Source organism: Aquarana catesbeiana, linkage group LG04, assembly GCF_042186555.1.
Source record: "Aquarana catesbeiana isolate 2022-GZ linkage group LG04, ASM4218655v1, whole genome shotgun sequence".
Lineage (NCBI taxonomy): Eukaryota > Metazoa > Chordata > Amphibia > Anura > Ranidae > Aquarana > Aquarana catesbeiana.
The window spans coordinates 505,559,003-505,703,181 of NC_133327.1; the positions used below are offsets into that span (position 1 = coordinate 505,559,003).

The 144,179-nt window shown below is 44.0% G+C and overlaps 1 protein-coding gene across 1 annotated transcript; it reads right to left on the minus strand.

Moving 5' to 3' along the window:
• Positions 1–137,499: 137,499 nt before the first annotated feature.
• Positions 137,500–141,940, minus strand: LOC141140484 (uncharacterized). The gene is made up of 2 exons (XM_073627721.1): positions 141,791–141,940; positions 137,500–141,566 (listed from the first exon to the last, which is right to left on the minus strand). Exon 2 carries the CDS (start codon positions 141,328–141,330, stop codon positions 137,500–137,502), a length of 3,831 nt encoding a protein of 1,276 aa, XP_073483822.1. The 5' UTR covers positions 141,331–141,566; positions 141,791–141,940.
• Positions 141,941–144,179: the final 2,239 nt, after the last annotated feature.

Sequence of the window (144,179 nt, forward strand, 5' to 3'; positions counted from 1 at the left end):
GGCTCTCTTTGCGGACACCCGGACCCCTCCATCTTCCTTGCAGCCCAGCACCCATAGCAGAGACCTCACAGACCACCTGCATACTACAGCGCTGACAGCTTCTTCACCGGAACCTGCACTATGCACCTTTATAACATCTGAGGAGGACGTCCCTGGACCTATTATATGTCCTTGCCTGTATTTATCCTGTCCTTGTGAGTAGCCATTTGGCTGTTGTTTTTATATATTTTAATTAAAGTCTTTATGATTCTGCACTTAGATTGGCGCTTCTTGCTTTCTTTCGCGGTACAGGTGGTGATGGTGGTACAGGTGGCGGTACGGATGGTGGTGGTACCGATGGCAGTACCGATGGCGGTACAGGTGGTGGTGGTACCGATGGCAGCACTAGTAGCGATACTGGTAGCTGCCTGTGTGGCAGTATAGATGGTGGGCCTGATGGCGGTACTAGTGTCGGTACTGGTGGTGGTACCGATGGCGGTACTGGTAGCCTGTGTGGCGGTACCGATGGCGGTGGGCCTGTGACAGATGGGCTGATTGATAGATGGGCTGATTGACAGATGGGCTGATTGGCTGCACTGTGTGACAGGTCCTCTTTATTGGGGGGGCCATGTTGTGCACAGTAAAACAGTTAAAACAGTAAAAGACTCTCTCTCTCCTCACGCGAACGGTGTGTGAGGAGAAAGCAGGGATCAGATAGTAACTGCTGCTTTGTTGACATTTGTGACCGGCTGTGATTGGATACAGCCAATCACATGGTAAACAGCCAATTTCATTGGCTGTTTACCGTGATTGGGGAAGCGCTGTGTCCGAGGGACACACACCGTCCCTGATCCCCGCTCTGCACGCCTCTGGAGGCGCGCACAGAGCTCACCCCCGTGAATCGTATGACAGATGATCGGCTGTCATTTTGACACGGCCAATCAAGTGGTAAACAGCCAATTAAATTGGCTATTTACCATGATCGGGGAAGCCCTGTGTCCGAGGGACACGCGCCATCCCCAATCGCCGCGCTGGGTGGGACCTGGGTGCCCATACCCATTTTAAGGCGATTAACTAGAAGATGAGCCAGCCAAGTGGGGACTAGTAAAATTACCAAGACAGTTCTCTTAGACTGCAATGGTATTAGTTATATAACTTTTGCACATGTTAGGCTCTTTAGTTGCCTCCCTGGAATGGGGGGGGTGTTTTGTCCCATCTGTAATTTTGGTGCATGCTGGATGATGTGCTCAATTTTGGACAGGGGATGGCTTATTTTGTGCTAGCTGCATTTTGGTTGTTCTGGGCATGCTCAGGGACTTTGTTTTTTTTCCTGTGCCTTTTGGTGTGTGAAATGCATTTGGGTTGGTCTGGGCATGCTCAGGGACTTTGCTTATTTTTTTGGTGCTTTTTGTGTGTGAACAGCACTTGGATGTTTCTGGGCATGCTCAGTGTGTGTTTTTTGGGTTAGTAATTTAAGGACATCCTTATCAGGTGTATTCACTTTGAAGTTCTCTCTACATTGGGTGAACTTGCATTTTGTGTGTTTCATGGACTGTGCATGTGTTTGCAATTGCCTCATTAGCACACAAACCTATGTTATATACAGCTTGCAGATAGCATTCTTTACTTTGCCCTGAAAAGAGCCAAGATTGTGTGTGTCAGCAAGAGAGTACATTTGGGTGTCCTTATCGAGTTTCTAACATGTGTTTTCTTTTTGTATTTTGTTTTTTATGTTTATGCAAAACAGATGTGTTTTTATGCAATTTGATTGTTACTTTGGTTTGTTGTATTTTTTTGGGTGGTGGTTATTTTACCATGAAATCTTTTTTATGTTGGCAATATTTGTTGTTTTTACGTTGTTCACTTTGATTTAACTGTCTGTGCTGCATTATTTTTAAAATTCTTTCTCAAGATGTTTTGCCTAATGTTGTTGTTTTAATCCTTAATAGATGTCCATTTGTGGGTGCACTCCTTTTTAACTCCTGTTAATTTACATTGCAAAAGGGTGAAACCTCAAACATTCTGTTAGTGTCTCAAATTAACATACATGTGTGTATTTTGCTTTCCTTGCTTCTTTTTCCAAGTTCTGTTTTTTTTGGACCAATAAAATTGTTTCAAATTTTTTATGTTTTATGTGTGTTCTTTTCATGCAACGGATTTCCCAGCTGCAGCTAAACTAGGCTGATTGGCATGTCTTAGACATATCCCTTTTTAATTTCTTTTTTAATTTTAAGTTACTTTCCTGCTGCCTTCATGCTAGCACATGCATGGATTGTGCATATGCTGCCATGGATAGTGACCTGGAAAGTAACATTTTAGAGTGGTAAGTAGGGATGAGCCGAACACCCCCTGTTCGGTTCGCACCAGAACTTGCGAACAGTAGAGATGAGCTTCGAGTTCCAGTCGAACTCATGTTCGACTCGAACATCGGCTGTTCGTAAGTTCGCCGAACAGCGAACAATTTGGAGTGTTCGCGGCAAATTTAGAATGCCGCGGAACACCGCTTAAAAGTCTATGGGAGATATCAAAAGTGCTAATTTTAAAGGCTTATATGCAAGTTATTGTCATAAAAAGTGTTTGGGGACCTGGGTCCTGCCCTTGGGGACATGGATCAATGCAAAAAAAGTTTTAAAAACGGCCGTTTTAAAAGTTTTAAAAATGGCAGTGATTTTAATAATGCTTAAAGTGAAACAATAAAAGTGCAATATCCCTTTAAATTTCGTAGCTGGGGGGTGTCTATAGTATGCTTGTAAAGGGGCGCATGTTTCCCGTGTTTAGAACAGTCTGACAGCAAAATGACATTTCAAAGGAAAAAAAGTCATTTAAAACTACTCGCGGCTATTAATGAATTGCCGGTCCGACAATACACATAGAAGTTCATTGATAAAAACGGCATGGGAATTCCCCACAGGGGAACCCCGAACCAAAATTTAAAAAAAAAATGACGTGGGGGTCCCCCTAAATTCCCTACCAGGCCCTTCAGGTCTGGTATGGATATTAAGGGGAACCCCGCGCCAAAATAAAAAAAAAAAAAACTGCATGGGGTCCCCCAAACATCCATACCAGACCCTTATCCGAACACGCAACCTGGCAGGCCGCAGGAAAAGAGGGGGGACGAGAGAGCACCCCCCCTCCTGAACCGTACCAGGCCACATGCCCTCAACATTGGGAGGGTGCTTTGGGGTAGTCCCCCAAAACACCTTGTCCCCATGTTGATGAGGACAAGGGCCTCATCCCCACAACCCTTGGCCAGTGGTTGTGGGGGTCTGCGGGCGGGGGGCTTATCGGAATCTGGAAGCCCCCTTTAACAAGGGGACCCCCAGATCCCAGCCCTCCCCCCTGTGTGAAATGGTAAGGGGTACTTTACCCCTACCATTTCACTAAAAAACTGTCAAAAATGTTAAAAATGACAAGAGACAGTTTTTGACAATTCCTTTATTTAAATGCTTCTTCTTTCTTCTATCTTCCTTCAGTTTCTTCCTCCATCTCCTTCTTCTTCTGGTTCTTCTGGCTCTTCTGGTTCTTCCCCCGGTGTTCTCGTCCAGCATCTCCTCTGCAGCGTCTTCTTCCCTTCTTCTCCTCTGGCCGCTCCACTGTGTGACGCTTCTCCTCTTTTGACGGTTCTTAAATAACGGGGGGGCCACCCGGTGACCCCGCCCCCCCTCTGATGCACAGGGACATGACTTCCCTGTGGCATTCCCCGTGACGCCACAGGGAAGTCCCATCAAGTCACTGTGCGTCAGAGGGGGGAGTAGTCACCGGGTGGCCCGCCCCCATTATTTAAGAACCGTCAGAAGAGTAGAAGCGTCACACAGCAGGAGCCTCCCTCCATGCCACCATGGATGCGGAGTGGCCCGGAGAAGAAGATAAAGAAGATGAAGAAGAGAAGAAGATGAAGAAGAGAAGAAGATGAAGAGAAGAGCGGGAGCCTCCCTCCATGCCATGGATGAGGAGCGGCCCGAGGAGAAGAAGGGAAGAAGACGCCGCAGAGGAGATGCTGGACGAGAACACCGGAGGAAGAAGCAGAAGAGCCAGAAGAACCAGAAGAAGAAGAAGATGGAGGAAGAAACCAAAGGAAGATAGAAGATAGAAGAAAGAAGAAGCATTTAAATAAATGAATTGTCAAAAACTGTCTCTTGTCATTTTTAACATTTTTGACAGTTTTTTAGTGAAATGGTAGGGGTACCCCCTTACCATTGCACACAGGGGGGAGGGCCGGGATCTGGGGGTCCCCTTGTTAAAGGGGGCTTCCAGATTCTGATAAGCCCCCTGCCCGCAGACCCCCACAACCACCGGCCAGGTTTGTGGGGATGAGGCCCTTGTCCTCATCAACATGGGGACAAGGTGTTTTGTGGGGCTGCCACAAAGCACCCTCCCAATGTTGAGGGCATGTGGCCTGGTACGGTTCAGGAGGGGGGGGCGCTCTCTTGACCCCCCTCTTTTCCTGCGGCCTGCCAGGTTACGTGCTCAGATAAGGGTCTGGTATGGATTTTTGGGGGGGACTCCACTCCGTTTTTTTTTTTTAATTTTGGCGCGGGGTTCCCCTTAAAATCCATACCAGACCTGAAGGGTCTGGTATGGAATTTAGGGGGTCCCCCCACGTCATTTTTTTTTTTTAATTTTGGCCGGGGTTCCCCTTAATATCACTACCAGACCTGAAGGGCCTGGTATGGAATTTAGAGGGACCCCCACATCATTTTTTTTTTTAATTTTGATTCGAGGTTCCCCTGTGGGGAATTCCCATGCCATTTTTTATCAATGAACTTCTATGTGTATTGTCGGACCGGCAATGCATTAATAGCCGCAAGTATTTTTAAATGACTTTTTTTCCTTTGAAATGTCATTTTGCTGTCAGACTGTTCTAAACACAGGAAACATGCGCCCCTTTACAGGCATACTATAGACACCCCCCAGGTATGAAATTTAAAAGGAATATTAGACTTTTATTGTTTCACTTTAAGCATTATTAAAATCACTGCTCCCGAAAAAACGGGCGTTTTTAAAACTTTTTTTTGCATTGATCCATGTCCCCTGGGGCAGGACCCAGGTCCCCAAACACTTTTTATGACAATAACTTGCATATAAGTCTTTAAAATTAGCACTTTTGATTATTCATGTTCATGTCCCATAGACTTTAACGGTGTTCGCGTGTTCGAACAAATTTTTTTCCTGTTCGCATGTTCTGGTGCAAACCGAACAGGGGGGGTTCAGCTCATCCCTAGCGAACAGGCAAAAAATTTGTTCGAACATGCGAACACCATTAAAGTCTATGGGACACGAACATGAATAATCAAAAGTGCTAATTTTAAAGGCTTATATGCAAGTTATTGTCATAAAAAGTGTTTGGGGACCTGGGTCCTGCCCCAGGGGACATGGATCAATGCAAAAAAAAGTTTTAAAAACGCCCGTTTTTTCGGGAACAGTGATTGTAATAATGCTTAAAGTGAAACAATAAAAGTGTAATATCCCTTTAAATTTCGTACCTGGGGGTGTCTATAGTATGCCTGTAAAGGGGCACATGTTTCCCATGTTTAGAACAGTCTGACAGCAAAATGACATTTCAAAGGAAAAAAAGTCATTTAAAACTACTTGCGGCTATTAATGAATTGCCGGTCCGACAATACACATAAAAGTTCATTGATAAAAACGGCATGGGAATTCCCCATAGGGGAACCCCGAACCAAAATTTTAAAAAAATGACGTGGGGGTCCCCCTAAATTCCATACCAGGCCCTTCAGGTATGGTATGGATATTAAGGGGAACCCCGGCCAAAATTTAAAAAAAAAATGGTGTGGGGTCCCCCTCAAAATCTATACTAGACCCTTCAGGTCTGGTATGGATTTTAAGGGGAACCCCGCGCCAAAATTTGGTGCCCCCAAAAATCCATACCAGACCCTTATCCGAGCACGCAACCTGGCAGGCCGCAGGAAACGAGGGGGGATAAGAGAGCGCCCCCCCTGAACCGTACCAGGCCACATGCCCTCAACATTGGGAGGGTGCTTTTGGGTAGCCCCCCAAAACACCTTGTCCCTATGTTGATAGGGACAAGGGCCTCATCCCCACAACCCTTGCCCGGTGGTTGTGGGGGTCTGCGAGCGGGGGGCTTATCGGAATCTGGAAGCCCCCTTTAACAAGGGGACTCCCAGATCCCGGCCCTCCCCCCTGTGTAAAATGGTAATGGGGTACCCCTACCATTTCACAAAAAAACTGTCAAAAATGTTAAAAATGACACAAGACAGTTTTTGACAATTCCTTTATTTAAATGCTTCTTCTTTCTTCTTTCTTCTATTCTCTTTCTTCTATCTTCTATCTTCCTTCGGTTTCTTCCTCCATCTTCTTCTTCTTCTGGTTCTTCTGGTTCTTCCTCCGGTGTTCTTGTCCGGCATCTTCCTCCGCGGCGTTTTCTTATCTTCTTCTCCTCGGGCCGCTCCGCATCCATGATGGCATGGACGGAGGCTCCCGCTGTGTGACGCTTCTCTCTTCATCTTTTTCTCTTCATCTTCTTGTCTCCATCTTCTTTTCGGGTCGCTCCGCATCCATGATGGCATGGAGGGAGGTTCCCGCTGTGTGACGCTTCTCCTCTTCTGACAGTTCTTAAATAACGGGGGGAGGGCCACCCAGTGACCCAGCCACCTCTGATGCACGGGGACTTGACGGGGACTTCCCTGTGGCATTCCCCGTGACGTCAGAAGGGGGCGGGGTTACGTAACGGTTACCCTGCCCCCCTCTGATGTCACGGGGAATGCCACAGGAAAGTCCCCATCAAGTCCCCGTGCATCAGAGGGGGGCGGGGTCACCGGGTGGCCCCGCCCTCCGTTATTTAAGAACCGTCAGAAGAGGAGAAGCGTCACACAGCGGGAGCCTCCCTCCATGCTATCATGGATGTGGAGCGGCCCGAGGAGAAGAAGATAAGAAGACGCCAGGGAGGAAGATGCCGGACGAGAACACCGGAGGAAGAACCAGAAGAAGAAGAAGATGGAGGAAGAAACCGAAGGAAGATAGAAAGAAGAAGCATTTAAATAAAGGAATTGTCAAAAACTGTCTCTTGTCATTTTTGACAGTTTTTTTGTGAAATGCTAGGCCCTTACCATTTCACACGGGGGGAGAGCATGGATCTGGGGGTCCCCTTGTTAAAGGGGGCTTCCAGATTCCGATAAACCTCCTGCCCACAGACCCCCACAACCACCGGGCAAGGGTTGTGGGGATGAGGCCCTTGTCCTCATCAACATGGGGACAAGGTGTTTTGGGGGGCTACCCCAAAGCACCCTCCCAATTTTGAGGGCATGTGGCCTGGTATGGTTCAGGAGGGGAGGCGCTCTCTTGTCCCCCCCTCTTTTCCTGCAGCCTGCCAGGTTGCGTGCTCGGATAAGGGTCTGGTATGGATTTTTGGGGGACCCCACGCCGTTTTTTTTTTACATTTTGGTGCGGGGTTCCCCTTAAAATATGGAATTTAGGGGGACCCCCACGTCATTTTTTTTTTTTAATTTTGGCCGGGGTTCCCCTTAATATCCATACCAGACCTGAAGAGCCTGGTATGGAATTCAGGGGACCCCCCCACATCATTTTTTTTTTTTGTTCATTTTTTTTTGGTTCAGGGTTCCCCTGTGGGGAATTCCCATGCTGTTTTTATCAATGAACTTTTATGTGTATTGTCAGACCGGCAATTCATTAATAGCCGCGAGTAGTTTTCAATAACATTTTCCTTTGAAATGTCATTTTGCTGTCAGACTGTTCTAAACACGGGAAACATGCACCCCTTTACAGGCATACTATAGACACCCCCAGGTACGAAATTTAAAGGGATATTACACTTTTATTGTTTCACTTTAAGCATTATTAAAATCACTGCTCTCGAAAAAATGGCCGTTTTTAAAACTTTTTTTTTACATTGATCCATGTCCCCTGGGGCAGGACCCAGATCCCCAAACACTTTTTATGACAATACCATGCATATAAGCCTTTAAAATTAGCACTTTTGATTTCTCCCATAGACTTTTAAAGGGTGTTCCACGGCATTCGAATTTGCCACGAACACCCCAAATTGTTCGCTGTTCGGCGAATTGGCGAACAGCCGATGTTCGAGTCGAACGTGAGTTCGACTCGAACTCGAAGCTCATCCCTAGTGGTAAGTTATCAATTTTATTTTTGAGCAGTGGTTTTTAGCCTCAATTTTCAAGTACCCCCCACAGGACATGTTTAGGAAATTTATCTTATCTAAAATAGCTGTCCAAAATACAAAGCCATTGACTTTGATTTAAAGCACCTGTGCAAGATGAAGGAAAACCTCCAAACATGGCCTGTTGCGGGGTACTTGAGGACAGGGTTGAGAAGTACTGATTTAGAGCACTGAACTAAAATCAATCTCAAGACAATCCTATTCTAATTGTGGACATTTGAGAGAAATCAAGAATTTTTTTTTTTTTTCTTTAGGTTGGGCTTTGTGTCCCTTTTCTTAAAATTGGCTTCGCTTCCTGTCACATAGCCAAACAGGAAGTGAGAGTAAAACCCTAACAATATTTTTCCTTGGGGACACACAGGTCAATCTAACTAGTGTCCCCATTATGCAAATTGCACTCTAGCACTTTGTTGTGTACACCCCAAATTATTAGGTATTTTGGGGTTTATGAAAGTCAAATCCTTTCTGCAATACAAGTGTAGTTGATGCAAATCAGAGGGGAAGTACTGGTGATTTTATCATCCAATCATGTAGAGGCAAAGATGCTGTTTTTTTCTTTTCCTTGTCCCCCTCGGATCTCCAGCAACTGCACTTCTAAGCGCACTTGTAGTGCAAAGTGGATTTACCTTTTCAGTAAATAAACCCCAAGATACATAATAATTTGGGATGTACATGGCAAAATGCTAGAGTGCAATTTCCCAAATGGGGAAACTATTTAGATTGACCTGCGTGTCCCCAAGGACATATATTGGTGGGGTTTTACCCTCACTTCCTGTTTGTCTATGTGACAGGAAGTGAATAATTTTGAATGAGAAATTGGCAAAATTTGGGAGTTGTCTTCACCCTATCAGGGGTGTAGACATCTGACAAAACGTCTAATTCCTCTGCAGTCTATCCCCAAGCAAAAATAAGAAAGGATTTAATTTAACTTTGCAAAGACACATTCCTAAGGTCAATTGTGATGCATGTTAATGCCCCATTTAGATCTTTAATAGAAAGTCATCAGTTGCCTTTGACTCTAAACATTATTATTTTTGGCCAGTCCTAGATATCTGCATCTGTTTTTCTATTAATCACTTGGTGTCTGTGCTATATCCAAACGACGGCCACAGCGTGGACCTGAATTTCTGGCAGGCTGTCATAGGACGGGCTCCCCGTGTGCTCCCTCAGGGCACTGAGTCACTGAGACTCAGGTGATCACAGATCGTAGTAAGGGCCGATCCCTTAGCCAATGACAGCTGATCACATGATGTAAACTAAAGCTTAGTAATTGTTTATTTTTTCTCCTCACGCTGACAGCATGAGGATAAAAATAAAAGCTGATTACCGGCTTAGGTGCAAGGGACATTGGTCCCAAAGAGGCAATTCTGCCTCATCTGTGCCCACCAGTACCACCTATCAATGCCCACCAGTGGTCCCAAGCAGTGCTATCAGTGTAACCAATCAGTGCCCATCAGTGTCGCCTCATCAGTGTACATCAATGAAGGAGAAAAATGACCTGTTTGCAAAATTTAATATCAAAATATACAAAAATATACAAAATTTTATTTTTTTTGAACAAAAGAAAAAAACACAGAGGTGATGAAATACCACCAAAAAAATGCTGTATTATGGGAAAATTTTATAAAAAAAAAAAAACATTTGGCTAAGTATGACCGCGAAATTGTCATTCAAAGTACATCAGCGCTGAAAATTGGTCTGGACAGCAGGGAGGTTTAAGTGCCCAGCAAGCAAGTGGTTAATTTCCATGCAAAATATGGATTTCTGTAATAAAGATGTGTGCCCGCTGTGTATACGGCATGTGCGCATGGGCGTAAGCATGTCGCACACATATGAACGGTACTCATTGTAAATCATGGGGTACAACTTGTGATGTAACTTTTCAGTTCCAGGTGGCCTTAGTCTCTCTTTCCACTACTGCGAGTTGTTGTGCGACTTGACACATGTGAAGTCGCAGGACAAGTCAATACACACGTATTTCAATGTTCCCCGTTCTAATTGGTGCAACTCCAAAAAAAGTTCTTGCACTACTTTGTTTGCGATTTTTTTTCTCAGATGTTTTGAACTAGTCGCATGACATGGCATTAAGGCTCGGTTTCCACTATTGCAAGCCCAAAGTCGCATGTTTTTTGCCGCGAGTTTCCCGCAACTTTTTGCCAAAACTTGAAGCAATGTCTGTGTATTTTTGAGGTCTATGGACCTCAAGTTGCATCAAAGTGGGACCAAAGTAGTGCAGGGACTACTTTGAAGTTGCTGCGACTTGAAGTCACACACATATGAACGGTACTCATTGTAAATCATGGGGTAGAACTTGTGATGCAACTTTTCAGTCCCAGGTGGCATGACAAGTCGCAATAGTGGAAAACAAGCCGAAAAAGCACATTGTAAATCACACAACTTTGGGGTTGAAATAGTGGAAACAGAGCATTAGGCTAAAGCGGTAATAGGAAGATGCTCTGTAAGAATTACTAATTACTTCTAATTGTAGAAAATCAAACAGGCTCTTGCACCGAATCTAATTTATGGAAGATCTAACTGATTGCCCAGTGTATGGTGACCTTTAAAGATATGAAAACTTGAATTTCTGGTGTTTAAGCCTCATACACACGATGGAACTTGGTACAAACTTTCCCATGGATTTTTGTACAAAGGGCGTTGGCCTTAGGGCTCTTTCCGTCGATCCACGCTGAGCAGGCAGATGACAGGTCTGTCTCTGCACACTGTGCAGGGACGGACCTGTCAGAGTGCCGCTCTTCTCTATGGGGGATCGGATGATGACAGACCGTAGAGTCTGTTGTCACCCGATCCGATCTGCAGACAGATGGAAAAATAGGTTTTTCCTCCGTTTACACTTTTTCGGATTGGAGTGGGTCGAATGTCAGCGGACATGTCACCACTGACATCCGACCCTCCATAGAGGTCTATGGAGTGTCCATTCATGTCTGCCTGTTGGACCTGAATGGTCCATCTGTGTGAAAGGGGCCTTAGGCACACATCTTTATTACAGAAATCCATATTTTGCATGGAAATTAACCACTTGATTGCTGGGCACTTAAACCTCCCTGCTGTCCAGACCAATTTTCAACGCTGATGTACTTTGAGTGACAATTGCGTGGTCATACTTAGCCAAATGTTTTATTGGCAGCCTTAGGCCCCTTTAACACTGGGGCGGTGCGGGCGGCCGCGGTAAAACGACGCTATTTTTAGCGCTGCTTTACTGTCGTTTTAGCGCCGGTATTTGTCCGCTAGTGGGTTTAACCCCCGCTAGCAGCCGAAAAGGGGTTAAATCCGCCCATATATCCGCCCGTATAGCCACGCTGTCCCATTGATTTCAATGGGCAGGAGCGGTTTATACATCGCTCCAAAGATGCTGCTAGCAGGACTTTTTTTAGGCCCCTTTCACACTGGGGCATTTTTCAGGTGCTACAGCGCTAAAAATAGCACTTGAAAATGCCCTAAAGAAGAGGCTCCATTCACTCCAGTGAGGGCTTTCACACTGGAGCGGTGCACTGGCAGGGCGTCACAAAAACTTCTGCCAGCAGCTTTTTTTGGAGCGGTGAACTCACCGCTCCTCCACCGCTGCTCCCCATTGAAATCAATGGGGCAGCTCTGTGATACCACCGGCAAAATGCCGCTCCGGCGGCATTTTGCGGGCGGATTTAACCCCTTTTCATCCGCTAGTGGTGGGCTAAAACCACCCCGCGACAGAAGAACCGGACAGTGGGAGAAGAGAACAGCGAAGACCGGGCCACCGCTAGCAAAGGAGCGGCAAAAGAGCAGACGATAGCGCAGGAGCCCGGCATAAGAACCGGAGAGTGGGAGAAGAACCGGAGGCCTGGAGAAGAGACCGGAAAGCGTGGAGAAGAACCGGACACCAGGAGAAGAGGTCAGAGAGCACGGAGAAGAACCGGAGAAGAACCGGAGAAGAACCGGAGAACGCAGAGAAGAGGCCGAAAAGCGCGGAAGAGACCCCCAAAGTCGGAAGAAGACCCCCGGAGCTGCCTTATAAATTACTTTAAAAACCTGTCTAGTGTGTTTTTTTCTTGACACTTTTTTCCCCCAGGTGAATGGGTAGGGGTACCATGTACCCCATACTAATTCACATAGGGTGGGGGGCCGGGATCTGGGGGCCCCCTTATTAAAGGGGGCTCCCAGATTCTGATAAGCTCCCCCGCCCGCAAACCCTGACAACCAACGGCCAGGGTTGTCAGGAAAAGACCCTTGTCCTCATCAACATGGGGACAAGGTGCTTTGGGGTGGGGGGGCTGCAGCACGCCCCCCTTCCCTAAAGCACCCATCCCCCATGTTGAGGGCATTCGGCCTGGTACGGTTCAAGAGGGGGGGGCGCTCGCTCGTTCCCACCCCCTTTCCTGACCGGCCGGGCTGCGTGCTTGGATAAGGGTCTGGTATGGATTTTGGGGGGACCCCATGCCGTTTTTTCAGCATAGGGGTTCCCATTAAAATCTATACCAGACCAAAGGGCCTGGTATGCCCCTGGAGGGGGAACCCATGCCATTTTTTCTTGCGCTGCTTTAATAGTAAGATGTGTTTTTCCTATTGTACCTCGCCGAGAACCAGCGCGATGGGATTGCGCTGGAAACATTCTCGTTTGCAGGTACTGCTGTGCGTGCGCCGGTTCACACGCTCAATTAAGAATTTATCCGGCCACCAATTAAGGTCTGCTGTGCGTGCGCCGGTTTACACGCTCAATTAAGGATTTATCCGGCCAACAATTAAGGTCTGAATCAGCGCAGTGCATTCATCTTAGTAAATGACCCCCACTGTGTCAACATGTGCTATCTGCCATCAAGGGATATCAATGTATGCGTTTTGTGGGTGCAACCCCTTCCTCCAAACTAAAGTTTGTGAGAGGAAGGGGTTGCACCCCCAAAACATGTCCATTGATCGCCCATGATAGGAGCTAGCACATGTTTACACACTGGGCCTTATTTCAGGAAGAACAATCCACTTTGCCCTACAAGTGCACTTTCAAGTGCACTTGCATTGCACTTGTAGTGCAAAGTGGTTTTGCTTTTTTAAATAAGCCACAGTGTGTTAACATGTGCTAGATCCCATCATGGGGGATCAATGGACGTGTTTTGGGGGTGCAACCCCTTCCTCTCACCTACTTTAGCTTGGAGGAAGGGGTTGCAATCACAAAACGCATTGATAGCCCATGATGGTAGATAGCACATGTTGACAAATTGGCCTTGCAATTCATTTAAAACTGTAAAAACACGTGCAACAATTGTTTTTGGTTTAGATTTTGCCTAAAATATCAATGATGTTACTCAGTCTTTTTTGAACATCATGGATATTTTGCTTCATCTTTTTCAAATCACGATTGGACACCATGATCTCACTGATGAGTACTTGTGCACTTGCACTACTGAATTGAGTTTCTTCTTCTACAACATCCACATCACCTAAGAATAAAAAAAAAAACACACCATGTATTATTTTTTTTTTATTATCAAATTTTTTATTTATTTTCCATTATATACATTACTTCTTACTTTGAATCTACAATATTCAAGTTTATCCAAATAGACACATTTATTTTAAAAATTAACAATTCTTAACAATTCTTCCCCCTTTCAAGCACAAAAAAAAAGAAAAAAACCCAATAAAATTTAAACACCTTCCCCCTTCCTTATTTCTCCCACCCCTACACCAGTAGTGCTCCCTCCCCCACTCGTCTCATCTCTTCCCCTAAATATAGTGTTTCCATTGTGCTCCACACTTCCACCCTTCCAAATCCACAAAATTGAAAAGTCATTCCGTCCTTGTGATAGAGAAAAAAAAAAAAAAAAAACCCTCTACCTGTACAAAAAAAAAAAATTCTGTTTAGGAGGCTACTAAGCCAATTCAAATCACTCTTAAGCGTCAACCTTAATATCCCAAAATGATAAAAAAAAAAATAGAGAGAACTACATGAGGCTTCTATGAGCCATACATCCTTCATAATCAGTGAGTAAATATGCCCTCTTCCCTTTACTATATCTGTTCAAACTATCCCTTCTCTTCTGTGCCCCCCTTCCTCCCTAAGTGTTCTATCACTTCCCATTTCCCCACCTCTTATCCCTTGGCCGTATTCAACCCAAGGTGAAAGGTGAAAAAAACTAATAAGGGAGAAGAGGAGAAAAAAAAAATATTATATCCCCCCCGGGATACCCAAAATCGAACCCAGAGACCACACTGCTCTTTACAACGTTGTTCTATCTAATCTCTTTCAAGCAGCGCACCTATCCTGCTCATGTTTCAATGTTTTTATCTTTCTTGTCTTTTGCTGCTTGCACCCATCTTTCGGCCTCCATTATTAAGTTAACCTCTTTCTTCCAGTCTGCCAAGGTTGGACTTCTAGTTTGTTTCCATAGCCTAGGTATTAATGATTTGGCAGCATTTAGTAAGTGTGGAATAACACTATTCTTATAAGCTCTAACAGACATTGAAGTTCCATGAAACAAAAAGTTCCAGGGCGTCAACTCTATTGGTCCGGGGGATAACCTTTCAACCCAAGAAGTGATTGCTTCCCAGAACACCTTAATCTTAGGGCAAGACCATAGGTGGAGAAAGGTGCCTTCCTGTCCGCACCCTCTCCAACATCTGGCGTCTAGCGTCGGTTACCTCTTTGCTATCTTAACTGGGGTCCAATACCACCTAGTCAAAAATGTATATGACATTTCTTGAATCTGAGAGCTTATAGACATAGAGTGCATCAAATTAAATAGTTTCTTAATTTGTGCTGTGGTAAGATTATGACCTAGTTCTCCTTCCCATTCTCTAATAAAGTATGGAACTGTTCGATTTTGTGTCGCGAGAATCAGTCTATACATCTGTGACATCAAGTGTCTTTCAGTGGGTATATTTACACACATGGATTCAAAAACAGTAAGAGAACTCACTGGTCTCATCCCGGGTCTCAGACCCTTGAAAATGCACCCCAATTGATGGTATCTCCACTCCTCCATAGGTATCCTCCCCATTTTCAATGTCAAATCTCGCAGGGGGGTTAATGTTCCATGAGGGGCAAATTTGCCACATGTCATATCCCCATCCCTCCCCCAGGCTCCAAAAAATCCCACCTCCTCCCCTGGAGGAAACCATGGGTTCCCCCCCAATGGGGTCAGAGGGGATATCCGAGGAGCATAGTCTCCTGATTGATTTAATTTATCCCAAATTAAGAGTGTGCTCTTTGTTAATGGTGACGTCCATTTTGAGAGACCCCTGTCTGTACTCGGAATCCACGGGATTCCGGCCAGCTTCCTGCCTGCCATTATCTGCTCTATGGAGACCCATATTTTCTTTGCGGAGTCATGGCACCAGTTCAGGATCCGCACTAAAGACATTGCTCTATAATATAAAGCTACATCTGGTAGTCCCATTCCTCCTTCCAATTTGCCTCTACGCAAAACATCATACGCCAATCTGAGATGTTTATCACTCCATACAAATGCTATGAAGGCCTTACGTAAGGTTTTAAAAAAACTTTGTGGGAGTGTAATTGGCACTGTATGGAAAAGATAAATTATTTTGGGTAATACACTCATCTTTATGGCGCTGACCCTTCCAAACCACGTTAATAACCGGCCCTTCCATTTCTGCAGGTTCCCCATTACCCCCTTCATTAAGGAACCATAGTTTATATCATAGAGTAGTTTAGGATCTGCTGTGATATGTATTCCCAAATATGCCAAAGAGTTTTTGTTCCAAATAAAGGGATAAGAATTTTGCAAAATCGTTTTTATCCCTAAGGGGACATGACTAGGTAACAGTACAGACTTTTCAAAATGTATTTTGAAGGTAGATAAGTCTCCGAACTTAGAGACCTCTGCCATCAGAGCCGGTAGTGATGTCTGTGGTGATGAAAGATAGAATAATAAGCCGTCGGCATATGCTGAGACTTTATATTCAACTGATCCGACCCGTACCCCCTGAATTTCAATGTTTCCCCTCACTTTGCAAAGAAATGGTTCTAATATCATAGTGAACAACAGCGGGTATAATGGCCACCCTTGCCTTGTGCCATTACGTATTTGGAAATAATCCGACAGTGTGCCATTTACTTTGACTCTCGCTCTCGGTGTCACATATAATGCTGCAACCCAGCCCATCATGCGTTCCCCCAGACCCATCCCCCTTAGCACCTCCGTCATGAATCCCCAGTTCACCCTGTGAAATGCCTTTTCGGCATCCATTGACAATATCACTCTTGGGGCCTTGTCAGGGCCGTGTTGCATCCAATGAAGGGTGTGTAATGCCCAAATGGTATTCTCTGGCCTCACGGCCCTTCATAATTCCCTGCTACACCGCAGGATATCAAGTCCCTTATATCGAACCTGGCCTACTGGGCGACCCATACCCATACTCCCACGTATTAGTATATATTCCTCCCACCCGGGCATCATAATATATTCCCCTTTATTTATAACTGTATCCGGCTATTTGTCCCCTCTATAGAGACCTTCCCTATCATCCCTCTTACTCGTATACACTATGCGGGGTAACCCCCCCTTTTTCCCCGCATTTATAGGGGAAGGAGCAAGGAAGAAAGGAGGAGAGGAAGAAACAAAAAAAAAAAAAAAAACACCTACCTATTCATATGTTATTCACCTTAACAAACACCTCCATTCTGAAAATAATATCATATTCCCACCCTGTCCCTACCCTCCATTACTTATCCTCTTAAACACCAGACATCATGTCTTTTTAAACACTGTTGGGACACAGGATGTTTTTATCCTCCAACTGTACAATTCTCTCTTTATGTTGGATTAAATTACTAAAAAATATATATGTATACTCTCATATGGAATCCACCAGATCTTCAGTTTTTGTATATGCAATAGATATATCAAGAAGTCACATATGTTCGAAAGGATGTATACATGAGCCCACGTACACACACTTATAAACACAGTCCCCGTTTGCACAACTGACTGTGAGAAATATACATGTATATACATATATACATAAATGTGCCAAAACATACTTGATCACAGAAGTATGTGTAAATAAATAAATGAATCCGTGCTGTCTAACACCAACTGTGTGTAAAGAGCGTGTGCTCATATACACATCCCGTGTGTATATTCTTATATGAGATCCACCAGATCTCTGTTGTTGTATATGCAATAGGTATATCATGAAGTCACATATGTTCCAAAGGATGCATACATGATCCCATGTACACACATATACACGTACAAACATATTCCTTGTTTGCGCAAATAACTGTGGATGTAGACACTCCAAATACAAGTAAACACAAAACCCCCCCCCCACATATTCATATATTATTCACCTTGACAAACACCTGCATTCTGAAGATGATATATTCCCACCCCATCCCCTCCCTCCATTGCTTATCCTCTTAAACACCAAATTTCATGTTTTTTTAAACACTGGGGGGGCGCAGGGTATTTTATCCTCCATCTTTACAACTCTCTCCTAGTGTTAGATTAGGTTATTAAAAAAAAAAATATATATATATATGTATACTTCTATATGGGGTCCACCAGATCTCTGTTGTTGGATAGGCAATAGGTATATCATGAGGTCACACATGTACCAAAGGATGTATCCATGAGTCCATGTACCCACCCATATAAACACACTACCTGTTTGCACAACTGACTGTGAAAAATATACATGTATATATATATATATATATATATATATATATATATATATATATATATATATATATATATATACTGTATATATATATATATACACACACACATAAGTGTGCCACAACGCACCCAATCACAGAGGTACATATAAATAAATGAATAAGTGCTGTCTATCACCAACCGTGTGTAAGGAACGTATGCTCACATACATATACATATCTCGTGTGCATATTTTTATATGAGATCCACCAGATCTCTGTTGTTGTATATGCAATAGGTATATCATGAAATCACATACACACCAAAGGGTGTATACGTGAGCCCATGTACACACACACAAACACAATTCCTGTTTGCACACTTAACTGTGAACGTAGACCCCAAATACAGTTAAATATATAAAAAAAAAATCCAAAATTAAAGAAATTAATCCTCAAACCATCCCCTTTCCTATTCCCCTCCCCCCTCTATCTCAATTTCCCCACAAGGTGAACCCCATCACGTCTATCATATTTCCTTATGTCCCTTTGATTGATTTCTACATTGGGATCTATTGGGCATTTGTTGCCATTGGGCAGGGCATGTAGGGGGTTTATAAAATTATTCCTCCTCCAGTCCACAAAGTCAATTGGGGGTAAATCTAAAGTCTCTACAAACACTTGCAAATCATCCTTAGTGCACAGAGTTGCTGTCTTGCCATTTCGAGAGGCTGTGAGGCTAAACGGAAACGGAAAACGTAGAAACTAGAGGTTTAGCAGTCCGTCGTTGCATTAAGGTCCTACGTGATAAGTCAGGGTACAGTCAGGGTACAGAGATACATGTACTCCGTCCAAAATAATTTCAGATTTGCTTCAGGTTATTTTCATAATTGATTCCTTAACAGTATATTTATGTAATTTGCATATGGTATCTCTTGGCTTCTCAGAATTTGGGGTTACATTAGAGGGGACACGGTGAACCCTATCCACCTCAATGTTCTCTGGTGATGAGTCCCCCCATTATCTGGCAGAATAGTCTTTGAACAGTTGGGAACAATTCAGGTGACCGAATCGTTTCAGGTAATCCTTTTATTCGAATATTTTGTCTACGATCTCTATTTTCATAAACGTCCAACTGGTCCCTGTAGAAATTCAGGGCTTCCTCATGTTGTTTTACAGTGTCTTGAATGTCTGCTACCTGCTTGTACCACTGCTTCATGACTATTTTCTAGTGACTCTACCCTGTGACCAATTGCACGTGTATCCGCTCTGAGGTTTTCAACTGCTTGTTGACACGACTGTTCCACCGCTGATATCAGTTCCTGGATATATGATTTAGTGGGAAGGGCTCTTAAAAGCTCTCTAATGTCCAGCTCCAGACCCTGTAGATGCCCACCTGTCCCTACAGATAGTTTATCTCCATATTGTATTGGGACAAAGCTAGGTGTTTTGGTCTGTGCTACTGATCCCTCTCCAGGGGAGCCTGGTCCATCCACATTCTTTCCCATACCAGCCCCCACATTTTCTTCCTCCGACCCTGGGGGAGTCCTATCCTTTGTGGATACTTCCTCACTGAGGTTCAATATTGTCCTGTCTCCCCCGTTCCTACTAACCACTTGGGTCTTTAATGCAATTTGCTCTTGTACCTTGGAGTCCTGCTGCGCTTTAGATGGGCCATCTCTCCTCTCTGTTCCAGAGTCCACTTTCATGTGTGTTTCTCCATATCCCAGACCTCTCTGGCTGGGGGATTGTAGAGCTGTCTCTATCCCTGGGGGGTCCGAGCTTTTTACTGTGCTGCCATCTCTGTAAGCCGTCCTTCCCCTTCCCAGCCCTGGAGATCTTTGCTCTGTGGTTTGCATACTGCGACCTGGTGTCATCATTCTCTGATCCGTTTTCCTCGGATCTCACCTGCTCACTGAGCGGCTCCCGCCGAGGTCCGCCGTATGTGGAGAGAGGTATGATCTTATTCCTCCATCTTGTTGTGCTGCCTGCTTGCGTGTTGGCATGTCTCTACTAAGCTCAGTAGGCTGAAGGGCTGGAGCACTGGGAGGTTCCCAATCAGCCTCACTCACAGCCGTTGCAGATTAGCTCATAGCCCGGGGAGGTGTGGAGTGGAGGGCGTTACTCAGCACATCCACTCACACAGGTGCTGCCTCCTCCGCATCCCCTGTAGGTGATACACCATGTATTATAAATATGCAGGCATCCATCTATTACCTGAGGCTGTGGTCTCAGACACTGACCTGTTGTCGACACCATTTCGACCACTGCACCCAGCACTTCCTGAAACTCTGCATGTTGTTGAGTTCCCTTTGTTCATTAGGTGTGGGGTTACTGGTGTCCTCAGATGTCCCGATTCTTTTCTCCTCTATGTGAATACAAGAAAGGTATACTTAGCAGACAGATATTTTAGACTAGAAATAGTAATATCAAACATTGCTTGGAAGTGTCGTCCAATTGTCTGTTTTGGCAGAGTTCCAAGCTGAAGACATGATTTTTTTCCCTTTCAAAAGCTGGAATACTTACTTGTTTTGTTTGTCTCCAAGTTTCACACATGGAGAGACCTCTAGTATCCACTGGAACACCTGCATGGCACACCATACCATGTTATGCTGTCCCCCACTAGTGCTCCTGCCACACTAGTGCTCCTGCGTCCAGATGTGTAAACAGCTGCTGAGTGTCATCTCCTTACACTGAATCAAGTTGTCATTTCATTATAGTTTCAAGCACATTTAGACAACAATGTAATAATCTTATTTTAATCAAAATAGGCATGAACAAATGTAGTTAACCTGCATCTGCCAAAAACGTCGTAGTGGTCAAACGAACGTTGTTTAATACGATTCCTGTGCCCACGAACCTCAGACTTGACATTTTAAACTGTACAACAGTAATAAAAGCACATGTACCAGCACGAAAGTAATAATAATAATAGGAACACACAACAAATACAGTCAGGTCCATTAATATTGGGAAATCGACACAATTCTAATCTTTGTGGATCTATACACCAACACAATGGATTTGAAATTAAATGAACAAGATGTGCTTTAACTGCAGACTTTCAGCTTGAATTTGAGGGTATTTACATCCAAATCAGGTGAACGGTGTAGGAATTACAACAGTTTGTATATGTGCCTCCCACTTTTTAAGGGACCGAAAGTAATGGGACAGATTAACAATCATCCATCAAACTTTCACTTTTTAATACTTGGTTGCAAATCCTTTGCAGTCAATTACAGCCTGAAGTCTGGAACACATAGACATCACAAGACATTGGGTTTCATCCCTGGTGATGCTCTGTCAGGCCTCTACAGCAACTGTCTTCAGTTCCTGCTTGTTCTTGGGGCATGTTCCCTTCAGCTTTGTCTTCAGCAAGTGAAATGCATGCTCAATCGGATTCAGGTCAGGTGATTGACTTGGCCATTGCATAACATTCCACTTCTTTCCCTTAAAAAACTCTTTGGTTGCTTTCACAGTATGCTTCGGGTCATTGTCCATCTGCACTGTGAAGCGCCGTCCAATGAGTTCTGAAGCATTTTGCTGAATATGAGCAGATAATATTGCCCGAAACACTTCAGAATTCATCCTGCTGCTTTTGTCAGCAGTCACATCATCAATAAATACAAGAGAACCAGTTCCATTGGCAGCCATACATGCCCACGCCATGACACTACCACCACCATGCTTCACTGATGAGGTGGTATGCTTTGGATCATGAGCAGTTCCTTTCCTTCTCCATACTCTTCTCTTCCCATCACTCTGGTACAAGTTGATCTTGGTCTCATCTATTCATATGGTGTTGTTCCAGAACTGTGAAGGCTTTTTTAGATGTTGTTTGGCAAACTCTAATCTGGCCTTCCTGTTTTTGAGGCTCACCAATGGTTTACATCTTGTGGTGAACCCTCTGTATTCACTCTGGTGAAGTCTTCTCTTGATTGTTGACTTTGACACACATACACCTACCTCCTGGAGAGTGTTCTTGATCTGGCCAACTGTTGTGAAGGGTGTTTTCTTCACCAGGGAAAGAATTCTTCGGTCATCCACCACAGTTGTTTTGTGTGATCTTCTGGGTCTTTTGGTGTTGCTGAGCTCACCGGTGCGTTCTTTCTTTTTAAGGATGTTCCAAGCAGTTGATTTGGCCACACCTAATGTTTTTGCTATCTCTCTGATGGGTTTGTTTTGTTTTTTTCAGCCTAATGATGGCTTGCTTCACTGATAGTGGCAGCTCTTTGGATCTCATATTGAGAGTTCATAGCAACAGATTTCAAATGCAAATAGCACACTTGAAATGAACTCTAGACCTTTTATCTGCTCCTTGTAAATGGGATAATGAGGGAATAACACATGGAACAGCTGAGCAGCCAATTGTGCCATTACTTTTGGTCCCTTAAAAAGTGGGAGGCACATATACAAACTGTTATAATTCCTACACCGTTCACCTGATTTGGATGTAAATACCCTCAAATTAAAGCTGAAAGTCTGCAGTTAAAGCACATCTTGTTGGTTTCATTGCAAATCCATTGTGGTGGTGTATAGAGCCAAAAAGATTAGAATTGTGTAGTAGTCCCAATATTTATGGACCTGACTGTACTTACTTTTTTGCAGCACTTTCCTGATCTTTCTATACTGTTCTTGCTCCCTCGATTTCAGCTCTGACCAACGTTTCCTCAATTGCTCCTTGGATCGTAGTACCCCAAAAGTCCTGTGCAGACTTCTCACAACTTTAGCCATGATCTTGGCCTTTCTCACATTAGGGTTTCTGTACGGTCCATGCTTCCCTTCATAGCCTGTCCTCTTCAAGATGTCCACCATCTCCACCATCTCTTCAAAGGACATATTTGAGGCCTTATATCTCCTCCTGGATCTGGAACTGCCTTGCTCTGGGCTTTCGTCGTTGTTGCTGCTCTTAGCGCACACCTGCTGTGTCTCCCCCATGTGCTCTCCCACTGCTCCCGAAAGAGAAGAGGCGGGGAATACACTAGAAAAAAGGACAAGGGCAGAGTTTCACGCATGCACAGTGTATGTAAAGCATAACACGCGAACGACGAACGTAGGATCTGTGAGTGGAGGATGGAGGATCATTAGCGCCAATCGTTCAAACAAAGGTACAATTGTAACTTGGGGCATCAGTGGTTAGTGGCCTATACTGCTTATAGATTGACGCCTATATTGTGACAAGATTAGGAGAGTTTAGCCTGACATTAGGGTTTGTCTTGTGTTGTGTCTTGCAGATAAAATGAGATACAAAAGAAAATGCCGCTGCCAGGACTACCACACCTGGATAAATGCTTCCGCCCTACTCAACCTCTTAGGTGCTGGCTCTGCACTGGTGTGTAGAAGAGGAAAAGGATCCTGGACATCCGCAATCAATGGAAAAAGTCATCTTTATTGACGAAAATAAGTAAAATCCAAAATACAGTCACATCAGGGGTGGATAACACAGAGAAAATCGCTAACACGTTTGACATCAACTGATGCTTACTCATAGCTGAATTATCGAATGTCAACTGAATGCATATAAAGGGGGGAGAGATTGATATGGAATACTCCAATCACATGTGAAATTGAAATTGAAAAACCACACCTTTTGCATAGTTAACTTTCGAGATCCCAGAAAATAAGGTGCATCTGTGAAGGTGAAGGACACATATAGGCTAAAACCAAAACAAATAGAAAAAGAGTGAAAAAGATGAATGAGATACCAAAAAAAGTATCCATAACTATATGTATATACACATGTTGGCACTTGAAAAAGTCTTAAGAATAATAAAAATAATAGTAGTGATGATAAAATCTATTATAGTATACACCGAAAAATCCGGAAATAACAATTGTTCAAAAGATAGATATACATTACTTTGCAGATGTATGTATAAAAAAGCAATAAAAGCTCTTAAAGTACACATATAGATAGTAATATCAAAAAAGTTGGAAACAAATCGATACACTCATAAACAAGAATATGTGGCATATTACATGATGTGTAGAGAGTATATAGAATGAAATAAAATAAAGCAAAAAAACAAAAAATATATAACCTACTATTTGAAACATTACTAAATACAAAAGGGAGGAGAGAGTATTAACCCTCTCCACAAATAGTACTGGAGAGAGCTTTGTAAAATATTATTTAGGATAAAAAAGTTCTGTACTGTATATGTAACGAACATTGTTATAAACACAGACGTGCGCTAAAACTCACCACCAATGAATAAATATAGGTCTAAGGCTCGGAGTTGCAGATGGCAGGGTCCAATAGAAATTTAAATAACATATCTAGTGGTGGGTGGTAAGCGTATGAATGCGTGAAAAGTCGCCAGGACTCTAACCTATTATAGTATGGTAGATTCAAATAACAACTGGAAAAACAGCTCAGGGAACAAAGCCAAGAAAGCTAAAGAGAGTGGCCGTATGAACGGGATTATAGGGAAAAATGAGACATAAAAGCTTCCATTATATGAGCTTCCATTAAGAGAGCGGTAAAGCGATGGTGAGAAGTGCTGTGAGGCACAAAGTCTCACTCCATCTGCTGCAAACAAGATAAATAGACCTAAGCCAGAAGAAGTGGAACATCTTACTTTTCTTTTTGCCCTGCCAAATTAGGTTACTTAACCACTTCAGCCCTGGAAGGATTTACTCCCTTCCTGACCAGAGCACTTTTTGCGATACGGCACTGCATCGCTTTAACTGACAATTGCACGGTTGTGCAACATTGCACCCAACAAAATTAACGTCCTTTGTTCCCACAAATAGAGTTTTCTTTTGGTGGTATTTGATCACCTCTGTGTTTTTTTTTTTTTTTGTGCTATAAACAAAAAAAGGGCGACAATTTTCAAAAAAAGCAATATTTTTTGCTTTTTGCTATAATAAATATCAACAAAAAATATATAAAATAAAATATGTATAAGAAAACAAATTTCTTTCTCAGTTTAGGCCGATGTATTCTTCTTCATATTTTTGGTAAAATATCGCAATAAGCGTATATTGATTGGTTTGCGCAAAAGTTATAGCAAAAGTTATAGCATCTACAAAATAGGGGATAAATGTATGACATTTTTATTATTCATTTTTTTTATTAGTAATGGCAGCGATCTGTGATTTTTATCATGACTGCAAAATTATGGCAAACACATCGGACACTTTTGACACTATTTTCGGACCATTGTCATTTATACAGCGATCAGTGCTATAAAAATGCACTGATTACTGATTACTATGTAAATGACACTGGCAGGGAAAGGGTTTAACACTAGGGGGTGATCAAGGGGTTAAGTGTGTCCTAGGGAGTGATTCTATCTGTGGGGGGGATTGTCTCACTAGAACGAGACAAAGATCACTGCTCCTGATGACAGGGAGCAGTGGATCTCTGTCATGCTGGTAGGCAGAACAGGGAAATGCCTTGTTTACATAGGCATCTCCCTGTTCTGCCGCTCTGTGACACAATCGCGGGACCCGTGGGCATGGTCACGGAGTACACAGTGCATGCCCACAATGCTGCCAATTAAAGGGGACGTACCTGTACCGTGTCATTGTGCCGACGTACTTCTTTGTGTGCTGGTCAGCAAGGGGTTAAAGTGGATGTAAACCCGAAAATTTCTCTGACGGAGACTCTTTACCACATGATCAGCCATGTCCAAGCACAGCTGATCACAGTGTAAATAGGAAGAACCGTTGATCGGCTTTTCCTCACTCGCGTCTGTCAGACGCGAGTAGGGGAGAGCCGATCGGCTGCTTCTCTGACAGGGAGGTCTGTGCTGATTGATTATCAGCGCAGTCCCCCCGAGGATGCCCACACTGGGCCACCAGGGATGCCACCAAGACCACCAGGGATGTCACCACCAGGTATGCCACCCTAGACCACCAGGGATGCCAATCAGTGCCCACAATGGATGCCAAACAGTGCCCACAATGGGCATCACTGATTGGCAGGCATTATTGTTTGGCACTGATTGGCATCCATCAGTACCATCTATTAGTGTACACCAGTGCCATCTATCAGTGCCCATCCATGCCCATCTGTGCCCCCTATCAGTGCCCATCCGTGCCGCCTATCAGTGCCTTTCTATGCTGCCTTTCAGTGCCCATAAGTGCCATCTATGTGTACCCATCAGTGCTGCATATCAGTGCCATCTATCAGTGCCCATCAGTTCCGCCTATCAGTGCCCCGTCAGTGCTGCATATTAGTGCCCATCATCAGTGCCCATCAGTGCCACCTCATTGGTGCCACCTCATCAGTGCCCATCAGTGCCGCCTTATCAGTGCCTGTCAGTGCAGCCCCATCAGTGAAGGAGAAAACTTACTTACTTACAAAGTTTTGTAAGAGAAACAAAAAAAACTTTTTTTTTTTCAAAGTTTTCAGTCTTTTTGTATTTGTTTAGCCAGAGGTGATCAAATACCACCAAAAGAAAGCTCTATTTGTGGGAACAAAATGATAAAAATTTAGTTTGGGTACACTGGTGTATGACCGCGCAATTGTCAAAGTGCGACAGCGTGAAAGCTGAAAATTGTTCTGGGCAGGAAGGTGTATAAGTGCCCTGTATTGAAGTGGTTAAATGCTGCTATTCTTTCAATCCATGAAATGTGAGGTTTTTTTCTTCATATATTTATGTTTTTATGGATTTGGGCTAGCAGATTGGGGTAATTTACTTCATATAATTTAGAAGTATAGGAAAGTTGAATTGCCAAATATAAAAATATGAGGTTCATTCCAGTTATACTTGTATTTTAAGCGTAGGCGGGCCTCAACCCCAGTGCAGACATCTTATCCAAAGGTTTCCCTTAATTTCCCATTCAGAACCTGAGCTGAGCTGGGGAGTTGACCTGTAAATATTAGTAATGTTGCAATCCATTGTTTTTTTTTCTCTTATGCCCCGTGCACACGGTCAGATTTTCCGATGGAAAATGTCCGATCGGAGCGTGTTGTCAGAAATTCCGACCGTGTGTGGGCTCCATCGGACATTTTCTGACACACAAAGTTTGAAAGCAGGCCTTTAAAATTTTCTGACAACAAAATCCGATCGCGTCAATTCCGACCGTGTGTGGCCTGTTCCGACGCACAAAGTGCCACGCATGCTCAGAAGAAATTCCGACACGGAACAGTTCGGTCTGGTAAACTTAGCGTTCGCAATGGATACAGCACTTTCGTCACGGTGCAATGTAAAAAATGGTTTAATACAGCGCACTCTCTTCTTCTTTATAATGTGAGAAGAATTAAGTAGTTTTGCTGCTCATATTCACACACACTTCTCACAAACTTCTTTCTTTATTATCTATCGGGATTCCCTTAATATATTTTGATTTGTCACATCTAACAAAAATATGTTTGTGTTGTTTTTTTTGTTTTTTTGTTTTTTTTTAAAGGCAGATTTATTTTTTATTTTAGGTTTGTATTTTCTCAAAGGCTGATCTTTGTTTTATTTTATTTTTAGTTTTACTCCAGAATATTTTTGTGTGTGTTTTGTGTGTCAAGTTACCACAACCCCATTATTATCTTGTATTATTTAATCTCAAGGAGATTGTTTGGTGTTGGTGTCCCTTGTTAATTTCACATTGTATTTTTGAAATGTACCTGAATCCTCACAAACAAACTGTCCTTTTAGAAAGAAAACATAGGCAAGTATAATTGAAACCAAAAATCCTTTATTAAGGGATCTGAGGAGTCCATATGTAAGGAAGTGCAATCTGGTCCAGAAGTCCCAGAGATCCAGAAAGCAGCAGATGACATCTGTGTCCCCAGGCTGTGGTACCACAAGAGGCTGCATCTTTTGGCCGACCAGACTGAACCCATGGCCATCACTTTCTGGTCTTCCTTCCATGCTTCCTCCCTGGCTGTGGCTCTGCTGTTGGAGATGTGGCAGGAGGAGGAGTAGGACCTGGAGGAGGAGGAGGAGGACTAGTAGGACCTGGAGGAGAAGGAGGAGGAGGAGGAGGACCTGGAGGAGGACCTGGAGGAGGAGGAGGACCATGTGTGAGGTCACAAAGGTGGGTATCAGATGTTATTTGGGCCCTCAACCCCTTATATAGAGCTTCCAACATTAATGACTCACACATGAGTTGTTGGCCCTCCTCCATCTGCTGCATTTTACAGGCAATTATGGCAGCAAAGTCCTCCTCCACAGTGTGTGGTGCTCCCAGGGCCTCTGTAGCCTTCCAAAAGAGGCCTATGGCAGCCTCCTCTAGGGTACTCCTCTTCCTGCCACTTTCTCTTTGCGGGTGTAGGGGAGGGACCTGGATATCAGGCAGCCTGCTTGGCCCGGCCACCTCCTGGCTGAGACTTCCCTGTGTATGAAAAAGGGACATGGTTTAATGTTTTGCATCATCAATCACAATCATAAATTAGTACTCCAAACTAACATCTAGTTAACATCATTGATTGGACAACCTGAAATATTTAGAGGAATGCTATACCTGGCTCCTCCACATGTTGCTGCCTGGAAGGCCCAGGTTGGGCGTCAGAAGCCTCAGCTGGGGGGGGAGGGAGCGTGGAAGGAAGACTGGAGAGTGATGACCTGGGTTCAGTCTGACCTGCCAGAAAATGCAGCCTGTCATAGTACCACATCCTGGGGACATAGATGTCATCTGCTGCTTCGGATCTCTGCGAATCCTGGACTTTCTTGCGCTCCCTTAGATATGTGCTCCTCAGGCCACCAATTAGGATCTTCAAATATGTGATGTCTGCCGTGGGGATCACCTGCTTCACAATTTCCAACAATTGATCCAGCGCTGCCTTCCTCTTTGTTTGGTTCCTATGATGTGGGTGGTTTGTCTCCCACAGACAAGGCAGCTCCCTGAACATGTCAATGAATGTTGCCATGAAGTCTGTATCATTCAAGATATCCATTTTAACTGCAAGACACAACACAAGACAAACCCTAATGTCATCCAAAACTCTCCTAATCTTGTTACAATATAGGCCTCAATCTAGAAGCAGTATAGGCCCAAGTTTGTCTCTTACCTTCGTTATTATGATCGGTTCCTCCAATGCTCCTTCCTCCGCTCACAGATCGTACGTAATACGCACACGTGTTACGCTTTATACACACTGCGCATGCATGTAACTCCACCCCCCTGACGTTCTTTCTAGTCTATTCCCCACCCCTTTTCGTTTGGCGTAGTGGGTGAAGAGCACATGGCGGAGTCAGAGCAGGTGCGTGCTAATTATAGCAACGAGGAGGAGGAAAGCCCAGATCCAGAAACGTCCCGATCCAGAAGGAGATTTAAGGCCACAAATATGTCCTTTGGTGAGATGTTGGAGATGGTGGACATCCTGAAGAAGGCCGACTATGAGGGGAAGTATGGACCTTACCCCAACCCCAATATCAGAAAGGCCAAGATCATGGCGAAAGTGGTCAAAAGTCTGCACCGGCATTTCGGGGTACGACGATCGAAAGATCAGCTCAGGAAGCGGTGGTCGGACCTGAAATTAAGAGAGCCCGAGCAGTACAGAAAGATCCGGAGAGTGCTGCAAAAAGTAAGTAGTTGTGCTGTGTTCCTATTCTTTTTGTCTTTATTACGTTCGTGCTGCTCCATGTGCTTTTCTTAAGTGTTGTACAGTTTAAAATGGCAAATTTAATGTTCATGGGCCCATTATTCGTTCGTATCATACATTTTTCTTTCGGCCTATAAAACACCATTGTTTAGGCCATATGCATTTGCCAACATTTTTTAGGGCCTACTTGTATGAAAAATATTTGGTTGTGTAGATAGGTTTGTAACTAGAATGAAATGCAAACTAGATTCTGTGTAAGGAGAGGACACTCAGCAGCTGTTTAGACATCTGGACGCTGGAGCACTAGTTTGGGACACAAGAACACCCTTTTTATTAGGGGGCCCACACAGGTGCTCCAGTGTATACTATAGGGGTGTCTCCATCTGTGAAGCTTGTACAAAACAGGTAAAGTATTGAAGCTTGACAAAGGACAATAAAAATGCTACATCTTGGAACTCTGCCCAAATAGACAATTGTACCCCACTTCCAAGCAATGTTTCATCTTTAGATTTGGCCATCAAATAACTGTGTGCTAATTATACCATTTTTGTTTTACATAGGGGAGAAAAGACTCGGAGGACACCCCTCATCAAGAGGAGACCAGAGACCCCCCACCTCTGGAAGAAGGGGAAATACCCCCAACCCAAGCTGAGCAGGAGGAGGAAGAAGACGTGGTGGAAATTGTCACCACCACAGGTGAGTGGCTGCGACCACAGGCTCAGGTAAGAGATGGATGCCGGCAGATTTTTGATACCTGTTTTTGTTTGGTTTCTCTCTTTTTTTTTAGGTGATCGTGATGTTGTGGATCCAGATCCTTTCACATCAGAAAGTGCCCAGATCCTGATCGGGGAGATCATGGGGTGTAATTTAGAATTGTAAAACCTCAAGAAAAAAATCAATGATGTTATTCAAAAAAATATTAACATCATTGATGTTTTGGGGCGAATTTGAAACCCCGCAAAATCACTTTGTTTTTTTGTGTGCTACAATCTTAAAAATGTTTTAGCGATGTTTAGAAAAGCCAAATTTGGAGGCTGCACACAGTGTGCCAACATGTGCTATCTGCCATCACGGGAGATCAATGGACGCGTTTTGGGGGTGCAACCCCTTCCTCAATAAAAAAGTAGCTGTGGAAGGGGTTTCTCCCCCAAAGCACGTCCCTTGATCCCCCGTGATGGCAGCTAGCACATGTTGACATTCGTAAATTGGTGTGCATCTTCCAAATTTGGCTTTTCAAGAGGTGACTTTACCCCATCTGAACGCAATATCAAACACAGTTCCTAAATACTCATGTCTGATATTGCCTTCAAGTTTTACCATATGTGAACTTTGTAAGTTCAAGATTTTTGTCTTTCTTGTTGGTTTTACACAGGCCTGTTTTATCGTAAATGGACATTTCTATTTTTGATAATGCCACCCCAAAAATTGTTATACAACAAACATGCTGGTTTGTTTTAAAAACCTTTTCTAAATGCACATGTGATTGTGCAGGTATTAAAAAGATTGTTAATCAAGAATGTGTGGATTATTGTCTCAACGCTACAACACTTTGTGGTGATGTAATTGCTGTTTTCTGTGAAAATGGGGGTTATTTCCTAAAGGCAAATCCTCTTTGCACTACAAGTGCAGTTTCAGTGCAGTTTCAAGTGCACTTGTAGTGCAAAGTGTCTACGCCTTTAGTAAATAACACCCAACAGTGCTTTGTATAAGGTTACACAATCACGCCATTTTCAGGACTCCCCACATTGCTGTCAGGGTCAGCTAAAACAAACACAAGCAGTAAATGTCACCAAAGATTAGCTTTTTTTTTTATTTGATAAAGGCTTCACAAATTGTCTGGAATATTGATGGCCCCCCTACCGGTAAAGAACTCAAGGTATCTTAACCGGACATCTCGGGCACTCAGGGAGGGCAAGCCAGGACGGCCACTTTCAAGCGCCGTCAGGGTTGTTTCATGTAGAATTCCGGCCTCAGGCCCAACTGAGCCAGCATAGTTGGCAGAATGTTGGCGTAAAAAGTTATGTAGAACACAGCACACCAGGATAATGTGATTCAATTTGTACTCCGCCATATGGATGGGTGTCAGAAATAGGCGGAACCGGCTGGCCATGATTCCAAATGTGTTCTCCACCATTCTTCTGGTTCTGGCCCACCAGTAATTAAAAACCCTCTGTTCCAGGGTGAGGGTCTTCATCGGGAATGGCCGCATAAGATGGTCCCCCAGCGCAAATGCTTCATCCTCAACGAAGACGAATGGGAGTCCTTCCACATTGTCTTCTGGAGGTGGCAAGTCCAAGCTGCCATTCTGGAGACGCCTGTAAAACTCTGTCTGGGCAATGACTCCACCATCGGACATCCGGCCCTTCTTCCCAACGTCCACATACAAGAAGTCGTAATTAGCCGACACCACCGCCAACATCACAATACTATTGAACACCTTGTAATTATAATTATATGACCCCGAGTTGGGTGGTGGGACAATGTGGATGTGTTTTCCATCAATTGCCCCTCCGCAGTTAGGAAAGTCCCACCGCTGGGCAAAGTGGGAGGCCACAGTCTGCCATTCCTGTGGCGTGGAAGGAAACTGTTGAGGAAAAAAAAAATAGTATTTTTGCACATAAACATGGCAAGCAGATTAGACACAAACATTCTTGGCCAACCTCCAGATAACATTTATTAAGGGGAATTTTACAACACCAAAGTATAAGGTACATCTACCATATCCCCCCCCCCCCCTCTCATGGGCCATTTCTAACATTATAGGGGGGGGAATCTTGGACAGGTAACCCTCTCCACTTCATTGAGAGATGAATGCCTAAATACAGGGTATTACTTGGAACAGCCCCTCCTTAGTTACACTATTGACAGCCCACTGGACAGGTAAGAAGTGTCCTAATACAAAGATATAAATACACACTGTACACATTTGAGCACATTTGGACATTCTGCTATTACCTATCAAGATAATAATAGGATACAAAAACTTTAAACGGTACCATTTGAAAGCATACAGGCAGGCCCTTGCACTACATGCTTTGAGGAATTCATCCATAAATCTGACCACAAAAGAGGTGGGTATAGTGTGTATGGGTTTGGCAAAGTCAGCAGATAGATGATTGAGTATAGATAGAGAATTGGTATCAGCTGACTTAGCAGTTGGGGGGAGGGAGGGTTAAAAATGATTTGGGGACACTACAAAAAAAAGCCTCTGGCACTCTGCCTGAATTTAAAGCACAAATCACATTTCTAAACATTTTAGGGGGTGTTTGGGGTACAGCACTACTATGGATAAAATACATTGTTAAGTGACTACATGAGGTGAAAATAGGGCAGGAGAGCATGCTGGGGAGGTTAGTGAAGGCAAATATGTATGAAGGACAAAAAAAAAAATACATAAAAATCCAGCATGCATGAGAACAAAGGGGACATTCACAGCATATTCCAATCATGGTAATTTGGGAATGAGGAAAGAAATACAGTATATTAGCAAACATTCAATACAATAAAATGTGATATTAAAGGATAAAAATCTTACCTTCATATACTCCTTCTGTAGGACCTGGATGATGGCAGAACAGCTCTCCAGGATAATGATCCCCAGAGCCTGGGGGAGATGCCTGTCGAGAACTTCAAGTCCTGCAGGCTTCTCCCTGTTGCCAAGTACCGCAGGGTAGCGACCAGCCTCTGCTCCGGAGTGATGGCTTGCCTCATGCAGGTATCCTTCCTGCTGATACAGGGGATCAGCGAAGCCAACAAACGGTGAAATACAGGGTCCGTCATCCGGAGAAAGTTCCTGAAATCATCAGGATTATTCTCACGGATCTCACAGAGCAAAGGCATATGAGAGAACTGGTCACGCTGAAGCAACCAATTCTTGGTCCATGAACTCCTCTCCACCCTGTTCATGGACTGGACTTGTGTCAAGGTCAGGACCCCAACACCAAGCCCCCGCACAGCACGAACTCTACGAGGAGTACGTATACGCAATATGGCTAGAAAACGGTCGGCTGCTCAGAACGAAGTAACAGAACGCACTGAAGAACAGCAAGGCCTGTGAAGAGCAACCTGAAAAACAGTAACGAATGCACAAGAACACAATGACTAAGTCACGCGGAACTTGCTTGCACGCACTGAAGAGCAGATACAAACCCACAAGCACAAACTGAACCGCAGAAAACGATCTGAAAGCCACGAGTCTGAAAAAGCACAAATCGTCTCTCACCAAACTTTTACTAACACGAGATTAGCAAAAGGAGCCCAAAGGGTGCCGCGCTTGGTTCTGAACTGGCCTTTTCTAGTCTCGTCGTACGTGGTGTACGTGACCGCGTGGTTGGTGATCGGAAATTCCGACAACTTTGTGAGACCGTGTGTATGCAAAACAAGTTTGAGCCAACATCTGTCGGAAAAAATCCTAGGATTTTGTTGTCGGAATGTCCGATCAATGTCCAACCGTGTGTAAGGGGCATTAGAGGGTACTAATTGTTAATTCCATTTTTTAGTACAAACCTGCCATAAAACTCCTGATGAGTAGCGAAAAGCTACGAAACACATCAAGTTATGATCCAAAAATGTCAAGACAAGCCTGGTTCAAAGCAAGCATTTATTTATGCATTGTTCATGTTAGATGTATTAGTTATCCATTAAGTTTTTCCTATCAATTTTGCTTATATGATGATTTTCAACAAGTGTTTTTAATCAATTTGGGAAAAAATATATATACACTGTCCCTTTAAAACAAAAAGCGGCCAGCACAGCAGAGGATATATTATGCAGAGTGTAAAACATTTCCATATGTTTTTTGCACAGTCACTGTACATGTATATTTACTATTCTCAGTAGGTATCTGAGACTTTCAAATTCTTAGCGCTGCACTTTTTTATTGTGTTTTTAATCAATTTACTAATCATGTTTATTGAATATATGTACTATATGTTGTGAGCCTATATTTTATGTGCAAGTCAATATGACCACTAATTTATTGTTGATTGATTCAATTGTTTTTTTATAAATATGGTGTGCTTAACATGATTGTGAAAATAAATCTTATGAATTCTGTTTATCATATACCATGTATCACCATCTGCCTATGCCAAGCCTCATTCAAAGTCCCACTTTTCCTTCCTCAATTTTTGTATTTATTACTTAGGGATGGAGGCTTGCCATTATTGGTGTGTCAGGTCACATTTTCCTATGAATGACTTTACATGTTTCCTCTATAGAAATTGCCACATTAAGTTTTTAGTAATTGGGTCTACAGGACAGGTGATTAAATTAAAACGTTGAAATATGTCCACTGAGAGAGGTTGGGGGGTATCTTTATCTTCTTTTAAATTATATGCAGTAGGATCTCATAATATTCTGGGAACGCATCCGCTATTTCTTGTGGGTTATAAATAACCTTTCCAGAATTATGGAGAATCAGTTTTTGGATTTTGTGTTTATTTTGTTGGCAAAGTTGCGAGGCTAGAAATTTACTCACTTTGTTGCCATGGGAATAATGGTTTAATTTACTGGTACTTCTCATGGTTAGAGATTAAAATTTCTTCTTTTTTTTTTTTAATTATTTTTATTGCAAGTTTTGGTACAAACAATACACATACAACTTAAATGCCTACAGTACACATGTACTGTATGTTGCATATCAGAGAATGGAACAATAGTTGAGAACACTTCTCCCTATCCAATACATGACCTTGATAGAATTATAGACATCTTCTGCCAAATGTAGCTAAGGATATTACTTAACTTAAACTTGAACTTAACACTTCAATCTAGCCCAGGGTGATAAGGGATCATAAAACATGTTGTCTGCATATAAACCCATATTCATTGAGCCGTATCAGGTTCGGCTAACCATGTACGCCAAACTTTGTCAAATTTCAGCGGGCAACCTCTATTTACATATGTATCCTTATATAAAGGAAGGCTGTCATTGACCAAAGGCTTCCATTGCACCAGGGAAGGGGGAGTGGGCTTTTTCCACTGCATTGTAATATTCTTCCGGGCATAAAAGAGTAGCAATCCAATCATTGTGCATTTCGCTATAGTTGGCACAAGAGTTTCTATTAAGCCCAGTAGACAAACCTCCACCACCTGTGGCAGAGTGGCCGATGCAACTCTGTTTGTCAAATTAAGTACCTCACTCCAATATTGTTGGACTTTAGGGCAATGCCAGTAAATGTGGGAGAAGTCTCCTGGTGAGGTGCCACATCTCCAGCACTCCGAGGAATGCTCGGGGCTCATCACATGAAGTCTGTGTGGAGTGAAGTAAGCCCTATGTACAATTTTGAACTGTACCAATCTGTCATGTATTGAGACTAATGATCTAAAAGGGAAGTCCCAGAGATCATCCCAGTCATCATTGTCCAATGTGGGAATATCGCGTTGCCAGCGAGACCTAAGTTTATCAAGAGGTGGTAAAGACACAAAGACCAAGTGGGCGTACAAGTGTGAGGTAGGTTTCTCAGCACAGCTAGATCTGAGTGTTCTCTCCAGCTCCGACTGAACCAGGGTGCAGGAAGAGTGTGGGAATTGTGCCGTAAAATCATGTGACAGTTGGAGATAACGAAATTGGTAGTGCTTTTGTAGATTGTACGTAGAGGAAAGGTGCGAGAAGGGGAGTAAGGAAGCTTGTAATACTATGTGGGACATGAGTTTTATACCATGCTTGGTCTATGCGCAAGGGTCCAAAAGTTTGTAAATGTGGGGTAGATTAGGATTTAGCCAAATTGGGGCATTAGGGGAAATCTCTGACTGTTTACATTTGCCTATAAACAGGCCTATTCACCAAGCCCGCAGCGTAGTAAGCATAGAGGGGGTCAGGGGGTATGGGGCACGGGGCCCCTGTAAATTAGAAATTGAAGGGCTTCCAAGGAGCCCACTACCATGGCCTCCAGCACTGTAGATGTGTTTGTTTTGTCGGGGTGTAACCACCAGGTCACAGTTACCAGCTGTGCGGCCAGGAAATACTTGTGACAATCTGGAAATGCCATACCGCCCTGCGTTGTCAGCCTCATCAAGGTCGACAGCCGGTACCTGGGTGGTGTAGGGCCCCATAAAAAGGAAGAGAACAGTTGGTTAAGCTTTTTAACCACTTCAGCCCCGGAAGGATTTACCCCCTTCCTGACCAGAGCACTTTTTACAATTTGGCACTGCATCGCTTTAACTGCTAATTGCACGGTCATGCAATGCTGTACCCAAACGAAATTTGCGTCCTTTTCTTCCCACAAATAGAGCTTTCTTTTGATGGTATTTGATCACCTCTGTCATTTTTATTTTTTGCGCTATAAATGGAAAAAGACCGAAAATTTTGAAAAAAAATGATATTTTCTACTTTTTGTTATAAAAAAAATCCAATAAACTCAATTTTAGTCATACATTTAGGCCAAAATGTATTCGGCCACATGTCTTTGGTAAAAAAAATGTCAATAAGTGTATATTTATTGGTTTGCGCAAAAGTTATACCGTCTACAGGGTACATTAGGGTACAACTAGGGTACATTTTCTGGAATTTACACAGCTTTTAGTTTATGACTGCCTATGTCATTTCTTGAGGTACTAAAATGGCAGGGCAGTACAAAACCCCCCCAAATGACCCCATTTTGGAAAGTAGACACCCCAAGGAAATTGCTGAGAGGCATGTTGAGCCCATTGAATATTTATTTTTTTTGTCCCAAGTGATTGAATAATGACAAAAAAAAAAAAAATTACAAAAAGTTGTCACTAAATGATATTTTGCTCACACAGGCCATGGGCATATGTGGAATTGCACCCCAAAATACATTCAGCTGCTTCTCCTGAGTACGGAGATACCACATGTGTGGGACTTTTTGGGAGCCTAGTGGCGTAGGGGGCCCTGAAAACCAATCACTGCCTTCAGGATTTCTAAGGGCGTAAATTTTTGATTTCACTCCTCACTACCTATTACAGTTTTGAAGGCCATAAAATGCCCAGATGGCACAAAACCCCCCCAAATTACCCCATTTTGGAAAGTAGACACCCCAAGCTATTTGCCGAGAGGCATGTTGAGTCCATGGAATATTTTATTTTTTGACACAAGTTGCGGGAAAGTGACAATTTTTTTTTTTTGCACAAAGTTGTCACTAAATGATATATTGCTCACACAGGCCATGGGCATAGGTGGAATTGCACCCCAAAATACATTTAGCTGCTTCTCCTGAGTATGGGGATACCACATGTGTGGGACTTTTTGGGAGCCTAGCTGCATACGGGGCCCCAAAAACCAAGCACCGCCTTCAGGATATCTAAGGGCATGAATTTTTGATTTCACTCCTCACTACCTATCACAGTTTTGAAGGCCATAAAATGCCAAGATGGCACAAACCCCCCCCAAATGACCCCATTTTGGAAAGTAGACACCCCAAGCTATTTGCTGAGAGGCATGTTGAGTCCATGGAATATTTTATTTTTTGACACAAGTTGCGGGAAAGTGACAATTTTTTTTTTTTTTGCACATAGTTGTCACTAAATGATATATTGCTCAAACATGCCATAGGCATATGTGGAATTACACCCCAAAATACATTCTGCTGCTTCTCCTGAGTACGGGGATACCACATGTTTAGGACTTTTTGGGAGCCTAGCCGCGTACGGGGCCCCGAAAACCAAGCACCGCCTTCAGGATTTCTAAGGGCGTGAATTTTTTATTTCACTCCTCACTACCTATCACAGTTTTGAAGGCCATAAAATGCCAAGATGGCACAAACCCCCTCAAATGACCCCATTTTGGAAAGTAGACACCCCAAGCTATTTGCTGAGAGGCATGTTGAGTCCATGGAATATTTTATTTTTTGACACAAGTTGCGGGAAAGTGACACATTTTTTTTTTTGCACAAAGTTGTCACTAAATGATATATTGCTCACACAGGCCATGGGCATATGTGGAATTTCACCCCAAAATACATTCTGCTGATCCTCCTGAGTACAGGGATACCACATGTGTGGGACTTTTTGGGAGCCTAGCCGCGTACGGGGCCCCAAAAACCAAGCACCGCCTTCAGGATTTCTGAGGGCGTAAAGTTGTGATTTCACTCCTCACTACCTATCACAGTTTTGAAGGCCATAAAATGCCCAGATGGCCCAAACCCCCCCAAATGACCCCATTTTGGAAAGTAGACACCCCAAGCTATTTGCTGAGAGGCATGTTGAGTCCATGGAATATTTTATATTTTGACACAAGTTGTGGAAAAGTGACAATTTTTTTTTTTTTTTTTGCACAAAGTTGTCACTAAATAATATATTGCTCAAACATGCCATGGGCATATGTGGAATTACACCCCAAAACACATTCTGATGCTTCTCCTGAGTACGGGGATACCACATGTGTGGTACTTTTTGGGAGCCTAGCTTCATACGGGGCCCCGAAATCCAATCACCACCTTCAGGATTTCTAAGGGTGTAAATTTTTGATTTCACTCCTCACTACCTATCACAGTTTTGAAGGCCATAAAATGCCAAGATAGCACAAAACCCCCCAAAATGACCCCATTTTGGAAAGTAGACACCCCAAGCTATTTGCTGAGAGGCATAGTGAGTATTTTGCAGCTCTCATTTGTTTTTGAAAATGAAGAAAGACAAGAAAAATGTATTTTTTTTTCTTTTTTCAATTTTCAAAAGTTTGTAACAACAAGTGAGGTCTGCAAAATACTCACTATACCTCTCAGCAAATAGCTTTGGGTGTCTATTTTCCAGAATGGGGTCATTTGGGGGGGTTGTGCCATCTGGGCATTCCATGGTCTCCGAAACTGTGATAGGCAGTGAAGAGTGAGATCAAAAATTTACGCCCTTAGAAAGCCTGAAGGCGGTGCTTGGTTTTCGGGGTCCCGTACGCGGCTAGGCTCCCAAAAAGTCCCACACATGTGGTGTGCCCGTACTCAGGAGAAGCAACAGAATTTATTTTGGGGTGTAATTTCACATATTCCCATGGCATGTTTGAGCGATATATCATTTAGTGACAACTTTGTGCAAAAAAAAAAAAATTTGTCTTTTTCCCGCAACTTGTGTCACAATATAAAATATTCCATTGACTCGACATGCCTCTCAGCAAATAGCTTGGGGTGTCTACTTTCCAAAATGGGGTCATTTGGGGGGGGGTTTGAACTGTCCTGGCATTTTATGCACAACATTTAGAAGCTTATGTCACACATCACCCACTCTTCTAACCACTTGAAGACAAAGCCCTTTCTGACACTTTTTGTTTACATGAAAAATTTTTTTTTTTTTTTGCAATAAAATTACTTTGAACCCCCAAACATTATATATTTTTTTAAAGCAAATGCCCTACAGATTAAAATGGTGGGTGTTTCATTTTTTTTCACACAGTATTTGCGCAGCGATTTTTCAAACGCATTTTTTGGGGAAAAAACACACTTTTTTAAATTTTAATGCACTAAAACACACTATATTGCCCAAATGTTTGATGAAATAAAAAAGATGATCTTAGGCCGAGTACATGGATACCAAACATGACATGCTTTAAAATTGCGCACAAACATGCAGTGGCGACAAACTAAATACATTTTTAAAAGCCTTTAAAAGCCTTTACAGGTTACCACTTTAGATTTACAGAGGAGGTCTACTGCTAAAATTACTGCCCTCGATCTGACCTTCACGGTGATACCTCACATGCATGGTGCAATTGCTGTTTACATTTGATGCCAGACCGATGCTTGCGTTCGCCTTTGCGTGAGAGCAGGGGGGGACAGGGGTGCTTTTTTTTTTTTTCTTTATTAATTTTTTGATTTTTTATCTTATTTTTAAACTGTTCCTTTCATTTTTATTTTTTTTTAATCATTTTTATTGTTATCTCAGGGAATGTAAATATCCCCTATGATAGCAATAGGTAGTGACAGGTACTCTTTTTTGAAAAAATTGGGGTCTATTAGACCCTAGATCTCTCCTCTGCTCTCAAAGCATCTGACCACACCAAGATCGGTGTGATAAAATGCTTTCCCAATTTCCCAATGGCGCTGTTTACATCCGGCAAAATCTAAGTCATGAAATGCTCATAGCTTCCAGTTTCTTAGGCCATAGAGATGTTTGGAGCCATTCTGGTCTCTGATCAGCTCTATGGTCAGCTGGCCGAATCAGCGACTGCATTCTCAGGTTCCCTGTTGGGACAGGAGAGCCAGAGAAAAACATGGAAGACGGTGGGGGAGGGCATTCCCTCCCACTGCTTGTAAAAGCAGTCTAGAGGCTAATTAGCCGCTAGGATTGCTTTTACATGAAAGCCGACCACTGGCTGAAAAGAATGATACCAAGATGATACCTAAACCTGCAGGCATCATTCTGGTATAACCACTCAAAGTCCAGCAACATACCAGTACGTTGCTGGTCCTTGTTGGGCATATATTGTAAACTTTTTTTTCATGCAGCCTGTGGGCTGAACGAAAAAAAGATATTGATCGGTGGGTATGCCCACCATTAGAATACCTCCCTTCATCCACCCACTTCTAATGATGTGCATACATGCACCGTATATATATGCTGAAGCATGGGGGCATCCTCCAGCAAAAGTTAGGAGCAAATCGCTCCTCCGCCCACTGCTGCCCCCACGCTTCAGCATATATGCTGAAGTATGTAACTGTGGTGGTGAAATCACCTCCGACAGCGCTGGAGTCACGGCTTTATGTATCGTGGGAGCAAACGCTGTTGCTGTCAAGATAAATAAATCCGCCCTGCAACTGAATGGCATACCTGCTAAGCAAATGATGGTTAACAAAAAAACGAAGTAACATTACAGTATAACAGTAATACTTACCATACCTGCAAAGCAAATACAAAAAAAACATAGTAAAAAATAAAACATTTAACGCAATCTGTGCCTACCTAAAATATATATATGCCGAAGCATGGGGGCATCCTCCCGCAAAAGTTAGGAGCAAATTGCTCCTCCACCCAGTCACGGCTTTATGTATCGTGGGAGCCAACGTTGTTGCTGTCAAGATAAATAAATCCGCTCTGCAGCTGAATGGCGTACCTGAAAACAAAAAAGTGGTTAACAATAAAAAACAAAGTATAAAAAAATTGCATACCTATAAAGCAAACATGATAAAAACATGACAATAAAACATTGCAGTATAGAATGCAGTATAGAATACAATAAATGCATAGACTAGGATTGTCAGGCCAGGAGGGACAACAATACCGGGTGTCACGCCTAAATCCGCTCTTGCTGCAGACACGACATCTTTTTTGGGGGGGGGTCGTTGGGTAGGGGTACTCGGGAGGACATAAGGAAAATGCCTCTCATGCAGCCGGCTTACTGCATTTGGTTGGGGAAGGTGAGGTGGAGCACCGTCTGGAAACAGAAGGGCTCTGACAATCTCTTCCTGGAATTTAAGGAAGGATCCAGTCCGTCCTGAAGCTCTGTATAGCACATGAGCGTTCAGCAAAGCCAATTGAAATAAATAAACAGACACTTTTTTGTACCAGCGTCTGGCCTTACGGGCAACTAGGTACGGTGCCAACAACTGGTCGTTGAGGTCCACCCCTCCCATATTTTGGTTATATTCATGGACACAGAGGGGTTTCTCCACAACACCAGTCGCCGTAGTAATTTGGGTCGTCGTGTCTGCATGAGGGGAGGTAAGAACGAAAACATTCTTATTGTCCCTCCACTTCATAGCGAGCAAATTATTACACTGCAAGCAGGCTCTCTCCCTCAGCCTAAGATGGGAATCTACAAGCCGCTGGGGAAAGCCCCGGCGATTAGGTCGCACGGTGCCACATGCTCCAATCTGTTGATTAAAAAGGTGACTAAAAAGTGGCACGCTCATGTAATAATTGTCCACGTACAAGTGGTACCCCTTTCCGAATAAGGGTGACACCAAGTCCCACACTATCTTGCCAGCGCTTCCTATGTAGTCAGGGCAGTTTGTCGGCTCTACGTGACTATCTTTGCCCTCGTAAACCATAAATCTACATGTATAGCTTGTGGCCCTGTCACAGAGCTTATACATCTTGACCCCGTATCTGGCACGTTTGCTGGGAAGGTACTGTTTGAATGACAAGCGGCCAGAAAATTTAATCAGGGACTCATCAACGCAGACAACTTGATGGGGAGTAAACAAGTCTGCAAAATGCTGGTTGAAGTGGTTTACGAGGGGCCTAATTTTGTAGAGCTGATCGTATCCAGGGTCTCCACGAGGACGACAGAGTTCATTGTCGTTGAAGTGCATGAACCGCAAAATCTGCTCGTATCGTGCCCTGGTCATGGAGGCAGAGAACAAGGGCATATGGTGAATTGGGTCAGTGGACCAATATGACCGCAACTCACTCTTTTTAGTTATGCCCATGTTGAGGGAAAGGCCCAGAAAGGTCTTAAGTTCGGAAACCGTAATTGGTTTCCAATCTCTGGCAAGAGAGGACTGGGGATTAGTGGCGATGTGTTGACCAGCGTACAAATTGCTTTGGTCCACAATAGATCTATAGAGATCTTCGGTGAAAAACAGCGAATAAAAATCCAGTGGCGTAAAATCAACTGTTTCCACCTGAATTCCGGGTTGGCCAGTGAATGGGGGAAGTATGGATGCTGCAGAAGTGGTGGGTTACCAATTCGGATTGGCGAATGCAGCAGGAAGGGCACTATGGGCACGATGGGCCTGTGTTCATCTTCTTGGTGGCAGCGGTACACTACTTGTGCTTGCCACCTCGCCAGCTTGAACTGCACTTATGGGACTCGCCACGTCACCACGTGTTACTGCAGTGCTGGATGTACGACCAGGGTGTACTAGGCCGCTGGTGCTTGCCAGTTCACCAGAAGGAATAGCGGCACTAGTACTTCTCTGCTCCATACTAGAGCCCTGCAGTTCTTGCACTTAAAGGACAGAAGAAGAAGTTTGGGGTCTGGTACGCCTGACCTTAGCAGGGACCACAACTCTGTCGTCAGAGCTATCTGTCATGGAGCCGCTGTCCTCTACAGGATCGTATTCTGAGCCTGAATCTGACAGATGAGTGACTCCCTCTTCACTATCTGTCATGCTCAGAAACGTGTAGGCCTCTTCACTACCTTCGATTTGCCATTTTGGGCTCTAAATTTAGGGGTACACTAGTGAGACTCACAGGCAAAAAAGCTCCTGACTGTTAGCGAATGATTCAAAACGCTACCAAAAAACTGTTAGCGATCGCAGGGATCAGGCCTGACTCTGCGAACGCTGCAGTTATGTGTGCTTAGTGTTTTGTAAGTGTCAGTGTTCGATCGATACTGCACTTGGGTGGGCTGGGCTGGGCTGGGCCGAGGGGCAAAACGCAGGTGCTAGCAGGTATCTGGGCTGATCCCGCTAACACTGTTTATGGGAACCCTAAACTGCTGGGGAGTATAGATCTGATCGGATCAGATATCGATCCATTCAGATACTATAGCACTAAGGGAGGTGTATGCTGCGTGCGTGGGTTTTAGCGGTACTGGCGCTAACCTGACGCTGCCTGGGGCGACGCAGACCTTATCTGATCCTAAAAACATAACTTATATCACCACCGGGCAATTAGGGGGTTAAACATTTATAAGGTAATAAACGGCGGGTGCCCTAAAACTATAATAAACTATAATAAACAAACTAACTAACCAGCGTCACCCGTAACAATTATATGGTGATCACTGGTGAAAGGGTTAACTAGGGGGCAATCAGGGGGTTAAAACCTTTAGTAGGTAGTATATGGGGGTCTCTGTCGCTATAAAACACTGACACGAACCTATATACTTACCTCCCTAACTAGCGTCACCTGTGTCACTAATACAGCGATCAGAAAAACGATCGCTTAGCGACACTGGCGACGGGGGGTGATCAAGGGGTTAACCTTTATTAGGGGGGGTTAGGGGGGTACCCTAGACCTAAAGGGGGTATCCCAGACCTAAAGGGGGCTAACCTAACTGCCCTAACACTTATAACTGTCACAAACTGACACCAATGAAAAAAAAAAAACTGCTATTGGTGTCAGTGTGACAGGGGGGACAGGGAGGTGATCGGGGGGTGATGGGGGGTGAAAAGTGTGCCTGGCGTGTTCTACTGAACGTGTTGTGTTGGTGCACCTACTTGATGTCTTCTCTCACCGGCGCCGGAAGGAAAAGGCTGGCTCGAGGAGGGATGACATCACTTCCTCTCCCTCTGTTTACATTACAGAGGGGGAGGAAGCATTTTCATTCGCTGGGAGCGATCGGGAGGGGGTGGCCAACAATGGATGGCCTCCCCCTCACCTCTCATCGCCCACGAAGAAATGCCGGCCGCCCCTGGCACCGGGGGGGTCCGATCGGACCCCCCACCCGCAGGAGGCAGATCATGTATGGGTACATGATTCTGCCTGCCCGTGCCATTCTGCTGACGTATATCAGCATGAGGCGGTCAGCAAGTGGTTAAAGAAGGATTTAGGTACCCACTGCGGCGAATGGCGAAACAGGTAAAATGAATTTGGGGATAATTTTCAATTTGAGGAGATTGACTCTTCCCCAAATGGATAAATGCAATTAGCTCCATGACTTAATTTTTGTTTTTGTATCAAGAAGTACTGGGTTTAGATTTAATAGAATGAAGTCTGAAGCTTGAGTAGAGACATGGACTCCCAAGTATTTAAAGGTGTCGACCCATTGTAGGTTGTCTTCGGGGGGATGTAGCCCTCGCAGCCTGATCAATCGGGAATAGAAGGGACTTGGACCAATTTACTTTAAGTCCGGTTACCACAGTGAAAGCGTTCAGGACTGTCAGTGCCCCTTGTAGTGACGAGCCGGTGTCATTGGGAAAAAGAATCATATCATCTGTGTACAAGGCTACCCTCTCCTCCAGCAAGCCAATACGAAGACCCTTGATGTGTGGTGAAGTGCGCAAAGCTTCCGCCACCAGTTCAATAGCTAGGGCAAACAAGGCCGGAGAGAGAGAGCAGCCCTGTCTAGTTCCCCTGAAAAGCCTGAAGGGGATGGACAATCCACCTCCCAGGCGAACCGAGGAGGTGGGATATTTATATATTACCTGAAGCCATTTGATAAACAGTAAAGGGAATCCCATTCCACGTAGTGTTTCCCACAGGAAAGGCCATTCAGCTGTATCAAACGCCTTTTCTATGTCTAGTGAGGCTAATGCTCATGTACCCGTGTTGTAGTGCTGGGTATGTATGGTTAACATCTGTGGACCTACGGGGCATAAAGCCCGTTTGGTCTGGATCAATTACTGAAGGCAACAAAGGGTATAATCGGAGGGCCAAAAGTTTGGTTAATATTTTGAGATCATTATTCAGTAGCACAATTGGTTGGTAAGAGGCACAGGATGTGGGGTCCCTGGAGGATTTATGTATTAGGGTCAGGTATGCATGATACATGGAATCAGGTAGACCACCATCAGCTAAGCAGGCGGTACATAATTGGGCCAATATAGGTGCTAATAGGTCTCCATGTGTTTTATAAAAATCAATCGGAAGACCGTCCGGCCCCGGCACCTTCCCGGAGGGAAAGGATCGGATGGCGTTTATGACCTCCAAAGCCGTGAATGGTTGGACTAGCATCTCTCGCTCCGAATCCGAGAGCCAGCCAAGCGCCAATGGATCTAAAAGATCTTGTAATGTCTCAGACTGAAAATCAGAGGGGAGGGCGGAGGTATAGAGCGTTTCATAAAAGGTATTAAACATTTTCAGTATTTCCGAAGGGGAGGTCACCGTCTCCCCACTGGGAGTTTGCAAAGTAGAGACAAGTGTGAGTGGTTGGTCGTGTTGTGTGAGCATGGCTAAAAAATTACCATTTTTATCTCCCTGTTCAAAAAACCGCTGTTTACCTTTATAAGTGTCTAGTCATGTGACCTCAGCAAATCAAAGTGAGCAGGAGTGGGGTCTGTGCTATATGTAGAAGCATGGTCTGTCACCGACTGCTGCAACAATTGAGTCTCATTCGACTGCTGCTTCTTGATGCTAGCGATAGAGGAAATGTACTGCCCTCTAGCATAAGCCTTAAATGCATCCCATATCATTCCCAGAGAGGAGGACCCGGTGTTCAATTCCCAGAACTCTGCCAAGAGGGGCGGCAATGTATCCGCCAGATCCGGATGAGAGACCCAATGTGCACCCAACCTCCAAAGTGCAGAGTTGCGAGATGCGGGAGAATGGAGCACCACCGCCAATGGGCTATGATCTGATAGCCCACTCGGCAAATAGGATGCCTCCGGTACATCTGCTAGCAGCGTGGGATTAGAAAAGGCCAGGTCTATTCGCAATGCAGTCTTGTGAGAAGCTGAAAAACACGAATAGGCTCTGGTAGTAGGGTGTTTCCACCTCCAGATCTCCTCCAGACCCACCGCCTGAGCCCAGGCAGACAGATCCACACAGTTATTCTTAGGTGGGATAGGCCTATCTAATTCCGGGGATATGATGGCATTAAAGTCTCCCATTACTAGTATTTTTCCCGGGCAGAAAGGTGCAGCTTTCTCTAGGACAGCATAAAGTATGGTAGATTAAAAAGGTGGGAGATATATAGGTTAATTACAATATACCTTTGAGACCAGTGTGTAAATACCACAATAGCATACTTGCCCTGGGGGTCCGTACACACCTTTTCAATCACACATAGAAAATTCTTATGTATTAGGATCGAAACCCCCCTGGCATATGTGAAGTACGTGGCATATATAGCCCTCTGTATCCATGTTTTTTTTAATGTCAGAATTTTGCTACCCGTAAGGTGGGTCTCTTGAAGGAAAATGAGTTGGGGGGAGTGAGATTTCAAATATTGGAATAGGAGAGCACGCTTGAATTTGGAATTAAGGCCACTGACATTGCATGAAAGGAAAGTGAAGGAATCGGTTAGTGGATTTGCCATTTAAACTTAGATAACTATATCCAGCTAGGACAATAGGGAGAGCGTGTTCGAGAGCAACTCATGAGCAGCACAATCACTGACATATCACACCATGTGAACAGACTAAAATGGCAACCAACATAGAACTAAAATGTAAACAACCCAAGCACGGAGTGCTTTTCCTACTATGTCCCATCCCCCCTTCAAAACAGAGGAGGGGGCCTGGGAATAGTTTTCCTCCTAAACCAAACTTAGAAACTGTAGATAAACCCCTACCTTGGGGGCACTACACTTATTCACCAGACCACACCAGGCTACTGGTCAGAAACTGTCTCTTCTCAGCTGGTGATGTGAGGAAATAACTACCGCCTAATGACCAGTCAATAGAGAAGCGAGGGGTGTGAAGCAATGGGGGGGGTCCAGTAATTCTGGACTGTGACCCTATCTCTCGGCTTGGTTGGGCACTTCTTCGACTGAGTGCTGAGCGGTCCAGCTCCAAATATAGTGCTTAACTTACTCCACATGGGATAGAGGGACGCAATTACTGAAAAAAGGGCATCCAGTATGTAAGCTACCATAGGTCCCGGATCAGCGCCCTCTGGGTGTATAAGCTGGTGTTCAAACAAGGAAGAGAGGAAAAAATAAAAGACAAATATATACTGCAGGGATTCGGCTGTAACAAGCAGGGATACTAGCCATATGTAAAAGTGTCACTTACAGCAGTCCAGCCAGGATAGAGCAGCCTCTGGGTGCATAAAGAAGTGTGCACGATTGCCGTCAATCACACGTAGCTTGCTCGGGTAGAGCAGGCTGAACTTGAGGCCTTTTTCTCTGAGGCGTCTTCTTACCTCGGTGAAGGATCGACGCCGCTGCTGTACCTCTGGAGAATAATCAGGGAACAGCATGATTTTGGCATTAATAAAATGCAAATCTTGTTTCTCTCCAGCTGCCGCTAGTACCCTGTCTCTATCCCTGTAATTCAATAACTTGAGCAGGAATGGCCGAGGTGGGTTACCAAGAAATGGAGGGGTTGGAGAAACTCTGTGTGCCCTCTCCACCACAAAATTGGGGGGCATGGCAGGTAAATCCAGCAACGAGATGAGAAAGGTTTCCGAAAACTCAGCAGGTCTGGAGCCCTCCATCCGTTCGGGAAGGCCTAGTACACGAATATTATTCCTTCGCAGCCGATTTTCGGTGTCTATGGACTTCTCTTGCAGGGCTTTCACTTGCAGCTGCAGCACACGGAGGTCCCAGGAGCCAGACCTGGTATCATCCTCTAATTGCGAAATGCAGCCTTCAGCCTCAGCAAACCGGGACCTAAATTTGTCCATGTCGTGCCATATTAGGCTGACATCCGTGGCTAAGTGGTCAATTTTGACCATCACAGAATCGTTGCCTGCTTTAATAGCCGCCAGCAGTTCAGCATGTGAGGCAGCATGTGAGGTCGCCAGCTCAGGGGGAGTTTAAGTGCCGACTGACATCTTTTCAGCAGAGGGCCTTGTGGTCAAGATGGTGGCCGCGGTTCGGGCAGTGTTTGTGGAAGAGGACCAGAGCTTACCCGGAGACAGCGGAGGAAGCCGCTGAGTACGTGTACCCTCTTAGACCCCAGGGTGCCTGGATTGAGGTGATAATCGGTAGTTTTTAGCTTGGAAGTAGCTGACAGGATAAGTGTCAGAGCGGAGCTCAGTCTCAACGCGTCCTCTCCATCTCACATCCGGCCATGCCACCCTTGTAGTTCATTTCTAGTGGGTTTAAGTTGTTGAAGAAGAACTGAGTTTTCAGAGGAGATCTTATGATCTTTTTCAAGTTTGGATATGGTATCTAAAAGGCTGTTTATCTTACATAGTTTTTGTTTCTTTTCCTTAGAGGCTAGCTGAATCAACAACCTTAGGTGTACACCTAAGGTTGGTGGCAGGGACAGATTCTTGGTCATTAAACAAAAAAAATTTCAGTCTTTTTTTCAGCTCAGACAAATGTTTCTCTTGTGAGAGAATATAGGTGTTATTTTTCCAATGTGAGGTATTGGCGGAAGGTTGCCCCAGGGTGACATCTAATGAGATTGGTGCATGGTCGGATCAGGAAATAATATGGATCCGGGAATCCACTATTTTCTGTAGTGATGAAGAAATCGATTCTATTACACGATTTATGAACATTGCAAAAAAAGTGAAGTCAGTCGAGTAAAGACATCTCCAGGGATCGTACTGGTCCTCTTGAGAAAATATGTTACTCAAGCCCTTTTGAATATTGTGAGTTCCCTTGGAAATGTCCATAGTTAGATCCATCGGAACATTGAAGTCCCCACAGATAATTAGGTTACCTTTTTTGCATTTTCCTTACTATTTTAACAGTTTTCCTAATGAATTGTTAAGGGTGTTTGTTGGGAGCATAAATATTAGCAATAGTATTGGGCGAACGGTTCAGCCCGAGCAAGAATTCAGGTTGAACACTGACCATTCACCCGATCAGCGTACATCCAAATTGTCGGGGCATTTGACCGTTTGTTCAGCCCACCGAACACCCCCCACTGCACTGCATGCCGCACAGTGCATGGGAAGCCCTGATTGGCTCAAGCAATGATGGGTTTGCCAAATCATTGCACAGAACACTGTCAGAGCCATGACTGGAGAAAGTAATGATGACTTTGCCCAATTATGGCTTATTGCTCATAGACCCACCCCCACTATAAAAGGTTCCTTCCCATTTGCAGTGTGATATTGGAGAAGAGATACATAGAACAGGGCTCTGTTCATTGCTACGGGCGTGTTACATAGTTAGTAAGGCTAAATAAAGACACCAGTCCATCCTGAGTGAGTGTTGGTGCACATCCACAATTGTGCCCATCCCTATACATTGTGACCCATCAAGATGCCTATCTATTATTATTATTTATTTGAGGTACCCATATAGCGCCATCAATTTTTACGCAGTGCTCCACACACACATCGGTCCCCACCCCCAAGGAGCCCACAATCCAAGGTCCCCAACCCACACACTAGGGCCAATTTATTATTATGGACAGAAGCCAATTAACCTACCAGCATGTCTTTGGAGTGTGGGAGGAAACCGGAGTACCTGGAGGAAACCCACGCAGGCACAGGGAAAACATGCAAACTCCAGGCAGGTAGTGTCATGGTTGGGATTCGAACCAGCGACCCTTTTTACTGCTAGGCGAGAGTGCTAATCACTACACCACTATGCTGCCCTGTGTTAGTGTGCTATATTGTGCTATTGTGATTATATTGTGAGTGTAGATTGTAAGTGTAGTGTGAATATAGTGATAGTGCAGTGTGAGTGCAGTGTGACCATTCATTTTTACTTTAACCACTTCACCTCAGAAGGATTTGCCCCCTTAATGACCAGGCTATTTTTTTAACTGACAATTGCACGGTCGTGTGACGCTGTAACCAAACAAAATTGACATCCTTTTTTCCCACAAATAGAGCTTTCTTTTAGTGGTATTTGATCACCTCTGTGGTTTACATTTTTTACGCTATAAACAAAGAAAGAACGACAATTTTGAAAAAAAAAAATTTTTTTTTTTACTTTTTGCTATAATACATATCCAAAAAAATATATAGAAAACAAATGTATTCATCAGTTTAGGCCAATATATATTCTTCTACATATTTTTGGTAAAAAAAAAAAAAAATCGCAATAGGCGTATATTGATGGGTTTGCACAAAACTTATCACAGCTTCAAACTATGGGATAGATTTAGGGACTTTTATTTTTTTTATTGTTTTTACTTGTAATAGCGGTGATCTGCGATTTTTAGCGGGACTGCGAAATTGCAGCGGACAAATTTGACCCAAAATTACACTTTTTTGGGGACCAGTGACATTATTACGTTGATCAGTGCTATAAAAATGCACGGATCAATGTAAAAATAGCACTGGCAGGGAAGAGGTTAACAGTAGGGGGCAATCAAGGAGTTAACTGTGTTCCCTCAGCAGGTTCTAACTGTAGGGGGGGTTGGCTGGCAGAGACATGACAGAGATCACTGTTCCCGATCACTGGGAACAGTAGATCTCTGTCATGTCATCTGTCAGAATGGGGATCTGCCTTGTTTACAAAGGCAAATCCCCATTCTGCCTCTGTACTAGGTGATCGTGGGTCGCTGGCAGACATGCAGTCCGCCTGACCCATGGGCAGGGTCCCGCAGCGTGCAGCGGGTGTGAGCGTGTGCCACCCGCTTTCGCGCCTGCATGGGCCACAATACAGCTATGGTGATTTGCGCAGGAGAGCCAACCTGCCGCCATATAATGACGGTGGCTGGTTGGCATGTGGTTAATGTCAGTTAATGTCAGTTCACTGCAGTATATTGAAGTGTGTTAGTGCACTTTTACGGCAGTATATTAAGGTGCGATAGTGCATGTTTACTGCAGTATATTGAGGTGCATTAGTGCACTTTTACTGCAGTATATTGAAGTCCGTTAGTGCATGTTCACTGCAGTATATTGAACTGTGTTAGTGCACTTTTACGGCAGTATATAGAGGTGCATTAGTGCACGTTTACTGCAGTATATTAAACTGCATTAGTGCACATTTGCTGCAGTATATTGAACTGCCTTTGTGCATGTTTACTGCAGTACATTGAATTGTGTCAGTGCACTTTTACTGAAGTATATTGAAGTGCGTTAGTGCACGTTCACTGCAGTATAATGAATTGTGTTAGTGCCCTTTAACTGCAGTATATTGAAGTGTGTCAATGGAGTGTGTCTGTGTAGTGAGTACTCAAGTTAAAGTGCACCAAACACCACTTTCCATTGATTAAAGTGCATCCAAGTACATATTTCCACTTCCCTGTTACATTTCTGTAATAAGCCCCCCATCATGTCTGGGAGACCAACAACAAGAGGCAGATGTTCCCATGGAGGTGGCCAGCAGCTTCTTCTATGTCCACAAGGAAAGGTGCACATGGTATGTCCTCACGCAGGGCACCATTTCCTCTGTTTAGTGATGTTGCCCGTGCTACCCAGCCACAGGATGCAGAGGTGGTCGTGGACTGGCTCACTAAACCATCTTCATCCTCCTCATCCTCTGTCACCCAAGCAGAGACTAGTGCGCAGTCCACCGCAGCTTCCAGAGCTGCTTATTCTTCCTCCTTGTCCACAGATTCTCTTGCCATAACCCCAGCATCATGTATGGAGGAGTCAGCTGAGTTATTTGAGCACAGTGTCAGCCACTTATCCTTGACGATGCACAGACATTACTTGATTCTGATGTTGGTTCTGACTCTGAGGTTGAGGAAGATAGGAACATGATGGTATAGCAAAGGGTATCACAGGTCCTTGCAGCACGTCTGCCAGCAGCACACCACCAGCTGTAGACTATAGCAGATACATTTTTTTGCCCCAGTCGTTGCAGTGGAAAAAAATACAGTGACTGCCACCCACATGCTTAGTGTATAAATTCAAGCTTGTCAAAGCTACTGGCTTTACAACTCCTGCCTTTCCATCTGGTGGATTCTGCCCCCTTCCGTGATTTTGCAAAATGTGCTGTTACACAGTGGCAGGTCCCCAGTTGCTATTTCTTTGCACACAAGGCCATTCCAGCTCTGTACCACCACGTGGAAGGCAATGTCATGATGTCAGCTTCCACATCCCATTGGCAGCGTCTGCATCATATGGTGGGAGATTATTCAGGGGCAAAAACAGACATGGAGAACTTTCTAGGTGATGATCCACTGGGTTACTGGGTCATGAGAATAGACCACTGGCCATAACTTGCCCAGTATGCAATTGAGCTGCTGGGCTGTCCTTCATGTAGTGTACGTTCTGAACAGACATTCATTGCTGAGGTTCTGTGACAGATAAAAGACCACAGACTCCGTTGACCGACTGACATTTATCAAAATTAATCATTCCTGCATTAGCAGCAACTAGTAGGCCACTGATGCCTATGTTGCCGATCGAGTGTTTTTGGGATGTGGTGTCTATGCAAGACTGTCTAGGCTGCCTAGCTTTGTGGGTGTTGATTTTATCGTGAAGAAATTTTTTGGTATAGGTATTGTCAATTCTTGCTTTCATCAAGAGTACCTCTATAAGGTTACGGTGTGTCAAGGGACCACCAACACCCAAAGCCCAATTTTTCCACACCTATTACTTCTATCCAAAGTCTGTGAAACAGACACCAGAATTTATCAAAAAAATCTCTAATTTTGTTCCCAGTGCACTAGAGTGTGGTCTGAACAATCAAACTGACTGCCCAAGCCGTTGGTTATATAATAAAGAAAGCTGGCAGGGAAAATGCCATTTTCTTGGCTTTATAAATGTCAGTTTTGCTACATCAGGATCTATACAAGGTACAGATGCACCACTTTACATGCAGACTAAGGGGACCCCCAGGTACTTTATTTATAGGAATTTATCATTTTTTTATTTCACTTTAAGCAGCAGTAAATCAATGCTCATTTATAAATCATGTTTTTTACAAAATTATTTTCAATGATACATGTCCCCAAGGGCAGTACCCAGACCCCCATACCCTTTATATGCTCAATAACTTGCATCTAAGCCCTCAAAATTGGCACTTTTTGATTTTTTTTTTTCGGGTCCCATAGACTTCAATGGAGTTCATTATTCGGCTCTGAATTCTCGTGGAGTTCAAGAGTTCTGGCTCAAACCGAACAGGGGGTCATTTGGCCCATCTCTAATTAGCAATTGTAAGGGTTATGTTGTCAATAGAGGTGACCAAAATCACATATCTTCCTTGAGAGTCTGTTCTAGAGTCCAACAGTTGGAAGAAGACAGAGTCCTTTGTGACTGTTATAAGTCCTTTTTTCTTTTTGGAATTAATGAATAAAAAAATGTGGGAATTTGTGATGCAAGAAGTTTGGAGGATTGTCCCTTGCAAAGTGAGATTCTTGGATATATAAGATATCGCTATCAAATTTTAGTGGATAGGTCCAAAGAGTCTTCCTTTTGTAAGGGCTATTAAGACCCTTTGCGTTGAGTGATAGGATTTTAAGAGTCGTCATACTGGGAGAGGTTGTTGAATGAGTAAAGCTTTCCTTTCACGTATAGGAGTGTCACAGTCAGTAGGATTTCTGTAGAAGGAGTAGCTTCCAGGGGGAAGGGAAAAAATAATTCTTTAGAACAGTAAAGATTCATAAATGGTGCAACAGAACAAAGACAAAACAGGTAAAAACAGGAGAGTTGTCATGCAATTTGCATGTGCACTTTAAGTTGCACTTTAATTGTGGGGGAAAAAATAGCCAACAAAATAAGAGAACTCTCTGAGTAATGTGTTACCAGACAAGGTCCTTACAATGAAAACACCCCAAGTAAAGGACCCTGGAGGTGGTAAAGGAGGTTGGTGGTCATCCATGGCTGTTGTGCCAGTGTTGGGGAATTTTCTGCAGAGCAGGCTTATTCAGAACATTGTCATCCTTGTTAGGTAGTAATTCCCAGGTTTTGAGAATTTTGAGGCCATTCTCAATTGAGTATATCGAGTAGGAGGTGTTGTTGTACTTGATCATCAATTTAGTGGGAAACCCCCACTTATAAACTATATTGTGGCTGTGGAGAATTTTGGTTATAGAGTATCAGGTTCTTTTGTGCCTTTGTGGTTGCTTGGGAGAGATATGTGTAGAGTATAGTACCCGCAATATGGATCTGGGAGTGGAGAGTGTGGCCATGCAAATTGCTTTAGTTGATCCTTTACGTCCTTTACCTGGCCATTTCTCAGGTATGTGTGGAGGTTTTGGCAACCTGTGGGCCCTATCAATCACTAATTCTTGGTGAGACATCGTAGGGATCAGGTCTAGGATCGTTAAATGCAGAAATTGCTTCAAATCTGCATTCTATACATTTACTGGGATTCCATTGAATTTTATACTATTGCTCCTAGACCTGTCCTCTAGATCTGCCACTTTTAGTTTCAATTGTTTGTCTTCAAAATGAGCATCTACTAGGTCGTTATGCCCTTCAGTAAAGTCACTAATTTTAGTTTCAATATACAGTAATCCACTCTTTCTTCTAGTGCATACATTTCCATCTTAGATTTCTGCATAAAGGTGCACATGTCATGTTGAAGTGCCCTCCTTAGTGACAATGCCATGTCTTTCAGATCAGTATCTATGACCGGGTGGTCTGAGGTAGGGTAGGTGCATTGTTTTTCATTAAATGGGTTGCCAGAAAACATGGGATCATTATCAATAGAAAGGTCATTTACATGCTCCTCTGATTCAGAGATTCTCCTTCTTTGCTTGGCTGGGCTTGAGATTTCAGGTAGATTAGAGTCAGGATTTCTAGAAAGCAGCTCAGCCTGGTGTCTCTCCCTCTCTCCTGTGCGAGCAGCCTTCATACCTGTGTGTCTGTAAGAGGAGGGGCCAGCACCATCTTTTTTCTGAGGAATCCCGGCCGGGCTGTTAAACTCGCCCAATTTGCAGGGATCCTCCCGCGATTTGTGCTTCCCCATGTCGTGCCGACAGTTACCCCTTACCTCCAGTGCTTGTGGACACCCATGCAGCTAGCCACTGTAAGGAGCCTCTGTGTTTCAGAGCTCAGCTAGTGTGCATCCATTGAGCTACGCTGCCGGCCATGCCCCAGGACCATTCATTTTAAAGTGATTAAGTTTCCTGGTTGCAAGTTTGTTGTGGAATGTTTGTCTTTAATAAATTAATTTTAGCATTTTTTTCCATAATTTTAAGGTGCACCTGTATCCACATTATGATTATTCAAGTATTTACGTATTCTCACCAGGCAGTAAAATATCATCAAAATATACCATCCCTGACCTCTAACAGCAAGCACTGTAGAGAAATTATTCATAACAGCAGCTCAAAAATATTAGCTCTTTTCTCCTTGGGGCCATGTCACACTTGCGATTCTGTCAGTGATGAAAACTCCATCATAAAGCTTCAGAATCACTATACAGGTTAAACAGGATAGAGGTAGTAATCATCTGTCTCCATGGGGTGCTTGCTCATCAGATTGCTATTTTCCATTTCCAATTTTCCATTAGTGAGGGAGTGATGCCTTGCTCATCTGGCCAGCCAAGGAGTGACACATGGAAATAGCTGAGTATTTTCTCTGCATTTTTTATTGATCCTGTTGCTGGCATGTACTTATCAGCGACAGGATTATTGATGTTAAATGGCCTTTTCTTTATAGCAGAAGGAACTTTGAAAGGCTGCCAGCCTGATAATGTAAAGAAACATTAAGCACTTACAAGGTGTTGGAAACCAGCTGAAACCTGACTGCAGAATTATTGTTATGATTTTTCAGGATAAATTATTCAATAGTACCTGCAGCTACAGAGGTCAGTGAGGTCTTGTTTTAGAACTTCTTTACTATTATGAATATGCAAATACTTTAATGTCCATAGTCTGAGCATTGGTGCATTTTAGCCACACATTTTGAAGGGTTTTATCTGCCTGATAATTAGCATTTCTATTAAATTGAAAAAGGTGGCGTTATTCTGTTATATTTTAGAGATAAATCATATCCATTTGTTTATAACACATGAGTGTGCCATGATTTGTGCCATGCCATGACATTCATAGTTTGTATCTGCTAGCTTAAAGTGTCAATAAAGAGTTTTTTTTTATGATGTAATGTCCCCAATGTGTCCTTGGAGCAAAGAAAATAAATAGCAGCATTAGCAGCAGCAGCCAGTTCACTCAGCCATGCAGGGAATGAACCTCCTCCTGTCCACACTAACCCCAAGGCAGCCTACAAACAGCTAAGACCTCCTCCTTTCCTTCCTATTTCATTTTGACCTTCCCCATTTATTAACCTTGCATTGGCCTTTTAAGGGCCCACTTCCAAAATATTAAGGGATGTATACCCGCCATCCCAGATATATCCCTTCTGATTTGCACACTCTCTATGCTGCAGGAAATTGAGAGTCCTACTGTGACAGTGGTGGTTGTTTACTTAGTTTTAGGCTCTTATTTCTGGAATTATTTCTCTATATATCCCTCAACCTAATCCCCCCCCCCGCCTCAAAAAAAAAAAAAAAAAAACAGTAAAGATCTAGTAACACCAACAATAGGGAGCAGAGGGAAGAGATATAATAATAAAGTGGTTGTAAACCCTGTACAACCACTTTTACCTACAGGTAAGCCTATAATAAGTCTTATCTGTAGGTACTGTGAATATCTCCTAAACTTTACCGTTTAGGAGATATTCACTGTATCCGCATTTGTGCCGACGTCATCGGCACATGCGCACTGAAGAAACTGCTCGCTCGTGCCGTTTCTTCAGTAGCTGTGCCGTGACCGGCGGCTCCCATGTGCGGGAGTGATGTCATTGCGGTTTAGGACAATCACAGCACCGGAGCCCGCGAACACAGAAATAACTCCAGGAGACATGTCGCTGGTCACAGTGGTGTACGGGGACTGCTGCAACAGCTTTGATCTAAGGTAAGTATTTCATAATGAGCTAGTATGCAATGCATACTAGCTCATTATGCCTTTGTCTTGGAGGGTTTCTTTTTTGAGAGAGAGTTTACAACCACTTTAAGCTAGCAGATCAGGACTGAGAATAATGGAAATCCTCCTGCCAATACAGGAACCCCTTAACAGGGGGATTTTACTGATACCATTTTTCTTTTTCTTAAACAGAGGCTTGCTTTACACTTTTATCCTGCAACACTGCACTACATAATATCCTTGCAAACTGGTGTTGTATACCTTCAGTTAGCCATTGAACAGTCCTTAAAAACTTAAAAACATTATAATACTTTAATTTAATATACAGCAAACACATAAAGACCCAAATCTGTGATGGAGATTAATTTACATAATTTGCTCATAACTAAAGCATATACAGTATATAAGCTTCTAAACTAAAGATTTTGGGGTTCATCTTCTTTCATTTAGTTCCAGGTTAACCACTTCAGCCCCGGAAGGATTTACCCCCTTCCTGACCAAGCCCTTTTTTGCAATATGGTACTGCTTTAACTGACAATTGCGCGGCCGTGCAACGTTGTACCCAAAAAAAATTGACGTTTTTTTTCCACAAATAGAGCTTTCTTTTGGTGGTATTTTATCACCTCTGCAGTTTTTATTTTTTGCGCTATAAACAAAAAAAGAGCTACCATTTTGAAAAAAAAGCAATGTTTTTTACTTTTTGCTATAATAAATATCCCCAAAAAACAAATTTCTTCCACAGTTTAGGTCAATATGTATTCTTCTACATATTTTTGTTAAAAAAAAATATAACAATAAGCATATATTTTGGGACCATTGGCATTTATACAGCGTTCAGTGCTATAAAAATGCATGATTACTGTGTAAACGTCACTGGCAGGGAAGGGGTTAAACACTAGGGGGCGATCAAGGGGTTAACTGTGTTCCCTCAGAATGTTCTAACTGTAGGGGGGATGGGCTCACTAGAACATGGTAGAGATCACTGTTCCTGATCACTGGGAGCAGTAGATCCCTGTCATGTTGCTAGGCAGAGTAATGCCTTGTTTACATAGGCATCTCCCCGTTCTGCCTCTCCGTGCCACAATCGCGGGCCACCGGCGGACATCGAGTCCGCGGGACCTGCGGGCCCACTAGCAGATGACGCAGCGACGTACGGGTAAGTTGTTGCCACTTTGCCGACGTATATCAGTATGAGCCGGTCGGCAAGTGGTTAATGCATTATATGAAAATGTTCTAGCATTGCTTTGATGCTAAAAATGAACATATGACACAAATGATCACATAACTGTGTACGTTGTGATTGAATAGGAAAGTTTTGAATATTTTGTATGGATTTTTTTTCCTATTTGCTCTTTGTGCTGAAATGTGATCCCAAATGTCCATGCAGTTGCATTTATTTCTGAATAGCTCCAACAAAAAAACTATGACAAAATGCATTAGATAGTAAAGCTTATCACAAAACAATTTAAACACTCAGTCCATAAGTAAGCAGTTTTCATATCAAAGTCAATTTTAATCTCATTTCAGTCAAGCACAGAAATGTAAAAATGCATTATAAGCTAAATACATTTTGCAATGCAGCTGTCATACCTAATGTATATTGCTTTAAACCCATCAGGTAAAGGCTTCATAATAAATGTGTGCTTCTTTTGAATATAAAAGCTGCATGTATATGCTATGCACACTCACACAACCTATTAATTTGGTACATTATAATATTATTTTGTCTCCTTATGTTTTTATGTATACACATCTGATTATATGGATGATATGAGAATTTTTTTTTCTCTTTACTAAATTAGTATTTTTCAGCTTTTTTTTTCTAAATGTACATTTGTACGCAGGTACACAGTGGTGTTGCCTTTCCCCTAAATCTGAACCCTAGGCAAACTGCAAATACAGTACACAGATCTGTATCTGTGAATTCAGATTTACACAACTCTACCACACAGCCTTACCTGGTAGGACAGGAGCCTGTTTTTCCTCTGTTGCAGTTTAGTAACATTTGAAGCTGTTGCCCCCCCCCCAGTATGTGACTGAAGAGTAAAAAGAGAAACAGCGCACATTCTATTAGCATGTTCCAGCAGAACTGACTGACTACTTGTGCTGCTTCTCCCTCTCCCAGTCTGACCCTGCTGTACAGAGACCGCAAGAAGCTAATGATAAGTAAAATGCAGGTACTTGAAATGCTTCCATTAAAAAAAAAATAGGGTCTCATGCATACTACTGCTCTTAAACTCACATTTTTGTGGGTTTTCAACTTTTTTTTCTGTACCCAAACTCCCCTCTGTGTTATTCTATGTGTCCATGCACACATGGATGGTTACAGCAGTTTAGTAGCAGGGGAGTTTAGAGAAAGTTTCCTGCAAGCCCAAAATTCTCATTCAGGAGAGGGACTTTGACTACAAAATACACTAAAAGCAGCACAGTATTTACATGGTTAGCACTTCCGCCTAGCAGCACTAGGGTTGTCGGTTCGAATCCCAACTACGGCACTACCTGCCTGGAGTTTTCATGTTCTCCCTGTGCCAGTGTGGGTTTCGTGTTGTTAGTACTCTGGTTTCCTCTCACACTCCAAATGTACGCTGGTATGTTAATTGGCTCCTGTCTAAATTGGCCCTAGTATGTGTATGTATGAATGTGAGTTAGGGGCCTTAGATTATAAGCTCCTTGAGGGCAGCAACTGATGTGAATGTACATTTTACATATTTGTAAAGCGCTGTGTAAATTGACAGTGCTATATATGGGAAGGACATGTAATAAATAAATAAATGCGGCTAAACGTGCATTTAGCAGTGTTTAGCATTTTTTTTAACCACTTGCGGACCAGCTGCAGCAGTTTTATTGTGGCAGTTTGGCTCTGCTGCACGAAATCATGTTATTGTACGTGATCTCGCAAGGCCTGGATAGCAGGCACACGCGTGCTCCCCGCGAGCTCCGTGAGTCCGACCGGGATACCTGCGATCATCTCACGGAAAGGAAGAACGGGGAGATGCTAATGTAAACAAGCATCTCCCAGTTCTGCCTAGTGACACTGTCACTGATCACAGCTCCCTGTAATCAGCAGCAGTGATCAGTGATGTGTCACACATAGCCCATCCCCTCCACAGTTATAATCGCTTCCTAGGACACACTTAACCCCTGCAGTGTGCCCCCCCCTGGTTAACCCCTTCACTGGCAGTCACACTTACACAGTAATCAGTGCATTTTTAATCGCACTGATCGCTGTATAAATGTAAATGGTCCCAAAATAGCGCCAAAAGTGTCCGATGTGTCCGCCATAATGTCGCAGTCACGATAAAAATCACTGATCGCCGCCCTTACTAGTAAAAAAAAAAATTATTAATAAAAATGCCATAAATCTATCCCCAATTTTGTAGACGCTATAACTTTTGTGCAAACCAATCAATATACGCTTATTGTGATTTTTTTTACCAAAAACATGTATAAGAATATGTATCGACCTAAACTGAGGAAAAAAAAATGTTTTTTTATATATTTTTTGGGGATATTTATTATAGCAAAAAGTAAAAAATGATGCGTTTTTTTTCAAAATTGTCGCTCTTTTTGTGTTTATAGCGTAAAAAATAAAAAACGCAGAGGTGATCAAATACCACCAAAAGAAAGCTCTATTTTTGGGGAAAAAAGGACGACAATCTTGTTTGGGAGCCAAGTTGCACGACTGCGCAATTGTCAGTTAAAGCAACGCAGTGCCGAATTGCAAAAAGTGCTCTGGTCTTTGGCCAGCCAAATGCTCTGGGGCTGAAGTGGTTAATTTCAATAATTTTTATTAAGTTTAGTTGACAGACAATAAAATCAACATACAGCATATTACAATGTGGGTATAAGTATCAACATTCTTCAGTCGCTTGTACTCTATTTATACCTTAAGTATTATGTATCCATTGTCATAATAATTTCAACAATTCAGTTCTCTAGTTTGGAAGTGTTGCTTAGGCCTTGTGTTTATCACAAGGATTCTAAGATCATCCACCTGCGATCACTCTAATTCATCGCCGTGGACATTCCACTTTGTTGGGATTGATAACCCCTGTGTTATTTGTCTATCATCATATCTGATATCTGGAGTATAACAACCACTTTTTACCCATTTTATGGTAAGCAACTGAGAATCTAAAACAGAAAACAGAAAAGCATAAACAGAAAAAAAAAACACAAACGAAACTGTCATAGAGATTTCTATTTGTTCCTTTTGTTAACTATACTAGTTATTGTTTCCCAACACTCCATCCATCTTGTACTCTTTGTTTATACCATTCCCTCCAAGGAGTCTGTTGATTGTACACTATCTCATAATTCCCTGTGGTTGATGAGTGTAAAACCTCATATGCACCGTAGGTATGGGTAGATTGTATTACTTCCGAGATCGGAGGGACTGCTGTTTCCCTCCAATGTCGAATAGATAACCTGGTGGCTAGTAAAATATGGGATATTACAGTTCTATATGGTGGAGGTATAGAATGTATGTCTAGGGATAATATTGCCATACCTGGAGATATTAGTTGGTGTATGCCTGTGATATCTGCTATCAATCCTTCAACCTGAAAACACAGTGATCTTAGTTTGGGGCAGTACCATAGGATATGGATTAAAGTACCCGTATCTTCGCACATTCTCCAGCAACTTGAGGAAGCATCTGTATAAATTTTGGCTATGCAGTGTGGTATCAGGTACCATCTAAGTGATATCTTTTGTTGCATTTGCCATAAATTGGTGCTTTTTGTGGAGGTATATATAAAGCGTAATGTTCTTTCCCAATGTTGAGATGTGTACTCTATCCCCAGTTCCTGTTCCCATGCTAGAATAGATTGAGATTTTACGCAAATGTTCTTATCTTGTAGACCTGAGTATATACTCGGGCTTGTTTGATAGAATTGCGTTATTTTTTCAGGTAATGTTGAGGGTGTTTCCTTACTAAAGGAGCTATTTGTGTGTATTTGTATTGCTTGGTGTGTGGCAGTTGGTACTCTTGCTGCAGTGTGGTAAACAATTTTATTGTGGAGCCTTTCATGACCTCATCTAGGTTAGTTAGACCTTTTGCTATCCAAATAGATAAGTTGATGTCTGGTATTATTTGGGAAAGTGCGGAGATGGGAAATTTTAAAGGGGCCACCTTGCCACTCCGTTTTTGAAAGCTGCAGAGGTGAGTTCATGCTCTCACTGATGCTAAAATAGGGGGTGCTAGGTTTTTATCTAGAGATTTGTTGTGATGCACAGTCAATAGGAACTCCTGTAAAGTCCCTCTAGGGATATGAGTTTGTTCTATTTCCTTCCATAGTGTTTTGGAGTCTTTTAATAGCCAATGTTGAAGTTGTGCTAAGATTGTAGTGAAGTAATAATCTTGTAGAGGCACATGGCCCACTCCCCCTGCTTTTTTGTGTTTAACCACTTGCCGCCCGCCATATAGCAGAATGATGGCGGCAAAGTGGTTTCAATATCCTGACATGACCCAGCCCCCTCTGACATCACGGGGAATGCCACAGGGAAGTCCTGTCAAGTTCCCGTTCGTCAGAGGGGGGCGGGGTCACCAGGTGCCCCCCCCCATTATTTAAGAACCGTCAGAAGAGGAGAAGCGTCACACAGCGGGAGCCTCCCTCCATGCCAGCCATCATGGATGTGGAGCGGCCTAAAAAGAAGATGAAGACAAAAAGATGAAGAGAAGAAGATGAAGAGAAGAAGATGAAGAGAGAAGTGTCACACAGCGGGAGCATGCCATCATGGATGCAGAGCGGCCCGAGGAGAAGAAGGGAAGATGACGCTGACGCCGCGGAGGAAGATGCTGGACGAGAACACCGGAGGAAGAACCAGAAGAACCAGAAGAACCAGAAGAAGAAGAAGATGGAGGAAGAAACCGAAGGAAATATAAGATAGAAGAAAGAAGAAGCATTTAAATAAAGGAATTGTCAAAAACTGTCACTTGTCATTTTTAACATTTTTGACAGTTTTTTTGGAAAATGGTAGGGGTACCCCCTTACCATTTCACACAGGGGGAGGACCGGAATCTGGGGGTCCCCTTGTTAAAAGGGGGCTTCCAGATTCCGATAAGCCCCCTGCCCGCAGACCCCACAACCACCGGCCAAGGGTTGTGGGGATGAGGCCCTTGTCCTCATCAACATGGGGACAAGGTGTTTTGGGGGGCTACCCCAAAGCACCCTTCCAATGTTGAGGGCATGTGGCCTGGTACGGTTCAGGAAGAAGGACGCTCTTTCGTCCTTCCCTCTTTTCCTGTGGCCTGCCAGGTTGCGTGCTCAGATAAGGTTCTGGTATGGATTTTTAGGGGGACCCCACGCCATTTTTTTTTAAAATTTTGGCGCAGGGTTCCCCTTAAAATCCATACCAGACCTGAAGGGTCTGGTATAGATTTTGAGGGGGGCCCCACGCCATTTTTTTTTTTTAAATTTTGGCCGGGGTTCCCCTTAATATCCATACCAGACCTGAAGGGCCTGGTATGGAATTTAGGGGGACCCCCACGTAATTTTTTTTTTAATTTTGGTTCTGGGTTCCCCTGTGGGGAATTCCCATGCCGTTTTTATCAATTAACTTTTATGTGTATTGTCGGACTAATAGTCGTGAGTAGTTTTAAATGACTTTTTTTCCTTTGAAATGTCATTTTGCTGTCAGACTGTTCTAAAAATGGGAAACATGCGCCCCTTTACAGGCATACTATAGACACCCCCCAGGTACGAAATTTAAAGGGATATTACACTTTTATTGTTTCACTTTAAGCATTATTAAAATCACTGCTCCCGAAAAAACGGGCGTTTTTAAAACTTTTTTTTGCATTGATCCATGTCCCCTGGGGCAGAACCCAGGTCCCCAAACACTTTTTATGACAATAACTTGCATATAAGCCTTTAAAATTAGCACTTTTGATTATTCATGTTCGTGTCCCATAGACTTTAACGGTGTTCGCGTGTCCAAACAAATTTTTGGCCTGTTCGCAAGTTCTGGTGCGAACCGAACAGGGGGGTGTTCGGCTCATCCCTATTGGCAATGTTCTATAAAGATAGAGCAGTTGGGGCAGTATCTGCATCTTAAAAGCTGCAAGCCTACCTAGCCATGATAGTTAATTTTGTGCAATTTTGTTTAACCTAGCCTCCAGTGAGTTTAGGAAAGGTGTGTAATTTGCAGAGATAAGGTCTTCTGTTCTAGGAGTTAAGGTTATACCTAGATATTTGATGCCCACTCTCTTCCAAATGTATGTGAATTTTTGCGCTAGATCGTGACTCAGCTTATCTGATACCTAAATTCAAAATGTAGGATTTTGTTTCATTCACTTTATAGTAGGATAACTCCTTAAATGTCTGTAGTGCCTTGTGTACAGAAGGGAGAGAGGTTTCTGGGTTTGTGAGCATTAATATTATGTCATCAGTGAAGAGACTTATGGTGTGGGTTCTGGTGCCAGTTTTAATGCCTGTCACCTGTGGATGTGAACAAATGTAGGATGCTAGCGGTTCCATTAGAGGATTAAAAATTAGTGGGGAAAGGGGGCATCCCTGCCTAGTTCCATTTGTGATTGTGAATGGAGAAGACATTGCACCAGAGACATAAATTGGGCCAACGGGTGAGTATATAAGGCCATTATGGCTGGGTATATAGGGCCTTGAAAAACAAACTTTTTCAACACCTGTGCTAGAAATTGCCAATGTATCCTATCAAACGCCTTCTCTGCACCCAACGCTAGGAGCAGAGAAGGCGTTTGTTGCTGCCTGGTAAGATGTATTACATTTATCAAACGTCTGGTAGCACCAGCTGTCTGTCTTCCCTTAGTGAAACCCGACTGGTCGATATCAACAAGAGAAGGCAATATATTCACTAATCTCGTTGCCAATAGTTTGGCATATATCTTGATATCTTTCTAAAGCAATGAAATAGACCTAAAATTTTGTGGGGAGTCAGGTTCCTTCCCCGGTTTCGGTAGAGCCACTATCAAAGCCTTTAACATCTCTGGGGGGAATGAGGAGGAGGCAGCAGCAGAGCTATATATTCCCACTAAATACGGGATTAGAATATCCTGGAATGTTTTGTAATACTCTCCTGTGAACCCGTCCTCTAGAAATAGTATTCTTAGTTCGTTGCGGAGATTTGTTAGCTGCTCAATCAGTGTCTGGGAGGTATGTGTCATGTTTTGTTTGTCGAGTTTATCAATTTTTGATATTAATGTCTCGGTATGCTGCTGCCTCCTGCTCTTGTTCCTAGCCCCTTGTTGAATCATAATGCCTCTTGTGAATGCCTTGTGGACATTCCATACAGTAAAGTGATTAGATACCGAGTTTTGGTTATTCTCAAAGAACTTTGCAATTTGTTTAGCAATCTGATACCTGGTCCATCCTGGAAAAGCCGAGGGCTGGCCCTCCATATAAAGCTAGGGCTGTGAGTGGAGGAGTCGCCCACCATCACACTTCACCGAGGCATGATCCGACCAGGTAACGGTATTCATTTTTGCAGATTTGCATTTGAACAATACCCATTTATCTACTAAAAACAAATCTATTCTAGTATAAGACATGGTTTTTTGAAAAGAATGAGTAGTCCCATTCACTAGCATTAATGCATCTCCAGGCATCATACAGCTCATAAGACCTTAACACCACATTCAATGATGGTGGAATACGTTTGGGCTTGGAGGTAGAGTCCATAGTTGAGTCTGGGGTAATATTGTTCCCACATAGCACTAACAGACCTCTCTGTACCTTGCGTATTTTCCTCATTATCTTGTGGAAAAACCTTATTTGTCTGGTATTAGGTGCAAAGATGTTGGCTACTGTGTAGGTATTGAAGTTTATTTTGCATATCAGAATTAGAAATCGACCTTGCGGATTGCATATGACCTCCTGAATTCAGAAAGCTACTGTGTCTCTCACTGCTATCAGCACCCGTTTCTTCTTTGCTTCCGTGGTATAAATGAAAGGAAATTTGGGGTGTATGCATTTAGGAGGTGATAGATTATGAAAATGCGTCTCTTGAACACATAGCATGTCATAATTGTGTTGAAGGGCTTCCTTCCACAGGGATCTTCATTTGGCCGGATGGTTAAGGCCTTTGGCGTTGATGGTTGGATAAGTGAGGTAGTGCTGAGTATCGTGGTGCTGAGATAGGTCACTTACTGTTGGCGGTATCTTGTCCTTTATCAGGTAGAAGTGTGATAGTTGGAGGAGTTCTGGAGTCCATGTTGTCTTCTCAGATGTAGACCTAGTTAACTCTATATTTGGGAAGTTCACTTGTGACTTTTATGCCCCGTACACACGGTCGGATTTTCCGACGGAAAATGTGTGATAGGACCTTGTTGTCGGAAATTCCGACCGTGTGTAGGCTCTATCACACATTTTCCATTGGATTTTCCGGCACACAAAGTTTGAGAGCAGTACAAGCTTCATAAAAACCGCTGGTCGGCATGTAGTATAGTATGCGCTTCTCCCAGCTTTGCTCAGTGCTGCTCACTCCGCCCTGGCCCCCTGAGCAGCACTGAGCATAGCTAGGAGAAGCGCATACTATACTACACGCCGATCGGCTTTTTTTATGAAGTTTGTACTGAATGGTGCACTCACGCACCAGGGAAATGTGAGTTACCCCTGTGTGGGGAGTGGGTTTATGTTTAAATAAAGACATTCTTTACAGTATTACACTATACAGTCTCTCTTTATATTTATGGTATGGAACCTATGGAGCTGCATTGATCCAGGTTGGAGACCGCATCTAATTAGCCTTTCAGAGCCCGGGGGTGGCTCCACAGCGTGGTTTGACACAGCTAATCACTGTGTCACACGCTCTAAGGTGAGCGCAATCACTTTGGGGGGTCACCGAGGCACACCGTGGCATGGTTTTGTAACACTTGGATCAAGCACGCTGGATAGCACGTAATGTGGACATTTAATGTTATTTTTGGACACTAATTTATGTACAACTTTTCTGGTTATTTTTGGACACTGGTATATGCACTTTTTTGGGCGATTTTTTGCACAGATACTTTTATAGACTTATTTAATTTATATGGTTCACTTGGCACTTTTGTGTATTTTGACTTTTTTTACATTATAGTATATGCATGTTGCACTCTATAAGAATTATTACACGTTTTTTTATGAATTTATATATACATTATGTATCCATATTTATTTGCACAGTACTTTTATGTGTGATTTCATGATTGCATGTTGGAAGACTCATATTTAATGTATGTGCACATTGCACTTTTGTGCAATTGTGTGTAAATACTTTTTTAGTTATTTTTTTTGGTATTATAGTCACGTGGAGAAGTACACATGTTACTCTAGCGCAGCGCAACCTTGCTCTATATTGATTCGCATGGTTATGAAACGTGATCTGCGCTTGCTGCTGGGTACCTACATCTGCGGTTTTTCTTGGGCACTGGATTATTGTGGCTCATAAGACTCTTTGTTTTTTTTTTTTTTTTAAATAAGAAAACAGTTCTGATCGGAGGAAACTCCTCCCTAGCGGGTATTGCATGTGTAGCTATAACCCGGTTCCAGGTCAATTATGAGAGCAGGCGTTCTTGTTGTTTACTGTACGCCATTCGGAGTCTTGGTTGGTGTGATTGCCATTTTGACGTGGATGAGTAGTCTTTTCAGGGATAATGCCCCATGTATTCAGTAAGGCCATGCCTTTAGCCACAAATCCATCACATGTTCTGTTCCATCTTTAGTGGCAATCAGCTTTATTGGAAAACCCCATTTGTAGCTCAGCTTGTGATTTCTAAGGGCTTTGGTAATGGTGTTTAGATTCCTGCATTTTTGGAGGGTATACTGAGATAGGTCCTCATAGAATTGTAAGTCTGTGTGAGGGGATGGTATCTGTTCTCTCTGGCGGGACACTGCCATTAGCTTTTCTTTGGTATGGTAAAAATGGAGTCTCAATATGGCATCTCTGGGTACATTAGCAGAGAGATAGGTGGGTTTAGGGAGACGGTGTATTCTATCCACAGTGAAATCAAGAGGAGAAATATCGGGTAATACTGTGGTGAAAAGCTGGGAGACATATTTGCGCAGATCCTGTTGCAGGACAGATTCTGGAATACCCCTGATCTTGACATTATTCCTTCTGGATCTGTCCTCCATGTCCGCCATTTTAGCTTTCATCCCCTCTATGTCTTCTTCATTACTTTCATTAGCATCTATCAGAGTATTGATTGTGGATGCGTATTCCCCCATTTTTTCTCTACATGAGTCGTTCTATCTGATATCGATTGTAAGTCCATGCTAAATTTATGCAGCCATGATACCATATCTGAGTGGAGGGAGCTTCTTAATGATACCAGCATTTCTTTAAGTACTGTATCCAGAACAGGCTGATTATTAGTGGGGATCTGGTCTATGGAGTCTGGCAGCTCCCTAGTGTCATCCCATGAATCATGGAAAGAGCTCACCTCATTTTCTTCATCTGCTGCATCCATCTGAATCTTGTCTTTTCTGGGCTTCCAGAGGATGATGTAGCTTGAGAGAGATGTTTACTTTTAGGAGGGCTGCTCCTTTTTTTCAGTTTCCCCTTCTGGGAGGAACGCTTACAGAGTCCAGAGGCCAGGGTGGATGATGAGCTGGTGCCATTTTGCCTAGGCCCCGTGGAGAAGAACTCTGTGAGTTTTTGGGGACGGTTCCCCTCTGCCTTGCGTCTCAGCATGCTGGGATTATACTCCTCTGGTGTCAGCAAGCTAGAACACCACTGTGGGGAGCCACCACTGGTTTGCCCAGTATGAGCCGTTTTGTGCCCGTTGTTGCCGGAGCTCTGTTACAGCGTGGTCATCGTGGTCTCCGGCTAGCTGTACCCCATGCAGTGTTCAGCATTTTTACATTACAGTGTAGTAAACATGATGGAGAAAATTCCAAATAAGGAAGTTGTGTGTATAAAGGAAGCTCCCTCTGACCTTCCTTCCTTCCCTTTTGGGTTGCACACCATTGTTCATTGGTCCGCTGAAGCGAACTGTACCTGTGCTGTCTTTCTTTTCTTCAAAATAGCAAATGATGTGTCCCAGTCTTAGCTCATTGCAGCTGTTCAGATGCACCCAGAAATTTGGGACCTGTTTCATCCACAACATGGGGACCATATATCCAAATGTAACAGCTGGAATGCTCCTCCGGGACATGCTCCTCTGGGACCCTAGGGAGGAAACACGAGACCATGGGCTCTATTTGACTGAGTTTTATGGTGTTTTTGTTTTTTGAGCCTCATCGATATCCTATTTTCTATACCATTCCATGGTTCCTAAATACCTATCAATAGATCTAATGAATAAATAAAAATGTGCAAAGGTGCAGATACCTCAGAGCGTAGTGCCCAATAGTCCAAGGGCATGGGTGGGAAGGAATATGTATGTACATGTATGTACACTAGTGAATGTATAAAACAGTCATTCATTCAGGGCAGCCACCAAGAAACCAAAAGCGAGTTCCAATGAGCTAGGATAAAAACAAGGAAAAAAGGCGCCTCTGAATATATATCATAAAACAATTTATTACAATAACAGTATCCACTCACATGAAAGAAAGGGAAGTAGTGTTCAGGTCCATGATCTGGGCTGAGAAGATGATGTTGGACTGTAGGTCACAACAGTTCCAGTGTGGCTGACACTCCATCACAACCAGACAGAAAGAGGTGGAATGGCTGAACACAGCACCATCCAGTATAGTTCAATATTTCTGGCAGATGCCTGTAACAGTCCGGTGGGAAGAGGCAATCTGGTGCTGGCAGGGGTGTCAGTGAGGGAGGGAAGAATGTACGCCAAGGACGGATGGCCGAGCCGTGCTGTGTCTCCACAACGTTCGTACTGCCTCAGTGTATTGGAGGGAGACAGGACCGTGTTGCCAGATGAATACGAGGCTTGGAGAACAAACACAGGCCGGTGCTGAGCCGTGACGTCATCAGTTTGCGAGGCTTTTCAGATCTGGCAGGCTATAGATGGGAAAACTAGCCGCATTCCTTTCTCAAGCATAGAGACTCAAAGAACAGGGGAGATTATTATAGGCAGAGCAAGGGGCGGGGCCAAAACATACATAGAGCAATGGACAGCCTCTATGCTTGAGAAAGGAATGCGGCTAGTTTTCCCATCTATAGCCTGCCAATTCTGAAACGCGTCGCATACTGATGACGTCATGGCTCGGCGCCAGCCTGTGTTTGTTCTCCAAGCCTCATTTTCATCTGGATACATGGTGGTGTCTCCCTCCACTACACTGAAGCAGTACGAACGTTGTGGAGACACAGCACGGCTCGGCCATCCGTCCTTGGCGTCCATTCTCCCCCCCCTCACTGACACCCCTGCCAGCACCAGATTGCCTCTTCCCTTCCCACCGGACTGTTATAGGCATCTGCCAGAAATATTGAACTATACTGGATGGTGCTGTGTTCAGCCATTCCACCTTTTTCTGCCTGGTTGTGATGGAGTGTCAGCCACACTGGAACTGCTGTGACCTACAGTCCCACATCATCTTCTCAGCCCAGATCATGGACCTGAACACTACTCCCCTTTCTTTCATGTGAGTGGATACTGTTATTGTAATGAATTGTTTCATGATATATATTCAGAGGTGCCCTTTTTCCTTGTTTTTATCAACAGATCTACTATATTCATATGGTAAAAATAGAAAAAATGTGGGTATCTGCGCTACTGGGCAATAATAACGCTCCTAGTATAAGCAGCCAGCACAATTTGTTGATAAGCAAATAATAAAGATAAAAAGTCCACATTCTGCACTATTCTAATACAAACAGTCTCATTTCTAAAAAGAAGGAGAGATGTAGTCCCTTCACCAACTTCAGTGTGTAGAAAGAGGCACACCACACCACGTGTTTCCATGTTTCATCCCATTGGATATCATCAGTGGCAATATATCACACAGAACTGTCAGGTAGTGTGTGAGTCATCGCTCACTGGCAACTATAAGGTGGACCATAAGGGATCAATAACAGGGAGGGGAGGAAACCACAAGATATACCCAAAATTAATTAATAAGAATTAGGTCATACAGTCCATACAGTCGACAGACCCGTAACCAGATGATCCTGCCCCCTCTGACATCACATGACATCAGAAGGGGCGGGGTCACTCAGTTACATCACCGGGTGGCCCCGCCCTTGCCTATATAATAGCTGTCACAGCGAAGAGACAGCAGTTGCCGGGAGGCCACTCATCGAGGCAATGCTTTTTTTTTTTTTTTCAGGTCCATCGGGTGGCATGATTGAAGATGGATGGATGTCGCGGGACACTTTTTCTTTTTTTTTAATTAAGGAATTGTTAAAAACTATCTATTGTGGTTTTTAGGATTTGACACTTTTTTTGGTGAATGGGTAGGGGTACAACTTGTTAAAGGGGGCTTCCAGATTCCAATAAGCCCCCACCCGCAGACCCCGACAACCAATGGCAACGGTTGTCGGGTAGAGGCCCTTGTCCCCATCGCCATGCCCAAAAGCACCTTGTCCCCATGCTGGGGGCAAGCAGCCTGGTATGATTCAGGAGGGGGGACCCCAAAGCAACCTCCCCATGTTGGGGGCAAGCAGTCTGGTATGATTCAGGAGGGGGGACGCTCGCTTGTCCCCCCCTTTCCTGGCCTGCCAGGCTGCTTGCTCAGATAAGGGTCTGGTATGGATTTTGGGGGGACCCCACGCCATTTTTTTGTCTTAAAGGTGAGAAGTCAGGGGTCTGTTTGGACCCCTGATATTTCATCCATGCCCCCCCCAACCAACAGCATTGTAAAAAAAATGGTAAAAATAATTTTAAAATGTAAAAAATATTTTTGTAAAAAAAAACATTAATAACCTGTCAGGTAGGCTGCACATGGACCTGTGATTTCTAACAGCAGCCCTGATGACATCACCCAAGAACTCCAGCTGGTTTGTTTACAATCAGCATCCAGCTGGGGATCTGTAATTCGCAATTAGAGTGGCACGATAAAATATTATCCTGTGGTGGGTCCTTGTGGCAATGGAGCATCTATCAGCGGGTTGCCTTGACAGTAGGTCATCATGATCGACAAGGATTTACATTGTTTGACAACATGATTAACATTGGATTTACATCAAAACACATTGTTTACCTTATTTTGGGGGGGAGATTTTTAAGCCTCTTTCTAGTGAGTGTATGCATGTATGCGACCTCACAGAAGTGGGCCTTCTTCTGTGGGGGCTCATATATACACCATCATGTTTGTGCTGAGAGTAGGGATGAGCCGAACACCCCCCCGGTTCGGTTTGCACCAGAACCTGCGAACGGACCGAAAATTCACACGAACGTTAGAACCCCATTGACGTCTATAGGACTCGAACGTTCAAAATCAAAAGTGCTCATTTTAAAGGCTAATTTGCATGGTATAGTCCTAAAAAGGGTTTGGGGACCCGGGTCCTGCCCCAGGGGACATGTATCAATGCAAAAAAAAGGCAGTTTTTTCGGGAGCAGTGATTTTAATGATGCTTAACCACTTCCCTACCCGCCTATAGTCAAATGACGTCCACAGATGGGATCTCCCATCCTGGGTGGACGTCATATGACGGCCTCGGGTTCCCGGCCGCTTAGGGGGTGAGCGCGCGCGCCCGCCGCGTTGCTCAGGACCCGGTGCGTGTGCCCGGTGGCCGCAATGTCTGCTGGGCACCCGCGATTGCCCGTTAACCGGGCCGGACCGTGGATCTCTGTGTGTAAACACAGAGATCCACGTCCTGTCAGCTCAGAGGAGAGCGATCTGTGTTCCCAGAACGGAGGAGCACTGATCGGTCTCCTCCCCTTGTGCCCCTCCTCCCCCTACAGTTAGAAGCATTCCCTAGGAAACACATTTAACCCCTCCCCGCCCCCTAGTGGTTAACCCCTTCACTGCCTGTCACATTTACACAGTAATCAATGCAATTTTATAGCATTGATCGCTGTATAAATGTGAATGGTCCCAAAAATGTGTCAAAAGTGTCCGATGTGTCCCCCATAATGTCGCAGTCACGAAAAAAAAATCGCGATCGCCGCTATTATTAGTAAAAAAATAAATAAATAATTTTTTAAAAAAATGCCATAAATCTATCCCGTATTTTATAGACGTTATAACTTTTGCGCAAACCAATCAATATACGCTTATTGCGATTTTTTTACCAAAAATATGTAGAAGAATACGTATCGGCCGAAACTGAGGAAAAAATTAGTTTTTTTTTTTTAATTGGGATATTTATTATAGCAAAAAGTAAAAAATATTGTGTTTTTTTCAAAATTGTCGCTCTTCTTTTGTTTATAGCGCAAAAAATAAAAATCGCAGAGGCGATCAAATACCACCAAAAGAAAGCTCTATTTGTGGGGAAAAAAGGACGTCAATTTTGTTTGGGTACAACGTCGCACGACTGTCGTTTAAAGTGCGACAGCGCTGAAAACTAAAAATTGGTCTGGGAAGGAAGGGGGTGAAAAGGCCCGGTATTGAACCGGTTAACCACTTCAATACAGGGCACTTAGACACCCTCCTGCCCAGACCAATTTTCAGCTTTCAGCGCTGTCGCAGTTTGAATGACACGGTCATGCTACACTGTGCCCAAACTAAATTTTTATCATTTTGTTCCCACAAATAGAGCTTTCTTTTGGTGGTATTTGATCACCTCTGCGGTTTTTATTTTTTGCTAAACAAATAAAAAAAGACCGGAAATTTTGAAAAAAATAAACGTTTTGCTTTTGTTTCTGTTAAAAAAAATTGTAAATAAGTAAGTTTTCACTTTCACTGATGGGCACTGATAAGGCGGCACTGACAGGCACTGATACGGCGGCACAGATGAGGTGGCACCAATGAGCAGGCACTGACGGGCACTGGCGATGGGCACTGAAATGCGGCACTGATGGGCACTGGTAGGAGGCACTGATGGGTGGCACTCATATGCAGCACTGATGGGCATTAATAGGCGGCACTGATGGGCACGGATGGGTGGCACTGGGTGGCACTGGTTGGCACTGATGGGCACTGATGGGCGACACTGATGGGCAATTAAAGGTGGCACTGCTGGGCACTGCTAGGCACTGATAGGGTGGCACTGATGGGTGGCACTTCTGGGCACTGATAGGCGGCACTGCTGGGCACTGATGGGCACTGATACATGGCACTGATGGGCACTGATACACGGCACTAAAATGAGGCACTGATGGGCATCCCTGGTGGCACTGGCAGTGGTAGGCATTGCAGTGGGCACTGACTGGCAGCTGCCTGGGCACAGATTGGCAGCTGCTGGGCACACAGTGACATTTTCCTGGTGGTCTAGGGGCATACCTGGTGGTCCAGTGTGGATCGCTTCCCTGGTGGTCCTGGGCGGCTTCCCTGGTGGTCCTGGGTAGGATCTGAGGGGGGGCTGGGCTGATAAACAATCAGCACAGACCCCCCTTGTCAGGAGAGCAGCCGATCGGCTCTCCTCTACTCGCCCCTGTCAGACGCGAGTGAGGAAAAGCCGATCACCGGCTCTTCCTATTTACATCGTGATCAGCCGTGATTGGACACGGCTGATCACGTGGTAAAGAGTCTCCGTCGGAGACTCTTTACCTAGACCGGTGTTGCAGGGTGTCAGACTGACACCCCGCAACAACGATAGCCGCGATGCGCGCCCCCGGGGGCGCGCAGCGGCTCGATATTCCTGATCACGTCATATGACGTCCGATCAGAAATATCAAACGACTTTGCCGCCGTCATTCTGTAATAGGGCGGGCGGCACGTGGTTAAAGTAAAAAAAAAAAAAGTGAAATATTCCTTTAAATATCGTACCTGGGGTGTGTCTATAGTATGCCTGTAAAGTGGCGCGTGTTTCCCGTGTTTAGAACAGTCCCTGCACAAAATGTCATTTTGAAGGAAAAAATCTCATTTAAAACTGCTTGCGGGTTTAATGTAATGTCGGGTCCTGGCAATATGGATGAAAATCAGTGAGACAAATGGCATGGGTACCCCCCAGTCCATTACCAGGCCCTTTGGGTCTTGTATGGATATTAAGGGGAACCCCGCACCCAAATTAAAATAAGGAAAGGTGTGGGGCCACCAGGCCCTATATACTCTGAACAGCAGTATACAGGCGGTGCAAACAAGACAGGGACTGTAGGTTTGTTGTTAAGTAGAATCTGTTTGTAATTTTGAACGGGTACATTTTTATCGTGTTTAGCTCCAGCCAAAAAATCTTTTTTAAGCTTTTTGGAAAACATAGGGAAGGGTTATCACCCCTGTGAAATGTGTTTTGCTGTCTGTCCTCCTCTTCAGAAGATTTCACCTCACTTTTTGTCCCAATGACAAATGTTTTTTGAAAATTTGTTTTTTTTTGTGGAACAAGGATTGGAAAGCATCAGTGGAAAGGAGAAATGTTATTCCCATATTAACTCTTACAGGAGAGAATTTCCCTTCCTAGGGGTAGATTTCATCTCACTTCCTGTTGTCTCCTTCCGTTTGCAAGTAGGAGTCGTTTGTAAGTTAGATGTTTGAAAGTAGGGGCCTGCCCTATATACTCAGCAGAAATTTGGGCCTTAGGTGTTGTTGTGGCCACAACACTGTAAGCCCTCACAGGGCCCTGCTGTTAAATATTAGATCAAGAGTTGTAATTACATGCCCCTGTTGAACAGGGGCAGAAAAATTTGGCCTTTGGTGGTGGTGGTGGTGCTGGTGCCACAACACTGTAAGTCCTCACTCGCTCTTGGTGGGCGCAGAAATGGGCCCTGCTGTGAAATATTAGATCAAGAATTGAATTACATGCCCCTGTTGAACAAGGGCAGAAAAATTGGGCCTTTGGTGGTGGTGGTGGTGCTGGTGCCACAACACTGTAAGTCCTCACTCGCTCTTGGTGGGTGCAGAAATGGGCCCTGCTGTGAAATATTAGATCAAGAATTGTAATTACATGCCCCTGTTGAACAAGGGCAGAAAAATTGGGCCTTTGGTGGTGGTGGTGGTGCTGGTGCCACAACACTGTAAGTCCTCACTCGCTCTTGGTTGGTGCAGAAATGGGCCCTGCTGTGAAATATTAGATCAAGAATTGTAATTACATGCCCCTGTTGAACAAGGGCAGAAAAATTGGGCCTTTGCTGGTGGTGGTGGTGCTGGTGCCACAACACTGTAAGTCCTCACTCGCTCTTGGTTGGTGCAGAAATGGGCCCTGCTGTGAAATATTAGATCAAGAATTGTAATTACATGCCCCTGTTGAACAGGGGCTGAAAAATTAGGCCTTAGGCACTGGTGCTGGTGCTGGTGCCACAACACTGCAACCCCTCACAGACACTCTAGTTGGAACGCAGGAACGAGCCCTGCTGCAAAGTATTGCATCAAAAATTGTAATTACAGGCCCCTGTTAAACAGGGGCTGAAAAATTGGGCCTTAGGCACTGGTGCTGGTGCCACAACACTGCAACCCCGCACAGATACTCTAGTTGGAACGCAGAAATGAGCCCTGCTGCAAAGTATTGCATCAAAAATTGTAATTACACGCCCCTGTTAAACAAGGGCTGAAAAATTGGGCCTTAGGCACTGGTGGTGGCGCCCAGAACCAAAAATGTTCTTACAAGCTATCAGCGTGATCATTGAGGAGGAAGAGGATAATTACTCAGGGATAGTCACTCAGCATCAGCATAGGCAGTCTTTGAAGGGATCTGAGATTTCAAAAAAAATTATTCAGTTACATCAGCATCAGGTGCTTGGTAGCTGGTGGTGATCCAAGACTGATTCATTTTTATGAAGGTTAGTCAATCGACTGATTCGGTGGACAGACGCACCCTGTGATCGGTTACAAAGCCTCCAGCAGCACTGAATGTGCATTCGGAAAGAACGCTGGATGCAGGACAGGCCAGTAGCTCAATTGCATATTGTGCAAGCTCTGGCCAGTGATCCATCCTCAAGACCCAGTAACCCAGAGGATTTTTGGTGGGAAAGGTGTCCAAGTCAGATCTTGCCCCTAGGTATTCCTGCACCATGTAAAACAGACGCTGGCGATGGTTGCTGGAACCGATCATACCTTGGGGCTGCGGACCAAAAAATTGTCTGAACGCATTAGTCAGACCGCCACCTTCTCCACCGCTCCTTCTTTGACTGACCGAAGCCTCAGCAACACGTTGTCCAGAAACAGGAGTTTGTAACCTCCCAGTCTCTGGGAACGCGTTGCACAGACCTTTCTGCAAGGCCTCCCGAAGATGTTTCATCCTCTGCTCCCTCTGTAATGGCAAGATAAGGTCCGCAACCTTACCCTTGTAACGTGGATCAAGGAGGGTTGCCAGCCAGTATTGGTCCTTCTCCTTGATACCACGTATACGAGGATCCTTACGCAGGCTTTGCAGGATCAGGGAGGCCATGCAGCGTAGGTTTGCTGAGGCATTTGGTCCGGATTCCTCTGGGTCACTAAGGACGACATGGTCCGCAACCACCTCCTGCCAGCCACGTACAAGTCCATGTGTTTCTTGGGACTGATCCCTTAAAGACTGCTGCTGATGCTGAGTGGCAGGCTCCACCTCCATACTGACACAATCTTCCTTCTCCTCCTCCTCCTCTTCCTGTGTGATCGGCGGGCACGCAGGAACACTGTCTGGATAAAGGGGGCCTTGAGAGCTAAGGAAGTCCTCCTCTTCCTGCCTCAGTTCTGCTTCAAGTGCCCTGTCCATTATTCCACGTAGCGTGTGCTCCAACAGGTGGACAAGGGGGACAGTGTCATTGATGCATGCACTGTCACTGCTCACCATCCTCGTGGCCTCCTCAAATGGTGACAGGACAGTGCATGCATCCCTGATCATGACCCACTGGCATGGGGAAAAAAAAACAAGCTCCTCTGACACTGTCCTGGTGCCATAGTCACACAGGTACTCATTGATGGCCCTCTGCTGCGTGTGCAGCTGCTGCAGCATGGCCAACGTTGAGTTCCACCTGGTGGGCATATCACAGATTAGGCGGTTCTTGGGCAGGTTAAACTCCTTTTGGAGGTCCGCCAGCCGAGCACTGGCATTATATGACCGGCGGAAAGGCACACAGACTTTCCTGGCCTGCCTCAGGACATCCTGTAAGCCCAGGTACCTGCCCAAGAACCGCTGCACCACCAAGTTAAGGACGTGAGCCAAACAGGGCACATGGGTCATTTGTCCCTGTCGGAGGGCAGAGAGGAGGTTGGTGCCATTGTCGCAAACCACCATTCCTGGCTTAAGTTGGCATGGCGTCAACCACCTCTGAACCCGCCCCTGCAGAGCTGACAGAACCTCTGCCCCAGTGTGGCTCCTGTCCCCCAAGCACACCAGCTCAAGCACCGCATGGCATCTTTTGGCCAGCGGTGCTCCGTAGCCCTTGAATGGCTACGGAGCACCGCTGGTTCCGAGGACAAAGCACAGGAAGAGGCCACGGAGGAAGAAGAAGAGGAGGGGGTGGAGGAGAGAGGTGTGTCACAATCATTAGCATTTTGGAGGCGTGGTGGCGGAACAGCCTCCAACACTACTGCACCTTGTCCTGCATCCTTCTCAGCTGCCAGCAGAGTCACCCAATGCACGGTGAAACTTAGGTAACGTCCCTGTCCATGCCTGCTGGACCATGAGTCAGCGGTAATATGCACCCTACCACTGTCCGCCCTGTCCAGCGAGGCATGGACATTGCCTTCCACATGCCGGTAGAGAGCCGGAATCGCCTTCCGTGAGAAAAAGTGGCGTTTGGGTACCTGCCACTGAGGAACTGCACATTCCACAAACTCACGGAAGAGAGCAGAGTCTACCAACTGAAAAGGCAGCAGTTGAAGTGCTAGCAATTTTGCCAAGCTAGCATTCAACCGCTGGGCATGTGGATGGCTGGGAGCGAACTTCTTTCGGCGGTGCAGCAGCTGGGGCAGGGAAATTTGCCTGGTACAATCTGACCTTGGTGTACCAAAAGCAGATTGCCCACAAGTACTTGGCTGTGACACACCTAATTCTACACCTTCATTTCTCTCAGTGCAGGTCTCAGAGAGGACTGAAGGTATAGTGGGGTTGGAGATCTCAGCTGATGAGGAGCAAGGAGAGGTCCTCTTTGTTATTTGGTGTGGGTCTTTTAAATACGCTTGCCAACGAACTGCATGGCAGGTCAACATATGTCTGGTCAAGCATGTGGTACCCAAGCGGGAGATGTTTTGGCCACGCGAGATACGCTTGAGACTTATGTTGTAAATAGCAGCGGTGCGATCTGATGCACTCGTCTCAAAAAAGGCCCACACCAAAGAACTTTTTGAATAACGCGCAGAGACTGCAGCGCCCTGCACATGTGGAGCTTTGGGGTGTGATGCAGTCAATGTGCTGCCCTTAGGCTGGCCCCTGGAGGGCATCCTGCCTCGTTGGTGATGTGCTGCCTCCTCCTCCTCCTCCTCTCTCCTATCAGGCACCCAAGTTGAGTCAGTGACCTCATCATCCCCTCCCTCCTCATCACTGGAGCAAACCTGGCAGTATGCTGCAGCAGGGGGAGCATGACTGCCAGATTGCGGTCCTTCTTGGGCACCCCCTCTGTCCGTGCTCATGTTACTGCCTTCATCGAGCTCAGTATCATCATCAGAGCCTTCCAAACGCTGGGCATCCTCCTGGAGCATGTACCCAACACTGTGGTCAAACAGTTCGAGGGACTCCTCAGGAGGACATGGTGGGGCTAGGGAAGGAGTCGCTGATGACATTGAGCCGAGGGAAGAGGCCGCTGCTTTGCCAGACAAAGTACCCTGGGCATGGGTGAGAGAGGATGAGGAGGAGGATGAGGACGGCTTGGTCATCCACTCGACCAAGTCTTCCGCATGTTGCGGCTCAACACGGCCAGCTGCCGAAAAATAGGCCAAGCGTGTCCCACGACCACGTGCTGATGAGGATGCACAGTCTCCACGACCAGCACTAGACACAGAGCCTGCTTGCCCTCTCTTATTGGCTTGTGACTGTCTGCCTCTCCTTCTTGGCCTTCCAGACATACTAATGGCCTGTAGCTGCACTAAGCTGGGATATATATATATATATATATATATATATATATATATATATATATATATACTGATAATGCAGCTAGCAAAATCAACTGCCTGCCTGTAGTATGAGAACCACCAACCTTCTACAGGTAGCTTTAGCTGAACACTGTGCAGAGCTCGCAAAAAAATACCTTGTAGGTTTAGCTGAACACTGTGAGGAGGACGCACCACACTAACTTGTAGTTTTAGCTGAACACTGTGAGCAGGACGCACTGCACTAACTTGTAGCTTTAGATGAACACTGTGCAGAGGTCTCACTACACTAACTTGTAGGTTTAGCTGAACACTGTGAGGTGGACGCACCACACTAACTTGTAGTTTTAGCTGAACACTGTGAGCAGGACGCACAGCACTAACTTGTAGTTTTAGCTGAACACTGTGAGCAGGACGCACCGCACTAACTTGTAGTTTTAGCTGAACACTGTGAGGTGGACGCACAGCACTAACTTGTAGTTTTAGCTGAACACTGTAAGCAGGACGCACCGCACTAACTTGTAGTTTTAGCTGAACACTGTGAGCAGGACGCACTGCACTAACTTGTAGCTTTAGATGAACACTGTGCAGAGGTCTCACTACAGTAACTTGTAGGTTTAGCTGAACACTGTGAGGTGGACGCACCACACTAACTTGTAGTTTTAGCTGAACACTGTGAGCAGGACACACAGCACTAACTTGTAGTTTTAGCTGAACACTGTGAGCAGGACGCACTGCACTAACTTGTAGCTTTAGATGAACACTGTGCAGAGGTCTCACTACACTAACTTGTAGGTTTAGCTGAACACTGTGAGGTGGACGCACCCCACTAACTTGTAGTTTTAGCTGAACACTGTGAGCAGGACGCACAGCACTAACTTGTAGTTTTAGCTGAACACTGTGAGCAGGACGCACCACACTAACTTGTAGTTTTAGCTGAACACTGTGAGCAGGACGCACCGCACTAACTTGTAGTTTTAGCTGAACTCTGTGAGCAGGACGCACCGCACTAACTTGTAGTTTTAGCTGAACACAGTGAGCAGGACGCACCGCACTAACTTGTAGTTTTAGCTGAACACTGTGAGCAGGATGCACCGCACTAATTTGTAGGTTTAGCTGAACACTGTGAGCAGGACGCACCGCACTAACTTGTAGTTTTAGCTAAACACTGTGAGCAGGACGCACCCCACTAACTTGTAGTTTTAGCTGAACACTGTGAGCAGGACACACCCCACTAACTTGTAGTTTTAGCTGAACACTGTGAGCAGGATGCACCCCACTAACTTGTAGTTTTAGCTGAACACTGTGAGCAGGACGCACCCCACTAACTTGTAGTTTTAGCTGAACACTGTGAGGTGGACGCACTGCACTTACTGCAAAATAGTCTAGCTGCCTGACTGTGGTACTAATAGGATCAAAAGAACACCAGCTATTTTCTTCAGGTAGCTGTAAATACTGTAACAAGGCAAGCCTGCCTGTCAGTAAGAAGAACAGGAACGGATCTAGCTAAACTGAATACAGTGTATATATATATATATATATATATATATATATATATATATATATGCAACATCTGGGATGCATATATATATACACACAATACACTGTAAGTGCAGCTAACTGACTGACTGTTCTGCCTAATCTATCTAACTTAAATCAAATGACACTGTCTGTCTCTCTCTCTCTATCTATGAACGCCGGAACACACACTACACAGGGCCGCCGTGCTGGCGGCCTTATATAGTGTGGGGCGTGTACTAAATCCCCTGAGCCATAATTGGCCAAAGCCTCCTTGGCTTTGGCCAATTACGGCTCTCTGTTCAGACGGCGCTGTGATTGGCCAAGCATGCGGGTCATGGTGCATGCTTGGCCAATCATCAGCCAGCAATGCACTGCGATGCCGCAGTGAATTATGGGCCGTGACGCGCCACACGAATTTGGCGCGAACGGCCCATAACGTTCGGAATTCGGCGAACGGGCGAACAGACGATGTTCGAGTCAAACATGGGTTCGACTCGAACACGAAGCTCATCCCTAGCTGAGAGATTTCACCATAAGCTGTGGGTCTCTTACCAATGATCAACACCAGGAAGCCCGATTCCCAATCACCTGCTGTTATGACCTCTGACTGGCTATCACAGTGATCAGTCACTGTACAGCCCTCCCCTGTGTTTTTTTTTTCTCTTGCTGAATAAGGGAAAAGATCCATTTTATCTTTTTCTCCTTGTTACAGGAGAAAAGTATAAACAAAGAAGTGTGAACAAAAATAATAATAATAAAAAGAAAATAGTTAGATCAGAGTTTGAACCAGGGCATTGTCAGGGTTAGAGTTAGAGCACTAATTAGTTGTGATGATCTGCAGTTTTACAAAAGTCAAAGTTATAAAACTGGGTTGAAGCATTAAGATATCATTGATAGCATATCAAATTGTGTATTATATAACCCTCAGGAGTGGAAGCGTCCTAATCAGTATTAGAGTGAAGACTGACATAAGCGGTATGAACATAACGATATTCGTAATTTTAATGAGTGGAGTTGTCTGTCTTGGACTAGTGTGTTGAGGTCAGTGGAAAGTTTCAGACCAATGGTACCAAGGGGGGGGGACTCATAGCTACAAGGGTTGAGAATGATTGGGCAGGTCACTTATTTTGAGTTTATCCAAGGTGTTGGTGAGATCACGTTTCAAGTACCAGTTGGTATATCTGACTGGATGGATGATATATAATAATTCTTCGGTAGTGAACATATGTTCTATATACTTTCTCCATCTGGCAAAGGTAGTAGAATGGAAATGTAAGACTATGGTGTCAAGTCTTTCAATATGGAACAGCGATAGTATAGCTTACTTTATGGCTTGTAAGGAAGGTGGAGATGGGTCAATCCAGTGGCTTATGATTGTTCTACGAGGCACCATTAGACATATATGAGACCATTGTGTAAGAGTGGTAGGCCACGTTAGAGCCGAAGGGGACACTGGCGGATCACATCCAAATAGACATAGGAGTAGATCTTTGATTAGTCGTGTCTTGTTGACCTTGAAAATATATTTGAGCAACAACTCCCAAAATGTAGAGATTGCACAGCAGTCTCACAGGCAGTGTAGCAAAGTAGGGTGGGACAAGGAGCACCAAGGGCATTGAGCTTGGGTAGGTTCCGAGATGTTGGTGCGGAATGGGTAGTATGCTCTGTGAATGATTTTAAAATGGGTTTCCCGCCACATTTCTGATATAGTGAGCTTGTGAATGTGGCGATAGCTTTGTAGTATCAGTTCAGTGCCATTGGATATTGAGGACCACTTTTGGAATGGGGTAAGATGATATTTATCCGATTGGTGCGTAATAAGATGGGAGTAGAATCTGAAAATAGAGTAATCATCTTTCTAGAGCACTACATCCAGGTAAGATTTTTGAAGGGGATCTGTTTGGGGTCCATGACATGTTCACAGATAGCTGAGTAGCTGGTGATGATGGAAAGCATGAGATGGTGGTAGCAAGTATTCCCGTGAGAGAACCTGGTATGGTTTGAATTCTCCCGGCTTATCACTATATAAAAGAGTAACAGTAGTGAGGCCGTGCTTGCTCCAAAAGTTGAAGGCTGTCTAAACAGTGCAAGGAACAGACATGGGATTTCCTTGAATGGTGAAATGGCTGGATATATTTGAGGGTAGTCCTAGCAGGACATTTGAGTTAAGATAAAGGGGCAAAGCTTTCAGAGTGGAGTGGAGAACGGTTGGGAGGGTTTGCGGGAAGACCAAAGCTCCCTCAAGCATATAGCTTGAATATTGAGATTTACCCAACAACCAATCCAGACCTTGTCTAAGTAGGCATGAGATATTATAAAAATGTAAACTGGGCAAGCCTGCACCACCCTCTGACTTCGACAGACAACGTTTTTGGAGAGTAATACGTGGCTATTTGTTAATCCATAAGAAGGCCTTTAAAGCTTTGTGTATCCTCTGTACATCCAAGTGTTTTAATAAGAGCGGAATGGTCTGCATCGAATAGAATAATCATGCAAAGGATACCATTTTGAATAGGTGACATCTTCCAAAGAGTGAGAGGAGGAGGCCCGCCCAAGCTTCCAACTCCTTTACAATGTTCTTTTTAAAGGTGGGTAATTGAGAGTGTATAAGGAGGACGGCTCTTGACCTATGTGTATCCCCAAGTATGTTATGTAGTGTGTGGATAGAGCGAATGGTTAAGATAATCGCCATTTAGCAGATAATCGGGGGTTTAGTGCTAGAACCTCACTTTTGTTGAAATTGATTTTAAGTTGAAAGGCTGCAAATAGGTCAAGTAGCGTATCAAAGTCTGATACAGGATTGGATGAGAAGAGTAGAATATAATCCGCGAATAAAGCGGAATGGACAGTTTGGTCTCTGATAGTGATACCGCTAATACCAGCTGGCGAGTTAAGGATTCTGGACAAAGGTTCAATCACTATATTGAAGAGTAGAGGGGAGAGGGGACAGCCCTGCCTTGTTCCCTTAGTTAGAGGTATAATGCCTGAGATGAAATCCGGAGTAACTAATCGAGCCATTGGGGATGCATACATCTGGTGTAAAAAACGTGTAATCGAACACGAAAAACCGAATGCAGACATCACCCTAAATAACCATGAAAAACTAATATTATCGAAGGCCTTTTCGGTGTCTAGTGATACGATAACTGTGTCTTGATCCAGGTGTAATTTGGCATATTTCAGCGCCATCAAGACTTTGCAGATGTTCAAAGTCGCTGATCGTCCCGAAACAAAGCCCGATTGAGCTGGGTGAAGCAGGGAGGGGAGTGTGGTAACTAGGCGTGAAGCGACTATTTTAGAGAGAATTTTTATGTCGACGTTTATCAGTGTGATTGGCCTATATGAGCCTGGGTGTAACGGGTCTTTCCTTTTTTTGGATATTAGTTTGATGTGTGCCTGGGTGCCCGTGGGAAGGTACGGGCCCCCCTCTCACATGGTAATGAATATATGTTTCAAAGTATCGGGGATGAAATTACTGGTTAATTTGTAGTGTATCCATCAGGGCCTGGGGCCTTCGATGAGGCCAGGGATTTAACTGTTGATTGGGTATGTTCTATAGTAGGGATGAGCCAAACACCCCAAGGTGTAGTTCGCACCAGAACCTGCGAACGGACCGAAAATTTGCACGAACATTAGAACCCCATTAAAGTCTATGGGACTCGAATGTTCAAAATCAAAAGTGCTCATTTTAAAGGTTAATTTTCATGGTATTGTCCTAAAAAGGGTTTGGGGACCCGGGTCCTGCCCCAGGGGACATGTATCAATGCAAAAAAAACTTTTAAAACCGTCCGTTATTTCGGGAGAAGTGATTTTAATGATGCTTAAAGTAAAAAAAAAAATAGTGAAATATTCCTTTAAATATCGTACCTGAGGGGTGTCTATAGTATGCCTGTAAAGTGGCGCATGTTTCCCGTGCTTAGAACAGTCCCTGCACAAAATGACATTTTTAAATGAAAAAAAGTAATTTAAAACTGCTTGCGGCTTTAATGTAATGTCGGGTCCTGGCAATATGGATGAAAATCAGTGAGACAAACGGCATGGGTACCCTCCAGTCCATTACCAGGCCCTTTGGGTCCTGTATGGATATTAAGGGGAACCCCGCACCCAAATTAAAAAAAGGAAAGGCGTGGGGCCCCCAGGCCCTATATACTCTGAACAGCAGTATATAGGCGGTGCAAACAAGACAGAGACTGTAGGTTTGTTGTTAAGTAGAATCTGTTTGTAATTTTGAACTGGTAAATTTTTAAAGTGTAGCTCCAGCCAAAAAATCTGTTTAAAGCTTTTTGGAAAACATAGGGAAGGGTTATCACCCCTGTGACATTTGTTTTGATGTCTGTGCTCCTCTTCAGAAGATTTCACCTCACCTTTTCTCCCAATGACAAATGTTTTTTGAAAATTTGGGGTTTTTAGTGAAACAAGGATTGGTGATAAAGCATCAGTGGAAAGGAGAAAAGTTTTTCCCATATTAACTCTTACAGGAGAGAATTTCCCTTCCTATGGGGTAGATTTCATCTCACTTCCTGTTGTCTCCTTCCGTTTGCAAGTAGGAGTCGTTTGTAAGTTGGATGTTTGAAAGTAAGGGCCTGCCCTATATACTCAGCAGAAATTTGGGCCTTAGGTGTTGTTGTGGCCTCAACACTGTAAGCCCTCACAGGGCCCTGCTGTGAAATATTAGATCAAGAATTGTAATTACATGCCCCTGTTGAACAGGGCCAGAAAAATTGGGCCTTTGGTGATGGTGGTGGTGGTGCTGATGCCACAACACTGTAAGTCCTCACAGTTACTCTTGGTGGGTGCTGGAACGGGCTCTGTTGTGAAATATTATATCAAGAATTGTAATTACATGCCCCTGTTGAACAGGAGCTGAAAAATTGGGCCTTTGGTGGTGGTGGTGGTGGTGCTGGTGGCACAACACTGTAAGTCCTCACAGGTAATCTTGGTGGGCACAGAAACGGGCCCTGCTGTGAAATATTCGATCAAGAATTGTAATTACATGCCCCTGTTGAACAGGGGCTGAAAAATTGGGCTTTTGGTGGTGCTGGTGGTGTTGGTGCCACAACACTGTAAGTCCTCACAGTTAATCTTGGTGGGCGCAGAAACGGGCCCTGCTGTGAAATATTAGATCAAGAATTTTAATTACCTGTCTCTGTTGAACAGGGGCTGAAAAATTGGGCCTTAGGCACTGGTGCTGTTGCCACAATACTGCAACCCCTCACAAATACTCTAGTTGGAGCGCAGGAACTAGCCCTGCTGCAAAAGAATTGCATCAAAAATTGTAATTACACACCCCTGTTAAACAGGGGCTGAAAATTTGGCCTTAGGCACTGGTTCTGTTGCCACAACACTGCAACCCCTCATAGATACTCTAGTTGGAACGTAGGAACGAGCCCTGCTGCAAAGTATTGCATCAAAAATTGTAATTACACACCCCTGTTAAAAAGGGGCTGAAAAATTGGGCTTTAGGCACTGGTGCTGGTGCCACAACACTGCAACCCCTCACAGATACTCTAGTTGGAATGCAGGAACGAGCCCTGCTGCAAAGTATTGCATCAAAAATTGTAATTACACGTTCCTGTTAAACAGGGGCTGAAAAATTGGGCCTTAGGCACTGGTGCTGTTGCCACAACACTGCAATCCCTCACACATACTCTAGTTGGAACGCAGGAATGAGCCCTGCTGCAAAGTATTGCATCGAAAATTGTAATTACACACCCCTGTTAAACAGGGGCTGAAAAATTGTGCCTTAGGCACTGGTGCTGGTACCACAACACTGCAACCCCTCACAGATACTCTAGTTGGAGCGCAGGAATGAGCCCTGCTGCAAAAGAATTGCATCAAAAATTGTAATTACATGCCCCTGTTAAACTGGGGCTGAAAAATTGGGCCTTAGGCACTGGTGCTGGTGCCACAACACTGCAACACCTCACAGATACTCTAGTTGGAGCGCAGGAACTAGCCCTGCTGCAAAAGAATTGCATCAAAAATTGTAATTACACACCCCTGTTAAACAGGGGTTGAAAAATTGGGCCTTAGGCACTGGTGCTGTTGCCACAACACTGCAACCCCTCACACAAACTCTAGTTGGAACGCAGGAATGAGCCCTGCTGCAAAGAATTGCATCAAAAATTGTAATTACACACCCCTGTTAAACAGGGGCTGAAAAATTGGGCCTTAGGCACTGGTGGCAGCGCCCAGAACCAAAAATGTTCTTACAAGCTATCAGCATGATCATTGAGGAGGAAGAGGATAATTACTCAGCATAACAGGATAGTCACTCAGCATCAGCATAGGCAGTCTTTGAAGGGATCTGACATTTCAAAAAAAATTATTCGGTTACATCAGCATCAGGTGCTTGGTAGCTGGTGGTGATCCAAGACTGATTCATTTTTATGAAGGTCAGTCGATCGACCGAGTCGGTGGACAGACGCACCCTGTGATCGGTTACAAAGACTCCAGCAGCACTGAATGTGCGTTCTGAAAGAATGCTGGATGCAGGACAGGCCAGTAGATCAATTGCATACTGTGCAAGCTCTGGACAGTGATCCATCCTCGAGATCCAGTAACCCAGAGGATTTTCAGTGGGAAAGGTGTCCAAGTCAGATCTTGCCCCTAGGTATTCCTGCACCATGTAAAACAGACGCTGGCGATGGTTGCTGGAACCGATCATACCTTGGGGCTGCGGACTTAAAAATTGTCTGAACGCATCGGTCAGACGGCCACCTTCTCCACTGCTCCTTCTTTGACTGACTGAAGCCTCAGCAACACATTGTCCAGGAACAGGAGTTTGTAACCTCCCAGTCTCAGGGAACACGTTGCACAGACCTTTCTGCAAGGCCTCCCGAAGATGTTTCATCCTCTGCTCCCTCTGCGACGGCAAGATAAGGTCCGCAACTTTACCCTTGTAACGTGGATTAAGGAGGGTTGCCAGCCAGTAACGATCCCCCTCCTTGATACTACGAATACGAGGATCCTTCCGCAGGCTTTGCAGGATCAGGAAGGCCATGCAGCATAGGTTTGCTGAGGCATTCGGTCCGGAGTCCTCTGGGTCACTAAGGATGACATGGTCTGCAGCCACCTCCTCCCAGCCACGTACAAGTCCATGTGTTTCATGGGACCGATCCCTTAAAGACTGCTGCTGATGCTGAGTGCCAGGCTCCACCTCCTCCTCGTCCTCTTCCTGTGTGATCGGCAGGCATGCAGGAACATTGTCTGGATAAAGGGGACCTTGAGAGCTAAGGAAGTCCTCCTCTTTCTGCCTCTGTTCTGCCTCAAGTGCCCTGTCCATTATTCCATGCAGCGTGTGCTCCAACAGGTGGACAAGGGGGACAGTGTCACTGATGCATGCACTGTCACTGCTCATCATCCTTGTGACCTCCTTAAATGGTGACAGGACAGTGCATGCATCCCTGATCATGGCCCACTGGCATGGGGATAAAAACAAGCTCCCCTGACCCTGTCCTGGTGCCATAGTCGCACAGGTACTCATTGATGGACCTCTGCTGCGTGTGCAGCTGCTGCAGCATGGCCAACGTTGAGTTCCACCTGGTGGGCATGTCACAGATTAGGCGGTTCCTGGGCAGGTTAAACTCCTTTTGGAGGTCTGCCAGCCGAGCACTGGCATGATATGACCGGTGGAAATGCACACAGACTTTCCTGGCCTGCCTCAGGACATTCTGTAAGCCTGGATTCCTGCCCAAGAACTGCTGCACCATCAAGTTAAGGACGTGAGCCAAACAGGGCACATGGGTCAGTTGTCCCTGTCGGAGGGCGGAGAGGAGGTTGGTGCCATTGTCGCAAACCACCATTCCTGCCTTAAGTTGGCGTGGCATCAACCATCTCTGAACCTGCCCCTGCAGAGCTGACAGAACCTCTGCCCCAGTGTGGCTCCTGTCCCCCAAGCACACCAGCTCAAGCACCGCATGGCATCTTTTGGCCTGCGTACTTGCGTAGCCCCTTGAATGCCTACGGAGCACCACTGGTTCCGAGGACAAAGCACAGGAAGAGGCCATGGAGGAAGAAGAAGAGGAGGGGGTGGAGGAGAGAGGTGTGTCACAATCATTAGTAGTGGCATTTTGGAGGCGTGGTGGCAGAACAACCTCCAACACTACTGCACCTTGTCCTGCATCCTTCCCAGCTGCCAGCAGAGTGACCCAATGCACCGTGAAACTTAGGTAACGTCCCTGTCCATGCCTGCTGGACCATGAGTCAGCGGTAATATGCACCTTACCACTGACCGCCCTGTCCAGCGAGTCCAAGACATTTCCTTCCACATGCAGGTAGAGAGCCGGAATCGCCTTCCGTGAGAAAAAGTGGCGTTTGGGTACCTGCCACTGAGGAACCGCACATTCAAAAACCTCACGGAAGGGGGCAGAGTCTACCAACTGAAAAGGTAGCAGTTGAAGTGCTAGCAATTTTGCCAAGCTAGCATTCAACCGCTGGGCATGTGGATGGCTGTGAGCGAACTTCTTTGGGCGGTGCAGCAGCTGGGGCAGGGAAATTTGCCTGGTACAATCTGACGTCGGTATACCGAAAGCAGATTGCCCACAAGTACTTGGCTGTGACACACCTAATTCTACACCTTCATTCCTCTCAGTGCAGGTCTCAGACAGGACTGAAGGTATAGTGGGGTTGGAGATCTCAGCTGATGAGGAGCAAGGAGAGCTCCTCTTTGTTCTTTGGTGTGGGTCTTTTAGATACGCTTGCCAAAGAACTGCATGGCAGGTCAACATATGTCTAGTCAAGCATGTGGTGCCCAAGCGGGAGATGTTTTGGCCACGCAAGATACGCTTGAGACATATGTTGCAAATAGCAGCGGTGCGATCTGATGCACTCATCTCAAAAAAGGCCCACACCAAAGAACTTTTAGAATAACACACAGAGACAGCAGCTCCCTGCACATGCGGAGCTTTGCGGTGTGATGCAGTCAGTGTGCTGCCCTTAGGCTGGTCCCTGGAGGGCATCCTGCCTCGTTGGTGATGTGCCTCCTCCTCCTCCTCTCTCCTATCAGGCACCCACATTGGTCAGTGACCTCATCATCCCCTCCCTCCTCATCACTGGAGCAAACCTGGCAGTATGCTGCAGCAGGGGGAGCATGACTGCCAGATTGCTGTCCTTCTTGGGCACTCCCTCTGTCCGTGCTCACGTTACTGCCTTCATCTAGCTCAATATCATCATCAGAGCCTTCTAAATGCTGGGCATCCTTCTGGAGCATGTACCCAACACTGTGGTCAAACAGTTCGAGGGACTCCTCAGGAGGACATGGTGGGCTAGGGAAGGAGTCACTGATGCCATTGAGCTGAGGGAAGAGGCGGCGTTGGCAGCTGCTTTGCCAGACAAAGTACCCTGAGCATTAGTGAGAGAGGATAAGGAGGATGAGGATGGCTTGGTCATCCACTCGACCAAGTCTTCCGCATGTTGCAGCTCAACACGGCCAGCTGCCGAAAAAAGGCCAAGCGTGTCCCACAGCCACATGCTGATGAGGATGCACCGTCTCCACGACCAGCACTGTTGCCTTTAGACACAGAGCCTTCTTGCCCTCTTTTTTTGGCTTGTGACTGTCTGCCTCTCCTTGTTGGCCTTCCAGACATACTAATGGCCTGTAGCTGCACTAAGCTGGGATATATATATATATATATATATATATATATATATATATATATATATATATATACTGATACTGCAGCTAGCAAAATCAACTGCCTACCTGTAGTATGAGTAGTATGAGAACACCACCAACCTTTTACAGGTAGCTTTAGCTGAACACTGTGCAGAGGTCGCACTACACTAACGTGTAAATAATTTAGCTGCCTGCGGTAGTGATAGGATCAGGAAAACACCACCAACCTTATACAGGTAGCTTTAGCGGAACACTGCAGAGGTCACACTAAACTAACTTGTAGCTTTAGCTGAACACTGTTCAGAGGATGCACTACACTAACTTGTAGTTTTAGCTGAACACTGTGAGGAGGACGCACTACACTAACTTGTAGCTTTAGCTGAACACTGTGCAGAGGTCACACTAAACTAACTTGTAGCTTTAGCTGAACACTGTGCAGAGCTCGCAAAAAACTAACTTGTAGCTTATTTAGCTGCCTGCAGTAGTGATAGTATCAGGAAAACACCACCAACCTTTTACAGGTAGCTTTAGCTGAACACTGTGCAGAGGTTGCACTACACTAAGGTGTAAATAATTTAGCTGCCTGTGGTAGTGATAGGATCAGGAAAACACCACCAACCTTCTACAGGTAGTTTTAGCAGAACACTGTGCAGAGGTCACACTAAACTAACTTGTAGCTTTAGCTGAACACTGTTCAGAGGACGCACTACACTAACTTGTAGCTTTAGCTGAACACTGTGAGGAGGACGCACTACACTAACTTGTAGCTTTAGCTTAACACTGTGCAGAGGTCACACTAAACTAACTTGTAGCTTTAGCTGAACACTGTGCAGAGCTCGCAAAAAACTAACTTGTAGCTTATTTAGCTGCCTGCAGTAGTGATAGCATCAGGAAAACACCACCAACCTTCTACAGGTAGCTTTAGCTGAACACTGTGCAGAGGTCGCAAAAAACTAACTTGTAGCTTATTTAGCTGCCTGCGGTAGTGATACGATCAGGAAAACACCACCAACCTTCTACAGGTAGCTTTAGCTGAACACTGTGCAGAGGTTGCACTACACTAACTTGTAGTTTTAGCTGAACACTGTGAGGAGGACGCACTACACTAACTTGTAGCTTTAGTGGAACACTGTGAGGAGGACTCACTACCCTACCTTGTAGCTTTAGCTGAACACTGTGCAGAGGTTGCACTACACTAAGGTGTAAATAATTTAGCTGCCTGTGGTAGTGATAGGATCAGGAAAACACCACCAACCTTCTACAGGTAGTTTTAGCAGAACACTGTGCAGAGGTCACACTAAACTAACTTGTAGCTTTAGCTGAACACTGTTCAGAGGACGCACTACACTAACTTGTAGCTTTAGCTGAACACTGTGAGGAGGACGCACTACACTAACTTGTAGCTTTAGCTTAACACTGTGCAGAGGTCACACTAAACTAACTTGTAGCTTTAGCTGAACACTGTGCAGAGCTCGCAAAAAACTAACTTGTAGCTTATTTAGCTGCCTGCAGTAGTGATAGCATCAGGAAAACACCACCAACCTTCTACAGGTAGCTTTAGCTGAACACTGTGCAGAGGTCGCAAAAAACTAACTTGTAGCTTATTTAGCTGCCTGCGGTAGTGATACGATCAGGAAAACACCACCAACCTTCTACAGGTAGCTTTAGCTGAACACTGTGCAGAGGTTGCACTACACTAACTTGTAGTTTTAGCTGAACACTGTGAGGAGGACGCACTACACTAACTTGTAGCTTTAGTGGAACACTGTGAGGAGGACTCACTACCCTACCTTGTAGCTTTAGCTGAACACTGTTCAGAGGATGCACTACACTAACTTGTAGCTTTAGCTGAACACTGTGCAGAGGTCTCATTAAACTAACTTGTAGCTTTAACTGAACACTGTGAGGAGGACGCACTACACTAACTGTAAATAGTCTAGCTGCCTGACTGTGGTACTAATAGGATCAAAAGAACACCAGCAATTTTCTTCAGGTAGCTGTAAATACTGTAACAACACAAGCCTGCATGTCAGTAGCAAGATAACAGGAACGGATCTAGCTAAACCTTATATAGTGTGGGGCGTGTAATAAATCCCCTGAGCCATAATTGGCCAAAGCCTCCTTGGCTTTGGCCAATTACGGCTCTCTGTTTAGACGGCGCTGTGATTGGCCAAGCATGCGGGTCATAGTGCATGCTTGGCCAATCATCAGCCAGCAATGCACTGCGATGCCGCAGTGAATTATGGGCCATGACGCGCCACACGAATTTGGCGCGAACAGCCCATAACGTTCGGAATTCGGCGAACGGGCGAACAGATGATGTTCGAAGCGAACATGGGTTCGACTCGAACACGAAGCTCATCTCTATTCTACAGTAATAGGAGCATTAAGGGTCTCAAAGTGTGCAGTGGTGAGTTGGGGCAGTCGCACCTTGGATAGCTAATTCTCCGGCATTGTTTGATTGATTGGGTCCTCAGAATATGATGTATAGTATTCATTAAGTCATTTACTAATTTCTGTAGGGGAGGTAACAATGGAGCCAGCAGTATTCTTCATAGCAGAGATATAGGTAGGTCATTTAAGACCTGTACACAGTCGGGACAAAAGTTTGCCCGCCTTGTTGCCGTATCTATGTAAACGAAGTGTATAGAAGGATGCTTTAGCTGCTTCCTGTTGCTCAGCCCATAAATCAAAGTTGTGTTTAGCAATCTGCCAGGCTTTAATGTTATCCAAGGTGCGATTGTGCTTCAGAGTAGAGTTGATCGTAACCTCTCACTAGCCTGCAGATATTGCTGTCTGGAGTGTTTCTTAAACTGTGCCATGTATGAGATAATCTTACCTCTAAGGAAGGCTTTACCCGCCTCCCAAAAAAGGTTTGGGTCGGTGAGGTGTGCACCATTGGTGGGGGTATAATCCTCCCAAGTGGTATAAAGCATGTGACGAAAATCCTCGTTTTCGGCTAGATATGATGGGAATCGCCAGATGGGCGATGGCGATGACGGTTTGACATTGGTTAGGTGTATAGAGATTGGACTGTGATCTGAGATCACTGCGTCACCAATCTCTGGATCACAGATTGTTGGCAGTAAAGCTTGAGATGCAAAAAAATAATCTATTCATGAAAAATAATTGTGGGGGGGTGAAAAAAAAGTAAATTCTCTGTCAGTCGGGTGGGTTAGGTGCCAAAAGTCTATAAAATTTATTGATGAGATGGCCTGGGCAAGAGGTGTAATGTCTGCAGTTGAGGGGTCAGGATTTCATGTTGTTTGGGAACGATGGCCTGCACAGACTTCTGATGGGTGCATGACAGAATTAAAGTCTCCTCCAACCAGGTGGAGAGCCTCAGGGGCGTCCAAGATCCAAGTCACCATGTCTTGGAAGAATACACTATCAGGGGAGTTGGGGGCATAAATTTTGGTGATAGCGAGGTCTTTAGAAACTAATGATAGAGGTAGCGTTATTTTAAGGCCAGTCGAGTCAGCTTGGATATCTCGAATAGTGTGTCTCAGATTTTTATGTAGTAGAATAGCCACCCCGGCTTTGTGGCCTATCGCCGGAGAGCCATGAACATCTCCAACCCATAACTTGCGAAGACATGGTAAATCATCAGCAGATAGATGGGTCTCTTGAAGGAGCACCACATCAGCCCGGAGACGCTTTAGTTGTCTAAGGATTTGCATATGTTTATTGGGAGAATGAAGCCCCTTTACGTTCCAGTAAACAATCTTCAGATGATCCCTGTCACTATGAGCCATGTCTGTTGTATATGGGCTTGAGCATGAGTTAGCATGTTATCCAACCCTATGACAGTCATTGTATTAGCAAAGTGAGGGATACACATATATTGGAGGATATACAGGTGTAACAGGTAAACAACTCAAGTAAACATATAAAAAAAACAATAAATCAAAAATAACAGAGCTAGGTGGATCATCACCCACACAGAGCTCCCTCTTAGCACTCTTTCTTCTCTCGGGGGTGAAAATAAGGCCTCGGGGGGAGGGAAGGGGGAGAGGGAGTCTAAAGAACGGCTCCCATAAGGGGGGTGGAAGGGAGAGGAGGGAGGGGAGGGGGGATGGAGGAGTGAGACCCGCTGACAGCAGGTAAGAGCCACCAGGATATGAGCGACTGCTCAGAGTGCTGAGTTTTAACCCACGAGGGAGCAGGAGAACAGCTGGAACTGAAAAAAAGGAGAAAAAATCCCCATAGAATGTGATTAATAAACTAAGTGCTACTAAACCAGTGTATATCCAACAGTAACTAGGATATTGGTCATGCTGTTCATAGCATATCAGAGTAAAAGAGAAGTAAGAGATTAGGTTACCAGCTACCATCAGGACTCAGGAATTCAGGTGGCATCAGGAATAATTCAGCGAATGTCTGAGCGGTGAGTTTGGTTGGTGGAACGACTGCGCTTGTATGGGGGCTTTTCAGTACTGAGTTGGCTTTTGGTTGAGGTACGGGAGTCTTTAATAGATCTTGAGGGAGAGCCCCCAGTAGAATTATTGTGTTCCCTATCCATGTCTGTAGGATGATTAAGGTATTGCTCCGCTTCAGCTGGGAATGAGAAAGTATGGTGTGCTCCTGTAGGAGATATGATATGAAGAACAGCCGGGTATGCCAAGGTGAATTTGACATGGTTGTTGAACAAGGTTGAGCAGATTGATGAAAATGCTTTGCGCTGTTTCATCACCTTTATAGAATAGTCGGCGAACAGCAGCAGGTCTGCGCCAGCAATAGAGAGGTTTCGCAATCCATCTTTAGAAAAAGGAGGTCTTCAGATATTTACACACACCAACACCTAAGCTGGATACACATGTACCAAAATAGTCAACTGGTTCTCAGACCAGATTTGGAGTCTTATAGAGGCTATGTTATGTGGTGAGGAGGCACCTGGAGCGGAGTGCTGGGCTGCCAGAGAGGTATAGTATAGAGAAAGCCTATGGTCCATGTAATTGAGTGCAATTTGATCAGTATTAAATACAGAGTCACAATATCTCCAGTGAGTCATAACCTTTAAAGTGATTGTAAATAGGGATGGGCCGAACACCCACCCGTTCGGTTTGCACCAGAACATGAGAACAGGCAAAAAACACGTTCGAGCACGCGAACACCCTTAAAGTCTGTCCGACACGAACATGAAAAGTGCTAATTTTAAAGGATTATATGCAGGGTATTGTCTTAAAAAGTGTTTGGGGACCTGGGTCCTGCCCAAGGGGACATGTATCAATGATTAGGTGCAGTGATTTTAATAATGCTTAAAGTGAAACAATAAAAGTGTAATATCCCTTTAAATTTTGTACCTGGGGGGTGTCTATAGTATGCCTGTAAAGTGGCACATGTTACCCGTATTTAGAACTATCTGACAGCAAAATGACATTTCTAAAGGAAAAAAAAAAAAATAATTTAAAACTACTCGTGGCTATAATGAATTGTCAGTCCGGCAATACACATAAGAGTTCATTGATAAAAATGGCATGGGATTCCCCCACAGGGGAACCCCAAACCAAAATTAAAAAAAAAATGCGTGGGGGTCCCCCCAAATTCCATACCAGGTCCTTCAGGTCTGGTATGGATATTAAGGGGAACCCCGTGCCAACATTTATTAAAAAAATGGCTTGGGGGTCCCCCTCAAAAACCATAACTTGCATATTAACCTTTAAAATTAGCAGTTTTGATTTCTCTTATAGACTTTTAAAGGGTATTCAGCGGCTTTTGAATTTGCCGCGAACACCCCAAATTATTCGCTATTCTGTGAACAGGCGAACAGCCAATGTTCGAGTCGAACTTATGTTCCACCTGAGCATAAAGCCCATCCCTAATTGTAAAGTCTCATTTTTTTTTAATAACAAACATGTTATACTTATCTGCTTTGTGCAGTGGATCTGCACAAGGCAGCCTGGATCCTCCTCTTCTAAGGTCCCTCTTTGGTGCTCCTGGCCCCTCCCTCTTGCCCCCACAGAAAGCAGCTTGCTATGGGGGCACCTGAGCTAAGTCACATCTCCCTCTGTCCATGCAGACACAGAGCTGTGGTTCGGCCCAGCCCCTCTCTCTCCTGATTGGCTAACTGACTTTGATTGACAGCAGCAGGAGCCAATGTTGTGTCTCAGCCAATCAAGAGAGAGAGTCCTGGATGGCCGAGGGACTCGTGTAAGTCGCTGGACAGAGACAGGGCTCAGGTAAGTATTAGGGGGGCTGAGGGGGGCTGCCGCACACAGAAGGCTTTTTATCTTAATGCATAGAATACATAAGAATAAAAAACTTTCTGCCTTTACAACCCCTTTAAGGGAGGAGTGTGGCACATAATGTTTGAAGCACTTTTGTTTGATCAAGCAAGCACATGCACAGTGAAAAGTTAAAGTGATTGTAAAGGCTCGTTTTTTTCCCTATAAAAATAACAAACATGTTATACCTACCTGCTCTGTTGCAATGGATTTGCACATAGCAGCCTGGATCCTCCTCTTCTCAGGTGCCTCTTTGCTGCTCCTGGCCCCTCCCCCCTGTTCATTGCCCCCACCGCAAGCAGCTTGCTATGGGGGCACCCGAGCTAAGTCACAGCTCCATGTGTCCATTCAGACACAGAGCCCTGACCTGGCCCCGCCCCTCTCTCCCCTAAATGGCTAGCTGACTTTGATTTACAGCAGCAGGAGCAATGGTGCCACTGCTGTGTCTTAGCCAATCAGAAAAGAGAATCTCTGAGGAGTCGCTGTGATGAGTGGATGTGCTGAGTAATGCTCTCCACTCTACACCTCCCCGGGCTATGAATTAACCACTTGACAACTGGGCACTTAAACCCCCTTCCTAACCAGACCAATTTTCAGCTTTTGGTGCTCTCACATTTTGAATGACAATTACTCAGCCATGCAACACTGTATCTATATGAAATTTTTGTCCTTTTTTTCACACAAATGGAGCTTTCTTTTGGTGGTATTTAATCACCGCTGGGTTCTTTATTTTTTGCGCCGTAAAAGAAAAAAGACCGAAAAATCTGTAAAAAAAATGCATTTTTCTTCATTTCTGTTATAATATTTTGCAAATTAGTAATTTTTCTTCATATATTTTGGCCAAAATTTATACCGCTACATATCTTTGGTAAAATTAACCCAAATCGGTGGATATTATTTGGTCTTTGTGAAAGTTATAGAGTCCAAAAGCTATGGTGCGAATATCTGAAAATTGATCACACCTGAAGTACTGACGGCCTATCTAATTTCTTGAGACCCTAACATTCCAGAAAAGTACAAATACCCCCCAAATGATACCTTTTTGGAAAGAAGACATTCCAAGGTATTTAGAAAGATGCATGGTGAGATTTTTGAAGTTGTCATTTTTTCCCACAATTCTTTGCAAAATCAAGGTTTTTTTTTTACTTTTTTTTTTTCCCACAAAATTGTCATATTAGCAGGTTATTTCTCACACACCACATATGCATACCACAAATTACACCCCAAAACACATTCTGCTATTACTCCCGAGTACGGCGATACCACATGTGTGAGACTTTTACACAGCGTGGCCACATACAGAGGCCCAACATGCAGGGGAGCACCTTCAGGCGTTCTGTAGCTCCCAGGCCAATTCTGACATTTCTCTCCTACATGTAAAAATCATCATTTATTTGTTAGAAAATTACATAGAACCCCAAAACATTATATATGTTTTTTTAGCAAAGACCCTAGAGAATACAATGGCGGTCGTTGCAACTTTTTATCTCGCACGGTATTTGCGCAGCAATTTTTTTAACGCTTTTTTTTGGGAAAAAAACTGTTTTGTGCTTTACAAAAACCAAAACAGTAAAGTTAGCCTAATGTTTTTGCATAATGTGAAAGATGAAGTTATACTGAGTAAATAGATACCCAACATGTCACCTTTCAAAATTGCACGCGCTTGTGGAATGGCGCCAAACTTTGCTACTCAAAAATCCCCATAGGCGACGCTTTAAAATTTTTTACTGGTTACATGTTTTGAGTTACAGAGGAGGTCTAGGGCCAAAATTATTACTCTCACTCTACCGATCGCAGCGATACCTCACATGTGTGGTTTGAACACGGTTTTCATATGTGGGCGGGACTTACGTATGCGTTCGCTTCTGCATGCGAGTACGCAGGGACAGGGGCGCTTTAAAATTTTTTTATTTTTTTTTATTGTTCATTTTACTTTATTTATTTTAGTTTGATGCTTTTTTCCAAAAAAAAAAATTTTTGACCACTTTTATTCCTATTACAAGGAATATAAACATCCTTGTAATAGGAATATGGCATGACAGGTCCTCTTTACAGTGAGATATGGGGTCAATAAGACCCCACATCTCACCTCTAGGCTGGGAAGCCTGAAATGAAAAAAAAAAAAAAAACGATCCTGGCTTCGATCGTAGCGGTGAGTCGGTAGAAGCGCGGGAGGGGGGGACATCCCCTCTCGCCTCCCGTAAGAACGATCAAGCAGTGGAACAGCTGCTATGATCATTCTCATGGTGTAGGGAATCGCCGGCTGAAAAAGCCGATATCTGAATGATGCCTGTAGCTGCAACCATCATTCAGATATCTCCGCACAAAGTCAAGGACGTTGTATGACGGCCGGTGGGCGGGAAGTGGTTAAAACGCATTTTTTTTTTTAACACAAAGTTGTCCATTTATACAATATTTCTACCACATAACATGTACATACCAAAAATGACACCCCAAAATAGATTCCCCTGCTCCTCCTGAGTACGGCGATACCACATGTGTGAGACTTCCACAGCCTGGCCACATACAGAGGCCGAGTACAGCTGAGCATGGCTCGGTATGGCGGGGTATTGCGGAGTATGGCGGGGTATGGCGGGGTATTGCGGAGTGTGGCGGGGTATTGCGGAGTATGGCGGGGTATTGCAGAGCATGGCAGAGTATGGCGGAGTATGGCGGAGTATGGCGGGGTATTGCGGAGTATGGCAGGGTATTGCAGGGTATTGCAGGGTATGGCAGAGTATGGCAGAGTATGGCGGGGTATGGCGGGGTATTGCGGAGTATGGCGGGGTATTGCGGAGTATGGCGGGGTATGGCGGGGCATGGCGGGGTATGGCGGGGCATGGCAGAGTATGGCGGGGGCATGGCAGAGTATGGCGGGGGCATGGCAGGGTATGGCGGGGGCATTGCAGAGTATGGCGGGGGCATTGCAGAGTATTGCGGGGGAATTGCAGAGTATTGCACAGCATTGCAGAGTATTGTGGGGGCATTGCAGAGTATTGCACAGCATTGCAGAGTATTGTGGGGGTATTGCAGAGTATTGTGGGGGTATTGCAGAGTATTGTGGGGGTATTGCAGAGTACTGCACAGCATTGCAGAGTATTGTGGGGGTATTGCAGAGTATTGCACAGCATTGCAGAGTATTGTGGGGGTGTTGCAGAGTATTGTGGGGGTGTTGCAGAGTATTGCACAGCATTGCAGAGTATTGTGGGGGTATTGCAGAGTATTGCACAGCATTGCAGAGTATTGTGGGGGTGTTGCAGAGTATTGCACAGCATTACAGAGTATTGTGGGGGTATTGCAGAGTATTGTGGGGGTGTTGCAGAGTATTGCTCAGCATTGCAGTGTAGTGGGGATGGCTGAGCATGGATGGATGGATGCCTGGATGTCTCTGTGCAGCGCTGTGGGCACTACACATACAGCCCACAGCGCTGCAGACATCCATCCATCCCCCTCCCCGCTCACAGTGTACCGATCGGTACACAGGCGGGGAGGAGAGGAACCGGCGTCATCAGATGACGCCGGTCTGTTTACATGTGATCGCGCCGTCATTTGACGGCGCGATCACATGGTAAACGGCCGCGATCAGCGGCCATTTACCGGGATCCGTGATGCGCCGGATCCTCCGGACCCGGCGGTCACGGATGTGTTCGGGTGCGCGCCCCAGGGGGCGCGCGAGAGGGGAATTCTGGGAGGACGTCATAGTACGTCCACCCAGAGTTATCCAACCGCCCTGCAGCCGTCATTCGGCTATGGGCCGGTTGGTAAGTGGTTAATCTGCAACGGCTGTGATTGAGACTGATCGGGAGCCTCCCAGTCTACTGATTCCAGTGGAGATATGCCAACACGCAGGCAGGCAGCGCAGCAACAAGCCGGGGAAATACGATCTTACCTCTCCCCACGTGTAGCGGGGACAGGACACCAATCGGGAAGACAAGAGGAGGAAATGAGAGGAACCGTGGACCTCGGCGGGAGCTGCTCAGTGAGCGAGTGAGATCTATTGAAAGTGGATCGAAGAGCACTGACGCCAGGTCGCGGCATCCATGCTGTAGAACGGAGATCTCCTGTGCTGAGAAGGGGAAGGACGGCTCACAGAGATGGCAAAACAACAAACAGCATGGGCTCTCCAGGGATAGAGGCAGCTCTACAGTCTCCAAGTCAGAACCGTCCGGTGCACAGAGACACACCACTGAGAGTAGACTCCGGAACAGTGGGAAGGAGAGATGGTCCATCCAAAGTACACCAGGAATCTCAGGACTCTCAGGTACAAGAGCAAAGTAACTTAATGACCCTAGTGACCAGTGGGACCAGGGGAGACAGGACAGTATTGAGCCCCAGTGAGGAGGTACCCATAACGAATAGGACACCCCCAGGGTCTTTTGAAGAAAGTGTGGAGGCTGGTAAGGGAAGGAACGTGGCTGGACCAGGCTTCCCTGGAGAGGGATCAATAAAGCAGATAAAAAACCCTAGCTCTATCCCAGTACAGTATGGGGACAATCTACCTTTAAGGGCAAGTGGGGGCTTAGAGGGACTGGAGCTGGATATTAGAAAAAGCCCTTCCCACTAAGTCAGATATTCAGGAATTGATATCAGTGGTGGAACAATCGTGTCAACAAGCAGTGGAGAGCCTCAGAGAAGACACACGCGCACTTGGCCACAGGGTAGAGTCACTAGAAAATAGCCATGAGACAGTGGTACAAGCAGTAGCAGACATTCAAGACACTGCAAAATACCATGAGGAAGTTTTGAATTTATATAGGGACCAGCTGGATGACTATGAAAATAGGAATCGTAGACAAAATATTTGAATAAAAGGATTACCTGAAATGATTTGGTCGCCTGATTTGCTTCCAACTTTTCAAAGATTATTCCGTCAGATAATGGGTGACTCATCACCAGAGAACATTGAGGTGGATAGGGATCACCGTATCCCATCCTATGTTACCCCAAATTCAGAGAGGCCAAGAGATATTGTATGCAAATTACATAAATATACTGTTAAGGAATCAATTATGAAAATAACTCGAAGTAAATCTGAAATTATTTTTGATGGAGTATATATATATATCTCTGTACCCTGACCTATGACGTTGGACTTTAATGCAACAACAGACTGTTAAACCTCTGTTAGAGGCCCTACGCGCAGTAGAGACTATCGATGGGGGTTCCCATTTAGCCTTATGGCCTCTCGAAATGGCAAGACAGCAACCCTGCGTACTAAGGATGATCTGCAGTTGTTCGTAGAAACTTTAGATTTGCCCCCAACTGACTTTGTGGACTGGAGAAGGAATAATTTTATGAACCCCCTACAATGTCCTGCTCAATGGCAACAAATGTCCAATAGATCTCAGCGTAGAAATCGATCAAAGGGACACAAGGAAATATGATAGACATGAAGGGGCCTATTTAGTGGGGAGATTGTGATAGAGGAGGGAGGGGGACAAGGGGAAAGGGAAAGGTTCGATGTGTAAAAATAGAAAAAAAAATTTTTGGTGTTTTTTCAGGTTGGGAACATTTTTTGTGCCCTTTTTGTAAAAGGAGGGGTATTTTTTGTCACTAAGGGGGTATGGAAAGGGGGAGGTTTTCAACTGGGTTACAGATATTTAAGGTGGCTGTTCTATGGAGGGGAGATGGGGTGAACCTTAGGACCCATGATTCCTTTGTGAGGATCGTCAAGTTCTTCCCCCTTCCCCCCCTCCACCCCTTGTTCCTAGCCCCTACGTTAGAACCTCCACTTTACCCCCCCTCCTCCTTTTTTTTTTTTTTTTTTGAGTAATTTAACTTAAAATTAGGAGAGGACTGAAAAGATGACTGATAAAGTACCATATGTCTCTCCAGTTTTGTGTTTATGAAGTTATGTAATGGAGGGTGGGGATTGGGTGGGAGTAAGATATTATTTAAAGGAATGGAGGTGTTTGTTAAGGTGAATTATATGAATGTGTCCCCCCCCCTTTTTTTTTGTTTGTTTTTTCTTTCTTTCCCTGTTCCTTTTCCCCTTCTCTCCATAGGGGTTATCCCCCTATACTGTAAATAATTTTTTTTTCTGATTTTTTGTTTCGTTCTTTATCTTTAATTAATCTTATTGAGGGATGGCAGTAAAGGTCCCTATAGAGGGGACAAATAGCCGGATGTAGTTATAAATAAAGGGGAATGTATTATGATGCCCAGGGTGGAGGGATATATACTAGTGTATGGGAGTATGGGTGTAGGTTACTCATTAGGCCAGGTACGATATAAGGGACTCGATATCCTGCAGTATAGTAGGAAGATGGAGAAGTCCAAAGAGGGGGTGAAACCCACTCTCAGATTTCATTATTGTTTAGTACATATTCCTTAGAGTGGAATATTGGGGTGGGGGAGGGTGGGGGAAGATGGAGTGGGGGGTGTTTCTTCTCCCTTGAAAATTTTCTTTTTTTTTTTGCTTGTTGGCAACCCCCGGGGACGCCTGCACAGAACGAGGAGATACAATGGCTACCGGATGAATATATTAGGCAGTAGCATTATCAGCTATGGCAGCCCCAATAAACGCGATATCATATAATGTGAGAGGTTTATGCTCGCCACAGAAAAGGGGTCGTCTCTGGCAGGAACTAAGCCACCTTAGGGGTGATGTGGTTTTCTTGCAAGAGAAGCACTTTGTGAAGAGGTCCACTCCGAGCATGCCCGTATATTTGTTTAACCAGTGGTTTCATGCACCATCTCCGATTTCGAGAGCCAGGGGGGTAACAATAACCTTCAGGAAGACATGTCCAATGGTTGTAATAGCCTCACAAATAGACCCTGAAGGTCGCTTTATTTTTGTAAAGGGAAGACTGCATGGTGTCTGCTATACATTTGCCTCAGTATATGAGCCAAATACGGGAACGGTCAACTTTCTTGTAAAGACTTTGAAGCTGTTGGAGAAGTTTAGGGAGGGATTTTTGATCCTGGGGGGGGGGGGATTTTAACCTTACCCTGGACTCAAAGATAGATAGATCAACGGGCAAAACTTCCATATCTTTTGAAGCATTAAAACATTTAAAAAAGCTCTAGCGTTCTTTTCATTCGGTGGATGGATAGCATGTAACACATTATGGGAATAGGGATTATAGTTATTATTCCAAAATATACGGTACTTATTCTCGTCTAGACCTTTTATTTGTGGATCAGTTCTATTTTGAAAGGACCCGCTCTTTTACTATAGAACCAATAACAATTTCAGACCATGCTCCAATTACCGTGACCCTCCTTACAGTTTCTGCAGGCCACCTGGAATAAACCTGGTGGTTAAATGAATCACTATTGGATGATAATAATGTGGTGGAAGCATTATCTTGTAAGATAAAAACATATTTTTAAACAAATATGCCTGGAGAAGTGTCTGAGCAGGCTGTCTGGGAAGTCCATAAATCAGTGATCAGGGGGGAATTGATAGTACATGGGTCTCGGATTAAAAAAGAGAAACAAAAAGAAATATTAGATCTGTTGAAAGAGATTAATGAATTAGAGATCAAACATAAAAGACATCTGGACCCAGCAGATTCCCAACAATTGGAGGACTTGCAACGTAATTTAGCACAATGTCTGGACCGTAAAGCTAAAAATAAGCATAGATACTATGCTCATCGGTTTTATGAGCAGGGCAATAAATGTGGTTGTCTACTAGCTAGACAGCTTAAAAAACAGCAAGATTCCAGACATGTTCATAACTTAACAGTTCAAAATAAAAAGATAGTGGAAACCCAAGCCATTGCGGCAGAATTTCACAAATTTTATAAAGCTTTATATAATATTCATTCTGTTTCGTTGAGTGCGACGGATGAACAGCGTATATCAGAAATCCGAGAGTACATAGAAGACTCAACGCTGCCCTCGCTGCCGCCCACAGTAATTGAAGAAATAGACAGACCAATTTCCATTAATGACATAAACAAAGTAATATCGAGTCTGCCAAAAGGTAAAAGCCCAGGACCAGATGGGTTCACAAATTCATACTATAAGAAATTTATTACCAGATTAGGGGGTCCGTTATGTAGCTATTTTAATTCAATTAATGCCTCCAATCCATTACCTCCAGAGGCTTTGTTGACTTACATAACGATACTTCCTAAACCAGGGAAAGACACCCAACATTGTGCGAACTACAGACCCATCTCCTTGTTAAATTCAGACACCAAGGTTTTAGCAAAAATTTTGGCTCTTCGGTTACAGGACCATATAGTGAAGCTAGTTCACCCTGATCAGACAGGCTTCATGAGGGGTCGCGAGGCCAGAGATAACACCATCCAGGCATTACACATCCTTCATTGGATGCAACACGACCCTGACAAAGCCCCAAGAGTGACATTGTCAATGGATGCCGAAAAGGCATTTAACAGGGTGAACTGGGGATTTATGATTGAGGTGTTGAGGGGGTTGGGTCTGGGAGAACGCATGATGGGTTGGGTTGCAGCATTATATGCGACACTGAAAGCGAGAGTAAAGGTAAATGGCACACTGTTGGATTATTTTCAAATATGTAATGGCACAAGACAAGGGTGTCCATTATCCCCGTTGTTGTTTGCTATGATATTAGAACCATTCCTTTGTAAAGTAAGGAAAAGTATTGAAATTCAGGGGGTATGGATTGAATCAGTTGAATATAAAGTCTCGGCATACGCCGATGACTTACTATTCTACCTTTCCTCACCACAGACATCATTGCCGGCTTTGATGGAAGAGGTTTATAAGTTTGGAGTTTTATCTAATTTTAAAATACATTTTGAAATGTCTGTACTGTTACCCAGTCATGTCCTCCCAGGGATGAAAACAACTTTGCAAAATTCTTATCCCTTTATTTGGAACAAAAACTCACTGGCATATTTGGGTATACATAACAGCAGATCCCAAACTGCTGTATGACTTGAATTATGGTTCTCTAATGAAGGAGGTAATAGGGGACCTGCAGAAATTGAAAGGGCTGGTTACTAACATGGTTTGGAAGGGTCAGTGCCATAAAGATGAGTTTATTACCTAAAATAATCTATCTCTTACACACGGTGCCAATTACACTTCCACAAAGTTTTTTTAAAACCCTACGAAAGGCCTTCATAGCATTTGTATGTAGTGACAAACACCCTAGATTGGCGTATGATTTTTTGCTTAGAGGCAAATTGGAAGGAGGAATGGGACTACCAGATGTAGCCTTTTATTATAGGGCAATGTCTTTGGTGCGGATCCTGAACTGGTGCCATGACCCCTTAAAGAAAATGTGGGTCCATTTAGAACAGATAATGACAGGCAGAGAGTTGGCCGGAATCCCGTGGATTCCGAGTGTAGACAGGGGTCTTTCAAAATGGACGTCACCATTAACCAAGAGCATTCTTTTGATTTGGGATAAACTAAAACAATCAGGGGACTATGCCCCGCAGATATCCCCTCTGACACCATTGGAGGGGTACCCATGGTTTTCTCCGGGGGAGGAGGTGGGATTTTTGGGAGCCTGGGGGAGGAATGGGGACACGACATGTGGTAAATTTGCCCCATATGGAATGTTAACCCCCCTGCAAGATCTGACATTGAAAATGGGGAAGGCACCTATGGAGGAGTGGAGATACCATCAATTGGTGTGCTTTTTCAATAAACTGAAACCCTGGATGAGACCATTAAATTCTCTTACTGTTTTTGAATCTATGTGTGTAAATACACCCATTGAAAGACATTTGTTGTCACAGATGTATAGACTGGTTCTTGCAACACAAAACCAAACGGTTCCATATTTTATCAGAGAATAGGAAGGAGAATGAGGACAAAATTTTACCATGGCACAAATTAAGAAGCTTATCGGCTTGACGCATTCTACATCTATAAGTTCACAGGTTCAAGAAATGTTGTATAAATGTTTGACTAGGTGGTATCGGACCCCAGTTAGGATAGCACAGATGTTCCCGATGGCAGACGCCAGATGTTGAAGAGGGTGTGGACAAAAAGGCACCTCTTTCTCCACCTATGGTGGTATTGTCCTAGGATTAGGGTGTTTTGGGAAGCGATTGCTCCATGGGTCGAAAGGCTATCCTCCGGACCAATAGAGGTGACGCCTTGGAATTTTTTGTTTCATGGAACTTCAATGTCTGTTAGATCTTATAAGAAAAGTGTTATCCCACACTTATTAAATGCCGCCAAATTATTAATACCCAGGCTATGGAAACAAACTAGATGTCCAACTTTGTTGGACTGGAAGAAAGAGGTTAACTTAATAATGGAGGCTGAAAGATGGGTGCACACAGTGAAAGACAGGAAGGATAAAAACATTGAAATATGGGCAGGATGGGTGCTCTGCTCTAAAGAGATTGGATAGAAGAATGATGTAAAGAGCTGTATGGTCTCTGGGTTTGGATGCGGGTGTCCCTGAGGGGGGGATATATATAACTTTGTTGAATTTTGTTTTTCTTTGTTTTATGTGGGTTTTTTTTTCCTTTTCTCCCTTTCTTTCTTTTTTCCCTTTATTTGCTCTTTGCATGTATTTTTTAGTTGTATAGAGTGGTACACATGATTCTCTGTAGAATGGGGTTGAATACTGGGAAGGGATAAGGGGTGGGGAGATGGGAGGGGATAGAACACTACGGAAGGAATGGGGGCACAGAAGAGAGGGGATAGTTGGTATAGATATAGTAAAGGGAAGATGGGATATATATTCACCTAATAAGAGGGATGTATGGCTCATAGAAGCCTCGTATAACACTTTTAGATATTGTGTTTGGTGTTTAAGAGTGGTTTGAATTGGCTTAGAAGCCTCCTAATATAATAACTTTTGTATAGGTTGTTGTTTTTTTTTTTTTTTTTTTCTCTTTCTTTCACGATGATGGAATGTTTGAATTTTTTGGTTTTGGAAGGGGGGACACATGCAAGCACAATGAACACATTATATTTGGAGGAAGAGATGAGACGGGAGGGGGGAAGGTACTACTGGAGCAGAGAGGGGAGAGGAGAGGAGAGGAGAGGAGAGGAGAGGAGAGGAGAGGAGAGGAGAGGAGAGGAGAGGAGAGGGGAAGGGGGGAGGATTTGTTTCCATGTTATTATTGGAGGTTTTTTTTTTTTTTTTTGAGAGGGGGAAGAATTGTTAATGATAAGGATGTATTTATTTGGATAATACATGAAAACTAAAGATATGAAGTATGATTTAATGGAAATGTTGGAAAACAAATAAAAATGTAATAACAAAAAAAAAGAAAGGAGAATCTCAGATGGCTGAGACATTCGTGGACATCACTGGGCAGATAGGGACCTCAGGTAAATATTAGGGGGTGCTGGGGCAGCTGCTGTACAAAGAAGGCTTTTTATCTTAATGCATAGAATGCATTAAGATAAAAAACCTAAAAACCTTCTGCCTTTACAACTCCTTTAACCATTGTGTTTTTTGCTAATATTTGCTTTGTTTTATGTATATAATTAAATATATGTTTGTTATAAGAGTATTACAGACAAAATAATGCACAATACACAGTGGTATAGCATTATTTATTTGTTGTACTTCCATAGCGCTGATCAGTTTTGAATACAATTATAAAGCAATAGACAAGATATGGTCTAAAACATCTTTTACATAGACATAAGAAATATAGTTTGGATCTTGTTAAAGTGCCATATCTTAATATATAAATATTTGACACAGGCTGAGGATGGTAGGACATTTAAGACACTATACAGTAACAGAAATTCCATAAAATCACATTATTTTTATTCACACAATTTCCTAATTTAAAAACAATAAAAAGTGATAAAATAATGACCCTTGAGTAAACTTTTTGCTCTTTCACCCAATTACATGTAACTTAGTAATACATCAAGGGCAATACTCATTATGTGTTATGCAGTTCTTTTTGACAGTTTATGATAGGTGACTTGGGGCTCAACAAATTTCCTGGGCATCTAAATTTGCTTTCTAAGGAGCACCTGGGGTCGGTTACTCTTTTATCTCCCCAGAGAGATGGGAAATGGGCTCATATCATAACCCAATCTGGGGCCATAGTGGAGGACCAAATAATCTCCCCAGAAAGCAAACACACCTCCGTTCCTACAGCAGACATGCTAAACACATGATCACTGGAATAGTAGTTTAGCAAGATCTGTGCAAAAAGTAAATTACATACAGCAGCTTGAATACATCAGAAATAATTTCTGGGGGGCATGGCTAGCGCATTGACTGAATGGCCACCCCCTTGCTCGCAGCACCAGCTGGGGGAAATTGACTGATTTATCAGCACACCGGAGCTTCAGCAATCTCCCTCCATCAGCAGTACTCTGCAGACCAGCACCTGCAGACATGTCCCACGAAAGAAAGGCGGATTTCCATCCCAAGAAGCTGACAGCATTCTTCACACAGCAGACTCTCACAAGATGATGCGGCTGGCTCTGCTACCACCACAGGAGCTTCTTACACTGATCTTCCAGATGCATGCCACAAGCACACAGAGCACCCCATCTGAGGTGAGCCCAGCCACAGCTACATTACTTTATTTTTATACAGTACATGATACTTTTGCTGTCTTCCTGACTTTTGTCAAACTTTTCATTGTTACTACTCTAAAAGAAATGCTGATTTCATTAAAAAGCTCCATCCATGCAGATATAGATTCAAGTATACAAAAATTCAAAATAGAAGTGCAATCAATTAGTTAATGGGTGCACTATATTGAGAACGAAATGGAGAAGTACACTATCCCCATTAACAACTTATTTGATGCTCATGAGCAGGGGTTTCCAAACTGCGGCATGAGGGCCAGATGTGCCCTTTTGCTAGCCTTTATCTGTTCTTGGGGCACTATTCCTTCCACTGATATGAGGCACTATTCCGCCCACTGACACCAACCATGGGGCAGTATTTCTTCCACCGATACCAATGAGGGGGTATTATTTCTCCTACTAATAGGGACAGTATTCCTACTCCTATTGTCTACCAACCCTAAGACCATATTTATTCTCACTCATGCCGGACCCATGACGTTTTCTGCCCCTGATGGCCACAATCCAGCCCTCCTCAAGTCCCTGCTCCTGAGGGTACTGTAGTGCAGAGGATCATAAATGGCTTAAAGCAAAAATAGCACTAGCACATCTAGAGGATATATTTTCCCACAATAATGTAAAAATCTGCAGGTTATCTGAAACAGTGCCGTCTTCTGATTTATCTAGGTAAGCAGATTTAATCTCCACCTTGTCACCAAAGCTTAATCTTATCGAATTACCCATTGATTGTATTAATCACCTGCCACAGCCATCCCGCCTTCCTGATAATTTACCCAGAGATGTGCTAATGAGAATCTATGTTTACCAAACCGTCAGGACCCTGTGAGAGTGTCCACATTCTGGTAGCAATCTCCTCACAAAAGCAAATCAAAAACCTGGTGACGTTCTCATTTAAATTCCATGATTATTTTTTTACCAATTTCTCAGACTCCAGTTTCTGCAGTTATATACTGCACTTGACCACTCAATCCCATGGTCTTGCTTCTTCACTGTGTTATTTCAGTGAGGTTGCTACACATTGAAGCCAACATCCTGCTTTCTTTATTTTCTAACAGATCCTCTTCTTCAACAAGTTTTCCTCCTCAGTGAAAAGTTCTCTGTAAGTTCAACCCACCTGCAATCTGGCCATCAGCCAGGATCCTGCTTTGGATATCCACACAACTACCTCCCTATCCTAATGGGATTTAAAATCTTGTCTCTTAATACAAAAATGCTAAACCATCCAGATAAGAGCGTTCCCCTGTAGAGAACAACACAAGACCACAAATGTGATATATTATGCATTCAGGAGACCCATTTACACCAACTTGTTTCTCCTCCGTGTTCAAATAAAGACGTTAAACATATCTTCAAAACATGCTTCACAGCTAAAAAAGAGGGGTTCTAGAGGCAATTAGGAAAGCCATGTTTTTCCACAAAAGCCTAACTGATCCATTATATTATCCATTATATTGTCCTTATATGCAATATTACCAACATGTGTTGCTCATTAGCGAACATCTATGCACCAAATGCTCACTAAAAGAGGTTTTTTATGCAATACCTTGAAAATTAATTCAAGTCCAACAAGGCCACTTATTAATCTGTGGTGATTTCAATATCATGTTCTGAATCCCAAAACTATACCTTGCTGACTCGGTTAAATTGATGATAGGCAACTCCTATCCTCATATTGATTAGTGGTTCCAAATTAATAATAACTACTGCAGTAGGGAACAGACACAAAAGATACACTCAGCATCTTTCCAAATAACTGTTCTGCTTTATTATGACGCAATTGAAGGTTTTTATCCACATGATTACGTAGGTATCACATTAATATTACAATTGTACATTTATGGTAACAAGGGGCGTTACATAGGCAGGCTAATTCTAATCAGGACTCAAAAGAATGTAAACATGTACTGAAAACATTATTAGTGCTGTGTGCACAGTGAGGGCAGTGTGCGATACATACAAAATACAATACAATTATATACAGAACTTACAAATTTCCATTACAGTCTCCCCTCTTTTGATCAATATTTTGATCACTAACCATACCTGCTATCACCTTTAACCTGGAACCTCCACACGCTTAGGTGGAGGTAGTCCTGGCCAAAGAGGCAAAAACTCCATTGTGGAGAAAATAATAGCTGAGCAACTTTTTCATTACCAAATGACTTTTCATTGTGAAAAACAAATGATTGATAAGACATATTTACAGAGTACTGGCTGTACACTCCTGTGGCCAGAATGGCCTTCTAGCTGAATTGTTGGCATGCTGACTTATCAGCATATGTAAACACAGACAATTCTACATAAAATGGAAGACGTACAAAAGACAAATATGACTTCAACATGGCTGAACTACTTTTCAAATATATATATATATCCCTTACAATTAAAGTAATTGAATCAAAAAGTACCCTAGACTGTGATCACAAGAGGGAAACAAATCAAACACAGAGATTTCTTTAATTTAGTCATTTGTGCAGTGTCTGGTGTGGATACAGGTGATTTTTCCTTCAAGTTTTGCAAAAACTGTACATGAAATAGATGCTATATTGAGTCTCCAAACATTTCCTTATATATAAATGTCTCTTAACAATCCACAAGTCACCTGGCTTTAGTTTTAGATCCTTCCAAACTTTTAGGATCTGGAATTGGGGAGAAAACACATAAATTAGTTTGTCAAAAAAACCTTAAAAGATCAGGAACACTCTCTGTGAGATCCGAATGGTGGACTTCAGCTGCTGAGACAAAATATAAGCAAGTGAGTAACACACTCCCAAACCAAATCCCATAGGGAGAGAGTCCAACATCCCCCTTAGGGGCTTGATAAAATATAAGAAAACATTCAGGCAAAAGTTTTCTAGTTTTTTACTCTACTTTGTCCACTACATTGTAGACGGTAGGGGGTGTAAAAATAAAACCTTAAAACTTCTAGTAAGGACTCTCCTATAAAAAATGATTTCCTCTGTTATTCTCTGTACTTTCTGGCACTCTGTACTTACAAGCTACTTCTGATAACACTTTTTACTGTGGCCTTTGCAGTAGCATTTGCCACTGGACATCCAAAAAACATGTCCATACAGACAAAATGCATACTTGTAAGATCCTGACTTGGGCATCTGGATATATCTTTTTTTGTGATCTCTGGAAGGGATGTTCAGCTTTTGGTAACACCATTGGTAACAGGTAAAACAAGAAGTGGTATGTTATAAAAACAACTGTGGAGAACCCTGGCTCTATCCCATGCTCATTTACTAAGGCAGCCATAATTTCATGCGACTGATGACTCGGTTCATGTGTCAAGCTGGAGGGAAAAGAGTAGCTGGCAGACATAAATGATCACCTTTTCCAAAGTCCTGTTTCATAAGAAGTTGCCCCCTGTGGACCACTTGTTCTTCTCGTTCTGGGGTCCTTAAACTTGAATTATTAATCCCAGCTATACTGGGCCAGAACTAGGGTGGAATCTGTGAGTTGCACAGACCCATCAAGTGTCCGGGGCTGTAAATGCAGCATCCTTAGTCACCTGGTCTGCTTCCGTGTGTGAGTTTTAAAGTTAATATGGCTACCTCAGCAAAAACCTGGAAGTCTGAAAACAGCCGATCAAATTAACTTGGCATGCTTGGTTGGTTTACCTGCTGAAATAAAAACAAACTTCTGGCCCTTTAAATGGAACCAAAAGCTCTCTATATCTCGACTATCTATATAAATATACACTCTTTTTATAGCTCACAGGCTTTGCTAAAACATGGAGCTCTGCTTCTTGAGCTGGGGAAAAAGGATCCAATGACTTTGAATACAGAGTATCCTTCTGGGTGATAAACTGCATACTCAAATCTACAAACAAATTAATATCTGGGTCTTCAGGGAGTATGTCCTGCACTGGGCTCACAGCAGCTGATTCCTATGTCATCAATTTAACACACGCGTCTTCCTTTGTCTCCAGCCTTCTCCAATAGAGGCAGTAAGGTGTCTGGATTCAAATGTACACATTTTTCATTGTTAGATTTGTACATAAACAAACTCATATTTTAAACCTTTCATTAGACAAACATTTAGTTAGCTGTATATTTGCTGTGCAGAATGTCGGACCATTAAAAATTAAATGTTTTACCAAAACAATATCTAACTTTGTCTAATAGCACCTTTGCATAAAAGCTACAGCTCTGATATATCGGGGTGAACCATTTATTACTGGGTCCAGCTTGCATAAATATATTACAATGGCTTGTTTACTATCATGCTATTTGTGTAAGAACTCCAGTTTCATGTTTCAAAAGACAACTTCTTCCTGGCAATATTATAATAAATGATAACAATACCCTGCGGTCATGCAGAGATGCCCATAAATCCAAAATATTCTTCTGCTTATACCACTGCACTTACAAGAAAAAGGGGCACATCATTTCACAATCCACATATTCTGCTTTGGATTTCAAAAATAAAAATAAATAAAAACAAAAGGACCAAGAATCTGTATGATGGACCAGAAAGCATCAAAAACTATAAAACAACCGGCTGCAGGTGGCATCTATCCTAACAGGGTGTGTGGACTTGATGTGATGGGTCTGTTATATTTAAATTTTATTTATTATTACTTTCACATCATGGACCGCACATCAAGTTATTATCAAGAACCTTGAAATTTCATTTTTGTAGAAAAACTTCTTATGTATCCCATCCATCTTGGCTTTGTTAAATATTATGGCAGCTTTATTCCAAATAACAACCTCATCTTAATCGTTTTTTTCTCTCAATAAGGGCTTATTGTATAAATGTAAAATTACAAAATTGTTATCTTAATCTAAACTAATCCCATTCATTACAAATTTCCCCAATAACCTGGATTTCATTTCCAACCAAAGGTTGTCTAAACCAGTTTCAATATATCTATATTAACAAAATTGTTAAACTCATATTAGAAATGAATACTCATTATTACTTAATTTTACTTAATCTCCTTTTTTTAAATGCACTGTTTCCACTATCAAAGGATATTCAATTTGTGTAATACACGGTTAAATGTAACCTTCATTTTATCATGTTTGGAAAACAGATTAAAAAAATAATTGTGATCACATTGTTTACCATTAGATTTGTTAACCCGGCACATGTTTTGTCTAAAAAACTGGAATTGGCATGGTGTCCTTCCAGCTTATCACTGACCTCTCAGGGACATTCTTTCAGGAGAGCACAAAGGAGGGGGTCACATCTGCGTACATGACACACACAAGCAATAGAACTAAAGGTCCCAGCATTCACACACACATACACCAATATCTCTCTAAAATCGCTTACATTTTCCCATTTGTACACAACACATGCATATCATTCTCTCACTTTCTTTTAACTCTTTAATATTTCCCTGCTTAAATTCTGCATTCCTTATTTTGTTCAGATATCTTTTATATCTAGCTTCTATGATCAGATGGGCAGCCAGAGTGCTCACCCCATCTTCCCTCTCTGACAACATATAAAGTATTCTGTTTTACCTCTCATTTGTCTGTTTCTGACTTTTACTAGTTGTAGTGCCTGACCCCAAATTCATCCCACAACTTAACATGAAAATGTCCCTTTCTGTCTAGTGTTAATGTCACCCTTGATCCATCCTGCTCACATAGATAGCTGTTTCTCTAGCTGTTTACTCTGCATGATTCTTAGTCTCTATGGCCTTTGGTAACCCAGTTACCCATTGTGGATCCATGTCCACTCTAACCATTAATCTAGGGGCTCAGTATAGGCAGAACCGCACCTTTGGTTCATATATAGCACTCCTCTTGCACTGAGCATCTTAGAGGGGCTCTTACCCTTCATTCCCTTACTTAATTTGATGCCGATAATGACTGGCCAGTCTTCTCTCTTCTCTACGTGTGCCTATACCCTCTTGCCTCTAAACTACTTTATCTAGCAGATTTACTACATATTAAAAGTGCTATGTGAGTGGATGCGCTGCTCCCATCTGTGCTCTCTATATTACCTGTGTATGTGCTATCTTAATAGCCTAATTTGGTTCACCATCCACCTAACAGGTTATATCTCATTTATACAATAATCATATGTTTGTATAATTCATCACATGTGAACAACAACTTAATCCAAATACTTTAAATCATATAAAAAGTCCAGTGACATATGTCACATAATGATAGACTCTTCTTCATACATGTTGCAAATCATCCGTTATAATTGCCGTGGGCGGCGTGCTCTTGTGTGTGGTATCAGATTAAAGTGACTTAGTGCTTCACCACCACCTGTGAGGTGGATGGTGAACCAAATTAGGCTATTAAGATAGCACATACACAGGTAATATAGAGAGCAAAAATTGTAATTACACGCCCCTGTTAAACAAGGGCAGAAAAATTGGGCCTTGGCCCCTGGTGACGGTGCCCAGAACCAAAAATGTTCTTACAAGCTATCAGCATAAACATTGAGGAGGAAGAGGATTGTGACTCAGCATAACAGGTTAGTCACTCAGCATCAGCATAGGCAGTCTTGAAGGGATCTCACAAAAAATCAATCGGTTACATCAGCATCAGGTGCTTGGTAGCTGGTGATCCAAGACTGATTCATTTTTATGAAGGTCAGCCAATCGACTGAGTCAATGGACAGGCGCACCCTGTGATCGGTTACAAAGCCTCCAGCAGCACTGAATGTGCATTCCGAAAGAACACTGGATGCAGGACAGGCCAGTAGATCAATTGCATACTGTGCAAGCTCTGGCCAGTGATCTATCCTCAAGACCCAGTAACCCAGAGGCTTTTCGGTGGGAAAGGTGCCTAAGTCTGATCTTGCCCCTAGGTAATACTGCACCATGTGAATCAGACGCTGGCGATGGTTGCTGGAACCGATCATACCTTGGGGCTGCGGACTAAAAAATTGTCTGAACGCATCAGTCAGACGGCCACCTTCTCCACTGCTCCTTCTTTGACTGACCGAAGCCTCAGCAACATGTTGTCCAGGAGGACCAGGAAATTGTAACCTCCCAGGCTCTGGAAACACGTTGCACAAACCTTTCTGCAAGGCCTTCTGAAGATATTTCATCCTCTGCTCCCTCTGCAATGTTTCTTCAGGTAGCTTTAGGTGCACACTGTGCAGAGGACACACTACACTAACTGCAAATAAGGCAGCTACCTGCGGTACTAATAGGATCAGAAGAACACCACCAATTTTCTTCAGGTAGCTTTTGGTGCACACTGTGCAGAGGACGCACTACACTAACTTGTAAATACTGCAGCTGCCTGCGGTACTAATAGGATCAGAAGAACACCACCAATTTTCTTCAGGTAGCTTTAGGTGCACACTGTGCAGAGGACGCACTACACTAACTTGTAAATACTGCAGCTGCCTGCGGTACTAATAGTATCAGAAGAACACCACCAATTTTCTTCAGGTAGCTTTAGGTGTGATTGGCCAAGCATGCGGGTCATAGTGCATGCTTGGCCAATCATCAGCCAGCAATGCACTGCAATGCCACAGTGAATAACGGCCCGTAACATTCCAAATTCGACGAACTTTTGAACATACGACGTTCGAGTTGAACATGGGTTTGACTCGAACTCGAAGCTCATCCCTAGTCACGATACTTATTCTCGTATTAAATACTTTATAGTAGTGTAAAGTTTGTGGGTTGTTTAGCTCAACTCAACACAAATGATTCTTTTTCAGGGCTTGTTGCCCCACTTTTATTAAAGAAAACAACGTTTCATAAATGAAAACAAAAGTGTTTTCCTTAGCAGGGGTTTTTCACCGCCAGCAACAAATAAAAGGTTATTCAGCCTCCTGGCTTACACATGCAGCATTGCACACAAAAATACCGAGCCATCTGGCTCTCTTCAGCAGCAGACACACCACTGCTCAGGCTCCCACATGGAGCTCTCCTGACTACTGTCAGCGACCTCAGACTCGGGTCTCTGGCTTTCACAGTGCAACCTGCACTCTCTGGATACTGCAGTGCACACCTGCACACTCTGGGTTCTCCCTTGGAATCCTCGACTCCTCAGGAGGGTGGAGCCCAGAACCATGGTCCTGACTCTACTATCAGGCCCACACACACCTGAACAATCGGTGTGCCAGTGAGTCTCAAAACCCAGACTCAGGATTGGGGATTTCATCCCACCCGGATTTCTAAGAAATCCCTGGGCTCCAGGACCCAAAGTGGACCTTACTAAATAATGAGGAAACTGAAAAGCCAGTTTCTTCTCAAACAAGCAAATACCCTGGAGCCCCTCAACCTGCCTGGTTGAAAATCGTGGACCTATATACTGGTGGTGGTGGGGTACCACACTACCACAGTAGACAAATGGTTGCTTCAAAAGGTAGTAAATTCAGCTATATCTACTATCACATGATCAGACCATGCACCCACTAATATTACAATTGTAGACTCTTTTTTCATCAAAGCACAGGGACTGTTTTAGAACCTTTTATGCTGTGGAATGCCCACAGTGCATTCGTTTGGGGAGTATTTTTCCAACTGGTGCAGAAGAAGAGGACACAATATATAGGCATTCTTCTCTCCACTTTCAGAGACATAGCCTATTAGCCAGAATAAAAGACAACCTAGTCCTAATCTCAAATCCCAACTACTAAACTGAGACAGATTATTACTGATGGAGTTCTTTGAAAAATTGGAACGAAAATGACAAAATACTTCTTATGCTACTAGTAATAGGGCTGGTAAAGCTTTAGCACAACACATAAGAGGCCATCATAGTAAAACCAAAATTGCTCTCCTACACCCAGTAACTAAACAGAAACTGTATAACCACCAAGAAATAGCAGATGCATTTAGCTTATACTATAGCTCACTACATAATCTTAAAGAAGACCCATCCATAACTCAATCTTCCTAGTTAATATTAAGGCCTTTTTTAAACTCCACAGATCTTCCATTTCTATCTCATAAACAACTTCAAACCCTAAGCCCCCCTTCATAGTGCAATAAATTTGCATCACTATAGATGCTCTCCCTAACCATAAATCTCTAAGCCCAAATGGGTTTGCTAGAGAATGTTACAAACAGTTCAAATATATTCTTGCCCTGCACCCAGCCCAAATCTTCAATGACGCAGCTTCCTCTTCCTCTTTTCCAAAATATATGTTAAAAGCTCTTGTCATAACCTTGCCGAACCCAGAGAAAGACTCCACCGTTCGCAAAACTTTCATTCAACTTTCCTGCACTACCCTCTCTGATCTATAAAGACCAGTGTGGTTCTACCAAGGGTAGACAATCATCAGACACCAACAGAAGACTACTAAATATCATTCATTTGGCAGAACATTCCCAAACACCTTCTCCGCTTCTAGCTTTAGGCATAGAGAAGGCATTTGATCAGGTCCATTGGGCTTAACTTCAAGCAACACTTTGTATGTTTGGTTTCCAGGGCCGTATTCTTACAGCTATAATGGCTATACAAAGCATGAAAAAGTGAAAAAAGGCAGCAAACAGACATGTGTAATACTAATATTAAACTAATGATTAAATATCACTATATAAAATGATACAAAGTGCACAACCAATATTTTTTCTTAAATCAATAAAAAGTCCATATGAATACAACATATAGTGAATAAAATACACTTAAGTCCTCTACTTCCGCCTTATAGCTTAGACGCACGCTGAGCACCACGGAGCAATTCAATGGTGACAGACCGACTTCTGCTCTCCTTTTAAGCTGCATCTCTAATTCCTGCTGTATCTTTTTTTTTTTTTTTTCGTTTCAAATAATTTTTATTGTAAATAACAAAACAGTTACATGCTTTAAACACAGGAATAACAAGTATAATCAAAGCACTTGGTACAAGTATACATAGAATTTCCAGTTAGAATGGCTGATGATCGTATTGCAGTACAACATATGTCGTATAAAGGTCAAGCGTATGTGCAATACTGTATAGTTGTGCTGTATTAATTTAACAAAATAACATAAGAATAAGATATAATTTTCCTATATATAGTATGGGTCACCTCATGATGAGGTCAAGGCGGGTTTCCTGTTAGGATCAGGTAGACCAAGGCGGGTCCACCCTCGCCCTACACACCCCTAATGGGAACTTACTGTGCAAGGGAGGGGGTAGTGGTGTCGTCTAGTGTTGTTACATCAGCGTAGGTCCACGAGTTGGTATAAAGTGTCCTTGACATCTGTTATAGTGTGTTGTATATCCCAGTTCTGGAAGTGTGTTGGGCATTAGTTGGGGAGAAACATTCTGGTAAAGTCGTGGGTTTGGCCTCGTATTGGAGGGTTAGTCCAGTATCGGATAAGAAGGCATGTAAATCCTATTAGTTTGGGGTCAGAGTCTGCTACGTCGATGCGCGGGGGAGGATTTACTAAGTGTAATGTGTGGGAAGAGGTTTGAATAAATTGGTATGGCAGGTACATTAACAGTGGCGAAGAGGGAAAGTAAATGGGAAGCGTCGATGTATTTCCCCTATGGGGTACATTTATGAAATGCGTGATATCTCCTGAAACTCCGAGGAGATTCTAAAGTGTTGCCAGCAGGCCCAAGTGTTCCGATATTTCGTCGGTTTGTCATTAGAAAATGACGCGGGAGTCCCCCTAAATTGCATACCAGGCCCTTCAGGTCTGGTATGGATATTAAGGGGAACCCCGGCCAAAATTTAAAAAAAAAAATGACGTGGGGTTCCCCCTAAATTCCATACCAGACCCTTATCCGAGCACGCAACCTGGCAGGCCGCAGGAAAAGAGGGGGGGACGAGAGTGCGCCCCCCCTCCTGAACCGTACCAGGCCACATGCCCTCAACATTGGGAGGGTGCTTTGGGGTAGCCCCCCAAAACAACTTGTCCCCATGTTGATGAGGACAAGGGCCTCATCCCCACAACCCTGGCCGGTGGTTGTGGGGGTCTGCGGGCGGGGGGCTTATCGGAATCTGGAAGCCCCCTTTAACAAGGGGACCCCCAGATCCCGGCCCCCCCCTGTGTGAAATGGTAAGGGGGTACTTACCCCTACCATTTCACTAAAAAACTGTCAAAAATGTTAAAAATGACAAAGACAGTTTTTGACAATTCCTTTATTTAAATGCTTCTTCTTTCTTCTTTCTTTCTTCATCTTCTTCTTCTTCTGGTTCTTCTGGTTCTTCCTCCGGCGTTCTCGTCCAGCATCTCCTCCGCGGCGTCTTCTATCTTCTTCTCCTCGGGCCGCTCCGCACCCATGGCATGGGGGAAGGCTCCCGCTTTTCTCTTCATCTTCTTCTTCATCTTCTTCTCTTCTTCCTTCTTCTCTTCTTCTCTTCTTCTCTTCTTCATTTTCTTCTCTGGCTCGCTCCGCATCCATGCTGGCATGGAGGGAGGCTCCCACTGTGTGACGGCGTCTCCTCATCTGATGGTTCTTAAATAATGGGGGCGGGGCCACCCGGTGACCCTGCCCCCCTCTGACGCACGGGACATGACGGGACTTCCCTGTGGCATTCCCCGTGACGTCACAGGGAAGTCCCGTCAAGTCACCGTGCTTTAGAGGGGGCGGGGTCACCGGGTGGCCCGCCCCCCCGTTATTTAAGAACCGTCAGACGAGGAGACGCCATCACACAGCAGGAGCCTCCCTCCATGCCAGCATGGATGCGGAGTGGCCCGGAGAAGAAAATGAAGAAGAGAAGAAGAGAAGAAGAGAAGAAAAGAAGAAGAGAAGAAGAAGATGAAGAGAAGAGCGGGAGCCTCCCCCATGCCACGGGTGCAGAGCAGCCCGAGGAGAAGAAGATAGAAGACGCCGCGGAGGAGATGCTGGACGAGAACGCCTGAGGAAGAACCAGAAGAGCCAGAAGAACCAGAAGAAGAAGATGAAGGAAGATAGAAGAAAGAAGAATCATTTAAATAAAGGAATTGTCAAAAACTGTCTCTTGTCATTTTTAACATTTTTGACAGTTTTTTAGTGAAATGGTAGGGGTAAGTACCCCCTTACCATTTCACACAGGGGGGGCTGGGATCTGGGGGTCCCCTTGTTAAAGGGGGCTTCCAGATTCCGATAAGCCCCCCGCCCGCAGACCCCCACAACCACCGGCCAGGGTTGTGGGGATGAGGCCCTTGTCCTCATCAACATGGGGACAAGGTGTTTTGGAGGGCTACCCCAAAGCACCCTCCCAATGTTGAGGGTATGTGGCCTGGTACGGTTCAGGAGGGGGGGCCGCACTCTCGTCCCCCCCTCTTTTCCTGCGGCCTGCCAGGTTGTGTGCTCGGATAAGGGTCTGGTATGGATTCTTGGGGGGACCCCACACCGTTTTTTGGGGTTTTTTTGGTGCGTGGTTCCCCTTAAAATCCATACCAGACCTGAAGGGTCTGGTATGGAATTTAGGGGGAACCCCACGTCATTTTTTTTTAATTTTTGGCTGGGGTTCCCCTTAATATCCATACCAGACCTGAAGGGCCTGGTATGGAATTTAGGGGGACTCCCACGTCATTTTTTTTTTTTAATTTTGGTTCGGGGTTCCCCTGTGGGGAATTCCCATGCCGTTTTTATCAATGAACTTCTATGTGTATTGTCGGCAATGCAATAGCCGCGAGTAGTTTTAAATGGGTTTTTTCCTTCGAAATGTAATTTTGCTGTCAGACTGTTCTAAACACGGGAAACATGCGCCCCTTTACAGGCATACTATAGACAACCCCCAGCTACGAAATTTAAAAGGATATTACACTTTTATTGTTTGACTTTATGCATTATTAAAATCACTGCTCCCTGAAAAAACGGCCGTTTTTAAAACTTTTTTTTGCATTGATCCATGTCCCCTGGGGCAGGACCCAGGTCCCCAAACACTTTTTATGACAATAACTTGCATATAAGCCTTTAAAATTAGCACTTTTGATTATTCATGTTTGTGTCCCATAGACTTTAACGGTGTTCGCGTGTTCGAACGAACTTTTTTCCTGTTCACATGTTCTGGTGCGAACCAAACAGGGGGGGTGTTTGGCTCATCCCTACTTGTCATCTACTTGGGACTTGGAGATAGCTTCTTGCAGGAAGAGGTTGTTAACTTTCCAGAACTCCAGACGATCCTGTACTGCCAGTAGTGAGGATTCTTGGGGGACATCGGGCAAAAAAGATGGATGGAACCCATAATTAGCAAAAAAGGGGGTTTGCTTGATAGAAGAGTGTATTGAATTATGGTAGGCGAATTCTGCTAACGGCAAAAGAGACGCCCAATCACCCTGTGCAAAAGAAGAGAAACATCGGAGATATTGCTCCAGTGTCCGATTTGTTCTCTCTGTTTGGCCGTTAGTCTGGGGGTGGTAAGCAGATGATAGGCAGAGTTTAATGCCCAAAACCTCACACAAGGATTTCCAAAATCTGGACGTAAACTGAACTCCACGATCCAACGTGATGTTGACAGGGATACCATGTAGGCGTACCACTTCCTTGATGAAAGATGAGGCAGTCTCTGCAGCGGAAGGGGTACCCTTTAGGGGCACAAAATGTGCCATCTTGGATAGGCGGTCCACAATAACAAAGATGGTGGTAAACCCTTCGGATGGGGGTAACTCGACAATGAAGTCCATGGAGATCATGCTCCATAGTTTATCTGGTACAGGGAGAGTTTCCAGCAGACCCCAATTCTTAGATCTGTCCATCTTGTTCTGTAAGCACATAGTGCAAGATCTTACATAGTCTCTGCAGAATTGTATTGTCTGGCCACCAGAAGGAGCGAAGGACCAGTTTTGAAGTCTTGTGTAACCCGAAATGCCCTGCCAGAGTATGATCGTGGCACATGTAGAGGACTGCTGTCCGTAATTGCTCTGGAACAAAGATCTGTGTACCATGGAAGTAGAGACCCTCTTTAAGCTGGAGGTGGAGTTCTTGGGAGGGAGGTTGATTCAGGACTGCTGTCTTGATTTGGGAGATGAGATCAGTTTGTAGTAACAGGAAGTTCTTAGCGGGTAGGATGGTATCCGGTTCGGGAGATGCTTCAGTATCTTGAAACATGCGGGAAAGAGCGTCGGGCTTCCCATTCTTTGACCCAGGCCGGTAAGTGATGTGGAAGCAGAATCTTGCAAAAAAAAAAGAACCCACATGGCCTGGTGAGGTCTTAATCTTTTCGCTGTTCTTAAGTACTCCAGGTTTTTGTGATCCATGAATAGGGTGCGCAGCTCCCTCTAGCAAATAACGCCATTCTTCAAGGGCAGACTTAATAGCGAGTAATTCACGATCACCGACATCATAGTTCCTTTCAGGATTACTTCGTTTTCTGGAGAAGAAAGTGACAGGATGGAGTAGCGATTTTGTCCCTTGTCGTTGGGACAATATGGTTCCCACAGCTATTTTGGAGGCATCCACTTCAAGGACATAGGGCAGAGCAGTATCTGGGTGTTTCAGGATGGGTGCGGATGTGAAGAGGCCTTTCAGTTTTTCGAATGCTGTCTGAGCTTCTGAGGTCCATGTGAAGGTCTTGCATAGCTTGGTGATAGGGGATACAATACTGGAAAAGTTTTTAATAAACTTCCTGTAAAAATGAGCGAACCCCACAAACCACTGTATGGATTTCTTATCAGTAGGGGCAGGCCAGTCGAGTACTGCAGATACCTTCTGTGGGTCCATGGAAATTCCGTCTGCAGAGATAATGAGCCCCATGAACTGAATGGTGAGTTTTTCTAATTCACACTTCTCCGCCTTAGCATAGATATGGTGTTCCCTTAGTCTGTTTAACACTTTCTTCACGTGAATTCGATGGGACTATAAAGAGGTGTAAAAAATTAAAATGTCGTCCAAGTAAACAATAGTAAATAAATCAAGAAAGTCCCGGAACACATCATTTACAAAATGCTGGAAGGTGGCTGGAGCATTACAGAGTCCAAAGGGCATCACTAGGTACTCAAAACGTCTGAAACGAGACCTGAAGGCCATCTTCCATTCATCCCCTTCTCTTATTCTGATCAGGTTGTATGCTCCTCTCAAGTCTAGTTTTGTAAATATACGAGCTTCCCGGAGCCTCTGGAATAGTTCTGGAATAAGAGGTAAGGGGTATCGGTTTTTGATGGTTACCTTATTTAAGTCCTGGTAATCAATACAGGGCCGGAGGGAGTGATCCTTCTTCTCCACAAAAAATATTCCTGCTCCCGCGGGGGAAGAAGATGGCCGAATAAACCCCTTATCAAGGTTCTCATCAATGTACTTCCGCAATTCCTCCAGTTCTGGTTCTGAGAGTGGGTAGATCCTGCCAAAGGGAATTTCTGCACCGGGTAAGAGATTGATAGGGCAGTTATATGGTCTATGAAGAGGGAGAGTGTCAGCGCTCTTTTTATTGAAAACGTCCAGAAAGTCATGGTAAATGGAAGGCACAAGTTTATTGGTTTCAGGGTCCATGTTAATGCAGAGGAACGGTTCTTCGGACTTGGGTAGAGGAGGAATGCAGAATTTATTACAGTACTAAGAAGAAAAAGTCACTTCCCCTGTGATCCAGTTGATGAGGGGGTTATGTGCCTTCAACCAGGGTTGCCCAAGAATGACAGGAAATAGGGGAGATGTAATGACATCTAGACGTAGCAGCTCACGATGCCCAGAAGCTGTGAGGCACAGGATGGGTTCAGTCTCTAGAGTGACGGGCCCAGATTTGATGCCTGAACCATCTGCCAGGTAGACCGTGAAGCTGTTTTTCTTAGCACGCAAAGGGAGTGTGTGCGTATTTGCAAAGGCAGAGTCCACGAAACAGCTACAGGCCCCAGAGTCCACAATAGCAGAAACAGTAAGAGTCTTTACGGTTAACTGAAGGGAAACAGGGTATGGTTTTGACTGGAACTTAATGCCACGACTGTAGAAGATGGACGGAGGGGTCTTTTACGATGCCTTCTGGAACAAGTCTGTAGGAAGTGCCCCTGCTCACCACAATAAAGACAGAGATTATTGCAGCGACGATGAGACCACTCTTGTTCGGTCAGAGGGGGCCTAGGAAAGCTGGCATGTGGAATTTTCCTGATGTCAGAAACTTTTCTTGGCACGGTTGAGAAGGAGGCAGGTGATGGGTCTGTCGAGCAGGTAGGCATTGGATGAAGATTTCTAGCTTTCTCTAACCGTCTTTCACGTAGGCGACGGTCAATTTGTATGCTGAGGTGGATTAAGTCATTCAGACAGGTAGGTATTTCTACCCTGGTGGTTTCATCTTTGACGGCTTCTGACAGGCCAAGACAAAATCGGAAGTGTAAAGCTGAATCATTCCACTCAGTATCAGTGCTCCATAAACGAAAGTCCGAGACATAGTCCTCCATAGGCCTAGAACATTGTTGTAAATGACTCAGCGAAGTCTCTGCTGTCTGGTGGCGGAAAGGATCGGCATATAATTGAGCCATGGCAGTGAAAAAGGATTTGACCAATGCCAGGACAGGGTCATGTTGTTCCCGAAGCTGAAATGCCCAGGCCTGGGGTTCCTCCAGCAACAAGGAGATAAGAAATCCCATCTTCACTTCCTCTGTAGAGAATGTTGAAAAGTCCTGTACTTTTTACGGTCCCCAGAAAACCGTTCGGGCAAGGGTACCCTGGGCTCAGGAAGGTAAGACAGTTCAGTTTGGGAGAAAGTCATAGTTTGAGCAAAGGAATCCTTGAGTCTTAGATGCTCGGAAGTGGGAGTAAAGCTGGATGTATACTGAAGTTGGTTATGGATGCGGGCAAAGTCCATATGCAACCCTTGCACTACGTGGGAGAGTGCGGTAACAGTTTGGCAGAGGGTTGACAGCAGAGAGACCTCCCTTTCAGACTCCATTACTGGCTGACTGGTACTGTCAAGTACCTGAAGGGAAACTGAATTGACGAGGTTGGCCTCTCTTGTATCTCCAGTCCAGGTCCCGCTGAGAGTGAAACAGAAGGAGCCAATGAACAGGAGGCACACGAGTGCCTGCAGGTGGAAACCAGGAACCCTGTTGCAGGAAGTCGCAGCTGGTCGCAGGACTGTAGTTGCAGAGCAGGAAGTCGCAGCTGGTCGCAGGACTGTAGTTGCAGACACTCGGGTAGTTGTGCTGGGCCAAGCTGGGCACCAGGGCCAGGTCACAGGGATAGCTGGGTTCGTCAACAGGCGGGCAGCAGGGTACCGGAACATCAGGCAAAGACGGGTCAGATGGGAAGCTGGATTCGTCAACAGGCGGGCAGCAGGGTACCGGAACATCAGGCAGAGATGGGTCAGATGGGAAGCCGGGATCAGGAACCAGAGATCAGGTATGACAGATTTCAGAGCCGGGTAAACAGGAGCCAAGGTCAGCAATGGCAATCAGGCAGAATAACACAGGTTCAGAGAAACAGGGACACAGCTGAATACCAGTCAGCACCGATCAGTTGCTGGGGCCTCCTTTAAATAGGTCCACTGGTGCCAACTGGTGCTAGGGCGCGCTCCTGCATGTGTACGCCGCATGTCGCGCACGCACATGCGCATACGGGCATCTGTGGTCTCCCGTGCCCACACGCATGCGCACCAGCGCGCACCAGCGCGCACCAGCGCGCGCCAGGCGATTTCTGCTGGTTTCCTTACAATTGCCCTGTACACACAGTCGGATTTTCCGACGGAAAATGTGTGATCGGAGCTTGTTGTTCGGAAATTCCGACCGTGTGTGGGCTCTATCGGACATTTTTCATCGGATTTTTCAACACACAAAGTTTGAGAGCAGGCTATAAAATTTTCTGACAACAAAATCCGATCGCATTAATTCCGACCGTGTGTGGTCAATTACGATGCACAAAGTGCCACGCATGCTCAGAATAAATTCCGAGACGGAACAGCTCGGTCTGGTAAAATTAGCATTCGGAATGGATATAACACTTTTGTCAGGCTGCAATGTTTTAAATAGTTTAATGCAGCGCACTCTCTTCTTCTTTATAATGCTAGAAGAATGAAGTAGTTTCATATTCACACAGACTTCTCACAAACTTCTTTCTTTATTATTTATCATGATTTCATCAATATATTTTGATTTGTCACATCTGACCAAAAAGATATAAATTATTTTTTTTTTGTTTGTATTTTTTTCAAGACTGATCTTGTTTTTTTTTTTACTCCAGAATATTTTTGTATGTGTTTTGTGTGTCAAGTTACCACAACACCATTATTATCTTGTATTATTTAATCTCAAGAAGGTTGCTTGGTGTTGGTGTCTTTTGTTAATTTTACATTGTATTTTAGAAATGTACCTGCCTCCTCATAAACAAACTGTCCTTTTTGAAGGAAAACACACATAGGCAAGTATAATAATACAAAAAATCCTTTATTAAGGGCTCAGAACCAAACAAAGAGGGAGGCAACGCTGGATAAACATCAGAAATTGGCGAAGCCTTTGACCCCCAGGGCACACATCAATTATTTTACAGCAAAATTGGTGGCCTGAGGAGTCCTTATCTAAGGGAGTGCAATCTGGTCCAGAAGTCCAAGAGATCATGAAAGCAGCAGATGACATGTATGTTCCCAGGCTGTGGTCATACAAGAGGCTGCATCTTTTGCCAGACCAGACTGAACCCAGGTCATCACTCTCTGGTCTTCCTTAGACGCTTCCTTCCACGCTGTGGCTCTGGTGTTGGAGGTGTGGCAGGAGGAGAAGTAGGACCTGGAGGAGGAGGAGGAGGAGTAGGACCTGGAGGAGGAGGAGGAGGACCTGGAGGAGAAGGACCATGGGTGAGCTCACAAATGTGGCTTTCACATGTGACTTGGCCCCCCAACCCCTTACTAGAGCTTCTAAAATTACAAACTCGCATAAGAGGCATTGGCCCTCCTCCATTTGCATCATTTTGCATGCAGTTAGCTCACCAAAATCCTCTTCCACGCTGTGGGGTGTTCTGAGGGCCTCAGTAGCCTACCAAAATAGGCCTATTGCAGGCTGCTCCAGGTTACTCCTCTTCCTGCCACTTTTTCTTTGAAGGCGGAGGAGAGGGGCCTGCTTCGCCCGGCCACCTCCTGGCTGAGACTTTCCTGTGTATGAAAAAGGGACATTGTTTTAGTTTTTGCTTAATCAACCACAATCATAAATTAGTACTCCAAACTAACATCTATTTAACATCATTGATTGGACAACCAGAAATATTTAGAAGAATACCATACCTGACTCAAGCTGGGCTCCTCTACATGTTGCTACCTGGAAGGCCCAGGTTGGACGTCAGAAGCCTCAGCGGGGGGGAAGGAAGCGTGGAAGGAAGACTGGCCTGGGTTCAGTCTGACCTGACAGAAAATGCAGCCTGTCATAGTACCACAGCCTGGGTACATAAATGTCATCTGCAGCTCCTAATCTCTGGGAATCCTGGACCTTCTTGTGCTCCCTTAGATAAGTGCTTCTCATGCCACCAATTAGGATCTTCAGATAGGTGATGTCTGCCGTGGGGATCACCGGCTTCACAAATTGCAGCAAATTATCCAGCGCTGCCTTCCTCTTTGTTTGGTTCTTATATTCGGGGTGGTTTACCTGCCACAGACAGGGCAGCTCCCTGAACATATCTATGAAGATTGGCATAAAGTCCTGATCATTGACTAGATCCATTTTCTCTGCAAGACACAACACAAGACAAACCCTAATGTCAGCCTAAAGTCTTCTAAACTTGTCCAAATACAGGCCTCAATCTAGAAACAGTATAGGCCGAATTTTAAATCTTACCTTCGTTATCAAGATCAGTGCCTCTGATACTCCGTCCTCCGCTCACAGATCGTACATACTACACACGCGTCTTACGCTTTATATACACTGCACATGCGTGAAACTCCGCCCGCCCGACGTTCTTTCTAGTCTATTCCCCGCCCCTTCTCGTTTGGCACAGTGGGGGAAGAGCACATGGCGGAAACACAGCAGGTACGTGCTAATTACACCAACGAGGAGGAGGAAAGCCCAGAGCCTGAAATGTCTGGATCCAGAAGGAGATGATTTAAGGCCTCAAATATGTCCTTTGGGGAGATGTTGAAGATGGTGGACATCCTGAAGAGGGCCAACTATGATGGGAAGTATGGACCTTACCCCAACCCCAATGTCAGAAAGGCCTGGATCATGGCGAAAGTGGTCAAAAGTCTGCACCGGAATTTTGGGGTACGACGATCCAAGGATCAGCTCAGGAAGCGGTGGTCGGACCTCATATTAAGGGAGCATGAGCAGTACAGAAGGATCAGGAGAGTGCTTCAAAAAAGTAAGTATTTTGTTGTGTGTTCCTATTCTTTTTTTTATTAGGTTTGTGCTGCTCCATGTGCTTTTCTTAACTGTTGTACAGTTTAAAATGGCAACTTTCATGTTCATGGGCACATTGTTCATTCGTATGAAACATTGTTCGTTCGGCCTAGAAAACACCATGTTTTGGACATATGCATTTGAATAATTTTTTTCTGGCCTACTTCTCTTAAAATAATTTTTGTGTCTAGATGGGTTTGTAACTAGAATGAAATGCAAACTAAATTCTATGTAAGGAGAGGACACTCAGCAGCTGTTTACACATCTGGACACTGGAGCACTAGTGTGGGACACCAGAACACCCTTTTTATTAGGGGGCCCACACAGGTGCTCCAGTGTATACTATAGGAGTGTCTCCATCTGTGAAGCTTGTACAAAACAGGTAAGTATTCAAGCTTGAGAAAGGACAAAAATATTTCGTCATCTTGGAACTCTGCCAAAATAGACAATTGTACCCCACTTCCAAGCAATGTTTCATATTCCTATTTCTGCCATCAAATATCTGTGTGCTAAGTATACAATTTTTTTTTTTACTTAGGGGAGAAAAGACTCGGAGGACACCACTCATCTGAGGAGACCACAGACCCCCCCACCTCAGGAAGAAGGTGAAATCCCCCAAAGCCAACAGGAGGAGGAGGAAGGATATGTAATCGAAATAGTCACCACAACAGGTGAGTGTCTGCGACCACAGGCTCAGGTAAGAGATGGTTGCCGGCATATTTATAATACATGGTGTGTTTTTGTTTCTATATTTTTAGGCGATCGTGATGTTGTGGATGAAGGACATTTCACCAGTGAGATTGCCCAGATCCTGATTGGGGAGATCATGGGGTGTAATGGGGACTTGGAAAACATCCAGAAAAACATCAATGATGTTCAAAACAAAATGAAGAACATCATTGATGTTTTAGGGAGAGTTTAAAACACCTCCAAATCCCTTCCCTCTTTTGTTCTTTTTGGAATCTAAAAATTTCTCACAATTTTTTACATATTCTCGAAAATCCATATTTTGAAGATGCACACAGTGTGTCAACATGTGCTATCTCCCATCATGGGAGATCAATGTAGGCGTTTTGTGGGTGCAACCCCTTCCTCAATAATAAAGTAGCTGAGAGGAAGGGGTTGCACCCCCAAAACACGTCCCTTGATCCCCCGTGATGGCAGCTAGCACATGTTGACATTCAGCAATTTGTGTGCATCTTCAAAATTTGGCTTTTCCAGGGGTGACTTCACCCCAATATCAAACACAGTTTATAAATACTCATGTCTGATATTGCCTTCAATTTATAACAAAGTTGAACTTTGTAAGTTCCAGATTTGTGTATTTCTTGTTGGTTTTAAACATGCCTGTTTCACTTTAAATGGACATTTCTACTTTTATTAATGTGACCAAAAAATTGTTATACAACAAACATGTTGGTTTGTTTTAAAAAACCTTTTATAAATGCACATGTGATTGTGCTAGTATTAAAAAGATTGATAATCAAGAATGTGTGGATTATTGTTTCAATGCTGGAAAACTTTTTTGTTGGGTTAAATTGGTGTTTTCTGTGACAATGGGGGTTATTTCCTAAGGGCAAATCCACTTTGCACTACAAGTGCAGTTTCTGTGCAGTCTCAAGTGCACTTGTAGTGCAAAGTGTCTTTGCCTTTAGTAAATAACACCCAACAGTGCTTTGGAATGTTACACAATCACGCCATTTTCAGGACTAACCACATTTCAGTCAGGGTCAGCTAAAAGAAAGACAAGCAGTAATAAATGTCAACAAATATTTTAGTAAAATAATTTTTTTATTTAAAAAAGGCTCAGATATTGTCTGGCATATCGATGGCCCCCCTACCCGCAAAGTATTCAAGGTATCTTAGACAGACTTCGCGGGCTATCAGGGGGGGCAAGCCAGGACGGCCAGCCTCAAGCGCCATCAGGTTTGGTTCATTTCCATGAATTCCGGCCTCAGGCCCCACTGAGGCAGCATAGTTGGCAGAATTTCACCTTAACAAGTTGTGGAGAACACAGCACGCCAGGATGATGTGATTGAGTTTATACTCCGCCATGTGTATGGGTGTAAGAAATAGGCGGAACCGGCTGGCCATGATTCCAAACATGTTCTCCACCACTCTTCTGGCTCTGTACGGCTGGTAATTAAAAACCCTCTGTTCCGGGGTGAGGGTCCTCATAGGGAATGGCCGCATAAGATGGTCCCCCAGCGCAAACGCTTCATCCGCAATGAAGACGAATGGGAGTCCTTCCGCATTGTCTTCTGGAGGTGGCAAGTCCAAGCTGCCATTCTGGAGATGCCTGTAGAACTCCATCTGGGTGATGACTCCACCATCTGACATCCGGCCATTCTTCCCCACGTCCACATACAGGAACTCATAAGTAGCCGATACCACCGCCAACATGGGCCATTTTATCAATTTTATGGGGGGGGTGCTTTGGACAGGTAACCCTCTCCACTTCATTGAGAGATGAATGCCTAAATAATGTGTATTAGTTTGTCCAGCCCCTCCTTACTTACACTATTGACAGCCCACTGGACAGGTAAGAAGTGTCATAATACAAAGAGATAAATACACGCTGTACACATTTAAGCACATTTTTACATTCTGCTATTACCTATCAAGATAATAATAGGATACCAAAACTTGAAACAGTACCATTTGAAAGTTTTCAGGCAGGCCCTTGCACTACATGCTTTGGGGAATTCATCCATAAATCTGACCACTAAAGAGGTGGGTATAGTGTGTATGGGTTTGGCAAAGTCAGCAGGTAGAGGATTGGTATCAGCTGAGTTAGCAGTTGGGGGGAGGGAGGGTTCAAAAAGATTTTGGGAGACCAAAAAAAAAAAAAGCCTCTGGCACTCTGTCTGAATTTTAAGCACAAATCACAAATTTACACATTTTAGGGGTGTTTAGGGTAAAGCACTACTATGGAGCTGACAAAATACATTGTTAAGTGACTACATGAGGTGAATATAGGCCCAGGAGAGCATGCTGGGGAGGTAAGTGAAGGCAAATATGTATGAAGGACAAAAAAAATTACCGACAAATCTAGCAAGCATGAGGACAAAGGGGACATTCACAGCTTGCTCACATGGCTTGCCTCATGCAGGTATCCTGCCTGCTGATATAAGGGGTCAGCAAAGCCAACAAACGGTGAAATATGGGGTCCGTCATCCTGAGAAAGTTCCTGAAATCATCAGGATTATTCTCATGGATTTCACGGAGCAAAGGCATGTGACAGAACTGGTCACGCTGGGGCAACCAATTCTTGGTCCATGAACTCCTCCCCACCCTATTCATGGACTGGACTTGTGTCAAGGTAAGGACACCAACACCAAGCCCCTGCACAGTGCGAACTCTACGAGGAGTACGTATACGCAACATGGCTAGAAAACGGTCGGCTGCTCAGAACGGAGTAACAGAACGCACTGAAGAACAGCAAGGCCTGTGAAGAGTGACCTGAAAAACAGTAATGAACGAACAAGAACACAATGACAGAGTCAAGCGTAACTCGCTGCATGCACTGAAGACCAGATACAAATCCACAAGCACAAACTGAACAGCAGAAAACGTTCTGAAAACCATGAGTCTGAAAAAGCATGAATCGTCTTTCACTAAACTTTTACTAACACGAGATTAGCAAAAGGAGCCCAAAGGGTGCCGTGCTTGGTTCTGAACTGCCCTTTTATGGTCTCGTCGTACGTGGTGTACGTGACCGCGTTCTTGGCGATCGGAAATTCCGACAACTTTGTGCGACCGTGTGTATGCAAAACAAGTTTGAGTCAACATCCGTCTGAAAAAATCTATGGATTTTGTTGTCGGAATGTCTGATCAATGTCCGATCGTGTGTACGGGGCATAAGACTATGAGTAAGATATTAGGTATTGTCTAGGAAATAAGGGAGTATGAATGGTGGACCATGAGGGCCCCGAGACAATGAGGTCAGGTATACGTCTGAGGTCAGAGTGTGGGTGATAGGACCCTGTCACATCGTTTTAGAACGTAGACATAGGTGGCGCATCACTTGTCGTGAGCTAGGATCTGGCGTGTGGTGCATATATCTGGCCGTGGGGTCTCTCATCTTATCAAGGGTCTTGGGATATTAAAACATAGTATGAATAAAACCATTAAACTAACTTTGTATGATAACCAACACAATGTGTAAACATAGAAACCGTAAGCCCGCATAATCCTGCAACTGTGGGTGTACATCCTGTAGCTAACCATGTAGAAATCATTTCTTCCTTTGTAAGTGGTTCGTCTCCCCCGCTACAGCCGCCTTCCCCCCTCTCACATGTGTAATCTGCTTGTGTACGAATGTATATCCCCCAAGTAGTGAATACACTTAGAGAATATATAGATATATAGTAGACAGCAGGTGGGGTTTCAATCATAAATTGTCAGATCCTAAGTCGCTAGTTGTGTTATATTGGAGAGTACTAGTTTAACCTAGAATGCATTGTATAGCAAAGCCCTGATGCCTTGCAATGAGTACAGCAAATAATAGATATAGGGGGAGGGATTCAATATGATTGTGTCACCCTTTTACTGTTTGCTGGCTGTATTCATACAGGTTGTCGATTATGGTCGTTATGAAATAGTGGGAGGCTTTATTCTGTATTTCAAGTGCACCCATTCAGTGTATACTGACATCACTCATGCCTCTCATTTACAGGGGGTGGAATCAATCCGAGGTGAGGGATTCTCTTCACTCCTGTTGCAGTCAGCATGAGTGAGAGAGCCTTAGTTCCCCCCATTCCCTCCCACCTTGAAGATACATGACTAGGCCAGCTAAAACCATTTGCTGTTTTTGTCCTGTGGGTTGCAAAGGGGACATAGGGGAAAGCCCTGTTTGATGGGGGGAGGGGCCTTTAAACTGCCTATCTTTGCATGTCTGTATGTGGTATACTGGGACTGGGAGCACAAATTATTCTATAAAGTGTCCAGTTACTAGGGGTGCGATAATGAGCACCACACTGTGTCAGATAGTCCGGTGTGGTGACATATCTCTATAATTACGCCCCAGGGTAGAGTGAGTATATACCTCAGATAAAAATTGCGGGAATTCCACCTGAATCTCAACTGGCTATACATACCCAATCCATTACATGCAAGTTATGCCGCATTTATTTATACCTTACAACTTTCATAGTCTAGTGTCCATAGAGGGGCCTGTTGGAGAGCCTTACAGTATCCTCAGAGAGCGAGGGGTCAGTCTTGCCAGGGGGTGTGGTGTGCAAGTTCATTCGGTGGTGCCCATCAAAAATCTTGTGCATTGTATATGCGCAGCTGGTATTTTCAGAGGGCATCTTTTAAGCCAGTATTAGTAGATAATGCCAATACTAATAAACCTTATAATAAAATAGGACAACGTACAGTTTAATAAAACCAAAACGTCTCATACCACTCTGGTGTACCATATATCCCACAGAACATAAATAAAACTCTAAAGCACCTAAGCATATTTATCTGATATGAGTTCTGTTCTGCCCTCTAAATGTGTTCAAAGTACAAGGCTTGGCAGACAGCTAACAGCTTCCCAATAAAGACTCAGGAGGAAGGGCTAATAGTTGTAATCTTTACTGAGAATAAGTTTTTTGTAAAACTGCAAAACACAAATTATAAAAATATGCATTAGCATTTAACATTACATCACAAATGCAAATAGTAACAGGCATGCTACAATACTGTTAAGGCACTAGCTAGCACAAATGAGGCCTAGCTGAATGAATTCCCTGACAGAAACATCCTACCAAACAAACAGATGAAATGTAGTTGAATTAGTAGAACATATACTAATTAATTGAAAACTAATGACAGCCTACTTACAGACTTATGCTTCCAAGGCCAGTATTAAGAAATAGTGGAGGTCTTTAACATGCTTCCTTCACTGTAGAAAGATTATCTGCTGGACAGGAAGTGGGTGTAATATACTACACTTCCTGTTAATAATGGATGCCAAATTAAAGCAACAGTACGATCAGTAAATATATACCTTATAATGATCAGAACACTCCCCACCTGGCATAATGAACATTATACCACTATGTTTCATTTTTAAGAAGTAAAACAACTTCAGAGATAGGTCTAAAGTACACCTTAGGGGTGCCCTGTCTCATGACTTTAACTTTGACCTTTCTAACCTTACTATCATTACTAGGTACAGTCTCGACAATGAGTCCAACTGGCCATTCGTTTCGGTGGACCTGAGCGTCTTTTAGTAGGACAACATTTCCGACTTTGTAGGTTAGGCTTGTCAACTTGCCATTTTCTGCGTGACTGTGTTTGGAGATCCCTTCTCCTTTAAGAAGGCACTTGATGTCTTCTTTGAAAACTTCTTGCTGAACACATCTAATGATGATGATTTTGGCTTGCATAAGATGATTACACTTGTCAGTGTTTGTAGCTCTACAGAAGGATTTGGCTAGGTGAATAAGCTTTCTTATAGCTCGAATGAGTGACTTCCGGCTGGAGAATCTTTCAAACCTGTGTGCACCAAGGTTACCTCTAGTAGTTATGGTACTAAACGCTGTTACTTGTGCACGTACTTCTTTGTCGTTATCTGGTTCTACAAGTTCAAATGTCTCAAACTGAGTGGTCTCTTCGATTTCTGATCTAGTCAAAAAAGATGGTCCTGAAAACCAGTTAGTATGCTTAAGGGCAGCCACTAGAACCGGTCTAGTCCCATGATCGGCTGGATTTTTATCTGTACTGATGTAGTGCCACTGTTCTGGCCGTGTGGACTTTCTGATGCGTATCACTCTGTTTGACACGTACATGTAGAATCTTCTTGAAGCATTGTGAATATATCCTAACACAATCTTGCTGTCTGTGTAAAACTTCACTGCATGAATTTCAATGTCAAGTTCTGCAATGATCAAGTCTGCCATCTCCACTGCTAAGACAGCAGCACAAAGCTCCAAACATGGAACAGTGTGAGCAGGACGTGGAGCTAGTTTGGACTTTCCCATGATAAACCCAACATAACTTTGTCCTTCAAAGTCCATTACTCTAAGGTAGGCTACAGCTGCTATAGCCATAGTGGATGCGTCTGAGAATACACACAATTCTCTTTGCTTCGTGGCAGACAAAGAAACAGGGACATATGACCTTTGGATGATAAGTTGTTCAAGATCTATTAATGAGTCCTTCCACAACTTCCACTGCATTTCTTTCTCCTTAGGTAGAGGCGTATCCCATTCACTTTGTTCATGTTCAGTAGTAATTTCTCTCATAAGAGCCTTGCCTTGCATGGTTATGGGGGCTACAAATCCTAGGGGGTCGTAAAGGCTGTTGACCATGGACAAGACACCTCTTCTCGTGAATGGCTTCTCTGGATACTCTAAATGTAAAGCTGTCGGTTTTGAGATCCCAACTGAGCCCTAAACTTCTTTGAAGGGGCAGTGAATCTGTTCCTAGATCCAGGTCCTTGAGGTCTTTTGCACGGTCCTCTGAGGGAAACGCTTCCATGACTTTGCTGCTATTGGACGCTATTTTGTGTAACCTTACGTTAGATTCTGCTAACATCTCTCTTGTTCTTTTCAGGATGTCGATAGCCTCTTCTTTGCTGGAGAAAGAAGCGAGTCCATCGTCTACATAAAAATTCCTCATGACAAACTGTTTGGCGTCTGTTCTGTGCTCTTCTTCACCTTCCTGTGCTGCTCGTCTCAGGTTGTAGATAGCTACAGCTGGAGAGGGGCTGTTCCTGAACACATGTACTTTCTTCCTGTATTCTGTAACATCTTTGTTAAAGTCATTGTTTTCATACCACAGGAACCTCAGGTAGTCTCTGTGATCTTTGCGGACAAGGAAACAGTAGAACATTTGTTGTACATCTGCTGTTACTGCAACACGTTCTTTTCGGAACCTGATGAGGACTCCAAGGAGTGTATTATTCAGGTCAGGTCCACTGAGGAGGACATCGTTTAGGGAAAGGCCTTCATACTTTGCACTGGAGTCAAATACTACTCGTATCTGTCCTGGTTTCTGAGGATGGTACACTCCAAATATTGGTAAGTACCAACATTCTTGTTTTTCTTCCAATGGTGGTGCTATTTCAGCTTGACCACTGTCGAAGATCTTTTGCATGAAATCATGGAAGTGTTCCTTCATATCTGTCTTTCTGTCTAGAGTGCGTCGCAATGAGGTGAGACGCTTCACTGCTTGTCCTTTGTTGTTAGGAAGGTGACGACGGGGTGAACGGAAAGGTAGTGGAGCTACCCAGCTGTTTGACTCATCTATAAAGACTTCTCTGTCCATGATCTCAAGGAAGAGGCTATCTTCAACAGATGGTGCTGGTTTGTCATCATCTCGCGTTCTTTCAAACACTTTGCATCCTAGCTCATCTGTATCTTCAGATGAGGTTTTGGCCTCCATGTAACTCTGAACTTTCTGCTGTTGTATTGGGTTGACTAGTCTCTCTTTAATCTGTATCCTGTTGGTACAGGGGCTAAGACATGATGTGCGGCCGTTTTGCAACATGTATGTTTTGTAGACATTCACTTTTGCCGGCTTGTGAGCTCCATCCAGACATACATCACCAATGATGACCCATCCAAGGTCAAGACGCTGTGCAAATGGTGCATTGTGTGGCCCGTTGTATTGCTCTCTGACCTTGTGCACTCTCAGTATGTCTCTTCCAAGTAGAAGGATAATTGCAGCACCTGGGTCCAGTACTGGAATCTTGTCTGATATTTGCATCAGATGAGGGTAGTGACATGCAATTTCAGGTGTGGGTATCTCTGATCTATCATCTGGTATCATATCACATTCTATGAGAGTGGGCAGAGTCAGCTGTGTTTTCCCATCTAATGACTCGATGATGTAGTTGTTTGCTCTTCTCCCTGATGTCTCCACAACTCCTGAACATGTCTTCAAAGTATACGGAGTTGGACTTCCTCTGTCCCCGAAGAGGTGAAAGAACTCTGTTCTTGCCAAAGATCTGTTACTTTGTTCATCCAAGACTGCATACATTCTGATTGCCTTCTCTCTGAGGCCTGCAGGATACACCTTGACTAAACATATCTTGGAGCATGATCTAGAGCTAAATGTGTTTGTGCAGATCTCAGTGCACTTTGAGGTTATTGCTGGTAATGCACTCTCATTTTGCTCCCCACCATGATCTTCTTGGGTTACCGGATTCTCTCTTTTCCATGGTGCTGGTCCTGGGTGTAAAGCAGACAGATGGTTGTCATTATTGCATTCTTTGCATCGAATTGTCTTCACACAGTCTTTAACAACATGTTGAGTTGAACCACAGCATCTGAAACAAATGCGCTTGTCCTTAAGATAAGATTTGCGCTCCTCTATTGTCTTGCATCTGAAACTGCGACATTTTTTTAGTGGATGAGGCTTGTTATGTAGTGGACACTGCTTATCTGGGTCCTCAAATTGCATTCCTGAGCTTTTATCCTGGTTGGCCTCAAACTCAGTCGGTACTTCTGTCTTTCGTACAGACACTGTTGCTCTACGTTCTTTATTGTGCACTGAAGGTTGTTTCTCTGTCTTTACAGAACTGGAGCCTCCCATGTTCAAAAAGGCGAAGCTTGGGTCAATGCGTATTTTAGCTTGATTCACAATGAATTTGGCGAAGAAGGAGAAAGGTGGAAATGCTACCTGATGATCTTCCTTGTATTTTGATGCTTGCGTGATCCATCTTTCTTGTAAGCTGTAAGGAAGCTTCTCGATTACCGGTTTCACTCCACGTTCTGTATCCAAATATGAGAGGCCTGGCAGGTATCCACCAGCCTTTGCCGCCTCCAGCTCTAAAAGTATGTCCCCAAGCTCTCTCAGCTTCTGATTGTCTTTGTTTGTTATTTTTGGATAATTTTCAATTTTCTTCAGAAGTGCATCTTCAATTACTTCAGGTGACCCATAGCAGTCTTCCAATATCTGCCATAACATTGTAAGCCCTGCTGTCGCATCATGAACATGTACTGACCTGATTCTTTTGGCTTGCTCAGTGGACTCTGGTCCGAGCCATTTGGAGAGTAGATCAAGCTTTTCCCTGTCTTTCATATTTAATTCTTGGGTGCTGTTTAGAAAAGATGACTTCCAGGCCCAATAGTTTTCTGGACGATCATCAAACTTCAGGAGACCAGAGCTCACCATTTCACGGCGTATCAAGTATTTTGTCACATCTGTGACTCCTGCTGCCTCAGGTGAGCATTTTCTGGGAACAAACACAGGGCATGTCTGTGGCTGGTAAGACGGTTGGGATGCTTGGTTAAACCCACTATAGTCGTGTGGTTGTTCTCGTTTACTGCAAGTCTTTCTGCTATAGGCCGGATTTTTATTTTCCCGTGGAGGGATTATGTCACCATTCGTTTGATTTCCTGAAGGACCAACAGATTGGTCTCTGAGTATGTAACTACTTGGCTTGTTATAGTAAAGTTCTGGTTCAGTCTTGTAGCATCGAGCGATATCAAAGTTGCCTGCTGCTAGCGGGACCCTGGATGATTCTAATGCATCATTAGACTGTTGATCAGTGTCCATGTTCGCGTGCAATTGTACATACCCACAAGTGCGTTGGATTGCACTGAGTGGTGTCATCTGGGTATCTATCACAGAGGGCTCTCTGTACTGTTCTTCGGCAGCTCTCATGAGCACCTCGGCTTCAGCTAAGGCTGCTGAAGCTATTTTTTCTTGCTTGATAATATGTAAAGATGCTTTCACCTCTGCTTTTCTTCTAAGTGCTTCAGCTTTACTTTTAGCTTTAATCATATGATGTTCTTCATCTATGCAGCCCTGTTCTCTTATCATTTCAGCTTCACGTATTGCATAGGAAGCCAGTGCACGTGCGGCTTCTGCTTTTGCATGGGCCCTTGCAGCTGCAGCACTGGTGGATGACAGGTTAGAGCAGCTTGAATGTCTAGAGCTAGTGCGCTTGGACCTGGCAGATTCAGCACTAGCTGATGTCTGATCCGACTGACTAGAGACTCTGGAGCTTGTGCAGCGTGACCTGTTGGTTGGCATATTGTGTATGCTTTCCTCTGCTTGTGTATGCTGAGGGATGACTGGTGTAGTATCCTTGTCTGTATGCTGCATGATGAAACAGATTACTTCTTTGTAATGTCTGTGGCTGTAGAGGTTAGCTGATGATGAGCAGAATGAATCCACTCTTCTTTAGACTAGGCCCGCTGTGTTAAAAGTCTTTTTACTGTTCTGCCCTCACAATGTGTTCAAAGTACAAGGCTTGGCAGACAGCTAACAGCTTCCCAATAAAGACTCAGGAGGAAGGGCTAATAGTTGTAATCTTTACTGAGAATAAGTTTTTTGTAAAACTGCAAAACACAAATTATAAAAATATGCATTAGCATTTAACATTACATCACAAATGCAAATAGTAACAGGCATGCTACAATACTGTTAAGGCACTAGCTAGCACAAATGAGGCCTAGCTGAATGAACTCCCTGACAGAAACATCCTACCAAACAAACAGATGAAATGTAGTTAAATTAGTAGAACATATACTAATTAATTGAAAACTAATGACAGCCTACTTACAGACTTATGCTTCCAAGGCCAGTATTAAGAAATAGTGGAGGTCTTTAACATGCTTCCTTCACTGTAGAAAGATTATCTGCTGGACAGGAAGTGGGTGTAATATACTACACTTCCTGTTAATAATGGATGCCAAATTAAAGCAACAGTACGATCAGTAAATATATACCTTATAATGATCAGAACAAGTTCAGCCAAAGGCATCCAGTGCTGTTAATATGCGTAAAAAATTCCTTTAAATAGTAATAAAAATACCAATAAAAAGAAACCTTTGTATTAGCAGAAGGGCCCTTGATAAATATATCAAGGACACACCAGAAAATTGTTGATCAAAAGTTAGTGAGAGATGCATATCCATGTCAATTGCAATCCTAAATGGGAGTGTAATTGACATGTTAAACGTGGTACAGATCAACCCGCATGAAGTGTATTGTCCATCTCAACATTAATCTAACCTATATCTGGTAATTGAATGCTCAAATAACCAGCAGCTCTCATTAATCTGATAAATATAAATATATAACAAACACTTGAGTCCTACCAAATGATCTAAAACCGGAAATAAAAAGATTTGGACAATTGGGACCACAACCACAATGAGAATCACTGACATCTAGTGGTGAAACCACAGAATGCACAGCAAAAATTATCATTATGCATAGGATAAACCCACTAAGTTCAAACCATAAACATTTTTTCATTAAAAATATTCTTAAAAAATATTTTTAAAAAATATTTTAGACACCGAACTTTTATATGGGAACTCCAAAAACATGCACAAACATGTAAATTTATAAAATAATATACAATAGTCCAGAAACAGCCCCATGGGTCTAAACATTGTTAATGAGAGAGACTCATAGGACTCGGTGGACAGAGGCTCGGAGCAACAGCACCAATCACCCCCCAATCCACAAAGAACCATATAACCAACTCAACAGTAGGCTTATCAATGCTTACCAATCAATAATGCTCAAGAATTATTGATGAAAGCATTCACGTCGGTGTCAACATTGAGTCTATTCATCCAGGACATTTCACATTTTGAAATCTCCCTAACCAATACCCATATATAATGTATTAGAGGGGTTTCTACCATGTACCTCATCATAATGTCTTGATACCGGATGTTTATCGAAACCCCTTCTAATATTATTTATATGCTAGGTCAGTCTAACCTTCAGTGCCCTTTTGGTCCTCCCCACGTACTGCAAACCACATGGGCACTGTATAAGGTAAACCACACCGTCAAATGAACAGGTTATAAACGGTTCTACCCTATACGTATGTGAGGTACTAGTAGAAGTAAACTGACTGATTTTTCTGTCTACATCTATTGATGGTGCAGACCTGACACTTTTTACATCTATGGTAACCTGTGAGATTATGAAAAAAAATCCTGTTTAGACTTGGTGGGTCTTGAACCGTGGGGGCAATCCTATTACCAGAGAGGATGCTCCTTTAAACACAACCTGGGGATTTTTTGGTAGTATGGTTCCAAGGACCTGATCACTGGTTAAGATATGCCAGTGTTTACGAATCAACCTCTTGACACTCTTATGTTGCATTGAAAACGTTGTGATAAATGGCAAAGAGATTTGGGTGTTATCCCTATCCTGTTGTTTATCTCTCAAAAGCAACAACCTATCTTTATCCCTTATAAATTGAAGCATTCTCGACAAAACACCACCATCATACCCCTTCTCTATGAACCTTTTGGTAAGGACAGCTGCCTGGCTGTCAAAAGTGTCAACCTCAGTGCAATTCCGTCTTAAACGTGCATACTGACCATGAGGAACTGCCCTCAACCAAGGTTCATAGTGACAACTGTCAAGGGGATGTAGGAGTTCTTATCAGTCGGCTTGAAATAGGTAGATGTTATAAATTTATCACCTTTAACAGTAATTTTTAAGTCCAAAAAGTTTATTTCTTCATGACTAGCCTCAAAATTCAATCTAATCCCTCTGTTGTTATCATTGAGAAACAACATAAAGTCCTGAAGTGCGACCTCACTGCCATCCCATAGGAGGAGGACGTTGTCAATGTACCTTGCCCAGAGGACCAATTCCGATCTAACCTGGGCATTGACGATGTCCTCCTCCCACTTGGCCATAAAAAGATTGGCCAAGCTTGGGGCATACATAGCCTCCATGGCCACACCCCTATCTTGGCGATAAAATTGATGGTCAAACCAGAAGTAGTTGTGATTGGCCGCATATTCTAGAAGTTCCATAATAAACTTGATCTGAGTTGGAACCAAACCAGACCCTCTAGTCAATTGTAACTCGACCGCCTCTAAACCCAAAGTGTGAGGGATAATGGTATAAAGAGAGGTCACGTCAGCCGTGACCATCCATAAGCCTTTCTTAAGAGTGATAGTGGACAGCATATT

Excerpts from the sequence above, each read along its gene's own strand:
- LOC141140484 (XM_073627721.1), bottom strand. The coding sequence starts at position 141,330 with ATGCAGCATACAGACAAGGATACTACACCAGTCATCCCTCAGCATACA.